This window comes from Capra hircus, chromosome 2 (assembly GCF_001704415.2).
Source record: "Capra hircus breed San Clemente chromosome 2, ASM170441v1, whole genome shotgun sequence".
In the NCBI taxonomy this organism is placed as follows: Eukaryota; Metazoa; Chordata; class Mammalia; order Artiodactyla; family Bovidae; genus Capra; species Capra hircus.
The window spans coordinates 10,167,168-10,306,953 of NC_030809.1; the positions used below are offsets into that span (position 1 = coordinate 10,167,168).

At 55.0% G+C, this 139,786-nt stretch overlaps 3 protein-coding genes across 10 annotated transcripts; all 3 read right to left on the reverse strand.

The window, feature by feature from the left end:
• Positions 20,920-86,022, reverse strand: AHDC1 (AT-hook DNA binding motif containing 1). Of its 4 annotated transcripts, none has more exons than XM_018056775.1 (7): positions 85,621-86,022; positions 85,279-85,376; positions 42,242-42,419; positions 36,819-36,930; positions 36,650-36,687; positions 31,378-36,288; positions 20,920-21,576 (listed from the first exon to the last, which is right to left on the reverse strand). In XM_018056775.1, the coding sequence occupies exon 6, from the start codon at positions 36,212-36,214 to the stop codon at positions 31,421-31,423; it is 4,794 nt and encodes a 1,597-aa protein (XP_017912264.1). In that variant the 5' UTR covers positions 36,215-36,288; positions 36,650-36,687; positions 36,819-36,930; positions 42,242-42,419; positions 85,279-85,376; positions 85,621-86,022; the 3' UTR covers positions 20,920-21,576; positions 31,378-31,420. The 4 variants fall into 4 exon arrangements, with proteins under 4 accessions (XP_017912264.1, XP_017912272.1, XP_017912291.1 ...); XM_018056783.1 differs by having other exon boundaries at positions 36,819-37,035; XM_018056802.1 differs by lacking the exons at positions 85,279-85,376; positions 85,621-86,022 and adding an exon at positions 53,756-53,800.
• On the reverse strand, positions 94,338-113,512 carry FGR (FGR proto-oncogene, Src family tyrosine kinase). Of its 4 annotated transcripts, none has more exons than XM_018056824.1 (13): positions 113,303-113,512; positions 105,568-105,637; positions 104,337-104,566; positions 103,763-103,865; positions 102,895-102,993; positions 99,130-99,233; positions 98,540-98,689; positions 97,702-97,857; positions 97,396-97,575; positions 96,554-96,630; positions 96,166-96,319; positions 95,259-95,390; positions 94,338-95,150 (listed from the first exon to the last, which is right to left on the reverse strand). In XM_018056824.1, exons 3-13 carry the CDS (start codon positions 104,554-104,556, stop codon positions 94,942-94,944), a joined length of 1,584 nt encoding a protein of 527 aa, XP_017912313.1. In that variant the 5' UTR covers positions 104,557-104,566; positions 105,568-105,637; positions 113,303-113,512; the 3' UTR covers positions 94,338-94,941. The 4 variants fall into 4 exon arrangements, with proteins under 4 accessions (XP_017912313.1, XP_017912300.1, XP_017912315.1 ...); XM_018056811.1 differs by having other exon boundaries at positions 104,337-104,569; XM_018056826.1 differs by lacking the exon at positions 113,303-113,512 and adding an exon at positions 106,259-106,480.
• Positions 135,685-139,420, reverse strand: IFI6 (interferon alpha inducible protein 6). Of its 2 annotated transcripts, XM_018056828.1 has the most exons (6): positions 139,306-139,400; positions 138,950-139,037; positions 137,799-137,902; positions 137,342-137,416; positions 137,106-137,255; positions 135,685-135,981 (listed from the first exon to the last, which is right to left on the reverse strand). In XM_018056828.1, exons 3-6 carry the CDS (start codon positions 137,869-137,871, stop codon positions 135,872-135,874), a joined length of 408 nt encoding a protein of 135 aa, XP_017912317.1. In that variant the 5' UTR covers positions 137,872-137,902; positions 138,950-139,037; positions 139,306-139,400; the 3' UTR covers positions 135,685-135,871. The 2 variants fall into 2 exon arrangements, with proteins under 2 accessions (XP_017912317.1, XP_017912316.1); XM_018056827.1 differs by lacking the exon at positions 138,950-139,037 and having other exon boundaries at positions 139,306-139,420.

Genomic DNA, 139,786 nt, shown 5'->3' on the forward strand with positions numbered 1-139,786 from the left:
GAGTGGGTGCTACTCTTCTTTGGGGTACGCAGGGTTCTCCTCGCACCCACTACTCTCTTGTTGCAGAGCACAGGCTCTAGGCACGTGGGGGTTTCAGTAGTTGCACCTCTAGGACCATGGAGCATGTGTTTAGTTGCTCTGCAGCGCATGGAATCTGCCCAGGCCAGGATTCAAACTTGCGTCCCCTGCACTGGCAGGGGGATTCTTACACACTGCACCACCAGGGAAGTCCCTCAGTGCCTTTCTTGAGCGCCTTGCAGGCAGGAGGCCTGAGTGATGCTGGGACCTGGCTGCCCGAGTCCCACTCCAGCTCTGGCACAGGTATGTTGGTATGCGAGTGGGAGTGGAAGTGGGCAGAAGAAACCCCTGACCTCTGCGCTCTTTCCTCCCGCCGGGCCTCTGCAGTCCTCTGAGGGAGGACGAGATGGGAGGAGGCACAGGTGCTGAGCAGGGGTGAGGTGGGGCTATAGCCAGAGCTGGGGCGCGAGTGGGAGCTGGCAGACTCCAGCTGCTCCAAGACCAGGGCTGGGCCCGCAGGACAGAGCCTCACAGCCCAAGTCCCCGCCTGCCATGCCCCGCCTTATCCTGGCACCTGCATGAAGTGACTTTTCAGGTTGTAAAACTACATCTTGATCTGCAAGAAAGCAGAATCCAAGCCTGGCCTTGTCTAGTTGCTGAGCAGGGAAGAAGGGGAGTGTTCCCTTTTATTCTCTTTTTGTGTAGGCAACCCCTTGCAATCCCAGACACATCGAAGGAGGTAGCATTCTTTGCAAACCCAGGTTAAGGTCAATTTATCTCCCAACTGTTGCTTCAGTTGCTTCTCCTGCCACTCCCCCTATTCAGAACCCTCCTCTCAGGGCCTAGCACCCTCAGGATAAAGTCCCAACTCCAAACCCAAGCCATAAAGTCCTGGGTAGTCTGGCTTCCGCCTCCTCTTGCACTTTTGCTCACTGCCTCCATGTCTTCTGGCCTTTCCAGCATACCTTGCCCCTTCCTTCCTCTGGGCCTTCACACATACTGTTTTCTCTGTCTTGAATGCTTTTCCCCATCCCCTGATAATTCTGTTTTATGTTGAGTGCTTTTGATTTCTAAGAAATCTCTGCCTATCCCAAGATCGTGAAGGTACGCCCATTTATTTTCTTCTAGGAGTTTATAGCGGAGAAGGCAATGGCACCGCACTCCAGTACTCTTGCCTGGAAAATCCCATGGACGGAGGAGCCTGGTGGGCTGCAGTCCATGGGGTCGCTAAGAGTCGGACACGACTGAGCCACTTCACTTTCACTTTTCACTTTCATGCATTGGAGAAGGAAATGGCAGCCCACTCCAGTGTTCTTGCCTGGAGAATCCCAGGAACGGCAGAGCCTGGTGGGCTGCCGTCTATGGGGTTGCACAGAGTCGGACATGATTGAAGCAACTTAGCAGCAGCAGCAGCAGCAGGAGTTTATAGTGTTAGCTTTCACATTTAGGTCCCTGATTCTTCGTGGTGTGTTGTCAGGTAGGGGCTGAGACTCATTCCTGCTCTAATTCCTACTCATTTTTTTTTCAGTCTTTTGGCTGCACTGGATCTTTATTGTGGTACGCGGGGTCTTTCGTTGCGGCATGCAGGCTTTCTCTAGCTGTGCTACAGGGCTTCTCCCTGCAACGCCTGGGCTTTTCTTGTTGTGGGGTGTGGGCTTAATTACCCCATGGCATGTGGGATCTTAGTTCCCTGACCAGAGATTGAACCCATGTACCCTGCACTGGAAGGCAAATTCGTAACCGCTGGAACACCAGGGAAGTTTCTCCTGCTCATTTTTGACAGTTCAGCTTATCCCTCACCTCCTCTGAGAAGACTTCTTTGACTGCTCCAAGACTAGATCAGTTCCTCCCATTCCATAACCCAGAGCACCCTCTATTTTATTGTAGCACTTGTCACAATCGTAATTAAACAATTATTTGTGTAATTAGTTGTTTAACATCTCATCTCCTCTTGCATACTGTAGCTCTCTGAACCCAGTGCCTGTGAAGGTCTTCTTTAAAAACTTTGTACTGAAAGAGACATTCCGAAAACCGCTCCTATCGAAATATGCAGCTTGATAAATTTTCACAAATGGAACACACCATGTAACCGGTACCCAGACCACCATGATGCTAAACATTTTCTGTACCCAGGAGTCCCTGCATGTCTCATCCAGCTATGGCTGTCTTTTTTCACCCTTATATTCTTAGTACTCAGCACAGAGCTTGGCATTATTAACCTCTCAAAAATTTTGAATGAATGAATTAGTTGGTGATGGTTAATTCTCCTGCAAAGAATTAGACATGGAACCCGATCTCAGCTCTAGCTCCAGTTCATTGTGACCTTGAGGAGGTCCTTCTGCTTTCTGGGTCTCAGTTTGCTTGTTTATAAAATGGGTGGGTTGAGGGGATGGAAGGAGGTTGGATAATAATCCCTTTGGGACTTTTCCAGATACAGCATTTGAGGCAGAATAAACCCCTCAGGTTCTGACAATACATTGTCAGGGACGATTGATTTTGGTCTCATGCCTGAAAATGAGGGCCTGGAAGGATTAGAAACTTGATCCAGATGGAGCAGCAGGAGCCTGGGCCTAAGATTCAGAAGAGCTAGGTCTGAGTCCCAGCCTGGCCTCTGGGTGACCCAGGGCAATTCCTTCCCGTCCCTGGGTCTCCTTGCTTTCTTCACTTAAAATGAAGAGTCGGTTGGTCTCCAAAGCTTGACAAATGGTGATGCTGGCTCCAGGCCTCTGAGCACCAAGTTTCAGTTCCTGGGGCACAGGAAACTGGCTCCGGCCTCCTCCCTTGCCAGGCACCATGGCGGGAGAGGAAAGCACACAATATGATAACCACCCTAGCGAAGGGAACGCGCAATCCGGCCGGGGGACCCAGTGTTCAGCCAGGAACCAAATGGAAAATGGGCTGATGGTCCAAGTGATTCTCTCTATGTGTGGGGCTGGAGGGGAGGAGTTGGAGTGTTCCCAGTAGGGGTAGGAGACCTGGGAGTGGCGGTACGGGAAGACAGAGATGGCTTCTTTGGGGAGAAGCCTTTGGAAATTGGCAGGGCAGCCCAGGGTGCTTCCCAGAGATGGGAGGAGGCAGGAAGGAGGAAATTGGGTCCAGGTGACCACAGAGCAGCAGCTTGGCCAGGGAGTGGGCGAGGCGGGAGCTTGGGCAGCCGCCCCACAGCTGAGTCCTGAAGGGGAAGGCGGGGGCGGGGCTGGGGGGCTGTTGCCTCTGCCTCAGCCCTGGGAAAGCGCCATCTTCTCAGGCCTCAGGCTGCAAAGGAGGGCATGGCTGTGAGCTCAGGCTAGAGGGGTGTCTTTTGGAGCCGTCCCCCAGAGCCCTGCCCAGCTATCCTGGAGCTGCATAAAAAGCAGAGTCCAACTCCTTCCACAGGGCCCTCCCTTCAGCTTGGATCTCATTTCGGCCTCTTCCTGGCTTTACAACCAGGGGGCACTCAGAGCATCTTCCCCGAAGCCCGTTCCTCAGACAGATGACTGAGGCAGGGGGATCGGGAGCCAAGTTAAGGCACTGAGTTCTACCTCTGCAAATGGTAATAGGCAGCAGAGCCTAGAGTTGAGAGCTTGATTGCCAGGGTTCAGCTCCCAGCTCTGCCGCTTGTGGGCTGTGCGACCTGAGGCAAACCCCTTAACCCTTCCGTGCCTCGGCTTCCTCATCTGTAAAGTGGAATGATCATATTACTTAAAGCATAGGGTTGTTGTGAGGATTAAATGAGGCAGTGGGTATAAAGCATTTAGATATAAATCACTGCCGCCTCCGAGGCAGCAAAACAAGCAGACTTTGAAGTCGTTCCTCTAGTCCAAGCCTCAGTTTTTTTATCTCTAAAATGGTGCTAATAATGCCTGCCTTTCTGGTCATATGTGAATATTAGTCAGGACGAGCTGACCCCTAAGAAGAGAGTACACTGGAAACCTCTGTCTCACATCCCCTCCCTGCCTCACCATCAGCCTGTTCAAGCTCTGTTCATAGGTCCCCAGCAAACAGCTGCTCTGTGGCCAGCTCAAAGGCCTAGGAATCTACCCTTGCAGTGGGGTTTGGTCTAGGCCAGGACCATTCAGGCTCTGGGACCTAGTTCAAAGGCTTCTAGGATCTGGGTACCCAGAGGTAGTCTAGAGGGGGTGGAAGTGGGCTTCAGGTGGGCATGGCCTCTTGACCTCTCTCTCTGACTCCTTACTCGGTGAGGGAAGGAGCCAGTAGAGGAGGCTAAAAGTAGACCCTCTGAAATGTGGGGGTTCCTACTTCCCTGGTTGCCTGGGCCTAAAGATCAAACTAATTAAGAAGAAATGACAAAGCCTGTAGTAGTCCCTTGGGAAATAGTAAGAATCCCTGCTATCCATTATCTTCACAACAGCCCTGAAAAGCAGGCACTATTGAGCCCATTTTGAAGATGAAGAAACTGAGGCTCAGAGAGGTAAAGTCACTTACCTGGGGATCACAGAGCTATATCCAGGGGCACAGCGGAGATTCAAAGCTGGATCTGTCTGATCCCAAAGGGGCTGCCAGCCAAAGGATAGGAATCCCAAGGTCACCAGTACCTTGGTGACCAGCTGGGGCTGGACCAGGGGCCAGATTTAGACTGGGCATGGTGTGGCCCCAGAATGATGACCAGATCCACTCAGGATAAAACAGTTTGATTTACCCTCAGAAACCTGCCTGTGAGCCCCCTCACCGCCCTCTAGTAGCATTCTTTTTTTTTTTTGGCACGTTGGGTCTTAGTTGCAGCGCATGGGATCTTTTGTTGCCGCACGGGGTACCCTTCCGTTGCGCCCAGTCTCTAGCTGAGGCACATCCCGCAACATGTGGTATCTCAGTTTCCCGACTAGGGATCAAACCCAGGTCCACTGCATTGCAAGGTGGTTCTCAACCACTGGACCACCAGGAAAGACCCAGTAGTAGCTTTCTCACTGAAATTATTTATTCTGTCTACAGACATTTGCACACCTCTTCCATACGTAGAGCCATATGCTCGGCCCTGGGGACCCTGGATGAATCAGGGTCTCAAGGTCCCTAGTCTCCAAGGGAAGACAGAGGCATGGCTAGAAACCTACTAGGGCAAGGTGGACTAAGGAGTAAGCACTGAACTGCGGCTCCCAGCTTTCTGGGTTTGAGCCTCAGCTCTCTCTCTTATTACCTTCAGAAATGGGGCAAGTCACCTAACTTTTCCAAGCCTCAGTTTCATGTGTGTAAAATGGAGATGATGATAAGATATTTTTTTTAAGATGTCCATGAGGATGAAATAATATCATGAACATGAAATGCTTACATATATAAAGTCTAGCATTTAGAAGGATTTCCCTGATGGCTCAGCTGGTAAAGAATTTGCCTGCAGTGTGGGAGACCTGGGTTCGATCCCTAAGCTGGGAAGATCCCCTGGAGAAGGGAATGGCTCCCCACTCCAGTATTCTGACCTGGACAATTTCATGGACTGTATAGTCCCTGGGGTCACAAAGAGTCGGACACCACTGAGTAACTTTCACTTTAGCATATAGAAAGAAGCATCCGATGACTATTAGCTGTCTGTAATTAAGTGAAATGGGGGCGGAGAGGAGAAATCTATTTTTGTTGGGCAACAGGAATCAGGAGAGGCTTCTTGGAGGTGGGGACATCTGAGTTGGGCTCTGAAGGATGACTTCACCTGGAGAAGTGGGGGAAGGCATGCCAGGGACAAGGCCCCAGAGACCAGGAGGATATGACCTGTTTGGGTGTGGCTGGGCAGAGTCAGCTGGGAGGAGTGATTGGAAATGAGGCTGGAAAGGCGGTTTCAAGGGCCTCCAGTGCCTTGCTGCCTGAGTTTGGACTTTAAAGGGCTGGGGACAGAGCAGGCCTTTAAGAGCTGGGAAGGGACATGATTGTGCCTATTTTAGGAAGATGATTCTAACTGTAGTGTGGATGGAGCATGAACCGGAAGGGGAGAGACTGGATGTCGGGAGCGGATCTGAGCGTGTGCCCCGGGGGGCTAAAGTCCCCCAGGGGCTTCCCCAGCAGCCTCCAGATCAGGCCCTGACTTCTTCCTTCCTGACTGCCCCCAGGCCCCCTCCTCTGCGTGGAATGTCTTCCCCTCTCCCTTCGTGGGCTAATTCCTTGTCCTCCCTCTGGTCTCTGTCTAGCCACGCTTCCTCCTGGAAGCCCTCCTGGGCACCCCCCGGCCAGGCCTAGATTAGGTCTTCTCTTGGGGACTAAACTCTGGCTGAGCAACCACCTACTCAGGGACCACCAGGCCCGGCACATAGGGGGCGCTCAACCCTGAGCAGAGGAAAGACGGAACCTGTGAGTGAAGGGACAAGCCCGTTAGGGGGCAGGTGTGAGAGTCAAGTGAAAATGATGGGGCCTGCAGTGCAGTGAGGGCCGAGAAGCATTGACAAGACGCACGATTGATGAGAAGTGAGCACAGGGTGAAAAAGAAAGAGTTGGCGATAACTCAGAGGTTTCTCCCTCTGATAGCCTGCTGCCTTTCACCAAAAGAGGAAACATGGGTGGGGTTAGAAGCAGGAGAGGAGGGGCGGGCCAGGGCGGAAGATGGGCCCCCAGGGCTGGCTGCTCCCCAGAATGCCCTCCCCACTGCTGGGTCTCCATCAATGTCTCTGACTTGGTCAAAACGTTGCCTCCTCACAAAGGCCACTGTGAGCCCCCCTAAGCAGGCTGGCCCCCTATAGATTACTGTCTACCAGCATACCCGCTCCATGCCCTTCCAGCCCTCCGCAGAGCTGTCACCAGGTATCTATTGATTTGTCTTTTGTTTGCAGTGCGTTTTTCTCAATAGACGGGAAGTTCCTCTGTCACCTTATTGCGTGGACCACGTCGTACCTGGCAGGCTTCCTGAAACACAGTAGGTGCTCAAAACAAGATGTTTTTTTGGTAGGAATAAGTGAAGGAAAGAAGGAAGGTAGGCCTTGAATGCCATGATAAGGAATTTGACTCTTGGCCTCCAAGAAATGGGGAGCCATAGAAAGTTCTTAAGGGAGGCAGTGTCAGGATTCAGCTTGTTTTAGGAAGCTTGCCCTGGGGGCAGTGTGGAAGAGGGATTGGGGAGGGAAGGGGGAGGAATTGAGACAAAGACAGTACCTAGGGCCAGGCTTGGAAGCCCCCATGCCTGTGGGGGCCCCAGAGCCCCCTCCCCATCCTTCCCCACCCCCGTCCAGGCCTGTTGTCTCTGAGCCCAGCGGCAGGCGGGTGGTGGGAAGAGCAGGGCTGGCAAAGCTGACACTCACTAATCACGGCCCTCACCCCAGAGCCGCACTGACTGTCTGGTCTCCATGGAGACAAGGCAACCTCCGGCCACTTGTTAATGGCAGCTCAACAAGGCTGCAGCAACGGGGACGGGCCTGACCAGCGTGCCCCAGCCCGGCACCACCTGTCCCAGCCTGGTCCGCCGCAGCACACCACAGGGGCACCCGAGTTGGGGGGCAAGACTGGAGGTCTGGTGGCTGGAGGCACCCCCTCCACCCTCCACGGCCCCACCTCCCTTGGCACTGCCAAGCAGGGAGAGGGCAGAGGCAGCCTTCTGCCCTGGCTGCCTCCTCCGCTGAGCTGCTGGGAAGCTGAGCTCATGCAGGTCACCCAGGCAGGGCCAAAGGGCTGCAGGGGGATGGTGAAGGGAGTATGTGGGGGGGACCGGCCTACATCCCACACAGGAGAGGAACGGACAGGGCGCTTCGCCTGCCCTGACAAACCTTTGCTCTGCTAGCCCGAGGCAGGGACCCGATTGGGAACCATCTGTCCAGAACCTCTTCTCTAGTTTGCTGTCACTACATCTGAAATCTGAAATGCCACCATTAGCAATTCACTCCTTTGGGAGGCTGTGTGGCATAGCGCACACACACACACACACACACACACACACAAACAAAAACAACTCTGGCTTTGCAGTCAGGCAGGCCAGGATGTAAGGCCTGGCTCCGTCTTGCCATCTCTGAGCATTGACCTCCCCATCTGTAAAATGGGATAGTAATTGCACCCCACATAGACTCACATTGAAAGGCACACACATCTCTGGGTTTACTCTGATGTGTCCTGGGAGGCTGATCACAGTACCTGTGAATCCTCCAACTCCTAGAGGCCTTTCTTCACTCCCACAGCTGAGCTGGGTGTCTTCTCCCTGGCCCCCAAGACTGATACCACAGCATTCACCCCACGCAGGTAAGCGTGTGTCCAACCTTTGTCTTCCCCACAGATTGCCCTGTTGGGCAGAGTAAGCAGCAGGAGTTTGTCCAGTAAACAAAGGAGGCCAGGAGGGCTGGGGGCGGGGCTCCCTCCACCTTTTGTCCTCCTCCCTCCACAGGGGGTGCTCAGCCCCTGGAGCACTGCTTGAGGGTCTCCTTCCCCCTTCCTCCCCTGCCGCTCTCCTTCATACCTTTGTCCATCTGTCTGTCCACCCAGCCATCCTGCAAAGATGTGGGAGAGGGCCCAGCTGTGACCCCGGCAAGCAGGTGAGGCAGAGGCCAGATTCCTTGGGTCAGATACCTGAGGCCCACCCACAGCTGCCTGGACCTTGCCACAGCTGCCGCCCCCAGTCACTCCCCAGGCAACATTCCAAGCTGAGAGGGCCCTTGGAAATCGTCTAGTCCAATGCACTGCAGCCAGATGAAGAAACCAAGGCCCAGAGAGGACTGGGGCTTGCCCAAGAGCCCAGAGAAGCTCTGTTTCTGAGCTGACAATGTACCAATTATGTGGGCCTGGTTGGGAGGTGACTTTTGGCTCTCTTGGCCCTGCTGACAGCTGTGTTCCCAGTGGCAGCTGGAATGCTGGTGGGAGGCCTGTCTGGCCTTTGCACCCTGACTCCCCAGGGCAGAACCAGGTGGCTCTGGGAGGTTGGGGGGCGGTGCTCAGGGCCCCGTTGGGAGGGTAAGACGATGGGTGGGAGGGCCTCAGAGGGGCAGCCAGGATACCAGGGAGGGTGTGGGATGTCTGGAAGATAAAGGAGGCAACATCGATTTTAGAGACTAAATCAGAAGCCTTGAGCTGCTGTCCCAGTCCTGCCATATTCAGGGTGCATCATTTGACCTCCCTGAACCTTAGTCTTCTTATCTGGAAAATGCTGCTACCTTTGTAGAATGAAAACGTACTGTCAACGGTGTCAGCAGTACAGAGGGGAGGGATTTTTAACTGCTGGACTGAAAAGCTAAGTGTCTGAAAGGGGAAGGGACTAGCCCGAGGCCACAGAGTGAAGCCACCTCTCCCTCCCCTGAGTTCTCGGCCCTGCACTGGATACAAGGTTTGGGAGCTGGAAGAAGCATCCAGAGCAGACTGTTCACTCACTGAAGGAGGAGGAAACAGGATCAGAGAGGGGGAGCAAGTTCTCCAAGGTCACCCAGTGAGTTTGGGGCCAATGCAGGCCCAGAGCCCGGGCTGGGCACGAAGTCCCCCTGCCCAGCTGCCTTGCCTACTCATCCAGCCCCCTTGGCTTTTGTCTCCCCCAGTGAGTGGGCGCAGAATGGGCCCAGCTTCCTTCCTGCCGCCCTGCCCGCCGTCTGCCACGTTGGCAGCCGCCCGCAGCCTTCTCGCCCCTGCTGCTGCTGCTGCTGCTACGGCATCAGCCGAGACCAGCCCGCCGAGAGAGTCTGCCCAGAACAGCCAGGGCTGCTGGAGCTGGGGCTCGGCTGGCTGACTCTGCCAGACAGGAAGGAGCGAGCCAGCCGGCGGAGGGAGGGAACAAGGGCTGAGCCAGCCCCCAACCTTCCCAGTCCTTCCCCACCCTCACCAGCCAAGACAGGGAGGCCAGGCGACTGGGGCTGCGGGCCTGGGGCTGGTGTGTCTGTGTGTGAGCTTCAGATAGCTGGGTCTCTCCGTGGCTGCGTGCATGCTTGTGTGTGCAAGCGTGTCGGGGGGGATGTTGGGGGTGATTGGTGTGAGTCTATGTTTGCCTCAATGTGCACAGGCGATGCTGTGTGTGGTGAGTTTGTGCTGGTTTGTGAGACACGGGGCGGGGGGGTACCACTGCGTTGTTTGTGTAAGCACGAGGGAAGACAACAAGATGACAACTGTTAGTGACAAGGAATTGGTGTGTGGATAAAAGGCTCAGCACGCGTGTCTGAGTCTGTGTACTCACCTCGTGTCTGAGTCTGTGTACTCACCTCATGTCTGGGTGTGTTGGCCCCCTGTGAATTTGTTATCGTGTCCAAGAGGATAACGATGATACCGTGAGTCTGAGCTCCTCTGTGTTTGCCCAGGGGACAGTGATTGTGTGCACACCAGAGGGATGCTTGCAGCTGGGATTTGAGGCAGGTCCCAGGAAGACACTGTGGAACAGAGAAGGCTGGCCCAAATGTCCAGGGCGTGGGCACGGAGTGTCTCTCCGTGCCCGGCAGGCTTTGTAAGCATGGTTATCTCTGGTCACGCAGAGGATGACCGTGTGTGATTGTCGATTGCTGGGCTGTGTGTGCAGAGAACAGGCGGCCTGGGTGTTGTGTTCCTGGGGTTGCATCCACAAGGGCCGCAGCAGCCGTGGTGGTGTGGCGGCTGTGCGGTGCAGGGAGACAATGCACTACGGGTTTGCACTTGTTTCTCTGCTCGGCAAGGCCCTGTGTGTGACTGTGTTTATGCGTGTCTGTGAGCACCGCGTGCTGGAAACGGCGTGCTTTGGGGGTCTGTGGTAAGCTGAGCGTAGGAAGGGGGGAGCACATGGCTGTGTTTGTACTTGTCTGTGAGCCCGGGGTCAGATGCGCTCCATGTGCTACCTCCTGTGTGCACAGGTGGCCGCTGTGTCCAACCATGTCTTTGTGTGTTTCGGGTCGTCTGAATGTGCACAGGAGGAGGACATGGGGGGGATGGTTTGAGTGCGTGCCTGTGCAGGCCCCTTTAACGTGGCAAGTCGAAGAAATGTCGGCCTTCTTGGCAGCAAATCTGGGCTTGGTTCCACTGGGGGTGTCTGCAGAGAGGGGCTCTTAGAAGGGACGTGCTTGAGCGAGAGAGACAGGAAGGGAAGGGGGGGCCAGCCCCAGCTCGGGGTTTCCAGGAGGGAAAGCCAGACATTGGAACTTGTCAACGCTACCTCGCTCCCCGCCCCCACCTCTCCTCCTGGCACCTGAAGGCTGCTGGCAGCTGGACAGACAGACAGACAGTGCACACATAGACTGGCTCACCGGCACAGAGCCCAAATGTGAGCCCCTAAATACACAAGCCTGGAAAGCCTAAGGTCCAGAGAGGGCGAAACACATGGCTCAGGCTTAGAGGAGCACATGTGTTTATAGGCACTAGGGGGCAGGGGGTGCTGTTGGCTTCAGGTGCTTCAACCCAGGGGAGAGCCCAGGCCTAGAAGGGGGAGGAGGCTGCAGGGGTGGGGCAGCCCCTGAGGAGGGGCCTCTTATTACTCTAATCAGACTCCCAAGGCTCCCGGGCCCCCTCCCTGTTATACAACTGCTGCAGAGTCTTTGAGAATTCTGGTTGCCTCAGAAATCACCAACAGCAGCTTTCTCTTTGTTAGAAGCAGAAGAGCGACCCAGAGAGGGGCAGCAATGGATCCAGGGTAACACAGCAGAGTCAGAACTGGAACCCACAGCTGCCCCTCTGCCTAGAGCGTCTGCTGTGCGCGCTGGCCCAGGGGCCAGTCCATCCTATCCTAGCCTTCCCACTGAGCTGTTTCTCCCTCCTAGTTCTTCAGGATACAACAACGACCTCTGGCTTTTGCTTTGGTTTTTTTGTCCCAAGTGATGTGTCTGTCTGCTTGATAGTCCGTCTGTTTATCACAAGGGCGCCAATACCCTCTGGGGCAGCAGAACCTGGAAGAGAAAAGGAGAGTTTGGTTCTGGGCCAAGGGCTACTGGAATGGGGAGATGGAGGAAGAGAAGGAAAGGAACTCAGAAGAGATGGAGGGGACTTCCCTGGTGGTCCACTGGCTAAGGCTCTGTGCTTTCAATGCAGGGGTCCTGGGTTCGATCCTTGGTCAGGGAACTAGATCCCACATGCCCTAAGAGCTGATGCAACCAAATATATATATATATATATATATATATATTTTTTTTTTTTTTTTAAGGAGGAAGTGAGGGAGGTGTGGAGGAGAGCAAAGTGGGGAGGGGCCTGGTGGCAGATCTGAGAAGCTTAAACTTTCCTGGCTCCACCTCCAGCCTGGGCACCAAGGGCAGACTCTGAGCTCTGAGGGAGTCCTGCCCCTTGCTGGGTTTCTCTAAGGCCTGGACTCAACCCTCTAAACCCTGGGGTCAGTAGGGTTGGAATCTTGGGGGCAGAATTCCAGGCGCATGTGTGGTGTGCCGTGACTAGACTCACCTTAAGAGAAAATGGGGTGGGTGTGAACCTGGGTGTGTGGCCTCTTTGGAGCTTGGGCTTTAGGTGTGTATGTTACATTGTGAGTGTGATAAGACACTGTATGTACACCTGTGAACACAGGCACACAGGCTTGGACTTCCCTGGGTAGGGGAAGCATTGTGGGAATGTGTACATGTGTGTGTGTGCTCTAGGCAGGAAGAGGAATTTTACCCTGAGGTTGTGTGCATGTGTGTGTAAGTACATTCGGGTATGTGGAGGAGGCTGTGTGACCTTGTATTTACATGCTGTTGTGGAGGCTGTATTCTGTGTATGCAGGTAAGTAAATTATATGGCTATGCGCTGTGTGTGTGTGGCTGGATTTGTGTGTATCGTGTTTGCGTATTTATATGTGAAGTGTATAACTGCATATGAGTGCAACTGTGTACACATCTGTGATTGTTTTGAGGTACAAGGTGGAGTGGTGTGTGTGAGTCTTGACTAAGGGTGGCGTGTGCAGTTATGTGTATTTGTGGGACAATGAATGTGAGGGAGCTGTTCACATATGTGGTTGTACATTTCGGGGGATTGGGTTCAATGTGTGGTTCTTGAAATGGTACTTTGTCTATTTATGGCCAAACATTCCCCCACCAGAATGTAAACTCTGTGAGGCTGGAATTTTGGTCTGTTTTCTTCATGGTACCTTTTGTGTTTAGAATAGTGCCTAACACACAGTAGGCATTAAATCCTATTTCTCTTCTAAATGATGAGCGAATGGGTGCATGCTCGGCTATGTGTGGGAGGTGTGTTTTATGTCTGAACTGTGTGTGCATGTATCTGGGTGTGTGAACGGGTACATTTTGGTGTCGTCCAAGTGTGTGCAGTTTTAGGCTAAAGTGGCTTGTGAACCGAGTGCGCATGCAGGTGTGCGCGTGTGTGTGTGTGTCTAGATCCACACATAACTTGTGTACCTGAAGCTGTGTCCCTTCAGTGAGTGTTGGGGGATGTGTCTGTGTGCGTGCACAGTTGTGTGTGCATGTGCACGGGGGCGGGAAGGCGCTGGCGGCTTCTCCCAGCCTTCAGCACTCACTCAGCTTCACCCCAGGTCGCCTGCTGCGAAATGTCAGTGGCAGAGAAGCTAAAAATATCCATTCTCCTCCTCCTGCTCACTGCTTGGGCTGATGGGGCTGTGGGGCCCCAGCAGGCCCCTCGGGCCCTGGGGGGAGGAGGAACCGCTGGGCAAGGGGCGGGTGTGGGGTGAGATAAGGAGGCCCTCCTCAGCACACCCCCTCCTTCTTCCCTCCTGGACTCCCAAACCAGGCCCCAGGCTCACCTCTGTCAGGAAGCCCTCCAGAACCTCCTGGGAGCTGCCACATGCTAGGGTGTGTGTGTGTCTGTGTCTGTAGCGTCCAGAGCTGCCTGGGAGGGAGATACAGCCTCCATCAGATCAGGGCTGCTGTGGGCAGGACCATGTCTCCTCTATCAGTCCAGGCGGGGACTTGGGAGGACAGGGCTTCCAACCAGGGGTTCTGGGGATGGGCTATATCTTTCCTCCTCAGCCTGGGTAGGGGGCTGCCAGGGAAGCTGATGCTGTTTCCTCCCTAGTGCTGAGGGTCAAGGGTACAGCCCAGGCAGCGTGGGTTCATCTGGAGCTGGTCCTGGAGCCACTAGGGCCCTCTGACCCCAAGGCACATCTGCTGCTACTCAGAGCTTGTGGGCAGGGAGGAGTCTCAGCTCGGCTCACACCCTAGGCCGGCATGTGTTTGTGTGGGTGCGGGCGGGACATGTCAGGGCCCGTGGTGCTTCAGGGACCTGCGTCCCGTCACATGTCAGGCTCCTGGGTGTGTCTTCACTTATGTCCGTGCTGTCAGCAGCTGCCTTAAACCTTGTGGGCAATCAATGAAAGTTTGGGGAGTTGGGTGTTCCCCTGTGTGAATGTTCCTCTGTATGTGAGGCTGGGTTTCTTTCATAATGCAGACCTGCAAACCCTAGGCTGGAATGGACTGTGGTGGTGTGATAGCTGCCGGTGTTACCACATGGAGAATTCGGTGTGGCAGTGTGCTGAGTGTGTGTCTCGATCAGATGGTCGGTGTCTGTTTGTCCTCTGTACCAAGAGATCCGCGAGTGTGTCTGCATGTTGGGATGTCCGCCATCTGATGACTCTGTTTCCGTGTGTCTGCCTGGACGTTACTTTGTCAACAGGCACCTCTGTGCCGGTGTGTGTGCCTGCTGTCAGCTTGATTTCGTGGGTCTGTGTGTTCATGTGTTCCTGCAAATGATGGAGTTGTCTGTGGGGGTTGAAATCTGTGCACAAACTGAGCACCTCTGTCCCTCAGTCCTTTTTCAGTCTTCCACCGTTTCTGTGTTGAAGGCCTAGGGTTTTGCGCCATGTGTATGTGTGTGTGTGTGTGTCTATCAGTTGTCCCCAGCCCCAGTGCCTCCAGCTCTGAGATCTGCCCTCCCACTCTCTCTCCCGTTGGACTTGAGGTGGGAGCTGAAGTAAGGAGGGCAGGCAGGAACCAGGCACGGAGCCCACCACAGCCGGGAGCCGAGGCCAGGCTGCCACCAGGGCACTGCCTCAGCTTTCCTCCGAGCAAGCGGTAAGCCAGAGCCTCGGTTACATGTAAACACCAGCTGTGTCAAGACAGCGCAGCTTCTTCTAGGTCAACAGACAGCTGTGGGGTTGCTAGGCAACCGCCTGGCTCCCCCCCTCTATTAAGCCCCCACCTCCCACTGCCTCTACCTGCAAACCCTCTGCCGGCTCCCCCCACCCCGGGATACGGCCACGCCCCCTCCATGCCAATTAAAACAGCAGGGTTGAGAGGGTAGGGGGTCAAGGCTGCGTGAAAGGGGGGCTCTGGGACTGGGATTAAGGTGTGGGGAGGTGTAACCCTTCTGGTGCCGCCGTCCTCTGGCCCCCAGTCCTCAGCACACTCCTCCACGCTCCCTCCCTCCTCACCCGTCAGACAGGGGCAGGACTGGAGGGAAGGTAACTGATGCCCCCTGCCAGAACTGGAGAGATGCTGGAAGCAGATGGAAAGTGAGGGGTGCAGACCATATTAGCGATTGGCCAAGTCCCCTCCCCCTCCCCGTCAAGCCTGGGGAAGACTGGCTGGAGGACCCTCCGGCAACGAAAGGGTTAAATTCTCCCTTTATTTCCCCCCTCTCCCAGGATAGCCACCCCCTCCTAGCTACCCCCCCACCCCCGTTTCCAAGACAGCACCTGCGCTCCCAGCTGCCAATGCCCGTTTGGTGCCCGTGCCCAGGCCAGGCAGCCCCCGCAGCGCCCCAGGCCCTCGCCCCGCGCGCCGCCTTTCACCCGGCCGGGGCCTCCTCTGGGGGTCCCGCAGCGCCCCTCTCCCATCCCCGGGCCTCCCGACCGCCCCAGGCCCCAGGCCGGCGGGTGCGTTGGCTCTCGGATTGGGGTGCGCGGGCCTAGCCGCGGGGCAGGGGCGACTCTGGCTGAGCCGGAGGAAGGAGTGGGCGGAGGGAGCGGGCCGCCGGGCAGGGGGCAGCGCCCGTGGCCGCCCCATTAGTATGCGGTCGCGCTCTGTGCGCCATGGCAACCGCTCCCCCCGCGCGGCGCCGGCCAGGCCGCCCCGGGCGCAGCGCGCACCTCTCCTCCCACAGGTGGCCGCGCGCGCGGGCCGGGCACGCTCGCGCGGGCACGCACACTCAGGGCGCCTGGGGGCTCCCGGGGGCGAGCCGTGGGCGCCAGGTGCGCTGGGCCGCCGGGTCCCCGCGCCCGCCGCCTGTGGGCGTGTCCCCAGGTGCTCCAGAGTGAGCCCGGAGTGGGGGGGGGAGTGTACCTGAGGATGATCTGCTTGTGCCTGGGTGTGTCCCTCAGCGCGCCTGTTGTGCCTCTGTGTCTGGTTGTCCTTGAGGGTATCTGCCTGTCTGTGCTCATTTGCCTTCTTACTCCTGATTGTCTGTGGCTCCGAGTGTGACTGCCCCAGCGTAACTGAGTGTGTGCCTGTGCCTTTGTGTATCTGTGTTTCAGCGTGTGGTTGTGTCTGCCCTCTTTGTGCCTGTATGCCTGTATGTTCCTTAAGGGGTGTGTGTGTGTGTGTTTATGTCCATGTGTATGCCCATGGCCCTGGGTTTTCCTCTGGAAGAATGCCATGTGCCTGTGACTGTATATCCAGGTGTGCCTAGATGAGTACGTGTGTACGTGTGATTTCTTTGCACGTGACTCTCGGTGTTTAGCATCCTTGTGTGTGGTGGGGAGCAGCTGCGTGTTGAACTGTGTACCTGTGTGTATGTCCTCCAGAACCTACTTCTCCATGTATGTCATTGTGTGTTCCTGTAAGTGCCCTGAGTTTGTGTCCTGGAGTGTGACTGTGTGTCCAGGAGCTCCTGGCTCTGTGCCCTTCTCAACTTCACTCCCTGCTGCCTGAATGAGCCAACACCTGCTCCCTGAGCACTGGGCCCCCTCCTCCCACCTGGCAAGGACAAGGAAGGACACGGAGACAGAGGCAGACAGAGACAGAGAGACTTGGAAGAGGACACAGAGAGCCAAGCAGGCTGCAGAGGTGGTGACCTACAGTCATGTGATCAGCCTCAGAGCCCAAAACCCAGAAGAGAGAAACAGAGATCCAAGAGAGAGACCCAGAGTCACACAGAGACCCAGAGCACCAAGTCCGGAACTGCTGAAACAGACCAGAGATCAAGGATGTGGCTCCCCAGCCTCCCTCCCTCTCTCCCTCCCTTCCTCCCACTCTAGCGTTTCCAGCCCCAGCTGTGCCTCCTCCACACACCCAAAGCAGAATTCTCTTGGCCCTGGGAGTTTGTGCCCTAGGACTGGAAGCCAGCCTCCTCCTTGCAGCAGCTGGCTGTGTGTGTGTGTGTGTGTGTGCGTGCGTGTGTGCGTGTGCACATGCAAGCGAGTGCTCCAGTGTGCATGTGCTACCATCTGTGTGCTATTCTTGGCCGGTGCCTACAATTGCACTCGGCCCTCCCAGGGCCATGGGCATACACACGGACACAAATACACACACACACACCCTTAGGGAACATACAGGCGCACAGGCACAAAGAGGGCAGACACAGCCACATGCTGAAACAGATACACAAGGGCACAGGCGCACACACACCTCCCCCCTCACACACACACTGCTGTCCACATTTTCACTGGCCCAGATCATGTACACATTTATAGACATGCCACACAGCCAGCCACACTCATTTACACCCGGAAACATGCCCTCAGTCTCCCTCTCTCTACACATCTATACACAGGGCCAGAAGATCCACCATGCATACAGCAAGTGTCACCTTCTTAAGTTCCCCCAGCCTGCCATTCGCCCTTCAGCAACCCCTGAGGGGTTCCCAACCCGTCACCCACAGGGAAAGACCTAAGAACAAATTTGTCAATTCCATTAGACCATACACACAAAGGCAGGAACCCCACCTGTTGTAGCCCCAGGTGCCTGGGACAGTGCCTGGAAACTTATAAATGCGTGAGAAATCTTGGTTGAATCAATGTGTTCACATAGTGTTTCTAACAGTCACTGAGAGAACCCATGGTAATTTACAACCAGTCATTCAGTGAAAAACAGACGGGTATCCTAGTGTACACACAAAGCATTTTATGCACACCTAGGACCACACGTTAAATATAGGTGTGTGCACACAGGTGGCTGCTTGTGTGCAAACATTCAGCACAATAGCGAGATTCAATGTTCTCAACTTTGGCTGCACATTAGAACCACCTGGGGAGCTTTTAAAAATCCCCATGCCCAGGCCCCACCCAGGCCAACAGATAAAATCTCTGTGGGGTGAGAACCACTGATCTAGATGAATGGACTCGAAAATGTTGACGTAAGGATTATTGCCAAGAATGGGGGTAGTGTGGGTTTTCACTTTGAACAGTATAGTGAAGCAGACTCCTGAAGGAGATTGCTTGGGTTTCAACCCTGGTGTCCTCATTGAGATGTCTTTGTAAATGACCTCTCTGCACCTGAGTTTCTTGTCTGTAAAATGGGGCTGATGATCACTACAATAAAGCCTCATGGGATTGTCATAGAGACAAAATGATTTTACAGATCTAGTTTAGAACAGTAACTAGTATATAATGTTATGTAATTATTTCTTGATCTTACTTCTATCATTTAAAATTTTAATCACAGAATGGATGAATTTGGGGATAAATTTTATAAGCAAGACTTTTTCCCCTTTGTTATGAAAAAGTCAGACTCTCGGTCAACCTACTTCTGCCACCTCCTGTGGGATCTTGGGACGGGTTACTGTTTCTCTGAACCTGTCTTCCCATCTGTAAATGAGCTGAGTATTTTTTTCTACCTCAAAGATTGTCCTGAGGAGTAAAAAACCTCAGGGAGGGGCTTAATAAACAGTGGCAAAACCCAAATACCTAGGAGCCAAGTTGCCTTGATGTATTGTGGGATCAGGTGTGGGACGGTGGCTGTGAAGGGCCAAACTTCTGAGCAGGGTCTCTGCTCCCCTTCCTTCAGAAGCCCGAGGGCCCAAGGGCCAAGAGAACCTTCCATCCCAAGGGCTGTGCCCTTGGCCCTGGCAGCTCCCCGAGTCTGCTCTCCAAATACACCTCGGGTCCCGCCCCCCTCAGCCAGGACTAAGCCACAGACCCTAGACTGAGACCCCTCCCCTTCCTGAGCTCCAGGAGCCTCCTTTTCACCTTTCAAGGAGCCCCAGTCCTCCTCACCCAGCCTCCCACCCATCCCGGAAACCACAAGGCCTTCTCTGGGTTCCATCCCTCTCTGGGCGCCCCTCTCTTTTCAGTGAAACCTCACCCCTCCTACAGAGCCCTCTTCGAGTTACAGAGCCCCCTTGCTGGGCTATAATTACCTCCCTCAACTCCCATTTCCTTCCTGGGTCACCCCTCCCCACCCCCACCCCAATTCCTGGGCACACCACCCTTCTGTCCTTCCTCTCTCAGAGCCCCAACAATGCCTTCCATCGAATAATCCTCTGTTACCCCCTTCCCCCAGGGCACCCCCACCCACCCCCCGGCCCTCGGCCCTCCTCACCAGGGCCCCACCCTCTACCCAGCCTGCCCCACCTGGACAGCCTCCCTAGGTCTCCTCTGCTTCCTCAGCAGCGAAGAATGATGAACATACTCATTTTCTCCCTGCAGGCGACTCTTGGGGCTGAAAACAAACATCTCAAGGCTTCCCCCACTGGTCCCTTTGAGGCCACCCACCTCTTCCAGCCAGCCTGCCCCCCCACCGGCCCCCAGCCCTGGGGTGACTTCGTGAAAGCCTTCTTTCCTTCCCAAACAGACAAGTGTCTACTCCACCTGGATCTAGCCACTTGCAGCTTCCATCCCCTGGCTCTTTCCTCCATTGGGAACTCCCTGGGTTCTTCGGCATCACACCCTGGTCTCGGCCTCCACGAAACCCTCGCCAGGTCTTACCACCCCTGCCAGTACCACCCCACTGCAGCCTGATGCCTGGGCCCTCACTGCAGGAGGGGGAGTCTTGGGACTGCAAAGGAGGGAGGCTTGGTGGGAGAATGAACCTTCACATCTACGAGACTGAGGTTTTAGGGGTTGTTACTTCCCCGTCTGAACCCTCCGGTGTCTTCTTTCAGACAGGGATGTCCAGAAGTTGGGGGAGTTTATCTTCTTCTCCCAGATCGAGGGTTCCTCTGACTCTCCCAATGCCTGGGCCATGCTGCTTGGGTGGAGAGGGGGGCAGGTGGTACGGAGCTGTCCCTTGGGGGTCACCTTGAGCCTCAACAGACATAAACTGGGGCTATGGGAAAAGCTGCCTGCTCAGGACCAGGCAGCCCAATGTGGGCATTATTTGGTCAAGGGCAGCCAAGAGCTCGTCAAGGTCAGGGGGTGGGACACAGCTCGCCCTGCCAGGTCCACCAGAAATAGGCTCAGGATTAGTTTTCTTTTTCCAAAGTTTACAGAAGCTGGGAGGAAATTCAGACCTGGCATTTGGGGTTCAGGGTGGAAAGACAGGGGAAGGCAGAAGAATTGAGGTCACTGGCCTAGTCAAATCCTGCAGTTTGCATAGGCAGGTGAAGGTGTGTTGGGGCAAAAAAGTGGGGAAGGCCGGGTGCTGGAGACAAAAAAGACCCAGGCCCTGGGGTAAACAGGAGACACATAAACGGGATACTCCAGTCCTTGTGGGAAAAGGGGGTGAACCACAGGGGTTCTTGCCCTTAGGATGGACTGAGTATCTCAAAGACAAGTATCCTAACTGGAATATAACTGTGGGGCCCAAAGGCTGGCGGGACACAGGACAAATGAAGGGGCTAGAGTCAGAGACCCAGGGCTGAGGATGGAGTGAGGGGGTCGGGAAGCAGGATTTATATCCCCCTGATTTATAATGGGGGATCCTCAGGGAGAGGAAACCTAGGGCTTGGGGGAGAATAGGGGTCTCAGAATCAGGGGAGACCCAGGACCTAAATCAAAATGAAGCTCTAAAAGGCAGACTCCCTGGACCTGGGTCAGAATGCAGCAGGGCCTAGAAAACTTTGGGGCTAAGACCAAGGAGCCCAGAGGCAGGGGAGACCCGAGGCCTGGTGTGCAAAGAGAGGGGCCCAGATGCAAAAGTGACACTGATCTCAGGCAGAAGGAAGAACTCTGAGGGAGGGAACGTGGCGGAGACATTTCAACTTCTCCAGGGACCCGGTGGATGGTGATGACCCCCAGCTGTCACCCCTTCCATTCTGTCCACCCTCATTCATCCCCTTTCACAAGACACGAGGTTGTTTTTTTGTTGTTTTTTTTTTTTTTTTGCTTTTTTTCATTTCTTTTTAATACAAACTTGGATCTTTGGGTGTGTCCTGCCAACAGAAAACAACAACAACAACAGAAGAGAAAACCCAAGAGTGAAAAATAAGAAAGAAAGAAAGAAAAAAAAAAAAGCTCCCGCAAGAGGTTCTTCTCCCTCCCCCCCACCATGCGAATTTGCACACCACGGGACCACAGCAGGTTTACAGAATGCAATATACAATCCACGATTTATAATAAAACAGTATATACAATAAATAGGATATTGTTCATTTTTGTCAAACGACCTGTAGATAAATTTCTCAGTGCATACTTGCAGGGGCTCTGGACACCGTGAGGCCCCGCTCGCAACCTCTTGCACACTCGCGCGCGCTCTCTCTCTCTCTTTTTTTTGTCTTTTTCTAAAACTGTGTTTTGTTTTTTTAAGTTTTGTACATTTTTAAAAAGTATTTACAATTGCTGGTTTTGTGCAGAAAGGGCTCACCTTCGGCTTCTGCGTGGAGGAGATGGGCAGGGAGGGGTGGGAGCAGGGGGCAGGGCTGCAGGGGGTGCGGGGTGGGGGGGGCAGCAGGAGGCAGAGGGGCAGGCAGAGGAGGACGATGTGGACGCTGGGAGGGGTCTTGGCGTTGGTTTTCTGAAAGCTGCAAAGAAACACAAGAGAAGAGGCAAAACTCAGTGGCAGGGTGAGACCCTGAGCTCCAGGAACAGGGAGTCTAAGAGCAGGACCCCCCACCCAATTCACCCAGAAGTGAACTGCCTTGTTCCTCCTCCCAGAAAATCCCAAACGGCCCCGCTCATGAAACTGGCCTGCTTTTGGCCTGCTCTGAGCTCAATTTCCCCACTGGTAAAATAGGTGTGTGCCCAAGGCCCACACCACTGAGGGAAAAAGGATGGGCTGGATGAGAAGGTGGAGTTTCAGGCAGAGCAACCTGCTAAGAACTTGAGCTCCTGAGTCAGACACAGCTGAGCTCAAATGCTAGCACCTCCCTTTCATAGCTCTATGACCTTGGGCAAGTCAGTGGATCTCTGTGGGCCTCAGTTTACTCATCTGTAAAAAGGGGATAACAGAACTATCCTGTGTATTTGCTGGGAAGATTCAGTGGTTCAAGGCAGATTATGGCCGGTCCATAAATGCATCATTAAGTGATACTAATTAGCAGGAGTCATCATCCTCTTGGGGCTTGGGCCAGCTAGGCTCTCCAAGTCTCCATTTCCTAATGTAACAGTAAGTTTAGTAATTCCTCCTACTGATGCTGTTCTGAGGAATGACATAATGGGAAGACAAGGCCCTAGCACAGCACAGGTGTGAACTGCGGCTTTAATTTCTTCTAAATCCAACCTTCTCCCCATTCCCTACCATTGCCATTCTGTTCCTTACAGAGGTGAGGTGATGAGGAAGTCTGTCGGAATAAAGGAAAACAGAAGACAACACAATAGCATCTGTGTTGTCTGCAGCCCCTGCCTTCCGGAAGCTCAGAAACTCCCCCAGTCCCTACAATCATCAGACACTAGAGATATCAAGTCACCCACTTCCCTAGATGGTCCTAATTACGTTTGCAGGGCTCTGGGGACCTGATTTCCTATCCAGACCCTCAGCTTTGCTCGGGTGAGCAGGAAGATGTCCAGTGGAAAAGAGGTGATATTCTCAAGATCTCTAGTTACTATCCTGGCTCTTTTGAGGCTCCGTCTTCTCAGAGCCCTAAAATTCACGTCTCCTATACTTGGTGAGTGGCCACGCCACTGAAATGAATGGGCAGGCATGGGAGGTGCTAGAACCACCTTCTGAGACTCCTCAGGGAGCCATCCACCCTCCTCCCCGCCACCCCCCTCCTGTAGAACCAGCAACCACTGAAAGCCTTTCCTCTCTTGTCCTCTTTCTTGGCTTCCGTTTCCAGTGGGGCCACATTTAAATTCTGCTCAGCCCCGACTGCTGTCTGCTGGGCAGTCAGCCCCGGGGAAGACTTTTGTCCTGAGGCTGGACTTGCCAGGACTCCCCTCAAGGGCCAGGGGAGCCAGGTGGACCCCTGGGAGGTGGAACAGAATCCCATCCTGGTGCATCCGCCCAGGTGGCTTGCAGAGGTGTGAGTGGGAGGGCAGGAGCTGTATCTCTGTTAGGCTGCCAGGTCTCCTGCTGGTGAGAGAAGGATGGAAAATTAGCCATAGGGGTAAGAGGTGTGATTGTCAGGGTGACAGCTGTATCACAACTGGGGAGATGGGGACCTGGGGTGCAGTTGGGGTGGGTGCCAGTTCTCCAGTTAGGGGAGTGATAAACGGGTGGGGGGGCACAGGTTCTGCTGGAGGGCTGGGGGCATCTATCTGTAAGACAGCTTTACTGCAGTTGAAGAACAGCTGCCAAGCTAAGGAATGGCCGTTGGGGTGACAGATATGGTGTACTGGGGTGACAAGTGAGGGGGAGATTCAGGACGAGCAGCTCCAAACCACTTAACAAGCAAACTGTACTGAACCCCAGCCTCCCCTGCTTCCCCTAAGGGCCCCAGGGCAGGCTGGGAGCCTCTGCACAAATCCCTGTCGCCCCCGCCCCCCTCCAGCCCTTAGCCACTGCCAGTGACCCTCTCCAAGCCAGGTCTCCATGGTGATCTCAGCCCAGCAGGCAGCTCCTGCCAGAACCATTCCCGTGGTGCCGGCGGCCAGGCAGCGGGGAGGCTTTCTCACCCTCTGCTAAGCCACCGCTGTCTCACCTTCCTCCTCCCACCACCCTCCCCAGCTTTCATGACTTGGCCAGAATCTGGGGGATGGTGGGGGGTGGGGGATGGGGAGAGAATCAAAACCAGAGGCTCCTGAGCCAGGAAGGCAGAGTGCTATGGCCATGTAGAACCCTGACCTCACTAGGTGTGACGCACCCCAGCCCAGAACCAATGCTGCTGGGCCACGCGGCCCAGTGCTGGGCACTGGGGACAAAGCAGAGAGGAAGACGGATCTGGTTCCTGCTCAGGAGGGGCTCACAGAGCAGAGAAGGAAGCAAAGCAGACCCCCAAACCAGGGGATCACAAGGCATGGAGATGGGGGTACGGCAAGAGAAGCCCTCGGGGGCTCAGGGAACACACTTCACCCAGCTTTGGTGGGAAAGACTGACTCTTCCAACTCACTGCTGAGCAGGGCGCTCAGCACACGCTGGGGTCAATGGTATATAGGGACTGAGTGACATAGCTGTGACTGGTCTACGTCCGATGAGGAAGTCAAGGTCCAGCTCAGGTCTTGCACACCTCCAGACGCCTCCTCAGACCACCCTGTTACCATAGTTACTGGGGCACTTGTCATTCCCTTCCGAGCTCCTCCTGGGCATCCCCGATGCCAGCACGTGGCTAGCGCCCCAGGACATGGGCCATTGTTCACGAGACTTAACCTTTTAGTACCTCCATAATGAAGGGCTGCAGAGCTATATGCCACGCAGCCTAGTGCTCCAGCAGTTTTACCTAATCTGTGGGGCCAAGTCTCTCGGTGGCCTCTGCCTGTCAGTGGAGGCTGGCACTGGGGGCACCAAGAGAGAGCTGAGTTGAGCAGGAATTTAAAATGCTGAAGACCAGGGATAAACCAGGTTGTCCAAAGAGACCTGCTCTCCCCAGCAAAAGGAGCACGTTTGTGCATTCACTCAAGCAAACCAGCGGAGAGGTAGTCTAAAATATAGCCCCAGCTTCAAGTCTCTACCCTCCAGAAAGGGGGGGGGTTTCAACATCTTATATGACAGTGGAACAGAAGGCAAAGAGCGTGTGAGAATTTGAGAGACCGATCTGCTGTGTGACCTAGGTTAAGTCCTTGCCCTCTCTGGGCTTCAGTTTCTATGCAAAATAAGGGGGTTGAACAGGGAATGGGGGAAGATCTTTAGGCAGTGAGATAATGTGCCAAAGACAAGGGGTCAGAGACAAACCACAGCTACCCAAAGGTGATCCATCCCTTGAGGTTTTTCAGGCAAAGTCAGGCCTGCAAGTCCCTTAAATGTGGAGAGGATACTGCTAACCTGAGACCCAGAACACACCTGGCAGATGCGGATACTCTCAGGTAGGCAGGACCCAGACAGACATCTATGAGGGATGAAGCTTCCAACTGGCGGTGGTCAGGCTGTGGCGTGGGTGGGTGTGGCTCTCTCTGCCCCCATTTTTTTCAAAATCCACCCACCAGTGACCAGAGGCATTCCTTAAACTCTAGTTCTGCCTGTCATTCCCTCTTTGGGGACCCTCCCTTGCTTCCCTCCGCTACTGGGCACACGGAGGGATGCTAGTGAGACCAAGTGGGGTTTACACCCATGGCTGCCCACCCAGCTTGTGTGACCTTGTGTGTATCTCTCACCTCTCGGAGCCTCACACTCCTTACCTCCTTACCCCTGAGAGGAGGCTATACGTGTCCCCCTAACACCCCTCTCTCTCTTTCCAAAGGGAGATGCCTGTGCCAGGTCAGGTGTCACCCACAGGTAATGTGTTGGGCATGCAACTGAATGGAAGCTGAGAAGTGGCAAGAACATGGACCTGGGTGACCCCAAGGGTCCTTTCTGGCTCTTTGTTTTGTGATTTCCTGCTTCGGTGGCTGGGCGAGTCCCTCTTCCTCTCTACAAACTTGGAGGGGCTGCACTTGGAGAACTCCAGGAGCCACGAGAGTTGGAACTGGTTCATTTACACACCCCACCCTTGCTTGATCCTTGGGAGCGTTATCTGGTAACAGCGGGGTTGAGAGAAACCAGCTCATGTCCATTCCCCGAGGCCTAACCCGTTCTCTCTCAGTTCTCCCTGGTCTACATGCCCTTCTTTGACTCAAGGTCGGGGTGGGGAGGGGGAACTCTGACCCCTGAAGTGTCCCAGGCACGATGAGACACCGAGGGGACAGTGCACAGAAATGAGTAACCCGCCTAAAGGAGCTGATGGCGCAGTGAGGAAGTCATTCCCAGGAAGAGCTGTCACAGCTGCATAAAGGGCTGCAGATTAACTGTGCCTGGGAAGGATCCTGGAAAGCTTCTTGGAGGAGGTGGTGTCTGAGTGAAAGATAGGACCTGACAGGTGGGAGATGGATGATGGCTAGGAAAGGGCACCCCAGGCCAGGGAACAGCCAACGCAAAGGTGCAGGCATGCTGGGGAGGGGCCTGGAAAGCTCTCCAGACCCCAGTCTAGGGCTGGGAAGGGAGGATGTGAGAGCAGGAAGTCAGGGCTGAAGAAGCAGCCTTGAATGCCTAGAACACCAGGATAGGAGGCTGAAGGGCTGAGGAGGCAATCAGAAGGTGTTACGCAATGAAGCCACAAGAGCAGATATGTCTGAATCAATTCATCCAGTAATATTCGGGAGTGGGGAGCTGTCCAGACACAGCATCCCACAAACCTGAAGGATATTTGGCAGAAACAGCGGGGGTATGGGCTCCGGGGGAGGACAGATATTGGGGCAGAGACCTGCCAGATGCTGGCTGGGCTGACCCAAGGTTATAGCTTCTGAAGCCTCGAGTTTGTTCAAGACTCATTTTGCTGCCCCGCCCCTCACCGGAAGCTCTTCCTGCCAGTCCTGCCCCTGGTTCAAGAGGGTGGTCTCTGGTATGTCTGGTGGGAGCGTCTCAGTCCCTCCCTTGGTGAGTGATGCCCACATGGATGCTTGTAATGAACACCTGCTTAAAGGCTGCAAACTCCATGAGGGCAGGACACCGCTCATCTTGTTCAGTGGCTCCTTTAGTACCACACGCAATGCCTGGCTCAGGCTAGGTGGTTCATTTGTATGGGTTGAACCCAGAATTAACCTACTTTCTCCTGCCCTCCGGCACCAACTGAAGGCACTATGGTAGCCAAAGATAGATGACAAAGTGACAGGAAATCTTTTTCAGATGATCTGGACTGAGACAGAACTGGTGTGGGTAACTATGTGGAGAGTTTCCAGCCGACCTGGATCACGCAGCAGTCTGGGTCCTATTGCCCATCAGGCTTTAGGTCCGCTGGGGTGGGACCTGTGACTCACCTTGACTCTGGACCCCCCCAGGGAGGACTCAGCCCCACTGTTAAGGCATGTAACCAGGTGGAATTTCACAGTTTCCCAAACCCAAAGGCCCCAAACCCACACTAGAATACAAGCTCCTTCCCAGGAGGGATGTGGGGAAAGCAGGTGAAGGAGGGCTGGCTACAAGAGTCCTGAGCTTGGAGAAAAGGGTCAGAGGTGTGTGACTCATGCAGACTGCAAGGAGGTATGTTATTCACTCATCTACCAACCACTGATTACGTGCTTCCTGCGTGCCAGGGACTGGGCTAAGTGCTTCACGGGTAATCTCATTTAATTCTCACAAGAGACACAGTGAGGTGACATGACTCACCAGGTCACATGGCTGGGAAAGGATGGAATCGGGCTCTGCACAGAGGCCTGTCTGCACCCACAGGCCTGTTCCCAGCCACCACCCTGCAGCCTCCCTGGGTTCTTCCGGGTCCGCAGGGATGCGGGGAGATGGGAGAGGAGGGGCCTGAGAGGGCATGCTCACAGAGGTTTCATTTCCAGGAAATAAGGGCTCAGAACAAGAAGGCCTGAAAATGGCTGCAGGAGAAGCGAGAGATAGGCCAGGAGAAAGGACAGCACCAGTGGGGAGAGGAGTCCGGGCAAGCCTGCCTGACCCCTGAGGTGTGGGCCTCTTGCTCAGGGCCAGAGGCAAGATCAGGTGACCTCTTGAGGTTTCAAGACAGGGAGAGACAAAGCCCAGAGCAGCCAGGGCCTGGCCCAGGTCCGGGCATGCCTGCTGACCCTGGCTGACTGGTGGCCTTGGAAGCTGCTTCCTGCCCCAGCTGGTATAACCTTGGAGGACCTGTGACATTTCTCTTGGCCTCAGGTCCAGACCCAAGAGGGAATGGGGAGGAGGGGGGGATTCGAGATCCCTGAACACCTTGGAGGGGCCCTTCCCACCCTCACAGCCTGTCCCCAGGGTCTAGAAGGGGCTGATCTTCAGCTGTGAGGGCCCAAGGCGGAGCCAGTCTGTCTGGCTCTGCGTTCCATCTAAGGGACTAGAGAAGATGTTTGCCGGGCCGGGCGCCCCCCGCCCCCCTCCCCCTCTGTCAGCTCAGCTCCCAGACAGTCAGGGCCCACATTCCCCGCTCGGGTTCCTCCCAGCTTTCTTCTTCTCACTCACACTGGGATGTGACCTGCCCCTGCCCACAGCTCCCTCTGCCTGGAACCGCCCTTCCCCCAGTCTCCTGTGTGTCCACATTTTGCCTATCCTTCAAGGTTGAGCTCAGATGCTGCTCCTTTCACAGAACCTCAAAATCCATTTAAAATGTCAGACCCAGACAGAGCTATGGGGAGCATCCAACCACTCCGTCATCTTGCGGGTGGGGGATCAGGGGTGCAGGGGACCAGCAAGGCAGAGTATCCAGGATCCATGAGGGTGGGGTGCTGGGTTCAAATTCCGACTCTGCTGTTTCCTACCCGTGGATTCCCTGGGCAACCTTTGGAGCTGCACCTGCATTCCGAGAGATTTGAATCGCTGATGGAAGAGGCAAGTACCCCAACCCCTCAGGCTGCTGTGAAGGGCCAGTGAGGCTGTGTTGTACAAACAGCCCAGCACGAATACATGTCCCTTTTCTTACCAAGGGACAGAGAGGTGACTTCGGGGCCATGGCCCACCTTCCTGGTGCATGAGGCTTGCTTTTCCCTACCATCTCATGCCCAGACGCCTAAGGCTCTTTGTGAGCTTGGGTTAGCTTCCATGGGCCCTTGAGGACAGGGGCCGTGCCTGGCATTGGGACAGGCATCGGAGGGTAGGTGGGGGTGATGCTCAAGATGCAAGGTTGAGCTCAGTGACTGCTCCTGCACCCAGCTCTGGGTCAAAAGGGCTCACTGTCCTCCTTGTTTAAGCCCTCTGTTGACAGTGACACTCCCACTGTTAACAAGCACCACTCCCTCTGTTAACTCTTCTTCCTTACCATTCTCCTTCCCTGCATCCCCAACACTTCCTCACTCCCCACAATGCTTTTAATCAGTCCTTGGCACTGGGAGTGGGGGCTGCCCAAGATGGGGGCTGCCCAAGATGAGGGCTTATGTGCCATCCTGGATGAAGGGGGGACAGCCTTCCCGCCATCACGGTCCAAGCCAGCACCATTGCTCGCCTGAGCTACCGCAGCTGGTCTCCCTCCTTCAACACCTGCCTGGTCCACCGCCGCCCGCGGTACCCCAGCTCAGAACCCTTCAATGGTTTCCCATTTGTCTTGGAACAAACTTCAAAATCCTTCCAATGGCTGCATGATCTGGCCCTGCCTCCTCACCCCGTCATTAGTGTTACTGTCTTCCCATCAGGTCATCAAAGCTGAGCTGCTTTTGGCCTCCAGGCTTTACCCACTGCTGTTCCCTCTGCCCCTCTCCCTATCTAGCTGACGCGCCCTCATCTTTCAGACATCAGCCTCAGCACCTGGCCAGCCAGCTGCAGACCTTTGCGGCCTCCGACCTTTTCTTCTCTTGCATGGTCCTTCCTGTGACCGTAATTACCAAATGCTTTGTGTTCTTGTTTCCTGTCTTTCCCTCTAAACTGGAAACCCCCTGAGGACCAGGGGCTCACTGTGGTGTTCACTGCTGTGTCCCCAAGGCCTGGCAGGCAGTGGGTGTTGGATGGATGTCTCTGGAACGACTGAGTGCCTCGGTCTGAGGACTAGTGCTGTCAACTCCCAGCTCTGAGTGGGGAGCCGGCCAGAACGTGGGGCTGGATGGTGTCCCAGTTCCTCCTGCGTTCAGGCCTCGCTGGGTGGTTCCATTATGTATCTCACTGAGCCGTGACCTGCCCAAACACCCAGCCCCCATACCGGTTTATTTTCCCACCCAGAGCCTGTGAGGAAAGGTTTTCAGATTATTTCACATTTTCTGGATTATCCACGAGACATCTTCCCTCCAGTGAGAAGGATCAAGAGTTTGACATTTTAAACCCTAAGCAGCTTCTCCCTGGCCTGCTTCAGATCTGTGGCTCTGCTGCCTGCAATGAGGTGCATGGGGAATGGAAGGCCATTTTAATCTTGGTTTGGCTTCATTACGAGGAAAAATATGCTGCCCCCAAGAAAGTCTGGTCCATTCTCTATGCCATGGAGAATTTCAAGAACCCAAGAGATTACCAAAGTCAATTTCCTTCAACAGATGGGGAAACAGAGGTTGGGGGGATGGGGAGAAAGGAGGGGCAAAAGCTTTGTCAATGGCACATAGCAAGTTGGCCAATTGAGGAATGGTCTTTCCCCAGGCCTCCTGACTCCCATGCGCTGCCCTTTGCCATCTCCATGCACCAAGGGAGCTGAGATCAGGAGGAGAGGGGGTAATAAGTTTCCACTGACATGACTTCAGGACCCTGAGTCACCTTGGCCTCGAATGGCCTTCCGCGAGCAGGGATGGGGCTTTCCAGAAGCCCTGTCATTCCTTCTCCAGGAAAAGACATTCCCAGGAGGCTGCAGCAGTCACAGAGGTGTGGGGCGGGGTGAGAGGCTCAGACAGACCCCCAGCCCGTTCCATCACTATCCACCATGTCCAGGTCAATTCTGCGACAGGTCTGTACCAAGAGGGGGAAATGAAGGGCCACTAATGGCTGCATTTCTGGAGCAGGCTGTTCATCAAGAAAATGATTCCTTCAACTCTGTCCCCTTAGACCATTTTGGGGGCATTTCCCCCTTTTATTTTCCTTTTCTTGAACATAAAATCTTAAAGAATACTGAAGGAAGTGACAGTACCAGATAAAACAATATCGAAATACCTAACAATACTTAACTGAATTCTTAAGGAATGAATTTGGTTTCAGGAAAGGGCCTGGGGTTTTTAGGTAGGCAACATCGTACCTGGGGACAGACCCATTGGCTGGAAGTTCCCAGACAGTGAAATCCCAAATACCCCTGTGGAATAATAGCCTTTGGGGTACCCTGCGAGGCCAGAAAAGGACATCCTAGCCACACCCTCAGCCTGGCCTTTGTCAGACTGCATCTTGAATTAAATGAAGTTCCCAGGGAGACAACGAAGAGGGCAGGATCAGTATCCTGGATGGGCCTTTGTGGGTAATTATCCAACCTGCTTCTTCCTTCATCTGTCTTATGCAGTGATGCAAACACCCTCCCTTACAAGAGTTCAAGCGATAAGTGTGTGCTGAGACTCAGGTGGTCCCTGCTCAGGACCGAGCATGGCTAAGGGGAATGGATACCTGATGAACCAAACCAGACTGCCCTACCCAGTCTACGGTCCTCCAGCCATTTAAAAAATGGGACCCCTGAATGTCTAAGCCCCAGGCTGGGTTCCCAACCCAAGCACTCACCTCCTCCCTAAGACTGTTTCCAACAGCTAACGCCAGACACCCTGAATCCCAACTCCCTGCTCTGTTGTTGGGTCCCCAGTCTTGCCCTCCAGTCCTTCTGGCTCGTGGCCATCCTTCTGCCCCCTGCCCAAGCTCTAATGTCTTCACGCCTCCCCAGCCCCAGCCCCCAGGCTTCTTCTGCCCACTGCACCCACATCCTCAGACTCACCCAGGAACAAAACCTCGAGGTCCAGTCGGCACTTCAGTTGGCACTACAGGGAGGTGACGGTGAATGTGTCCTCAGGGTGAGGCTCCGCCATGGGCCCCAGGAAGCCGCTCTTGGGGCCCCCACCCAGGCCGGGATGCGCCTGCGGCATAAAGCCTGGATACCTGTAGGCGGTATCCTGCAGGGGCAGCAGCGAGTCCCTCGGCACGGGGGACAGGGTCAAGTCACTAAGAAGTGGGCAGCCATAGGCAGCAGCGGCTGCAGCGGGGCCACGGGGTGGGCCGGGCGGCCGGGCCATCTCCAGCGGCTCCTTGTCGGCCTTGGGTGTGGCCGGTGGGCTAGCCAGGTGTGGGGCACTGAGGCACGCAGCCTCCGTCCTGCCCAGGAAGTCAGCCAGCAGCCCCGAACCCACCTTGCCTTCGTAGGGTGGGCTGCGGGCAGCTGACCCTGGCGGGTACCAATACGCCGTACCCTTGCAGCTGGGGGAGTCATAGTGAGGCTGGCCCAGCGGCAGGTCCCGGCAGCTCAGGTGGGCCTGAGCTGCAGCTGCGTGGCCCAGGCTGGCCCCCTGAAGCCCATGCTTGAGGGGCTCACAGGCAGCCAGCTTTGTGGGCGGCGGCCGCAGCTCTTCCTTGAAGCCCAGGGTGGGTGAGCAGGTAGGCGAGTACGCCTTCTGCAGGCCTGCGTCAAACACCGTGGGTGGATGGGCCAGCGGCGGGAAATGCTTGCCATCTAGCTCAGGGGGCCCCAGGCTAGGTGAGTCGCAGTGGAAGCCTTGGCTGAACGTGCCGTCGGACGGCGTGGATGGGTTCATGGAGTAGGGTCCCATGAAGTCACAGGGGTCGCGCTCGCCCACACTGAAGGCCCTCGACTGGGAGGGCAGCGGGGACATGCTGCTGTCCCCACTGTAGTAGTCCAGGCCGAGGTCCGGGCTGTCCTGGAACAGGGGGTTGACGGGCTGCGGCTTGGGGATGAACTTGGCTTTGGCCGCCGCTCCACCCCGCTCCTTCTTGGCCGAGCAGGCGCCACCTCCCCGGCCACCCCGAGGCTGCCGGGGCCCGGTGCTCCGTTTGGACGGGTAGCCTGAGGCAGTGGCCGAGGCTGACGACGGGAAGCCCAGATGCGAGGCCTCGAACAGGTCCACCTTCTTCCGCCGTCCACGGCCCGGCTTGGAGCTGCTCTGGAAGAGGACGCTCTGGTTCCAGTTGTAACCAGGGGCGGACGAGGCCTCATTCCAGTCCATCATCAGTTTCTCCAGGCTGGACAGGCTCGACTGGCCCTCGCTGCTCGAGGCCTCGCTGTTGGCACGCCGGAAACCGCCGCCAACCGGCTGATTGAATTGGGTGCTGTCAGAGGAGGACTCGGAGAAGGTCTCGGACACGGCCGTCTGCTGCTTCACCTTCTGCGGGGTGTAGTTGGAGATGTCCAGGATCACGTTGGGCTCGCTGACGTGGCAGTCGAAGCCAGGATTGTAGAGCTGACTGAAGGCCTCCGAGGCCCAGTCCAGGCCTCCGTAGCCCTGCCGGAAAGGCCACTGAGAAGCCCCCGCAAACTGCCGACAGTTCTCAGGCGAGGGCTGGAAGGACGAGGACGAGGAGGAGGCGGCGGAGGTGGCAGAGGCCGTGGTGCCCTTGGGCACCATGTAGCCACCGGGCGAGACTGTGCTGGCCCGGCTGTCACAGCGCAGAGGTGTGGGGGCTGAACCAGAGAAGGGGGCCCCCTCAGAGCTGTTGAAGAAGGAGGCCTTGCTTGGTGGCAGGCAGGGGCCACCGGTGGGCGGTGGGGCGTAGCCGGCACTGTGGGCGCTGCTGGGTGAGGCAGGTAGGCTGTTGCCGCTGCCGTACGCAAAGCTGCAGTCCTTGCTGTTAGCGCAGTCCTGGCCAGTGAAGGGCTTAGCCGGGGCAAATACGCTTTGTCCGGCCCCATAGCCGCCGTACTGTGGGGGGTAGGTGTTGGTGGGCGGGTGGGTGGTAGGTGAGCGGGCCACAGCGGAAGGTGGGGGTACCAGCTTGGGGAAGGTCTCTGCAGCCCGGCAGTCTGAAGTAGCCGGGGTGAGCCCATAGCTCGCTGCCCGGCCGGGTGGGAAAGTCTGGCGAGCGGGCAACACCGGCTGGAAGGAGGGCTCAGCCCCAGCCCCGCCGCTGCCCACGGCCACTGGGCTGGCCTTGGCTCCCCGGCTGGGGAAGGTGGCCAGGCCCCGCTGGGCAGGCAGGGCACTGGTGGGAGGCCCTGCGTAGGTGCCTGATGCCTTCCGGGACTCGGGCCGAGAGGCCGAGAGGGCAAAGTCCAAGAGGTCGGAGGAGTCGTCGGAATCGAGCAGGGAGCGGAAATAGCCGGTGAAGAGGTTTTGGCGCTCCTGGCTGAGCTCCGCCTGGCCCGTGGGCGCGGCCGCGCTGTAGTAGCTGCCACGGCCTGAAGCCCCGCTCTCTAGCCCAGTGGAGGCAAAGGCCCGGGCCTCGGTCCCCTGGAACCCACAGTTTCGGCCAGCCTGCCCGCCTGGGTGCCCATGGTGAGGGGCCCAGCCGCCACCCTTGTCCCCAGCCCACTCAGTGCCTGCCTCCCCAAAGCCGGGGCCGCTGGGCACCTGCTCTGGGAACAGAGTCCCGTTCTTCCGGGACCGCCTCTTGCGTTTCGGCTTCCCAGTCACAGCATCCACCTCCCCCCGGCCTCGCTTGCGCGGGTGCCCCAGCTCAGTGAGGCCAGGGCCCCCGACCCCCGCGGCTGCCACGGCCACCACCTTCTTCTTCTTGCCAATGCCCTCAAAGAAGTCACTGAAGGAGCACCGGGCGGCCTTGGCTGCATGGCCCCCTCCCCGGCCACCGAAGCCGCCCGCTTTGCCACCTCGCCGGCGAAAGCCCTGCACGCGATGCAGGAAGTGGGAGATGCTCTGGGTGTCGGGCGCCTGGTGCACGGACTCGGGTTCGCTGGGCGTCCAGCAGCGGGGTGGGGAGCACCGCCCGGCGCACTGGCTCTGGCGGTTCAGGAAGGCCAGCTTGGCGAGGACGTCTGAGTACTCGGCCTTGCTGTCGTTGGCGTCCGCCGCGTAGGACGGCTGGGGGGACGCCAGCTTCTGCTTCCGCCGCCGGCGCTTCTTCACCTCTGGCATGGCCATGCTGGCCGCTGCCACGGTGGCCGCCTCGGCTGCCACCACCACCGGCTCCTTGGGCTTGCCGGGGCCCAGCAGCAGGTTCTTGGGAGGGCGGCCGCGCTTCCGCTTGAGAATGATGGGCATCTCGCCGGGCGGGAAGACCACTACCACGTTGCGGCCGTTGTTCTTCATCTTCAGCAGTGGGGTGGGCTCCGCGGACACACGCAGGCCCAGCTCCTTGCCCTCCACGCTCAGGCTGCTGCTCAGAGACGACACCTTGTATGTGGTCTTGTTTCGCCGTCCCAGGGACACGGGGATCTTGGCCATCTTCACCACCATGCGCCGGACACCCCGGCACTTGCTTTTGCGGGGAGGGACCACCGGGGTCTGGGAGGCTTCGGGCTCCAGCTCCGGGATGGGGACTGGCCCGGGCAGGGCAGGAGGCGGAGGCGGAGGCGGCGGGGGCGGCTCCACCAGGGCAGCAGCCAGCCCGGTGGGCATAGGCAGGGGCAGCAGGCGGCCCTCGGGGCCGGCGTCTGCCTTGCGTCCCCGTCCGGCTTTCCGTCGGCGACACAGGATCTTTGGCCTATCAGTGCGCCGCAAGGCGTATTTGGGGTGACCCTCAGGCCCCGGAGGGCCATGGGGTGAGCACAAGTCCAGGCGCAAGGGCTCGGCCAGTGGGCAGGGTCCCAGGGGCTGCTGGGGCTCCAGGCGGCGGCCGGGGACGTCAAGCAACTTGGGCAGGGGGTCAAGTGCCTGCGGGTCAAGCAGCTGCGACTCCAGGGAGTCGGGCAGGGTGTCCAGAGCCTGTAGTGCCAGGCTTGGCAACCCCAGAGGATCAGCCAGGGGCTGCAGGGGCGGCAGCTCCAAAGCTTCCCCGAGCGGCTCTAGAGCCTGCGGGTCCAAGAAGCGGGGTTGGGGGTCCAAGAGCTGAGGCTCAGGCTCAGGCGACGGTGGCTCGAGGGCCTGGGCCTCCAGCAGCTGGGCCTCGGGGCAAGTGAGGGAGGCCAGCTCACTAAGGATGTCGGCATCAGCAAGTTCTGAGTAATCGGGCCCGTCGGGCTCAGGCTCTGGTGGCAGACCCGTGGCCGCGGCCGTGGCTCCGGGACTGTGGCCTTGGCCAGGCTGGGGGCTATCCCGAGGCTCAGGCTCAGGCTCGTACAGGGGGTGGCTGGGCCTCTCGGACTTGGCGTGGGGGGTGGCCCGCTCCTCCGGGCTTCGGATGCTGTTGGCCAGGCTAGGTGAGGAGAAGAAGCTGTACTGCAGGTCCCCGGGGGGCGGGGCGGGGGGGCGGCTGAGACGGAGACCACCACAGTCCAGGTGCACGCCGCTGTGCTGCAGGTCCTGGGAGAGCCGGGTCAGGTCCTTCATGATGTCGATCAGCTGGACCACTGGACGCAGGGTCGCCCGCCCGTTGTCCCAGCGCCTTCGGGAGCTGCTGCTGCTGTCTCCCGCAGGTGTGGGGCAGCGGGCCTGGGAGACAGGACGGGCTGCCCTCGGGGGCAGCGGGTCGTCCCCCTTGGCAAGGACTGGTGGGCGCCGGGTGCTGGGGTCCCGGCGTGGGGGTGGGCGCGGGTTCTCGGAGAAAGTGTGGGCGAAGGCCTTGTCGGGTGGGCTGGCAGGGGGCCGGGCAGGAAGCAAGGGCCGGGGGGTGGGGGGGCCGCCGGGGTAGTACTTGGGCTCCCGGAGGTAGTCAGGAGAGCTGCACACGGCACTGGAAGTCACCACCAGGCCCTGGGGCTTCACACGCATCCTGACCTTGTCCTCCGCGGGCCGCCGGGCGGGGCCGGGACTGACATGAGGGTGCGAGAAGCCGGGACCAGGACCTGCTGGGCGGGACAGGCAGCAGGTCCCTCCTTGAACACCCAAGCCCCCATTAGCTTCCCATATCCCCCGTGGCCCCCTGCACCCCTCTCCTGAGTCCCCTCCCGAAGCCCAATACCTCTGGTGACCTTCAGCATTTCCTAAGTCAGCACATGCACCGTGAACCCCCATGGGCCCCAGTTCCACTTCCTGATAGTGCCTCCACTTTTGTCTAGACCCAGGCTAAGGACTAGGGGAGAATAATTCACCTGCTTTTGAGAGGAACACTCATGAACAGGGTGGAGCAACCACTCCAGATCAAATTTAAGGGCCTGGAGGTCCTTCCTTCTTGCCCCGTCCCCCAGGCGAACCCTGGGCACTCACCCTCGGCTCTGCCGCCTGGGCTGTCACACTGGAGATCTCTGTGGGTAACAAGACAGACAAGGGGCCATCTCAGTGGTCTGGGAGCCACAGCCCAACCACTGCCCACCTGCCCACGGGGCCCCATCTCCACCCCCACCCCAAGCCCAGCTCCCCAGGAACTCTGGCTGACCTGGAAGAGAGAGGGCCCCCGTGCCTGGGGGCTCTGCCAGTCGCTGGCTGTCAGCTGGGGGTGTTGTGAAGCAACTTTGGCCTGAGCCCAGGCCTCGGGGCGTGGACAGCGCCTGGAAAGGACCATCGCAGCTCAGGTTTAGTGAGCACCTACTGGGCGCCAGGCACTGGGCTGGAAGCTGTCCAGGCATCGTTTCATTTAATTCTTCATATCAATCCTGTGAGGTAGGGGCTATTAATAACCCCATTTTGCAGATGAGGAAACGGAGGCTCAGAGATGAAGTAACATTCATTCATTCATTCATATACTCAGTATTTGTGAAGTGTCTACTGTGCACAAACACTGGGTAGACAAACACTGATGAGACAATCATAAGTGACGTGATTACTAGTGGGATATGAGCAGCAGAGAAAAACCGAAGAGCGCCTGAGGTCCGAGGTTCAACAATCACACCAGGAGTCAACAATAAAAGTTCATGTCCTGGGGGCACTTTCTCTGTCGCCGAACCGCCATTATACCGATCATCTTACCTAACCCCCCCTGCAAACCTGAAATCAATACAATTACCACCCTCACTTTTACAGTTGAGGAAATCATCCACTGGAAGGTAGTAAGCACCATGAGGGCAAGGATTTCCGCCCTGCTGTCCAGTGTATCCCCCAACACCACAGCCCAGAAATGTGCTTCAAAAAATATCTACCGAACAAACGGATGAATGAGGCACACAGAACAATCAGCCTTTCTCCATAAGGCTCTCTCTCATTCTTCTCCAGACCCCAAAGTGGGACCCAGGTAGGATGTGGAAGGAGGGAGGGAGATTAAGAATGTGAAAAGGGACATTCTCTGCTCCCCTGCCACCTCCAGCCTTGGCTCGGCCCTGCCACATACTTTCAGAGCCCCCTTTATTTCACTTTCACAGTATTTATCAGGACTGCAGTCAATTACTTGTGTGACTGGCTGTTCCGTGTGTCTTCTCCCAGAGTGTGGGCTCTCAGGGTCAAGGACCAAGTTTGCCTTGTCTACCGTTCTATCCCCTGGCCCCAGGGCCTGGGCTATGGATGCTACGTAAACATTTACTGAGCAACTCCCTGAGCTGGTCGGGCTGAGTTGGGATTTAGATCCAGGCAAGTCTGACTCCCAAAGGAGCCCGGGGACTCAGGGCCCTGGCTGATCCCCAGGAGCTGGTTTGGGGGAGCAGGAAGCTGAATGGGCCCTGATCACTGGGAGGATCACTTTATACTCCACAGGAAAACAGCAGAGCTGATTTGGGGACAGTGGTGTGGGCGGGGCCACTTGTCCACGACCCTCTGGTGGGCAGCAACATGCCATCTACAAAGCACCTCAACATATATGACCCACTGCATCTTCAGTGAACCAGGGAGACGTGGATTATTACCTCCATGTTACAGAGGAAGCAGGTTCAGAGCAGTTGTATAACTTGCCTGAAGTCACATAGCTGCTAAGTGGCAAGATTTCTAATTCTGCCAAGTCCAAAGCCTCCTTCCACTCCCAGCTCTTGCAGTGCTCCTCTGGCCACTCCTGAAAGTGCTTCTTCTAGAGCTGCGGTCTAAATTAAGGCTGGGAGGAACCTTAAAATCACCTAACCCTTGGGCTTCTAAACCCTGGGCCTGGGGACCTGTGTAACCTTTCAGATCTCCAGACCCTAGTCCAGGGAGTCTGATTCACAAATCTGAAGGGACATCTGGGAATTTGGTGGGGTTTTTTTTTTTGGCTGCACTGTGCAGCCTGTGGGATCTTGGCTCCCCAACTAGGGATCGAACTTGTGTCCTCTGTGGTGGAAGCACGGAGTCTTAATCACTGGACCACCCTGGAGAAGGGGAAGGCTACCCACTCCAGTATTCTGGCCTGGAGAATTCCATGGACTACATCCATAGGGCTGCAAAGAGTCAGACACGACTGAGCGACTTTCATTTCACTTCACTTCACCAGGGAAAGCCCTGGGAATCTGCATTTTTAATCAGCTCCTCCCAGTGGGTACACTGTTCCAGTGGGTACACTGTTCCAGTGTCACCTCGTGCCCCTCCCATTTTTCAGACAAGGAAACTAAAACCGGAAGAGGGAAACAGACTTTGCCCAAGACCACAAGATAGCATGGGGAAGGGGAGGCCCCAGTGTGTTGCTCATCCAAGCAGAACACCCCCGTGTCTCTTCAGGTCCCAGGCCACAGCTGCTCCTCACTGTCCCATTTACTAGATCGCTTCGGGTTCTGTTCTCTCTCATGCCCGCCTGCAGACTGTGGTCGGGCCCCTTCTAGGCCAGGCCCTCTCTGCTTCAAGAATCTCACCGCTGCTCTTGCGGGAAGAACTGTTGAGTAAGACACTCACGGAGGGAAGGGGCTCAGACTCTGGAATCTCCAGGTCCTATTTCCAACAGCCCGGTTGACCCGAGGCTCCCACTGCCCTCTTGGAGATGCCTACCACAAGCCACCGCCCCTCTCTTGATGAGGGTGGGGCTCACCAACCCTCCCTACTCTGGAGACCTCCCACTGGGGGCCTGAGGGTGTGACCTTGGCAGAAGAGACAAACCGCCTCTCCAGCGGCTGCTTCTGTTCCACCCACCCGTGAAGACCTCTGGGCGCGCCGTCCTGCCAGACCTCCTGACTGTCCGCGGCCTCCAGGATCTGAGGGAAGCAACTGGCTCCCCTCCCCACCACACCCAGGCAGACGTTTTCTTGGACCCCCTCCCAAGGGTACCACCTATCCCCACGTCTGTGAACAAAGTCGCAAAGGGTCCACTGTCCGTCGTCTGTCTGCTTCTGGGTCAGTGTGTCTTGAGCCTGCCTGTGGGGACACCCGCCGGCTGGGAGGGGGGCTGGGGGCCCCAACCTGCTGCGCACAGTGCCGGGAAGGGCCAGCCCACATCCTTGAGTCCCCAGCCCCACCCTCCCCCGCTGCGGCTCTGACCACCCCACCCCTTCCCCAGCCAGCCTCCCCTCCCCCACCCGCAGCCTCCCCAGGGGAGCCGGGCTGCCAGCCCCAGCTCTCACTTCCGGCCTCATGACCCTCTCTCCAGCCTCCTCCCTGCCCCACCCCCCCCACCCCGCACACACCATTTCCCTCCCAGCCCAGACCGAAGGCCCAGGGATGTCCTCAAATGGAAAACTTGGCCTCAAAGGGGGCTATCACTGCTGCAGTGAAACCTCCCCCCAATCAGCTCCCTTGGGGGGGGACCTTTATTTCCCATGATCTGGCCTCCCCCCCAACTCAGGAACTATGCATCACCCCCTCTTCTCAATTTCCTTCTCTTCAGCCCCCTCCCACCCACCCCTGAAGATCTCCTTCTAACCTGACTCCGAACCAGAATCGTTACCAAAAAAATAACAATGATGAAAATAATAACGGGCAGCTGTCACTTATTTGGCATGTAAATGGAGGCTCAGAGAGGTTAAGCAAAGCCCTTAAGGACAAACAGCCATGACAGGGAAGAGTGTCTGCACTTGGGTTTGCTGAGCTCCTCTGTACCAAACTTCCCCACTGTCCAGAGAGTCAGCCCCCTCCCCCGCAGCTTCCTTGAACTGTCCTGGTCCCAACGACCAGTTCTAATTTTTGACTTCTAAATTCACCCCCTCCTCTCAGTTTCTTCCCCCCTCCCACCTAGGTCATTCAATGCACTACCCTCCCTCGCCACTAGGTGTCCCCTTAGAGCCACTGATGCCCCCAAGGGGAGCAAGCCCCGCCCCACCCCCTGGAATCATCAGGGCCACCCCCCCAATAGCACAGCACACCCCACCCCACCCTACCCCCAGCCACACAGAGCTCCTTTGTGAAGCCCTTGCCCACCCCCTTCCTGCCCGGAGCAGGGCACCTGGCAAGCAGGTCTGCCCTAGACCCGCCCCCTGCCAGCCCCCTGCCCTGGGTGCCAGGTGTGTGGGCACCACTGCCAGCTCTGGCTGAACCCGAGGGTCACCCTGCCGGGTGGCCCTCCCTTCCTCTCTCCGAGGTCACCCAGGGACTGTGCTTCCCGCCTGCTCCGCCCCCATCCCCTCCTGCCCTTGGCCCTTCCAGACTCCTGTCCTTGTCTTTCCTTCTGTCTCCCGGAGGACACCCCTCCTCCAGCCCCACCAGGCCCTCCCCACAGCCTCACCACCGCCCACCTCCTTCCCCTGAGAGCTCCTTGTTCCGCCCCCCACCCCTCCCCGCCCAGGTCTGAAAAACTCCTCCTCCTGGAAAGTTGCTGCTGGAAAGGAAGTGACTTCAGCAGTTTGGCCACAAGGCTGGGCACTGCTGAGCCCAGCTCAGCTGAAGCCTTGCCCAGCCCACCTCCAAAGCACAAATGGAGCCACGTGCACACACATCCCCCAGTGTGTGCAGCCAGAACCCTGAACACACGCTTCCCTGGTGACACGTGGAAGAACCTCTGTGTACATGATCCACCCCACCCAGTGTGTACCCGTGTATCACCCCGGTGTATTCAGAGTCTTGTCTGCACACCTCTCCAGTGTACACTAGCACCCTGCCCAGGACCACCACCCAGCATGGCACACACAACACTCTAGCCTCCCCACACCTGCACAGGACACACCCTGAGTCCTGCGCACTCACTCTCATGTACCATGTATGCAGCCTGTGAATGTCTCCCAGCCCAGTCCACCTAGACTTCTATGTACAGCACCCTGCACACCTCAGGACAGAATCCTACACACGCCTGCTTGCACACAAGCTGGAGTACTTGCACACTAGATGCCCTGTACATTTACAATTGGGTACACCCAGCTCTGACATCCCCACCCTGACAATCCCGGGAGACTCCACCCCCCCAGACCTCAGGCCCTAGGAATGCTCTTTTGGAAGCTGGGTGGGGTCCCCAGGCAGGCTGGGCTCTAGGGAGCTTCCTGGAGCCTGAGGCTTCATGTGTCAGTTCGGGGAGTTGCCTCTGCAGGGCAGGGCCGCTCCACCTGGCCTCTGCAGCTCTCTAGCCTGCTTGGGTGGGCTCATCTGGGCCCAGGCTAGGGAGATGGTTCTTGCCCCCGGCCTTGCCCCATTTCATCCCAGGAGGGCAGCCCAGCATACCTCAACTCCCCAGGTCCTCTCAACTTCCACTGACTCTAGGAGAGAGGGGTCCTGCGGGGTCAGCATCACACAGCAGGCATTCTGGTTTCTACCTCTGCCCTGGGTTCTGGTCACTGGGACAACCCCTTTCGCTGCCCAGTTCTCTCAGGTCATCCAGGTGCAGGTCCTCCAACTAGGAGGCAGGACTTGGGGGAACTTTCTGTATATCCATGGACCTTGCCTTTCTGGATAACGGGGAGTCTGATAAGTGTGGTCACAGTATTTTGATACTAAAGAGCCTCTTTTTGGCCTAAGCTGGGAGGGGAGGGATCCCTGATAGGATTGAGAAGGAAGTATCCCTGATCCCCACTTCCTGGGATGGCCAGCAGACCCAGCTTCTCTGTACACTGTTACCTGAGCAAGCTGTGCAGATAGGCCCAGCTCAGCAGCAAAGGCCTGTCTTCGCCAGTGATTCCAGGGTGGTCTCTTCGGCAGCCTGAGAATCACCCCGAACCCAGGGCCCTCTGCATGCACTTAGCTGGGCAGGCTCTGGGGTCCAGGCCAATCGGTAGACAGGCAGGCAAGCTCCCATCTGTGAAAACAAAAACAGCACCCCAGACATAAGCATGGATACAAGATGAACCAGACAGGGGGACCAGGAGGCCATCCTAGGTGGGTCTAGTCTTACACAGAAATTGGCTCCAACCTCACTTCACTGGGGACTATGAACTATGTCTTGAAACCCCAGGCAGTATCTCTGCATGGGCAGATATGTATGCATGAACAAGAACACATACACTATAGTGAAAAGAACCTGGTCTTGGGAGTCAGAATGGTCCTTGGCTCAACTTTCATCACCTGTGTGATCATAGGCAAGTCAGTTAACCTCTCTGGCTCTCAGTTTCCTAATCTATAAAATAGGGAGAGTTTATGAGCGGGGAGAAGTGCTCTAGGGAAACTATAAACGTTAAGAGCTCACTTACAATGCAGGTGTGAGAGTTACTGTTCAAAGTGATGGTGACTGCAGATTTTCATGAGGGGTGTATACGCAGCTGGCATTTACCCTTCTCCATCCGAGATTGGTTCTCTCTCGTTTTCTTTAATAACTAGGGCTCTCCTCACCCACTCTGCTTCCTGCCCATTTGTCTACCTCCCTGAGGTTTGTATTTGAACCCTGAGGGGTCTGGGAACCAGGCCTCATGGACTGCTTATAGGTTTTGGTTGCCTGGGAATGTGTGTGTACATGTGTGTTAAAGAGATCCTGCATGTCTGTGAGCATTCAGCTGTCTGGGCAAATGCACCTGTGTGTGGCTTCCTGGGTCTACTTAGCCTTCTGTATGTTTCTCTGTGTATTTTTGTATGTCTATGCAAGTATATGTGTGTTTAAGAGTGCCCATGTATAAGACTGTGTGTGTGTGTGTGTGTGTGTGAGCGCAGCTATTTACTAGAGCTGGTGTCTTCACTTATACATGTGGGTGTGTGTATCTGGGTCTGTTCAGTTCTGTGTGTATGTCCAGCTGAGCCTATGTTCGCACACCTATGGGGACACACAGGTATATGTGCCTAATGTGTGACCAGGTGTACCCAGCTGTGATTGGGGCATGTGTGCCCATGTGTACACGCTCTGCATCTGGCCGTGTCAGGAGCTGAACTGACTTCTGCCCATCTCTGGATGTGTGTGCGTTGGGGTGGGGAGGGGAGTGGACCCTCTACTGTCCCCACAGGTTTCCCATCTCAAGGCCAGTGACTGGGGGCACTGGCGTCACTGCATCAGTGGCATCTCCCTCCTTCCCCCTGCCTTTCTCTGGGTTTTCAGGCTCACGGTGCGGTTGGTCACAGTATCCCTGTGGGTCTGTTTCACCGCGGGCCAGTGTGTGCTTGGCTGTGACCCTGCGCGTGCGTGTGTAAGCCCTCATCACTGTGCACCTGTGTACATCACTGGGACCTTGTGCCATGTCACTGTATGTCTGCGTCAGTGTCAACATGTGTGAGTCTGTGTGCCAGGGTGCGCCTGTCAGCACAGTGGTGCTTCAGTGTTCATGTGATACCTTCATGGAGCTTGTCAGTGCGTGTGTGCGCGCGTGCATGTGGGGCTCTGTGATAGTGTGTGTCTGTGTCACCGTTGTTTGTACGCCTGCTTCCCTCCTCCCTCCCTATCTCCTGCTCGTTCTCTCTCCGTAGGAGCCAGACAACTCCCCAAGCCTGGATTAGGGACAATTTATCCACAGGCAGAGAAGGAGAATTTCAACCTGCCAGAGCCTCCCTCCTCTGATCCATCCCCCCTCCCCCCATGGTTGGGTGGGCACAGAAATGCAGCCCGGCAGCTCCCAAGCCCTCGGGGAGCCCCCACCTCTGCAGCTCCCCAGAGGCCCAGGAGGGTGGAAAAGATGGAAATCTGGGTGGCCCCAGAGCCCTCCAGTGGGGGTGGCTTGGCGGCCCCCCCATCCAGACCCCTAGAGTTCAGCTCATCTTGGCCCTGTTCTCCTACATATGGTGCTGGTGGTTGGGGGGGAGTCTGCATGAGGTCTGCCTGGCCCTGGGGGCTGGGGCGACCTGAGGAGTGAAGCTGCTCCCAGCCCCTCCCCAATCTGATATTCCCCAACTGATAAAGGCCAGCTCCCCCGCCCCTTGAGATGGAAATGACTGGGGGAACTTGTGACTGTGCCCACACGGGCTGGAAGGCAGGGGACAGGATGGTGGGGGGAATGCGGCAAGGCGGGGGCGGGGGGGGGGGGTGGGAGCAGGGGCTGAGCTGGGACTAAGGCTCCCTTCACGGTGCTCCAGGCGCAAGGCAGCATCACATGTTTCCCATTAGCTGCTCTGGCCTCCTTGTTCAGGGGGTGTTGGCTGGGGGAGATTTGTTCTGGTTGCAGACACCAGGCGAGACCACACAAGAGAGAGAGAGGAAAAGACAGAGAGAGAGAGAGAGAGGAAAAGACACAGGGAGAAAGAGAAAGACTCAACAGAGATGCACAGGGGGAGAGACAGAGAGACAGGAGAAGCAGAGACAAGGACACACAAACCCCGAAGCAGAGAGACAGGACTGGGCGATGCTGGGCGAGGCTAAAAGTGGGGGACAGGGCCAGCGACTGGTAAGGAGACCAGGGTGGAAAGAGGCTGGTCAGGAGCTGAGGAGCGTGTCAGCGAGGAGGCGCAGGGTGCTAGTCAGGCCTGGAAGGACCCAAGGGGAGAGGGCAGGGTAGGGGGCGCTGGGGCTGCAAGCCTGATGGAGGGGAGACTCAGGGGGAACCTGATGCAGGGTCAGGGAGGGCAGAGGCAATGGGTGGGCAGGGGGAGTGGCCGCCCTGGAGCAGCCGAGCGGGGGCGGCCAGCGAGCCCTGGAGCCTCCCGCCTCCTGACCCTGGAGCCTGGGAGAGATAACAGGCCCGAATAGTGCTGACTTGCGGTTCAGAAATCCAATATCCTCCGCGGCGCACTAATCGACTACCTGAGCTCCCGGCCTGCGCCGAGCTGCCCCGATTAATCCTGCGGCTCCACAGCCTTAATTAGTTTAACAGTTTCAGGGGCAGGAGAGGCGAGGCACAGGGTCCCCCAGACTCCTGGGGACACAAGCCCCTCCATGCCAGCCCTGCCTGGTGCCCTGCCTATCCGGTCGCACCTGCCCCAGCCCAGCGGCCCCGGTTCACATCATCTGAAAAACAGCATATTCCTTCCTCCCAGGGAATGGTCCCAAGGGCTGGCACCTGGGTCACAAGTTGGGTCTTGGGGAGCCCAGACCCTTCTGCCCTGCACCCCTGCCCCGATCCCAGCTTGTTCCTGTGCCCATGGCCTGCGTGCTGGCTCTGGCCTTCTTTTTGAGGACCTGCCAACTGACAGCCCCATGCCACTGGGCAACATGTCATCTCCTTAGGGTCAAGAGACAAGCTCCCAAGTTCCTGACAGCCCCCCACCAGCACGAGATAATCACACGTCACTCCCCACACTGGCATGAGATGGGCATATGGTGACATCACAAACACACACCCAACAGTCAGAGAGACAGGTGGACAAGTGGGTGACTACCCTCCTAACAGGATGGGCTAAGCACAGAACCTGTCACTTCCTCCAAAGCCTGAGATGGGCACACCTGATAACTCCAGACAGTCTGAGACAGAAACACAGTTTTTACCCTCCAGAGGGTGGGACCGACATACAATCAGGACCCCAACAGGGTGTGAAATGCAGAGAACCTCTCTCTCCCCCCGCCCACACACACATGCGCGTGCCTCACTTTCCAGGTGTGACAAAGGTACAGACCCCTCCCCACAACACATCGAGTGTAAGCCGGGGACACAACCTTCCCTGTGAGTCCTCCCCCTCCAGACTGCAGGGTAGGTAAAGGACACGTCACCCCAGGCTGCTCTGGACAGGTGACAGCCCACCGGCCCCTCCCCCATCACTGCCAGCCTGGTGGTGCTGTCCTCTGCCTGCAGAGGCGTCACAGCTCACAGGGCATGAATGTCACCCCAGCACTGCCAGCGCCGGGCACAGCCACACGTTGCCCCAGTGACAAACACCGCTGGCCCCAGGAGGTGGAGGCGCACAGGGCTCTGGGCGTGACCTTGGTCCCTGGACACCAGGAGGGGCGGCGCCGTGGCCTCTCTCCTGGGTAACCCGGGGCCAGGAAGATGAGTGCCGGGAAGAAGGCCGGCCGCCTAGGCGCGGACAACCTGAAAATGCCACCTTCCCAAGCAGCGCCCCCACCCCCATTTCTAATAGAAAGTAGTTGCTTTGGGGGGAACAGAATGCAGAAGGCAATGAGGTTGTCCTGGCCCTAAGGCCTGAGGAGCAAGTCCTAACAGGACTTCTCGGAGGCTGTGGAGTCAGGCGGGATAGGGGTGGCTGTCACCACACCCTCGGGAACCCAGGACAGACAGGGTGGGATGATCGCTTCAGACGCCCGCTGCGGCCAGAGGAGCCCCTCTTTCTTACCAAGGCCCCCTGTCCAATTCAGGCTACAGAGCCTGACAAGGAGGCCAAAGTCCAGGGGCATGACTCACCCAGGGAACAGGCCCAGCCTGCTGGCCAGAAAGTGAGGAGGACAGGAGCCAAGAGGCCTGGGTTCAAGTCTGAGCTCCTCCCAGGGCAAGCGGAGTGACCTTGGAGCAGAGGCTCAGTCTCTTTGGCTCTGGGGAGGGGGAAGAGGCAGCAACCCGGGAGGCGCTGAGGAGGAAGGACATGGCGGCTCACCCCCCTGGCCCACTGCTTGCTTCCTCACCAGGAACCTCTGCTTTCTGGAGCTCAGTTGCCTCAACTGGAGAGCAGAGAGGGTTCCCTGACCAGGGATTGAACGCATGCCCCCTGCGTTAGAAGTGCAGTCTTAGCCACTGGCTCTCCAGGGAAGTCCCGAAATGGGAGCTTCTTATTGAAGAGGGGAAGATAAGACTAGAAAAGGGCAGGAGGCTTGCCCAAGCCACAGGGCAAGTTAGTATCAGCTGAATCCAGCCTCTGCCTCCAGGCTCCCTGCCTGAAGCTGTTTCTGTAGGAGAGAGAGTGAGTGAGTGTGTGTGTGTCAGGGTGCTGTTGCTTGCAGAGCTGCCCTCCTGTCCAGTGAAGATCAAGAAAATGGACAGGAGTTTGTCATATAGCCCAACCTTTACCCTAAGACCCACGTGGTCCACCTTCAGAGTTCAGACCAGAAGGCTAGCTCTAAGGCAGGAAAGCAGCCTGCACCCCAGCCCCCATGAGTGGCGCCAGTACCTGGTGCTTGAAAGGACTGGGGGGGTCTTGGGATGTCAGCGTCTGGGGCCCTGTTATTGTACAGGAGCCCAGAGAGGGACAAGCCTAGACTGAGGTCACACAGCACGACAGCAGCAGTGTCCAGTGTCCTGGCCAGGGACAGCCTCAGAGCAGAGTTCTCTAGCCCCTGGGGTGGCTGGAGCTGGGGGGCCCTGAGGGACTGAGCAAAACGTGGCGACAGATGGCCTGCCGAGGCAGCGGCGATCTGGGCGGCTGGCAGGCATGCTCGCTCCCGCGCAGGGAAGCGGCTAATTTTAGCTGAGGCCTCGATGCCAGCTTTGTTCCCCCCACCCACCCGCCGAGGGGGCCCAGCATGCCTTGCGTGCAACCCGCCTCCCCCAGGCACCCCTACTCCCCCGCCTGGCCCCTTGGTGAGTAGTGCCCAGACCCAGGGGTCCTAGAACTGTCTGCCCGCCCAGGTCTCATCACACCCAGAGGCAAGGGCTAGGCCCTGGAGGCCTGGCACCGCCATCCCAGGGTCTGTTTCCCATGACTCCGAGCTCATTCCAAAGAGGGGGTGTGAGGAGGAGGGCCTGACAGCAAGGGCTGCCAGTCGTGGGTCGGGGGGGAGCGGGGGCGAGCGGGGGCATTGTCCTCCACCAGACACTTAAGGAGACAGGACCCTTATTCCACCCCAGCCCTGAGCCAAACCAATTCTTCTGTGCTGAAGTACCCCTCCAACACAGAAGTATTGGTGAGCAAGGGCAGCGGAAGTCACTCCACCCTTCGCTTGTTCTTTATAACCCTGATTTTGCTCCAAGAACTCATAGCTCTTTAGAGGAGTCAGAGATAGAGCAAGGGGAGTATACCCTCTGCACCAGAGGGGAAACTGAGGCAGTCTGAGGCAGCCATTGTTGTATGAGGGGGAGGAACAAATCCCAGGAATCAGGGAAGGAGGCCTAAACATACCTTTCGTGGAGTTCTTAGAGCCAGGGGGCTTCTTGGGCCAGTTCAGCCCCTACGAACTACCCTCTGCTTTTACTTACCTAGGCTGGGTGAAGGTAAACTAGATGGAGCCTGTCCTCTGAAGGAAGAGAGGCCTGGGAATCTTGGTTCCTTTTGCCCCACCCCCTGCCGACTCTTTGCCCTTAGAACCTCCCCATCTCATCTCAGGTTCAACTACACCTCTTTCAGTCCTCGAGAGAGGACTCCTTTGGGGTGACTCCAGAGGGCCCCCCCCCCGCAACCCAGTTCCATCCCCGGGCCCATGAAGGGAATGACCAACTAGAAAACAGAGAAAGAAGACTGGAAAGAAATCTATGTATTTAGAAGGAGAGAGTCGGAAGAAGAGAGACGAAGGAGAAACCAAGGCAGAGAATCGGATTCAGGAAGAGAGAGGCGGAAAGAGGAAGCATGTAGGGGGTGGGCAAGAGAATGAGGTTAAGAAGACAGAGGTGGGGGAGAAAAAGAGAGAAAAGCTCGAGGAAGGAAAAGAGCCAGAAAGAGACAGGAAGTCTTCCCTTCAGGGAGAGAGGGATAGAGGAGGAAGAAAAAGACAAAGAGACAGAGAGACAAGCAGAACGAGGCAGAGACAAAGACAGAGAGAGCGAGCAAGACACCTGCAGAGGGGAAGGAGATGGAGAAGGCGCTGCCACAGACGGGGCAAGGCACAGGGGACTGAGGACACCACAGGGAGCTGGAGACAGAGGGGCTGACTGACACACCCAAAGACCACCAGAGACAGAGGGAGCGGGGCAGAGGCAGGCAGAGACTGGGAAGGGAGGAAGGGGGAGACACTAAGTGATAAAGTGTGTGTGTGGGGTGGGCTGGGGGCAGCAGGAGTAGAGAGGCAAGGAGGGAGGGGGTGTGAAGAGGAGGAGGGGGGGATGTCGTCGCCAGAGCTGGGGGGGACAGCGGACAGAAATGGAATGTGAGTCTGGGCATGAGGCACACAGATGCGTCGGCTCCGGTTTCAGCTGGGGCAGTTGGTTGCTGGGGTGGGGGGGATGGTGGGGGGGGAGGAGGAGAGCTCACAAGGTGGGGGAGCCTGTTGCCATGGCTGCAGGCACGGCAGGGGCACAGTTTGCTGGCACTTGGAGGTCTGGGCATGGTAGGGGGCTGACTGGGGGGAAAAACAGGGGGGTGGTGATGAAGAAGCCTGGCCCCTGCCCTGGGGGCTCTACCGGAAAGAAAGTTTCCAGAGGATGGGAGATGTTGGGAACGGAGGAAAGCTCTGAGCCCTGCTACACTCCATGGGGGGCACACCATGCTCTGGATTGCCTGTGGGCATCCCTGGTTCCCACCTGCGCCTCGGGCTGGCCCTTGGGGATCCTCTTTCTTGTCCCCTCCAGTCTAGCTGAAGATCCCACATGCTGCCGCTGCTGCTTCTGCTTGCAGGGGAGCAGCAAGATTGTGAATTCAGGATCTGTAATCCTAACGCAGAGCCCAGGCCTACCGGGCTCCAGTTGCCAAGGCGACGGAGGGTCAGAGGGCAGCGCGGGGCGCCCGCTCCTCCAAGTCAGAATCCCAATTGTTAAAGCCCAAGAATAAACAGCTGAAGCGGCCGTGGGGGGGCCGGGAGGGGGGCTGAGGTCTGCATCGGCTCAGTGTGGTGTTGTCAAGCGAGATGTCACTAATTGTCTGAAGGAACGGGCTGAGGCAGCTCTTAACTGCTTCTCTACCACCAGAGACACCTTGGCTGCCTGGCCCCATCCCCCGGGCCTCCCAGCATTCCACCAGGCCAGCCTGGTGGTGGTGGTGGTGGTGGGGTGGGGGGAGTGCTGGCCCAGCACAAACCTTGCCTCCCCTGCACTGAATCCCTACATACCTTGGCTCTCAACCCTCCTTGTGGCTCAACTTGGAACCTCCCACCTGCAAACTAAATGCCTTATGTCCCCAGAACCAGTACCCCCAATTACTGGAACCACTCTACTCCTTACAGCCCAGAGTTAACGCTTTGGCCTACAAAAGCCCTCCCAGCTCCTCCATCACTGCTTTTTCCTCATCCTCTCAAGAGCCAGAGATTCTGGTTCAAGGTGTGTGAATTGCAGAGGAAAACAGATTTTGGGTTCCTCTGATCTTTGGTCGGGGGGAGGGGGGAGAGAGGAGGATTATGCCATCCTTCTTTGCAACTCCCTACTCTTAGTCACACACCAGAACTAAAGGCCTGAATGGAGTCTGGATACCTCATTTCTAGCTTTGATTCTTCTACCTATTTGCTGTGGGAATTCTGCCAGGATATTTTCCCTCCATGAGCCTGTCTCTTCATTTATTATCCATCCTAAACATTCAGTAGTGCTATTCTGAGCCATGCCATGTCTGGGACCACTTCCCAGAGGAACTTCCAATCCAGTGGGTGAGAAAGGCTCATAATACAAGGTGGAAAGCAATCAGAGATCTATCAGGTAAGATATTCCATGAAAGACCTGTAACGGCCTGGTACACAGTAAATGGTTCAGTGGACAGCTGCTGGTGTTAGTAGCAGTCAGTACTGGTATGACTGAGGGTCGCTAAAAGGGTGTAGGTAATAAGAAAAAAGATTGGTGGGGGTGGGGGAGAGGTCGGTTCTAGAAGGCTTCCTGCAGAAACTGGTACCTGGTAGGATTTGGACAGGTGGGCAAGGTGGTTGAGTGCTCCAGGAAGAGAGGAGGTCTTGTTAGGTTCTTCAAAGAGAGCAGCTCGGTTGGCTCTCAGGGTCGTGTGCTCAGCCCAGCCCAAGGCAGGAAGGGCGAGGCCTTTCAACGGTCTCCCCGCCCCGTGGGCCGGCCCTGCCGCCTCCTCCACCCACGGCGCCTCCAGATCTCAGAGCGCTGAGCCTGGAAGGGGCCCGTGGGCACGGCTCCCGGAGATTGGTAGCACCTGGGGTGACGTCACATGGGCGGGCCAGGGCTCTGGGCACGCCCCCTGCCCCAGACCACTCCCCGCCCCCCGCACCCCCAGCTCCAGGCCCAAGCGTGGGTCCCCCGGGAGGGGGCGCTCTAGCAGCCTCGCAGCCCCCTCAGGTGGCGGGCGCGGCTGGGGCGCTGTCCCGTGGGCTGAGAGCCGGGCGCAGAAACAGGGGATCCCCCAGAGAGGGCCCAACCCGCCCCGGGGTTGGGCTTGTACAAAAGGCAACTTGTTCTTTCTTGGGATGCCTGCGCCTTCTCCAACATACCTACAGCCACACTCCGGGGACAGGCTACACCCACACATGGCTGCACAAACCCGCCGGGGTAGGCAGCAGAGGGGCTGTCGCCAGCCTCAGAGGTCGGCTGTTAAAAAGAACCTTGCCCCAACCACCCCTTGCTACAGACTAAACATCATTTACCTCACCCCATCCGACCCCACGTGACCTGGATACTCCCACAGCCTCACGCAGAGCCCTTGGGACACTGACCCCGTCACAGTCTCCTAACTCTCCTCTTCCTCAGACCAGCTGTAGCTCACCAACTCCTCTGGAGCCTTGGGACACAATGAGGCCCATTAAGGGTTACTTTTTACTGAGCACTTGTTCTCTCCCAACCCTCACGATTGCCCTTTATCCTCCATCAGTCCCATTTTGTAGTTGGGGAAACTGAGGCTTCGGTTAAAAAGTCGGAGACAGAGGCAAGGATTTGAACCCAGGTCAGGCTTGACTTCAGAATCCATGTTCTTCCGTCACACCATCCAATACTCTGCCTTCCCATCACACCATCACACCATCTTATACTCTATAACGACCCCATCACACACAGCAAAGCCATCTCAGAGACACCACCCCAAACACATTCCAATGTCACTGTCTAGTAGCAGGAAGCTTCTCTCACTCATCAGTGTGTGTGTTGAGGGCGGGTAGTCTCCTAACTTTAAGCTTCCTCAGTCCTCAGTGTTGGCCATCAGAGTCATAAATGGGACACAGAATGGGAGCAGGGCCACAACACGCTACCTCTAACCTTTCTAGCAAGCTCACCTACACCTCCCCTGACCTTAGGATGACAAAGCCCTGCCAGACTGGCTGGGGCTCTAGGCCTGGAGCTCTCCCTGACCCCTTGGGCCAGGACCCTCCCCTACCCCTCATTGCCTGCTGAGAACAAGTCGAAACAAACTCTTCCTGGGGATGTCAAAGCACCTTTCCTGGGGGAGGCAGCTCTGTGATCCCCTGAGCAGGGCTAGGGAGATGGATCAGGTTACTCCTTCCCCAGCTGTGCCTGGACTCCTTGGGGCTGACCTTTCACCTCATCCAGGCCAGGACCCAAAGGGGGCTGGAGTCCAGCCCTCACCTCCTGTTAACCCCCTGCATTCTTCATCTTAAAATTCCAGAGCCCCCAAGGGGTGGGAATGGGGGGGGTCCTCAGGAAGTCCAGCCGGGCATGCCAACCTTTCTCCACCCTCCCATCCTGGGGTCTGGTTTCCCAGAGAGCTTTACAGAATGCTCTTCCCTGCCCCCTGCCCAAGCTGCCCTGCCCTGGCGGGATCAGATACCTCCGCCCAAGCAGCTGAAAATGACCTGGGCTATTTTCGCTCTGGGATCACATTGCAAACTCCCCCTGGAGCTGGCAGCTTCCCACAGTCCCTCCAGACCACTGCCCCTCACTTCCTCATCCCTCACCCAGAACCACTGACCAACAGGACAGGAGGGTTGTTAGAGACCACTGGCCTAAGCCCCTCAGATGGTGAGACTGAGCCCACGAGGAGTCAGGCACAAGGTTGGGCAGAGAACCAGGCTGCCTGGGTCCCCGCCCAGGTCTCTTTCTACTGTCAAGCACAGCCTGCTCTGTACCCTAGATCTTAGAGCCTCTGACCCAGCCAAAAATCCAGCCGACCTCCTCCAAGCACCAGAAAGTCACAGTGGAGACTACCCATAAATCTCTGCGCCATCCTACATGTGGGAAACTGCTTCCGCAACACACTTTTCTTTGTTTAGAGTTGGGACTGCATCTGTACCTGTGTCACAGTGATGGGGACCACGGGAATGTTCTGGGGGTGCAAACTAGGAGGAAAGACAGGGAGACAATTCCAGAGGGACAGGAGGCTGATTCAGGCTTCCAGAGGTTTACATTGCACAATCCTTCCAAGTTCCCAGCAGCAATGTGCCCCACCTTCTTGGTACCCCAACCCTCCAAATCCTATACACCCAGCCCCCTCCAGGTCCCTACCTCTCCACCTCAAGCCCCATCCTCCTGGGCAGGAATGTGACTGGTCAGGTCTGAGTTGACCACATTGAGTGGCTATAAGGCGAAGGATTCCCCCCCCCTTCCTTCCATCTCCCCAGCCTGGGGGGAGCTTACATACCAAGGTGGGGGGAAGAACTGCTTTAACCCTTTGCAGCCAGGCTTTCAGGGTGAAAAGAAGGGTCCTCCTCTATTTCCAGCGGCCCCTCCGCTACAAGTGCTGCCAGCCTGGGCAGTGCAGGCAGAACCTACTTCACCCAGGAGGTGGAATGGGGGTATTTGCCCTGCGAGTCTCTGTTAAGGAAACTTATCCTTTGCTACCCCAAATGTTTAGTCTCATCTCCCATGACATTTAGAAAAACAGTCACGAACTGGAGCTGAGGGAAGAGAAGGAAAGGAGGTATCATGAACCCCAACCTCAGGAGCTCCTAGTCTGATGGGAGAAATACAACCTCGCCCTGGGGAGTCTGAGGGGGGAGACCAGGCACAGAGGCTGGGACAAAGAGCTGAGAGCAGAGAAGAGCACGGAGCTATGCCTAAGTGGGAGGAAGCCAGGGCAGGAGCAGAACAAGCCAGGTGGGGTCAGATCGGGCAGGCTTCCCGGAGGCCCCTCGGCCCACACCCCTCCCCCTAGGCTCTGGAATCTCGGGGGTCAGGGCTGAGGGACAACCCCGCCCCCTGCTCCCCTCGGGCTCAGGAATTCCACCAGCCAAGGGTTGGGGGGGGGGCGCCTGCTTCGGCCTGAGTCCAAGTTGGCTCTCACTGGACCGGGAACTACAGCTCCTCCTCGGCCCCCCACCCCCACCCAAGCCCCTGGGCTGGCCCCCGGGTCCCTCCCTCCCCTTCCCTGGCTGGCACGGTGTGTGCCAGGCACTGGCAGAAAACAAACCCGCCGGGGTGGGTTTGCAGGGAGCGGGGTAACCTTGACACAGTTGCGGCAGTCGCTAATGGCAGACACACACTCCGCCTGTTCTGGGGGGACTGTTGCCGTTGCTAGGAAACCAGCAGCCGCGTGAATGGAAATGGGTCAGTAAACCTGGGGAGAGATAGTGTGACACTCGAACCACTGCAGCTGCTCCAGCCCACACTGAAATCCCTCCTCTTCAATATTTATCACTCCCGCCTGGGCCCTCAGCTCCTGCCAGGCCCTGCACCAGCCTGGACCTCAGCATCCACCCCGCGCCCCACCCCCAAGGCTCCACAGAGGAGGGGGAGAAAAGAGATGTTGGGGGCTGCCTATCCGCTCCTTGGGGGGGCCCCCCCAGGAGAGATGGAACTGGCTCTGGAGGAGATTGAACAGGAAACAGAGTCTAATCCCCTGGCGGGGAAGGGGTTAAAAGGTCAATTCACGCCTGTTCCTGATTTAGGCACCGTGGTAAAATTACTGCGAGTGTGAGCGGGTTGTGACTGCCTGCTAGCCTACCTGCGGAGGGACTGATGAAGACAGACCTCTCTCCCAGTATGTAAGAGATGGAGGAGGAAGAGGCACCTAAAGCATGGCCAGGATGCTCCCACAGCCTGAGAACACCCTCCCTAACAGCCTGGCAATGTCCCCAAGATGGCTCAAGGCTTCCTAGCAGCCAGACCCGACGCCCCTCATACAATCTGATAGCACACCAAATGGACAAAAGCTGCCTAACTGCCTTATAATGCCATCCTGTACAGATACTCTCTGCAAACAGCCAGACTCTTAATGAATAAACCTTGACAACACCCTTACACAGATACCCCCACATCAGAATGTGACAACAGCAATTGCCAACAGTGCGGTTCAGCAGAGCACCTATAAACAAGCTGACAATCCTAGGCACAGGCAAAACTGTGTCAGACTGTTGAATATGCCAACACTTCCCCGTGAGGCTAGTGCCTCCCCAACAGCCTGCCCTAAACTAAAGCCTGGCTCTGTGGTTCATCTGGGTTTTTTTTTTCCTCCCTCCCATTGTCAGCTTCCTTGTCTTACACACACCAGTAAACTGGCCCTGTGACCACTCTTCTGGACACACCATCCCACAAGCTAGCTGCCTCATGCACCGCACCCCCTATTCCCTGGAGGCTGACTGGTCACTGACACACACATTCCCTTCCCCTAGAAGCAAGGAGTCTCACAGCCCCGCCTGACACCAGCTCTTGTTCTTAGGCACAGGCCTCTCTATTGACAGGGAATCAGTAGCACCACTTGGGTGATATGCCCTCCTCTACCCACCACAATCTCAGCCAGTATCCTTGGAGGGTGTGTCTTGGGAAGGGAGGCACTCCAGCTTTCTTGGGGGGGGGGGCGGGGGGTGGAATATACCTCAACAGGAATCTCCCAGCTGACTCGGTTCTGTGTGCTCCTATCTCCTAGGATACATCAGTCAACACAGGCTCCGAGCCTGTTAGAGCTGGAAGGTGCCTTAGGCAGTCACTAATCCAGCCTCCTCCTCTATGCAGGAGGAAACCGAGGCCCAGAGAGGGGAAGCGGCCTGCCGAAAGCCACACAGCCCTTCTTTTCTAGTCTCTGAGAGTTCTCTGTGATAATGTGGATGGGGTGTAGAGGACACTCAGGCTAGAGTGAGATGGAACTGGATTAGCTGGGAGAGGGAGAGTCTGTAGTCCTGGAGAGTTTATGAGAACTGCCCTGCGGTGTCTTCAGATACACGGGCCCCAGGCAGCCCTGGAATCTGGTGTCCACATAGATTTGCTCGAATTTGTATTTTGCCAAAATGATCTGGTACACATTCACCCCAAACCCACTTTGTATTCCAGGGCTTCAGAGTTCCCTCCCCAAACCAAAGGTGAAAGGAGGCTGCTCTGTTCCCTATACCTAGCCTAGAATGTCTAGGGAATCCCCACCTTTTTATTATTATTACTATTTTTTGGCAGTGGCACATGCGAGCTTAGTTCCCAGACCAGGATCGAACTTGCGCCCCTTCAGTGGAAGGGCACAGTCCAGAGCACTGGACCACCAGGAAGTCCCTGCCTTTTGTTATTCAAATAGATCTCCGCCAGGGAGCCTTTGGGATGCTGCGAAAGAGATTTTCTGCAAGGTAATTTTTATTTCAACTCCACTTTGCAGAAAAGCAAAATGAGGTTCACAAAGGTGGTGTAGTTTGCTCAAGTTCACACAGACAACAAATGGAGCCTTCAGTTCCTTCCAGTACACAGGGAAGGCCCATCCAACAGGAAACAGGGAGAACTGGGGGGAGGAGGGGGAGGAGGAGAGGGAAGGGTGGGAGTTGACACAGGCCCAGGCCCAACATCCTGGGCTGAGGGGGAGCCAACAAGCATTTGAATTTGAATCTGGGTATCTGGGTTCCACCCCCACCCACTCTAGCTGAGGTGGAGTGAAAGGTCAGCAAGAAGATGAGAGGGAGAGAAAAGCAGAATTCCATCGGCTTCCCAGCCAGCCTGGACCATACCCCAGGGAGCTGGGCCAGGGGCTGCCCCAATTTCTCAGGCCCAGAGCTCTCTGCCAGCCCCTGCCCCCGCCCCCATCCCAACAGTAGGAGGAGTGAGGAGACCCCACCCCTTCCCTGGGCCTCAGTTTCTCCATCTGTACTAAGAGCTAGCCTGTGGTGGTTTTGTCGCTAAGCCGTGTCCGACTCTTGCAATACCATGGACTATAGCCTGCCAGACTCCTCTTTCCATGGGATTTTCCAGGCAAGAATCCTGGAGTGGGTTGCCATTTCCTTCTCCAGGGGATCTTCCCCACCCAAGGATTGAACCCGAGTCTCCCGCATTGCAGGCAGATTCTTTACCAACTGAGCTACCAGGGAATTCCCAGGTAAAAAAAAAAGAAAGCCTAGCAGGATTTCTAAGGGCCCTTCCAGCTTTAACAATGTGGTGACCATTCTGATTTCTCAGTCTCCAGAGCAAATGTGTAAGTCTCTCCGCCAGACTGGAGCTGAGAATCACCATAAATGTGTGTTCAGTGAATAAATGAACACTCACTAGAACCAACCTCCTTCCATCTTTCCCAGCCCAACTGAGAGGCACTACTTACCTTGCAAGGCCAAATTTCTCAGGGCTTTTGGAGAAGAGATTCAAACACTTTTGAAGGCTCTGAATGGGGCTGGCTGTCTCATACACAGGTGCCCTTTATTTCCTGTCCTGACTGTATGCAGACACTATGGGAATTGCTTTAAATATTGTGCAACTTTAAGCCCCACCACAAGGCCGCCGACTACCTTCTAATTCGTTTTTGTTTTGTTTATCTTTGTTGAGGCCTACCTTCTACCATCCATTTCAAATGAGCCAAGGGACTAAGGAGTGAGGGGGCTTGCTCAAGGTCACTCAGCCAAGGAGCGGCAGAGAAGATATCAGAACTGTACCTTCGATCCCCTTGGCTTCTTTCACGCGGTGAGGATTTGCTGGGTTGGGGCAGGACATGAAGTTGAACAGGGACCACTGGCAAGGGCGGGGGCGGGGGCGGGGTCCAACCCAGGAGGGGGAGGTGCCTGCTGAGTTGCCAAACGGTTCCTCGGTTTGCAGAGCACCAAATGGTACTAGAACTAGCGAGGTGGTGGGAAAGCATCCCTTCCCCTCCCCCACAAAGGGCAAGGTAGACCTCTTTCCTTCCCGCAAGCCAGCGTGCCAAGAGTGAGCCCTAAGGGGTCACTTACCTATTCCCCTGGATCTCAGGGCTCCTTGTAAAAGGAAGCCCTCCCGGGAGCCCTTTTCTGGACTCCCAGACCTGCAAGGTGCAGAGCCGGCCCCCCAAAGAAAGCTGCCGCCGCCGTGGAAAAAACTATCCAGGATTTTTCTGGCACATCCGACCCCCACCGGGTCCGCAATTGCGAGGAATGGGGGTGGGGGGTGGGGGTTCTTGTGAGCTGGCTGCCTCACCTCCCTCCTAGAAGCCCTTGGGGGTCCATGAGCTTGAGCAGGAGGCTCTGGTCTGCAGCCCCATCGGTTCTCGGGCCGAACGGTCCGCGCCTTTTCCCGCCGCCGCCTCTCCGGCTACCTGGCAGGCCTGCGCGGCCCCCAAGCCTTGCCACCCCCGCCCCCCACCCCTCCCAGATGAGGCCTTAGAGCTACTGACTCCTGGAGGAGATGACGGGCCGAGAGGGAAACCAGGCGGCTGGGGGAGGGGCGCCGCCTGCACCTGGTCCCTCTAGGCCGCCCCGGCCGGGAGGGGGCGGGACTGGACCCCAGCCAGACCCCCCGAAAAAGCGCGGCGGGACTCGGAGGCGGTGTGTGCGGCTCGCCTCAACTAGTGCGCCGTGCGGGGGCGGGGCGGGAGATCTCTTACCCTCCCCACCCCACCCCCTATTACCCTCGCCGCGGGGGCGCCCCCTAGGGTCGGGCTGCAAGGCGCCCCTTCCCGAGCCGCGCGCTCAGCCCGCTCCCCCGGCCGGCCGCGCTCTCCAGCTGCAGGAAATTCCAGAAGCTCTCCATCATCCCGGCGCAGCGCGCAGCCCGGGCTGCCAAGGCTCCCCGAAGGAGAGCCACATGCCGGCCGGCCGCGCGGCCCGCCCTCAGCTCCCCCCCCAACCCCCGCCCCAAGCCGCCTCCAACCCGGCCCGGCAGCCACGTCGGGCCGGGCGGGGGGCCCGGCCAGCCGCCCCTTCCCGCGCCCCGGGCCCAACGGAATGCGTGGCAGCCCCGGCCGGGGGCTATTTTCAGCGGGAAGGGGAGCGGCCCGGCCTCGGTGTTTTTTGGCTTTTTCCTGGCCCCTGGCCCGCCAGCCCGGGCCCTCGGCTGCCCGCGCAGTGGAGAGGGGGGTCACGTGGCGGGGGGAGGTTGGTGGAAAGGGAGGGCCGCCGCGATCCGGCTTGGGGCTCGGGCCCCGGCCCAGGCCCGGGAGGCGCCCGGCGGCGGTGCGGACCTGCGCTTCTCGGCCGAGGCCGAGCGGCGGGATTATTAATAGCGCGCCTGGCTCCGGCTGCGGCTGCGGCTCCACGGCGCCCGCTACCTGCACGCCCCTCCTCCGGTGAACACGGGTGGCCAGGGCACTCCCTCCCCAGCGACGGACTCAGGCCTTACTGGATGGCGCTGCTACGCATCAGTGGCCAATCACTGGCCTCGATTTCCTTACCTGTAAATTGGGGATGAGTCTTACCTGGCTTTACAAGGGGGGTTACGGAAATAAAGGTTTTGCTCGCCGTTTGCCTCTCCTTGGCCAAAACGCCTTCTCTTTTGGGAACCTCAGTTTTCTCGTTCATAAAATGAGGGAGTCCGAAAGGACTCTTAACAGAGGAAGAATCCCTTATATTTGAATAATGCATTTTCACTACAACCCACTTGAGCTCATGGACTACCCAGGGGCAAGAACCAATACTGGGCACATGTCCTGTATAATTTGCATGCAGTAAACTCATTTAATTAAAAAGTTCCCATAAAGAAGGTAATGTTCCTTTTTTGCTGATGAGGAAACTGAGGCTCAGGTAAGTAAAGTGACCCGCCAAAAGTCACACAGTGGCAGGGGCCAGAATCAGATAAGCTCTGGCTCCAGAGTCTGAGTAACCACTGAACTAGAGTGCCCTGAGACAAGCAGGACAAACACTGTCCCCTTTTCATCGAAGGGTAAACTGAGGCTCAAAGCGATCTGCCCCAAGTTGCCTTTGGCCAGTTAGTGGCAGAGCTGAGCATCTAACACAGATTTCCAACTCCTAGTCTAATGCCCTGTGCAGCACTCTGAAGCTGTTCAGCATTCTGAAGCTGTTCAGTTCCTGCCCTGGGGTAGTGAGTGGGGGGCCCTAAGATGGGATCCAGCAATGGGCACAGATCTGTGTCCAGGGCCCTGAGGGATCACGCTCTGCTCCCAAGGGTCAGGCCCAGACTCCCAGGCCCCGAGGATTTACTAATCCACCAAATCCAGACTTAGCCCAGCCTTCCCATGAGGGTGAGGACACGTGGGGGTGAGGAGAGATGACATGCAGGGGTAACAGCCTGGGAGAGGGCCTGGAGTTGCTTCCTGTCCCCCTCCACTACCCCTTAGCAAGGAAGCACAAAGGTTGGCAGGCCCCCTACTCCGCCCCGGAAACCTGGCAGTTTATTTCTGTCTCTGGGCCCCCTGTTTCCACAGAGTCAGTCCAGGAAGGCTGGCAGCAGCTGGCTTGGAGGGGTGGAGCTCCTGCTCCCTCAAGGGTCCAGCTGCTACCCTACCCCACCCCCACCTGCCAGACCAGACCGGACTCCAGAGTCAAAGGTGATGCTGGGAGGAAGGAGGGAGGAGCTGGACCAAGGGAGGGACACCACCACCACCACCAGCACCACCACCTCCTCCTCCCAATCCAGAGCCTAGATGCTCTCCCAGGATAAGCCAGTCTATACCCAGTTCAGGTCTGCTAAGAATATAACCTCCGGTGTGATCAGCTCTATTTACTCCAGGTCATTCCGGCTCATCACTCCTCTGGACCCTGGTCCCAAAGAAAGGCCTGCTTCCAAACTGCCCAACGCTGGAAGAATATGCACCCAATGTGGTAGAAACTAACTACTGGGCACTGGGAATGTGGCTAGTTGGAACTGGGATGTACTGTAAATATAAAATATACACTAGCTTTTGAAATCTAAATATGAAAAAAAGAATATAAAATAGCGCAATGATTTTTACAATGGTTTTATGTTGAATGATTATATTTTTGATATACTGGGTTACATAAGATACATGATTAACATTAATTCACTTTTTTCTTTTTACCTTATTTAATGTGGCTACTAGAAAATTTAGATTCATATGTGTCCCCTATTACATTTCTATTGGACAGTCCTGTCCGAGATCATATGGTGTTCTGGCTTTGGACCAAGACTTTGCTTGCTCTAGATCAATATCTGTGTGGCTTTAGCTCATCCACTTCCCCATGTTCAGACCACAGCCTTATGTGTGGGTCTAAATCTTACCACCCCACACCAGCCCTTCCCAGCTTTCTGTGAATCTGGCTCAGCCAGAGATTATGCCTTCGTCTGCTTGAAAGCATGGTCTAGTACATTTCTTGATCATGAGTTCTCAATATCTAGATCCAGCAAGAGAGTGGCTGTAGATCACCCAGTCTTGTTTGCTTAGATTACTGTCTAGTCATATTTGAGATCTAGCCATCTACAGGAAGAAGGTTCTAGACCAGGGGTTGGCAACTACAGCCCAAGGGCCAAATCTAGCTTGCTGTTTCTTTTTAGGATTCAAATTTGATTGGTTCAGAGCCATGCTCATTCATTTTATGCACTATGAATGCTTTCAAGGTACAGTGGCAGACCTGAGTAGTCATGACAGAGACCCAGTGGTCTATAAAGCCTAAAACTTTTACTATCAAACTATTTACAGAAAGTTTCCAATCCCTATTCTAGATGACCAACAAGTCCCACCCACCATAAATCTAGATTCCAGCCTGAGATGATGGCCTGGTCTAATCCAGAAAACCTCCCCCTAGATGGTACTGCTGATTCGGATCTAAACCAGAACCTAACACGCACCCATGCTGTTTGGGTTCCAGATTCCACTCTGATCTCAGGAGATGGGCCTCAGTACTCTTTTCTGGGCTGGAAACGGTGTTCCCACTTCCGAACTTTCTTAGAGAGATCAAGGCTCATTGGCCCTTGTCAATGGCCTTGGGAAGGGGGAGGGAGGGTAGATTCCAGAGACAGCACTGGAGGCTGAGTCAAAGAGTCAGGGATAAGCTCTTCCTGCCAAGGGGGCAGGACATAATCAAGCCAAGAACACAGAATAGCCCCTCCCCTTCCCAGCAGGCTCCAGAGCAGGTCACTTAGCTGGGGGTCATGTGGGACAGCTACCGACCCCCTGGAAGCTAGACAAGGCACCTCCAAATGGACTCTTCCCCTACAACCACCTGTGCCCACCATCCCAGGACTCCATGGTTTTACTCTTGCACTGCTTCTCCACGGCTTTCTTTGAAAATCCTCCCACATCTGCTCTTCTCTTGCCATTTCTCCTTCCTCCATCCAAAAATCCTAGCCTTTAACCAAAGGAGCTAAGATCTCAAGCTCTAGAGCTGACACAGCCAAGCTTCGATTCCAGCTCTGACTTTGGGCAAGTCACTCCTCCTCTCTAGGCCTCCTCAGCTTCCTCATCTGTTAACAATAAAACAATGGTACCTGCCTCATAGGGTTGTTGAGCAGACTTAACAGGATTATGATGTATATAGCACTGTGCCCAGCACCTGGCCCATAATAAGCATGTGATGCTAGGGACTTCCCTGGCAGTCCAGTGGTTAGGATTTCATGCCTTCATGTGCTCACTGCAGGGAGCACAGGTTCGATTCCTGGTCGGGGAACTAAGATCTCACATGCCGTGGCATGCCCCCACCCCAAAAAAGAGCATGTAATGCTAGCTGCTGTTTTTTCTATTATTGATCTAGTTTGTTTCTATGAATGGTGCTTGACAAGTTTGTGAACCTCAAGCAAATTTTAACCAAAATGTGCTTTAGTATTTTTTCTGAAGAGGTCCATCATCTTCTCAAAATGGATTCTTAGCCCACAGGGTTAAAAAAAAGGGGGGTGGGTGGCTTTAGTTCAATCCAAATAAGGACACAGGTACAGAGGGAAAAGGACTAGCCCTGGGTCCCTCAGAATATGAGAAGCAAGGAGTACCCTGGTGGACTCAGTGTTTTCACTGCTGAGGGTCTGGGTTTGATCCCCGGTAGGGAAACTAAGATCCCTCAAGCAGCACGCGGCAAGTCCAAGGGAAAAAAAAAAAAAAAATGCGAGGCAGACCCAAGGCTAGCACCTAGAAGCAGGGTCTCCCAGGCCCCACTCTGTCCATTAGTCCAAACGGTCTTTCTGGTCTGACTTCCTCATCACTTCTTGCCCAGTCAGCTATGGCAGTCCCCCAGAGGGTTCCTCACTTCCAAATGCCTCCCCTGAATCTGCTCCACCTAAGTGCTAGATTCTTCTTCCTCAAATCTCATTCTCATGACACCCGTGTCCCTGCTCCAAAAACTTTTAAGAGCTCCCCACCGCTGAGGACAACATCAAGGCCGAGGTCTCTATCCTGCTATTCAAGAGCTGGATGGCCAGTACTGGCCCTGCAACCTCCTCACTGTTCTCTCTTGTCTGGTCAGCCCTTCCCCCTCCCCCATATCCTCCATACCACCCCCACACTCACTCAGTTCTGGACAGCTTCTGCCCCTCTGTTCAATCACGCAGTGTCTCAGGGCCAGCCTGCTGCTGCCCCCGCTCTGCCCTCAGGGTTGCCCCTGGGTCCGGCCACTTTGCAGTCACTCTGATCAGGCCACGCCGAGGTATGCTGACCACAGCTCCAGCCCTGGAAGGAGGCCTCTGCCCCCTCTCTCCAGCTCAGCCCCACCCCGAGATGCTGACCCACCTTGGCCCCGTCTATATCCACCCCCCCGGCTTCCCCCCAACCCGCCCTGCCCCACCGCCGCCCTGATTAACCTCTCTCTCCTCTAGACTTTTAGGAACAACACTCTTCTTGTCACAGGGAGTCATTAGGAGTCAGGCGCTGCAGCCTGTCCTCAGAGTCATGATTCCAAGGTCAGATTCTTTTCTCTGAGCCTCAACGTCCTCATCTATAAAATGGGAACTGCAATACCTACACCTCGAGTGATTCTAATGAAGGATGAATACCTCATAAACTGGAAGGCACTCTTTTCTGCTACAACCTGTTCTATTAATAATGTTATAATATAGCCATACAATAATTCTACACAATAGCCTCCATTTGTAAGTTTACTTAAAACTGCAACCACGCCATAACCTGGGCAGTCCCCAAGCCCTTTCCATGTTTTTTCTCCTCGGCACATATCACCATCCAGCAAGCCATGTATTTCACTGGTTTTCGTGTTGTTACCCTCTGAATATAAGCTCTTTGAGGCCAGCGATTTTTATCTACTTTGTTTTCTGCTGTGTGCCTAAGGGTGCACTTGGTAGCTGGGGAATAAATGAATGAATCAAGCGCTTTCTACGTGCCCGGCACTGCACGAAGCTCCCCTCACAGATGGTCTTGTCTTAGGGGAGAGGTACCTTATTTTGAGAAGGAGACATCAAGCAGCTTGCTCTGACTACACGGTAGGAAGTAGCCTGACTAGAATGTCCAGGACCTGCCCTCTTGATCACTGTGCTCTATTTCCTGTCCAGATGGGAGGTTATTTCTATTTCTACATTAGCTAGGCCTCTTGAATCTGTCACCCTCCCTATCTCCCTGGGGCTGTCACTCTTCCTGTGCCCCTGAGGCCTCCAGCCCTCCCAATCTTCTTTCTGACCTCCCTCAGCCATCTCCTGCAGCTTCTCAGCCCTATGCCATGCTGCGTGCTGACCTCAGGGCCTTTGCTGATGTTGTGCGCTCTGCCAGGAAGGCACTGGCTTGCCATCTCTTTCAACTTGGCCTGTTTCTTAAGAACCACCTCTTCTGAGAAGCCTGGCAGCTAATTTCCCCTCACTCTCTTCCCTCAGTCGTTTACTGCTGGGAAAACCCACCAGAGAGGCAGATGCTGACTTGGTCCTTTCCTCACTATCTGCCCAACCTAGAGGCTGTGCCCTCGTCTGTCCCTTTCCTGGCCAGGTCTCTCCCTCCTTCCTCTCCTGGATCACGGCCCCCACCCCATGCCATCTCTCAATCAAGTTTAAACTTTGTAAATCAAGAGCCTGGCCTTTGAGTCTCTCAAATCCCAGCTCCACCTCCACTAGCTGTGTTTCTTTGGGCAGGTCACTGCACCTCTCTGGACCTGTTTGCTACCTGCAAAAGGGGGATGACGTGATCCCCTGTCTCGTGAGCTGACCTGCCCAGCACATAGTAAGTGCTCATCACCTATCAACCTGTGATCAGGATGTCCTGCCTCCCTATTTAGGCAAAGACCCCAGAAACCCTCAGCCTCCTCTTTTTCTCTTCCCTGAACAGTCCCCCACCCTCTGAAAATGACTGATGAAGATAATAAGATCACTAACGTGTATTGACTGTTTATTATTTGCAGTGAATAGAGATATGTCTGGCACCCAGCAGGTGCTCAATATTGCTTATTATTTGTTTATTTGTTTATCTGGCTGCACCGGGTCTTAGCTGCAGCATACCGGATCTTCGATCTTTGTTGCGGCATGCGGGACCTCTAGTTGCCACATGTGCGATCTGGTTCGCCAATCAGGTATCAAACCCAGGGCCCCCGCATTGGGAGTGTGGAGTCTTAGCCACTGGGTCACCAGGGAAGTCCCCTCAATATTGCTTATTGAATAAATGAGTTAACCAGTTTAATCCTCAGAATACCCTTTGGGGAGGGCACTATTATTATACCCATTTTACAGACAAGGAAATCAAGGCCCAGAGAGGGTAAGTGACTCGTCATGGTTGGGATTTACACCTAAGCAGCCTGACTCCAGAGCCGAGACCCTCCCTGGCCTCCTCATCTTCACTATTCCCATCTTGATCTGCTCCAAGGCCAGCCCCAAGGGCAGGTCCCTTTCTTTCTCTAGGTGGTGAGCCTTCACATCTAGATGGGTGCTCACTGGGCTCCAGATGCAGAGCTCAAACCCTCCACATTTCGTCTCATTTGAGCCTCACAAAACGCTATGGAGTCAGTGCCATCATTATTTCCCCATGACAGGTGAGGAGACTGAGAGCGGAGGTCAAATAGCTAAGGCCACACAGGATTCCAAGCCCAAACTGTTTCAGCTGCCTCGGATTTTATGCTGTTTCTCTCCCACTTTCTTACACAACTGTTGCTAACTGGTCACACATGCCTGCCTTGTTTTTCCAGTCAGTCAGACGGCAAGCTCTCTGAGGGCTCAGTTTGAAGCCAACACTTTCTTCAATGTCTCCGTGTCCCCCACCCGCTACCAAGGCCAGCACTGTGGCTGCAGGCCCACGCTCTACAGAGGCTTCCTGACTGCTGACCTGCGCCTCCCAGCCAGGCCCACTTGGACACTCTGCCAGCTTCCCCCACAAAGCAGCTGTTGATTTGTGGGCTCTCTCTGCCCTGTGAGATTTGGGCTTGGTGAGCACAGGGCTGGATCTCCCTTCAACTGAGACTAGAGGCTCCCCGAAGATGCCACATCTCCTGGGAATTCAGGGCTCCCATGTAGAGCATCAAGGGGGTGGGATGGTTAGGGTGGCTCAGAACAAGGACTAATGGATCCCAGTGTTGCAAGTTCCAAGGCTGCGCCACCAGGTACTAGCTGTGTGACCTTGGACAAGTTACTTCACCTTTCTGAGCCTTACTTCTCTGATACGTGAAATAAAGATGATGATGATGCAGCCAGCATGATGACTAAATGAACATCTATTTATAAAGTAAAAGAGTATCTGGGACACAGTTAAGTGCTATGTGTTTGTTAAAGAAATAGTAGACTTCCATCTAGCCACGGAAGGGTCACCCTGGTAAAGTACAGTGCAAGTGACAAAGCAAGCCCCAGCTCCAAACAGATCACCGAAGACACTGGGGGAAATGGAAACAGGTGGCAGAGACCTCACGCTTGGGAAGCCCCTTACGGCAGGGACCCACTCTCCTCCTCTCCCCACATCCGCAAGAGCCAGAGGACCCCACGTCCTGGCCTCTGCAGTCTTCGGGACCTAACCCCCTCTACCCTAAGCCCCAAGCCACTTCCCCTCCCTTCCCTCTACCTATCAACTCTTTCTGTGCAGCCAGATTGATTATAGACAGAGTCCAGGCCCTGCTTTCCCTTTGCTGTGTGACCTTGGACAAGTCACTTAGCCTTGGACAACTCACTTTCTCCTCTCTACAGGGGATAAGAATCCTCCCCTGGAAGTCTGTCCTAGAGATTAACTGATAACTGACATCACACCCGTGGATGTGTTCACAGGTAGCAGAACATGTGAGTGTCTCGCCTGACCACACGGGATGGGCGAGCTGTTTGGCACCAGGGTGGGGAAGGGAGCTGCCATTTAAAACTGACCCACACTATGCAAGCTTCCCCAACGGCCCGTAAGCACCGCTCAGGTCGCAAGCCAAGTGCCCTGTCCTTTGGTCCACGACCTATGACATAAAAATACAGTTTTGGGGGGACAGGCAGGGGCTTCATGTTGGCCTCTCTTCATGAAGTTACGGCATCTGAGGCCCTGAGGCAGGTCTGAGGGGAGAGGAGGAAGAAGTAGGAGGGGCTACCAGTGAGGGGGAAGGTGAGGGCACTCCTTTGGAGAACTGGGGAGAACGGATAAGACCCCTGGAGTGAGGGATAGAAGGGCAGAGGGGCAGGCCCCCAAGGCCGTCCAGCGCCCCCACTGCCAACTTGGCAGTTGCCTGGCCTGGCCTTCCACCCTTCCGAAAAGGAAGAGGAGCCGGCGGCAGGCAGCAAGTTACGATAGACCATTACCCGCCGTTAATTAATTAAAATAAACAGCAAATTAAATACAGCAAAATTAAAATAGCACAGGAAATTAATTCTCTGCCAGCCCCACCTCACAGGTGAGATTCTTAAAGAGCCCCTTGCAGCCAGGATCCGGGCGGCTGGGGGGGTCACCAGGACTTGCCTTAGACCACAACTCCAGGCAACACCAAGTATCCATGAACCCAGCCACCGTGGGCGTTTACTGGCTCCGCCACCCTGAGATTGGCCTCCTGGCTCCTGAATCTCAAGGGACTCTAAGCCCTGGGCCACATTCCTGAACCCAAGCCCTGCTCCTCTGTCAGTGGGCAAGAAGGGTCCTGATGCCCTCTGGGCCAGGGACTGGGCACTGTGCCCTCCTGGGCACATGGCCCACATCTGCCGCCATACGGGTCAGGGCAGGAGGGAAGAGGGACCTTGGCTTTCTCTTCCGGGCTCCCTCTGGGACTGGAGGTGGGTCCTGGTAGAGACTTCTCCCTCCTGTGCGGGGCTCCTGGCCCCTCATTTGGAGTGCCCAGAACCTCCTCTGGGGAACCCCTCATTTTGCTCCTTTCTTTGGCAGAGAATGCTCAGGAAGGAAGCACTGCTGAGGCCCAGAATCCCATGTCCAGCAAAGCCGGCTGGACCAATCCCAGGACATGATACTGGAACTCCCTCCTAAACAAGACTAAACACTTCATCACACAGATGGGGAAACCGAGGTCAGAGAGGGCAAGGCATCTGTTCTCCGTCACCCCATGGCTTCCTGGCAGAGCCTGGAGCTGAGTCTCTAATGGACACATTCCACGTCACCGCCAAAACATGGCATTTCTAGAGTGCAGCTCAATCCTGTGCTGACCTCCCTCTTAGCCTGGCCACCACGGTCTCGCCTCCATAATCCCATCCCACGACCCCCCTTTCCTGTGTCCCACACAACAGCTGGGTTAGACTCCTTGCCCTTGGGCTGTGGTTCACATGGCTCCTCCTCGCTGAAGCTCCTTCTCCCACCTCTGCCTGCCCAAGTTCAACCCAGCCTCTTTAGGGTCCGGCTCAGTGCCAGCTCCTCCGGGAGCCCCCAGAGCCCTCCTTCTCCCTTAACCTTCCAAGGTGCTCCACCCCCACCCCACTCCCCACTCTCTGCTGTCCATGTGAGCTATGGTTGTGGCGTGTGAGCTTCTTGAAGCCGCAGGCCACTTCGCCTCTGGGCCCCAGCACTTGGCACGGTACTCAGCACTCAGTACATGTGCAGTCTCCTCTTCATCTGACGCTCTGCCATGTCCTCCTGCTAACTATCGTTTAGCATCTACTACAAGCCCAGCCCCCGTCCTGTCCCATCCTCCCATGATGGACCCAGGGCACAGAGGCTGGGTGACTTCCCCGAGATGACAGCTCTGAAGCTGGACCCCTACCACGGGGCCTTGCTCCTAGATGAGTCTCCTTTCCTTCCCACTCACCTCCTCTAGGTCAGACCACCGTCATCTCCGCACAGTGTCCTGTCACTGAAGACTTCCCATGACTCCGTGGGGCCACTGGACAAAATCCAAACCCTTGAGCATGGCCTCTGAGCTCTGTGACATCTGGCTCCTGCCCTCTTGGCAGCGGTTCCTCCAGTCTCTGAACATCACCTTGGTTTCCAGCCTACCATACCCTGATTCACTGGTAGGTCTGGCATATGCTGTTCCCTCTGCCTAGAACACCCGCCCTGTTTCTCCTCCTGTGAATCCCTACTCATGTCTCAACATCGAAGATCAAGGGTTACCTTAACAATTGAGTCAGATGAGACAAGCAGCCAACAAATTGGCCACAAAACCGAGAGCTCGATGAGGGAAGGACCTCTGTCCCCACAGTGTGTGCGTGTGTGTGCTCAAGCCACTCAGTCGTGTCCGACTCTTTGCGACCCTGTGGACTGCAGTCCGCTAGGCTCCTCAGTCCATGGGATTCTCCAGGCAAGAATACTGGAGTGGGTTGCCCTGCCTTCCTCCAAGGGGATCTTCCCAACCCAGGGATCAAACCCGCGTCTCCTGCACTGCCAGCAGATTCTTGATTGCTGAGCCACCAGGGAAGCCCATCTCCACAGTAGCCCCAAAGCTGAACCCCCGATCAGTGCTCCATCAATTCATTCATATACTGAATGAATTAAATGGACACTCCGTGTATTACTGTTGACTAAACAGAGAAATGACCCAAGAGCGCAAGGCCCCAGTATGCGGGCCTGGAGGTAGAAGGGAAGAGCCTGAGGCCAGGGAGGATGTGATGGAGAGCAGTGACAAACACTTCAGGGGCTGCTCTGCGGCAGAGCCACCCTCTTGGCAGAGGGAGTGTTTGTGAGAGACAGAGGAAGGAAAGTGATGGTGTGAGGGAGGCTCTGAAAGTATGTGTGTGTGTGCACGCATGCATGTGAGAAAGTGGTGGGGATGTGTGCGGGGGAGTGTGTGTGTGCGCGCGCACTGCATTTGTGAATCAGCCTGTGAGCAGTGGCGAGGAAGGTTGTGCAGGGGCGCACGGACGTGGCTCGTGGGTCTGGGAAGGCGAGCCCGTGCGTTATCCTTGTGATGGGGGTCTGTCTGAGGGGCGAGGGTGTGGGCCATGAAGGCTGTGGTGCTGGGGGCTGTGCGTGCCTGCAGGGGTTAGGGGCAGTGACTGGGGAAGACAACCAGGATGGGGGACACCTGAGGGGGTGTGAGTGAGGAACTGTCAGCGTGTGGGCGTGGAGGGCGTGTGAGCGTGTGCAGAGGAGACGGTGCGCCTGAGAGCGTGCACAATGAGGTAAGGGACGTCAGGCTCTGCTGAGGGTGTGGCTGCCACGGCCTCGGCCACGGGCCTGGCGCCAGAGGTGGGGGCTGGCCCTGGGCCCAGGGTGGGCGGGGGGGGCTCTGACTGAGCAGAAGATTCCTCAGAGTTCTCCCCCGAGCCACAGGCGCCAGCTGACCACGTCCCCAGGCAGGCAGGTCGAGCAGGAGGCCCAGCCATGTGTGTGCGCCTCACATGTGTCCACAGCTAAACCTCTGGGCATGTATTTGTCTTTGTCTGTGTCTGGGTGTGCACGCCTGTGCTTGTGCGCGTGCTGCTGGCTGTGTGTCGCTGTCTGTCTTTGTCTGTATCTGGGCCTTTGTCTCGGTGTGTGTGGCTGTTGGTCTAGGCCTGCCCACAGGACTGTCTCTGGGGTGGTGTGTGCGTCTAGGTGTATCTGTGTCCGTGGAGCGCTGTGTGTCCTTGAGCTGTGCATGTCTCAGGAGGGCTGCCAGCATGCCCTGGACCGCCTGTTTGCGTCTCTGATGGGTGGCCTTGGTGTGAGTGAGAGAACTGTTGTGCTTTTGAGGCTGTGGGTCTAGACCACGGGGTACCGCAGTGTGAGTGTGTGCTTTTGTTTCCGTTCGTGAGACTCTCGCCACGCGTGGTAGTGTGGAAATGCTCCTGTGTGCCTGTGGGATGTGTGTTTGTGAGACCAAGGATCTGTGTGTGTGCCTCTGTGTGTGGATGCGTGTGGTGGATGTGAGGGTGTGAGGGGTTTGTCACAGACTGGTGAGCAAGTTAATCTCAGACTCCGTGACACGTGGAATAAAATCACGCTCCCATAATGGGATCATTCGTCTTCCTGTCCAAGGAGAGAACCAACTCTTCACCCTCCGCCCTGGGGGAACCCGTGGGGCCAGGGCCAGGCTTAGGCCCCCGTCCAGATCCCCTTGTGGCCTCAGAACCCCACCCCCACCTCTCCTCTGCCACGCCAGGCCCATTCTGCCTCCAGAGTGCCCTGGTGCCCACTGCGGGCTGGGCTAGGCTCCAGGGCATGTGATGGAGCCTTAGAGGCCTGTCCTGGGCCCCCCCAGCCCCACCCACTGCTGAGGAGGGCCCTGCCCCAGATGGAAGGGGGGGGGGTGCAGGAAGGAATCTCTGGGCCCCTCCTCCTCCCGGAGGGGAGGGATGAGCTGCAGGCCCGACCGGGATTTTCCATCTCTCAGCAACAAGATTCCTGGTGAGCAGGCTGCGGGGCTTGGCAGGGCGCCTGCTGGAGACCCGCCCTCACCCGCCAGGATGCCTGGGTCCCTAGGGCCAGGCAGCAGCGGGTTCCCTGGGGAGCTAGGAGGGCCCCAGAACTTGAGGCTACAGCTGTCCAGAACTATGGGAAAGCCAGACCCTTCCGGGCTCCAACCCCAACCATCAGCGACGGCTCCCCGGCCCCCCAGGCACAGCGCCACCCTTCTCCTGGCGTCTGCCCAGCTGTAGCCTTTGCTTCAGAGGGCCTTTGCGGACCAGCCACCCAGCACCATCCACTCCCTGCCTGAGCCTCTGCACACGGCCAGCCTGGGTTGAAGACCTCACCTCTGGGATCTGAGGGCTCCCAAGGCCAGCACTATGCTGCTGACCTCATTGGGGCTCCTAAGGACAGGGCTATGTGTCCCGCAGCTGTGACGTCCTGCTTGATCTTAGCATCCCTTCCTCACTGAGCAGTCAAGCACTAGGCGAAGGTTTCAGACCCAAGGCTTGGGAAACTGAGGCAGTGGAGCCTTCTGCCCTGCCTGCCATCATGAAGCAGAGGCCACATCCAGGAGTCTAAGACACACAAGTTCTTAATTCTGCCCAACAATAGTGGTGGCAGCTCATTCTTCCCCATAGGGGATGCATTTGCAGGATGGGGGAAGCATCTGTTGGAGGCAGAAGGAAATGAATGAGCCAGGTGGACTCCCTCAACCCCCAGCCTTGGACGAGCAGCCGGAGAGCAGGTTTGGTAAGAGATTAAGGTCGAGGAGAAGAGAACCGAGACGCTCCAAGATTTATGAGCCTAATTCTTCTCCCTTAAATTCCCCTCCAAGCCCCCCAGCCCTAGCCTGGTCCCTCCAGGGTCATGCTATGGCCCCTGGCCAATGTCAAGGCCCTAAACCATCCATCAGCTGTTGCCAGGGAGTTTCCACCCCAACAGGTCCCAAAAGGAGGGGGCTCAACTGACATGCAGGGCCCAGATTGATGGGGATGGGGCAAGGCCCTAAAGAAGCAGCCAACAGCCCCCTGCACCCTTCTAGGAGGTAAGGGCTCACAACTTCCAGGGAAGAAGTTAGGCTGGAGGGTGGGGCCCAGGAGGAGGTGACCTCCCAGCCCTGGCACCACACCCAGCCCCACCCTTCCAACAGGCCAGGAGACCTGGGATCCAGCGGGGGGCCCTATAGTTCACAGGGTGTGTGGCCTTGGGCAGTTGCTGATCCTCTCCAGACCTCAGCCTCCCCACCACATGACGCAGGAAGTGGTTCAGATCCCAGGTGTCCCCCCTTTAGTTCCGCTCCTCAGTGCTAAGACTTGACCTCTCTCTAGTCCAGGGCTGTCACCGAGAATCTGGGCCAGGTGGGGTGAGGCCTCGTGGTTACCTGGAGGAGTCCCTGAAGGCACCCAACTCAGAGCTGAAGAGCCTGGTGATTCCCCCCACTCAACCATGCGTCTGTTTTCCAGAAGAGTGAAACTGAGGCCCTGAGAGAGGCTTGGGGTCTGCACCAAGACCTGAGCTTTACTGGTGGGATGGTTAAGAGCATGTGCTCCGGGGTCAGAAAGACCTAGATTAAAATGCCAGCTGCAGCAAACACTTGCTGTGTGAAGTCCCTTGCCTTCTCAGCCTCAGATCCCTCATCTGTAAAATGGGCAATAGTGCCTCCCTCCTATGGGCTGTTGAGTTGAAATGAGAAAAGATGCACGTAATGGGCTCAGCCAGTGTAGCAAATGCTTCGACAATGGTAGCTATCCTGACTGTGGGTAGTATTGACGCAAAGCCAAGTGGCCAGTGGGGAAGAGAAGGAGGGGTCCCGACCTGGCTCATCCTCCAGCCCAGGAGGGCCAGCCAAATTCCTCAAAGCCCCCCAGCTGTCTCCCCGATTCGTCAAAGGCCTCTCATTAGTGAGCCTGGGCACCTGCCCCTCCACACGTAATAAGCCTCATTAGTATCTTAGCCCCAAGCTCTGAGCCCAGAGTCTGTGCATGTGCACACGCGTGCGGGTGGGGGGCAGCAACAGGCCACCAGCCAGGAGGCAGCATCCCCGCCAACCACACCCCCTGCCTGTCATCAGCAGGGCCCGTCACCACCCAGCTTGTCACCTGCCTGCCTCGCACCCGCACCACCTGTCACCCACCCAGCTCGTCACCCACCCAGCCCATCACCTGCACCACCTGTCACCCGCCCCGCCTGTCACTGGAGCTGCCTGACAGGCATCTGGGTGGGGGGACAGGAGATGGGGAGGAGAAGACCACAGGGGTGTGGAGCTGGGGGCCCCAGAGACCCTGTAGGACCCCCACTTCAGCTCGGCATCCTGCAGCATCGCCATGGCAACCTCTCAGCCGCAACCACTTTCCCAAACATCCCCCACCCCACACACCACCGCCCCCCCCCCCCCGGCCCTGCTCTTAGCTGAGCTGAGGCTGAGAAGAGTCTTGAGTGACAGCAGAACGGGGCAGGAAGGAGGCGCTCATCAGCTGGCTGGCCTTGGCCATCCTGCCCTCCCTGGACTCGGTTACTCCATCTGCAAAATGGAGGGGCCGGGGATGGGGGAGGTTCCTGTATGGCCAGTCACTCCTTCCCAGCCTGGATGTGCTGAGCCAGTGGCCAGTCAACCTGTGAAGCCTGGGGGAGAGGTGGGCGGGGTACAAGAGGACAGGGGATTCTAGGTTCTTCCACATGCCTTTGCCCCTGGTCCAGTCCAGAGAGGCTAGACCTCTGGCCCAAGCTCACACAGCCAAAGAAGAGGAGCAAGCTGCAAGGGAGAGGACCGCCAGCTGGAGCCGATGCCCCCAGGGGGTGACCCAAGGTGATGGGGTGGGGATGCTGAGTTGGCCCCCACCTCCAAGCTGCTTTATTTATAAAACCCAGCGCTCCAGGCCCAGCAACAGCTGCAGTGCTGCCCCTCCAGGGGGCACAGGCCGCAGCGGAAGGGAAGGGTGGTGCCTCCCCCAGGAGAGGGGCGCCCTGGGATCCCAGGCTCCCTCCACCACTGGCCAGGGCAGGGGCTGAGGTGGGAAGGGGGCATCAGCCCGTTCTTCCCTCCCTGCCCCCCTCCTCTCCTCCAGGCAGGCGGCGATAGGATTACTTCTGCATGACTGCCTGCTCCACAGGGTTCCTGAGACCCTCCTGCCTGCAGCAATCTTTAAAATTCCTCCAGCCCGGCCTTGCTCCCTTTCTCCCCACGGTGAAGGCTCCAGCTCCTACTGCAGTGTGCCCGCGGCCACCACCGCCGAGCCTGCTGGAGGCCCAGGTCCCTGGACCCATCCTTGGAGTGTAGCCCTGTGTCCCCTCGGAGCCTCTGAGACCCAGGCCCTGGCCCATCCCCTCTGGCCCCTGGTGCCCCTCCAGCCCCATAGGGCGCGGCTCAAGCTGGGGTCGGGCCTGCCAGTGGCGCCAGGGCAGGAACATATGCGCAAACACACCTGGTGGGTTTTGACGTGCCTGCTCTCGTCCTCTGCTGCCAAAAACCCCAATGTCCCCACCTCTGTTCTAACCGCCCCCTCCCTACCTCACCAATTCCTTGCTACCCCTGGGGTGGGCAGACAGCTGGGCCAGGCCAGTGCCTGTGTCTCCCCAGGGCTTAAGAGGCAGGCAGGAGATCGATCCACTGAATTTTTTAAGGCTCTAATGGAGCCTGCATCCCAAGACTTGGGGCCTGGGACGCGGGCGATGTCTCAGGGACCCCTCCCTCAGCACTGCAGTTGCTTCCTCTTTTAGGTCTACAGGGTCAGAGCACCTTGCCAGGAGCCTTCCCCCAGCAAGAGAGGAGGCACAAGGGGCCCCTGGGGAAGAGGTGGGGTTGGGGGGCTGTGAGCAATACCCAGAACCCCCCCACCCCAATCTCCTCAGCCCTAATGCAGGCAGAAGCAGCTCAGCCTCTAAATCACTTCCCTCACGCTGCCCTCTGAGGCGGATTCTGTGCATCTGTAATTAGGGGGTGGAACAGATGGTGGAGATTCCGTTTAAAATCATGCATCTAGTAAAGTAACCTTCACTGTCGGAACCGACTCCCAGGGAGACCGAGCCCCAAGCCCGGATCTGGTGGGGGGGGGGCGGTGTTTGGGGAGGGGGTATCAGGTTAAGCCAGCACCTTCCCCATCTTTTTCCCTGAAGTCCCAGGCCTGATGTCCCCCTTCAGGTGAGCCAGGGAGGAGGGGGATTTGGCAAGCACCTGACAAAGTGCAGGCTGGGGGTAAATCCCCCTGCCCAGCCCCGCCCCCCCCCCCCCCCCCGCCACCATACATGCCAGAGTCAGGGCAGGGCTGGGTACTCAGAGTTCTTGGCTGAGAGACCAGGATGACCAGGTGCCAAGAGCCCCCAAAGAGGCCTCAAACCCCCAAAGCCCAGGCCAGGGTGCCCAGAGCACAGGGTCTTGGGTGGGGCAGCTTTGAAGCAGATGTACAGCCTCACTGTCCAGGAATGAAAGGCCTGGGGCAATGAGGCGGGGTGGAGATGCCTCCCCAGGCAGAGGAGGCACTGGGAAGTGGGGGAGGACCGGGCAGCAGAGAAAGAGAGACAGCACAGAAGAGTGGGCCAATGTGTGTGTGGTGTGTGTGTGTGTGTGTGTGTGTGTGTGTGTGCAAGGCTGAGGCTATCCAGATTTGGTGGGCAGGGGGTAGGGGGGGTGGGGGGGAGAGGGGAGTTGGGAAGAACAAGGGAAGCTGTGCTGGAATGTGCGCCAGTGGGAGCAAGGCCTGCAGGCTGAGGTGGGGGTGCAGGCGGTGCAGGGCAGAGCTGCTCTGAGGGGTGAATGGGTGCAGGGCTGTGACGGAGCTGGGGTGTGTGTGTGTGTGTGTGTGTGTGCGTGTGTGTCTGTGTGTGTGTGTGTGTACGAGTGCAGGACTGGTCTTTGGAGAGAGCTGGAGGCTGTCCCTGGACCCTTGGATGGCAGAGCAAGGTGCTGGAGCTGGAGCTTGTTGGGGATTTACAGAGGACCGCTTGTTTGAGATGTTGTGGACCTGGGGTGTGTGTGTTGCACATGCATGCCCAGGAAGGTATGAGAAGCTGGGGGGACACTGCCTGTTTAAAGATACAGTAGAACTGAAGCCATATTTGTGTGTCTGGGGTGAATGGCGTGGCCACAGGAGGCGTTGCCGTTTGAGTGGTTGTTGCGGCAGCCTGCATGAGGCAGTGTGCGTGTCTGTGTCTGTGTCTGTGTGAGGAGTGGGAGCTGTGAGTTCGGAAAGGTGTAGGGAGGCGTACTGGGGTGTCTATGGACATGCTGGGCTCCAGCTGGGGGAAACGTCAGGGCTGTAGGGAGAGTCCGTGGTTATCTTGTTAGGTATTGGGGCTCTGAGAGTCTGGGTGTGTGGGAGGTATTAGGGCTGGAGTAGGGCCCTGGGTTTATCTGGGGAGGTGCTGGGGTTAGAGAGGGGAGTTGATATGTTTCAGGATGTGGTAGAAGCCATGTGTATGTGTGTTGGGGTGTTTGGGGATATGTTGGGGTTCATAAAAATCTGGGTTTTCAGTACTAGAGCTGTGACTATGTGTATGTGGGGGGGGTAGGCGTGTGGTGGTGGTGTGTTGAGGCTGAGAATGCACAGAGCAGCAGATATGAGGAAGGTGTTGGAATGTGGAGGGGTTGTGTGTTTGTGGAGAAGCTGGGGCTGTGTGTTTGGGGGTGTTGCCGCTGTGAGTGGGGAAGTAGCTGTATACTCAGGAGGTGTGAGGGGGCTGCAGTTGGGTCCCATCCGGCTGCTCCGACAGGTGGGGGGGCTGCAGGGTGAAGTGGGATACCCCTCTGAGGAGGTGAAGGGCAGAGTCCTGGCCTTTGCTCAGGGACCCACCTGGGGGCTGCCTGCTGCTGGAACTCCTCTGCTGGGGCAGGGGGGTGCCTGCCCGCCCTCAGACCCCCGTGTGGGGGTGTTGAGACCAGCTGTCCATCTGTCTCAGCCTGTGCCCGGCCAGGCCGGAGGAGCAGAGCCGCCTCCTCGCTCCCCGGGGTGGGGGGCGGGCAGCAGCGGATCCCAGCCCACCCATCTGCCTTCAGATGGTCGAGGCAGGAGCCTCCACAAAGCTGCCTGGAGGGCATCACTGTGTTTGAAGAGACACAGGCTGGGGGCTGGGGTTCTGCAGAGAAAACAGCCTTCACGGAGGCTCCTCTGAAAACCACCGACGCCAGGAGGGAGAGCAGGGGAGGGTCTGTCTGTCCTTGGGCGTCTGTGTGGGTCAGCGCCTGACTGCGCCTTGGAGCCCCTTCTTCGCATGTGTTCATGGCGGCAGCCTTGCCTTGGAAAACAGCCCTCCCTCCAAGCCAGGCTCCATACTCACAGGTTCACACAGGCAGCTACCCCTCACACATGCACCCTGCCTACACTCCCGCACACACGGCCCCCACACCTTCACATCTGCAGAACAGTGCACCCTGGCACACGTGTACCTGCACCCCAGGGTCCCAGTCCTTGCATACGCGTGCCCATCACACCCCACCCCACGCTGCAAAGCCAGGTACGACCACACACACCTGTCACATATACATGCCTACACACATATATACCTGACAAGTAGCGATCACACCCACACCCACACGCCACACACCTCGGATCTCCCTGTCACACCCATAGCCCATCTCACATGCATTCAGTCTCTCATACACACCATAACAGACACTCGCCATCCCTTACACCCGCATGTATGTGCCCAGGTTTACACATGTGCACACACGCATGCACACACATTCTTACCAACTCTCAGCTCTTTCACACCAGCCAGCTGATCAGTGTTCAGGACAGGCCTTGTCACTTCCCAGGAGGGCTCCCACCAGCTCAGAGGGGCTCCACTCCACTCAGCCAAGTCAGAGTAGGGGGTAAACCCCCTCCCCTGCGCCCACAACACCATGGCTCCCTGGGAACCCTGATCTTCCCCTCCAGAAAGTGTCCTCTCTCTGCTGTGGGGTGACTGCTGCTGTTGTGTGAGTGTGACTGTGTATGGGGGTAGGAACAGGTCCTGAGAACCCACGATGAGTCCTGGGTGTCACTGCCCATGTGGGTAAAAAGCCCAGGGACAAGTCCACCGGGTTCTGTCTGTGAGATTCAAGAGGAGTGCGAGAGCCACAAAACGTGTGTTTGTGACTGTGTGTGAGGCCCGGCCTGTGTGGACAGGTATGAGTATGGGGCGGGGGGTGCACTATGTGAAAAGACACACACCCAGTGAGTGGGGAGGATTCTGGAATATTTCCTGAGACAAGAGGTATGTACATCTGTGAATAGGGGTCAGGGCCAGGAGAGGTGCCCTCTGAGACTCCCTGCCCCCACAAGGAGATCAACAGGGAGGGTCTCTGGGATCTGGCGAGTGTGTGTGTGCGTGTGTGTGTGTGTGTGTGTGTGTGTGTGTTTCTCTCTTCCTCTCTCTCCCTTCCTGACCTCTTTAGCAGCTGGAAACTGAGCTGGGGGTGGAAGGAATGGAGACTTGGCTGGCCTGGGGGTTTGGGGAGGGAAGCAGGAGAAAACACCTTCCAGATTCTCATCAAATCCTTGTTTGTGGTTTGCAGCCTCCAGCCTCTTTCTCTCAGTCTGGGTTTCCCCCTCTCTCTTTATCTCTTCCTGCCTCTCACTCTCTCCCCGTATCTCTCCTTCTCCCATCTCAGTCACCTTGTCTCCTTCCTTGGATCTCTGTCTCCAACTCTCTTGTCTGTTTCTCTCTCCCCAGACCCTTCCATGCTTCTGACTCCTCTCTCTGCCAGCACCTCTGTCTGTCCGTCTCCCTGTCCTGGTCCATCTGTCCGTCTCTCTCTGCCTGCCTGTGCGTGGGTGTCTGTGTCCATCTGCTCCGCCACCCATCTGTCTGGTTGTCTGTGCAAGTCCTTCGGAGGGTACCCGCTCGCTCACCAAGGCACCCTCCCCCAAGTCAGCAAAGGCCTCTCCTGGCTCAGAGGGTGACGAGGGGGGTGCAGAGCTGCAGCTTCTGGAAGCTTCAGGAGCAGCTGGGCTGAGCTGGGAGTTCGGGGCCAGCCAGCTGCAGAAGCGGTCCCTCCCCTGGGCTCCCAAGCCAAGGACCCCGGAGCAGAGAGGAGAGAAAGCAGGGCCTCTTGCAGCTGAGAGAGAGAGAGTGTGTGTGTGTGTGTGTGTGTCTGTGTGTGTGTGTGTGTGTACAGGAGGCAGGGGGCCTCACTTTGCCCTCATTTCACCATTTCCTCCCCCAAGCCAGGCCCTGGAGGAGAGGAAGCTTCTATGCCCACCTTCCTCATCCCCTCACCCATGCAAGAGACACTAGGGGATACAGGAGGGAAGGGTTGGGGGATGCCAGGCCTTGGCTAAAGGAGGGGCTGGAGCCGCAGCTTCCTATCAGCTGGGTGGGAGGGGGGCTCCTCCCCGCCTTGCCGCCCTTCCAGGGAGTCCCTGGGGGACCCCTCAAGTCCTGGTCCCAGCTCCAGACACGACACGAGGGGCTGCACATGCAGTTCTCATCAGCTCCACAGGGGCCATTCCCACCTCCCTGCTGCCCTAGAGCCTCTGACCCACAGGGATATGGCAGGCAGAGTTGGGGGTGGGTGGGTGGAAATCACTCGAATGTCTCCCCCCTTCCCCAGATGGAGGTTGGTTCTGGACATGTAGAGATCATTGCCCTGTCGAGGCACTAGCCATCCTGAGAGACCACAGGCAGTCCACCTACCACGGCCAGCCCAGCATCTCACACCCACATATACACACACTGCCCCCCCAGCACTCACAGCCCAATGCCCCCACTCTGTGGCCCTGCGACTCAAGAGGGCTGAATAGGAACCCCACCCCAGAGACTTGCCCCCTACCCTGACTGGCAGCGGCCTCCAACAGGGTCTCCAGGCAGGGAGCCAGTAGCTGCAGGAGGTAGCCCTCAGACCCCTCTCAGGAGGCTCTGTTCCCCCTACTCCCTCTCTGAGAAGAGCTCCCTCCCGATCTCATGCTAGATGGGCAAACTGAGGAAGGGAAGGGGACGACACAGTCAGGAGCTCCTGAGACCCTGGGGTGGGGCCACAGATGCCAAGAGGGACCTGCAGGGGCAGGACCTGGCTCCTTCCTGACCCGCCGTGGGCAGAGTCCATGTTGGCTGCACCCTCCACAGGGCGCACAGCCCTGCGCAGCCCTGCCGCTGGGCCGGGGCCAGGGGCTGGCTCCCTCCCTCCAGAGCTCTCCTTGCCCCTGGCTGGGCCCCCTCCCTCTCCTCGCTTCGGAGCAGCCCTCCCTGCCCTCTCCCTCCCAGCTCTGGCTCTCTCATCCTCAGCTCTTGGAAGCCTGACTCACTGTTTCCCTCCTCTCTCCCCTCCCTCTCTCTCTCCCTCCCGGCAGGCAGCGGCGCCTCCCCCTCCCCTGGGGGGGCTCTGGCCACAAGGGTGCCCGCCTGCTCCTCTCCCCAGGCTCTGGCCCCCACCCCCGCACACCCAGGAGGCCCCCCTGCAGCTGTTCCAACTCTCTAACTACAGAGAGGTGGAGGGAAAGAGCCTAGGTCCCAGACCTGGCTCTGCCGCCTCTGACCCCTGGCAAGCAGGGGCTGGGGGATGCTCTCTAGACTGGGTTTCCTCCGGTCAAACAAGGGGTGGGGGATGCAGCTGCATGGGACCCTGGTGCCTCTAATGTTCCTGATGCTCCCCGCTTTTAAAATACTAATGCCTCCTGGTGCAGAGCGCCCACAATCTGTGGGGCACTGTACCTGCCTCCAGCCCCGCCCCCAGGTCCAAAAAAGAGCCAGGCTCCAGCCGCAGACATCTGGGCAAAGCAGTGGGGGAGACCCTGCCCTGTGGGGCAACAGCCTCAGTCTAGTGACCCTCGGAATCCCCTGGTCTCCCCGTTCTCCCTCCTCCTGTGGGAGTCCTCCCTTCTCCCCCTCCCACCTGTCTGTCCTCCTCCCTCTTCCCTGAGACATTTGCTTGTCTTGCCTCCAAACACAATCCTAGCAGCATTTGATCTTGGGCGAGAGGCTCTCAAGTGCCTGCTCATTTCGGGCTTTGAGGTGGGGAGTGGCACACGCCTAGGCCTTCTAGGTACCCTGGACGCCCCGTCTCCTGGGGTTTGATCCTGGCTCCTCCTGACTGTTTTCTCTGCTCCCCCTTTCCGCACTCCCCCCTATCATCATCTTTCCCTCTCTCCACCTCGCGTGACTGTCTGGGTCTCTTTCCTCCCCACCTCCCCCTACCCCAGCTCTCTCCCTGGGGGGCCCATCTGCTGACATTAGCAACAATGTTGCCCTTGCTTTCCCGCCTCCTTCAGTTCCCAGCTCCACCCCATCCTGGCTTCCCCCTCTCCGGCTCTGTCCCAAGAGACCCAGGGGACCCAGCAACTGAGCTGGGCTCCATCCCATAATACCGAGTCTGCTTGACCTCACGAATCAGACCAGAAGCGCCTGGGCATCTGGTACGAAGAAGGCAGGGCACCCTGTGGTCTTGGGTGGCTGGCATGAGACACAGAGCTCTGTATTCCACAAACCAAAAAAAAAAAAAAGTTGACCTGGGGTGGGGCAGAGTGGAGAAGAGGGGAAGTGGAGGGGATCAGGTTTGCCTGGAGGAAGCCCCTGTCCAATGAGGAACAGAAGCGACAGGAGGCAGTGGCTCCAGCCAATGCTCCAGGCTGACCTGAAAACCAGCAATGTCCCTTGGGGGCTCTGCCAGGGTCCGTAGCAGCAAATCCCTCCCCCCCCCCCGAAAAAGGGTCCTGCCCCTCAAGCCTCCAGCACAGGCCCACCAAGCAGGTCAAGATCCCATCTCTTAATCTCCTTGAGAGTCCAAATCCATCCTCTCTACAACACACCTCCACTTAGCTCAGCAGGGGGTTCCAGAAGCCTCCCAGCCAAAATCTAACCAGGTGGAATGTGGAGGGGGGAACAAATCCCCCAGCTCCCAAGCCCCCTCACCAAAGGCCCCATCGAAGGCTGGAGAGCAAGGCAACAGTCTTGGAAACCACACACCTCCAAACTGAGAAGCACTGCTGTCCATCACGGCAGCTGGGGGTGCTGGGGCTCCGGGCCCCCACGACCCTGTTCCAGACCCCCCAGCCCAGCAAACATAATAAACAGCAAGCTCTTTTTCTTTATGACACCAAATTCCTCCAAGCCCAACAGCTCCTTCCATCACTACCTCAGCCATAGATCACATTAAAAACTCACAGAGGGCAACTTAAACACATCACATTTGTTTCTCTCTATATTATTTCAAAAGTAACGGCATTAAAAATGGATTTTACTACAGAAAATAAATATCAGCACGTGGGCCAGGAGCCCAGGAAGGGGGAGAGAGCCCACCAGGAGAACGTCTCGAGGGCTTGGGCACAGCTTAGGCGCTGACCAAGGAGGTGGCCGAAAGGACAGATTAGGGGGAGTGGGGTGGGGGGGGATGCCTGGGGAGGGGGCAATGCCTGCCCACCTGGGCACCTGCCCCAATCCCAGACAGAGAGGGACAAGAATCACCAATTTGAACTGGTGCCTACTGGCCCCCCAAAACTCATGCCCTCACTGATCTCTGCAACCTCTGGAGGGTAGGAGCTTTGGGGCAAGAAGTTCATTCGTCTCTGCGGGTTATTCCAACTATTGACACAGCAGAAGAGAAAAAAAAAAAGAATTCAACTTACTATCCAGTTTGATTTTCCATTACTATAAAAATAAATATACATCTGTTCAAAGGAGAGAGATGGCAAGCTGCAGGCACATGCCACCTAGGGGGGTCCCCCACAGCTCACCACCACAACCCAGCCTGCCCCCAACAGGCAGGGGGTGGGGTGGGGGTGGGGGTGTGGGTTGGGGGTGTGGACTGACTGGTAATCTTTCACTTACAGCCCCAGCTCACACAGCTACACACACCGGGCCACACGGAACAGGAACAAGCCAACAATAGAAACACCCCAAATGCTCCTGGCAGGACTCTGCCCAGGCCCGGGCACATGCCCCCGCCCCGCCGGCGGCGGCGGCGGCGGCGGCTGCGGCGGCGGCGGCGGAGGCAGCAGCAGCAGCAGCAGCAGCGGACAAAATGTGGCCACCCTGACCCAGAGGCAAAGCTTGTCCTCACACCCTGAGCTCTGCCCAGGGAGCTGGGGCCAAGTCCCGCCTGACACCAACTGGTCCGGCGGGAAACGCCTGCCCAGCCAGACAGGCATAGGCCCCCCAAGGGTCCCTCCTTGTGCTCAGGGACCAGGCTGGTGCAGGCTGGCCCTGCCTCCCAGGGTGACGCCTGGGCCCAAATTCAGCTGGCCCTGCCAGTCAGGCACTTGGTGCAGAACCCAGGGCACTAGGCTCAGCCCCTCCCAGCCCAGCCCCCGGGGCCCCCAAGCTAGCAGGGAGGGGGGACTCCCCACCCCTCCACATCTGGCCCCGGCCCCCAGGGTCTGCGGTAGAGAATTCCCGCCCCCGCTGCTCTCCGTCTCCCTCCTCCCGCTCGGTGCCCGCTGCCCGCCTCGGGGACAGCCCCAGCTCCCGCCTCGGGCCAGCAAGGCCCACATCCTTCCTCCCTCGGCCGGCCCCTGCGCCTGGCAGGAGGCTGGGGGGTCAGGCTGCTGGGGAACCCCTCCGGCTCCCATCAGTCTTCATCCCCAGCCCCCAAACTCTCTGGGTTGCCGTCCCTTTTCCTGTAGAACAGGAAACAAGGTTATTTCCTAGACTCGGAGCCAGCCCCCTGCCCCTCTGGCTCTGCCGGGGGACCAAGACCCAGCAGGGGAATGCGCCCGGAGCCAGAAAGCGGAGGGATTCAGCGATTCACCCCCCAGCGACTGGCCCAGGGGGCTGACAGCTGTCACTCAGCACCCCAAGCCCTGGGGAAGAGGGGGCCCCCGATTCAATCAGAGCCTCAGAGGAAACGCATTGATGGGCGATTATTTATTTATTTATGCAAAAGTGAGCCGACTTTGTTCGCCAGGTAACCGGGCACGCGGCCCAACCCCTCCGGCCCCGGCCGCCCCCAAATCCCTCCTCCGCCCCACACCCCCTCCGGGTCATTAGGTCCCCGCCCCTCAACTCCCAGAGCACAAGCGGAACCTTGGGATTTGGGGGTTGGAGGGGAGGGGCTCCTCCCCTCCGCAGTCTCCCCCTTTCCCAGCGCCGTTCCTAAAATCCAGCCTTGTTCTCCGCTCCCACGGTCCCCCCCTTCACCCACCCCCCCCCACATTCTCAGCAAGCTGGAGAGCAAATTGCAGTTTTAAATCCAAAGACGGAGGGAGGGGGAAGGAGGAGGGGGCGCGCGGCAGCGCTGGGCGCGCACCTCGCCCCCGAGCCGGGGGAGCCGCGGGGCGGCCAGGAAACCCGAGAACCCCCCCTCCCCGCCCCCCCTTCTCGTCCACCTCCCCCTCCCCCTTCCCGGCGCTGCCTGCCAGGCTTCGAGCCGAGCCCAGCCGAGCCGCGGGCCCCGGTGGAAACAAAGACCGATCGCACCGCGGGCACCGCAGCCACGGGGTCCGGCGGACCGGACCGGGGCGCGCGGAGGGGGCGCGGGGCCCCCCCGGTGCGCTGCACAAAAGAGCCCGGCCGGCCGGTCCCCAGCGGGGGTCTAGGGCTGGGGAGGAGGCGCCACTCACCGGAGTGCTGGGCTGCCGGCTCCGTGGGTCCGAGCCAGGCGAGGGGCTTCGGGGGGCGTCTGTTTTCCGGCGGCGGCAGCGACGCGGGCGCCCGGCAGCTGGGGAGAGGAGTCGTGGAGGAGCCCTGAGCCGCCCGCCGTTGCTGACAGCATGGCTCGCGCCTCGGCTCACATTCTCCGCCGCTAACTCCGCTGGACCCGGCCCCCCAGCTCCCGCGGCGCCCCCCACCTCGATCACTCCTTCGTTCTCTCTCTGCGCCCCCTTGCTCCCCCCACCACCACCACCGCGCACACACTCTCACAGCCCTGGACACCCCCGCCCCCACCCCCCCCAATTGCAAACCTGGGAGGGAACGCGCCCCGCGTAGTCCTCCTCCTGCTCCTCCTCCTCCGCCCTCCTCCCTCCCGCTCTCTTCTGGCTGTCTGTCTGTCCCTCTGACTGTCTCAATCTCTCGCTCCCTCTGCCTTTCTCTGCTCTCAGAGCTGGGTGGGAAAAGGAAATGAGGACAGAAAGCAGACGCTGGCTTTGGGTGGTGGTAGCTGGATTCCCTCTCTCCCTCCCTCCCCCTCCTCCCCTCCCTCCTCCTGCCTTCTGCTCTCTCCGCGGCGAGCGGGGCTGAGCGCAGCCTGGCGGGTGGCTCGCGTTGCCCGCCCGCCCGCCTGTCTGTCTGTCTGGTCTGCCTCGCTCGCTCCCTCCCCTCGCCGTCTCTCGCCCTCGCCCTGCCTGCCTGCCTGCCTGCCTCTCTCCGTCTCCGCCGCCGCCGCCGCTGCCTCTGCGAGCTCGCCTTACCTTCGCCGCTCACCATCCGGAACCCCAGGGGGGAGCGCGCGCGCGGCTCGCCGGGACTTGTAGTCCCCGCCTCGGCCGCTCCGCGCGCGGGGCGGGCGGGGCGGCGCCGGCAGCTCCGACGGCGCGGCCGGGAGCCTTCAGGGGGCACCCAGCGCCCGAGCCCTCGCGCGCTTCCTCTTTTACCAAAGGGGGATTGCGTTCTTCCCTAAGGATCACCAACGTTCCCCACGTTCCTCGTCCCGCTGCGGGGGTCTCTGGCCGGAGCGGAGGTTGCGGGTGGGAGTGAAGGGGCGGGGTCTGAGAATGGAAAGAGTAGAATGGGGGAATCGAGGGACTAGCTAAAAGGGCTTGAGACTTTCTGGGGCGTCCCAATTAAATGAGAGAGGAAGAGGTAAGAGGAGACGGCCGGCTCCCTGAATCTGGAGGCGTTCTCCCTTCATGAGAAGGTTACCTATTGAGTAAAGCGCAAGGGTTGATGGAGAGAGGGCTGCTCCAGAAAACTCAAAGCCCGCCCGCACCTCCTCCTCCTCTCAGGGACCCCCAATCTCAAGTTCTGAGCTCTGGGTTTAGCCACCTCCACCAAAGACTAGTTTTTCTAGAAGTCCGAGGAAGACAAGAGCATGAAGTCCTGGATTCTCCACAGATCTCTCTCTCTGTCAGACACACATACACACACAAAACCTTGCCTTCCTGAATTCGACTGAACTTCTTCCTGGTGTCAGGAAGCAGCATTCAGATTCAACAGTTCAGAGCTCCTGCTGGGCCCAGGGGGCTGGACTCAGCACATTCACCTACCTCCTCTGCAGGTCACATCTGTTATCCAGCCCCTAGCTCCGGCCCCCTGCCTGGCCTATCCCCACAGATGGGAATGTGCACTGCCAGGGCCTGGTTACCAAGGAGAGGTCTTTGGACAGTGCAAGAAGGAGAACCGCTGCTGCTGCCACTTTCTGAACACCGCAGGGCTCCTGAGTCCTGCAAAGACCTGGTAGAATGATTTTGTTATCACTTCCATTTTAGAGATGAGGGCACTGAGGCCCATGACCCCGACTGAAGAAGTTGGTAGAGCCCGCCTGGACCAGGGTCTGTTCCGTTCCAAAGCTCACTGCTTAACCTCTGGGTCAAGCAGGGAGCTGTGACTTCCAAGCTCTCCATCTGACCTTCTCTCCCGGCGTCTGTGTGTCCTCCCTTGGCACTTAAATTCGACAAATGTTAACTGAGGTGTGCAGGGCTCACAGGGGACACGGAGATGAATAATGCATGGTGGCTGTCCTGTCCCCGGCGTCTACCAGCACCAGCCCCGACTGGTCCTGTGCTAGTCCCACTTCATCTATGTGTCTGACATTCCTTTGTCCAATGTCTGCTGGCTTTTCCTGTCTTGCCCTGTGTCTGAAGTCCCTTCAGCAGTGCCTTTGTCCTTGGCCCACCCGTTTCGGACTCTTCCTTTGGCCCTGCAGGGTGATACGAGGTGATGGCCAGCGTGTGACAAAAGGCAGGTGGTGTCGTTTTGCCAGCAGCAGCTCCCTGTCACCACCTGCAAGCCCCTCCTCTAAGACAAAAAAGTGGGGGGGATCTGGGGGACACTCTGTTGGCCCTTTGCAGGGAGTGGGGGCACCACAGCCATGGAAGAGGTCTAGGGCTCTAAATAGTTCCATCTATTGATCTGGCATCATCGGGCTGCTGACCAGCTGCAGAGGCACCCATTTGGGAGTAGCTTCTCCTTACAGGCAAGCCCTGGGTTCAAAGATTTATCAATTGAATGGGAACCATTGTAAGATCAGATATTAACGAAAGAAAGCAATGGTTAAAGTTGTTAGGGGCCCTTTGCAGCTCCCCAGCCTGACCTAAAGTTACACAAATAGATGAGGCTTTGGCATCTTGCCCCAGCTGGTCCCCCACGGGTGAGACTTTAGCATTGGGGAGGCTAGGAAAGGCCCAGGTTCCCCTTTCTTTCACACCCTCACAACATCCTTACCTATTAGGCTCTGCCCCACGGCATAAAGACCCCATCTAAGCTGAATCAAGTTTGAGGCAGGAACTGGGGGGCAATTCAGGATGGCTTCTGGGAGATAGGGAGCCCAAGGTGGAGTGGGATGAAGAGGAGTTTGGGAAAGACACGGGAGAGGAGAGATTAGGTGATGAGGTACAGGGGCCAAGATTAGCAGGGCCCATGGCTCTGTAAGTGAGAGGGGAATAGAAGTTAGGTAGGGTTGTCCATGCACATCCCTCCCACCTCAGGCTGCTTGAGCAGCCCCCTTCCCAGGGAGGTTGAGTGCTCTTAGCCCCCAAGGTGTTGGGCATTGCTGGAAAGCAAGCACTACAGGGTTTCCCAGTCATCTGGGGACTGGTCTTTCTCTTGGAGCCTCTTTAAATTGTATTTTGGAGAGGGTTGGGGGGGGAGTCCTCCCCAAACTCAAGCAAAGTCTTCTTGTGGGTGGCTGCTGCCACCTAGTGTCCAACTGCTATATCTGTTTACCGGCATAGTCTGAAGGGGTCTCAGTTCAGTCGCTCAGCGGTGTCCGACTCTATGCAACCCCAAGGACTGCAGCACGCCAGGCTTCCCTGTCCATCACCTACTCCCAGAGTTTACTCAGACTCATGTCTATTAAGTCGGTGATGCCATCCAACCATCTCATCCTCTGTCGTCCCCTTCTCCTGCCTTCAATCTTTCCCAACATCAGGGTCTTTTCAAATGAGTCAGTTCTTTGCATCAGGTGGCCAAAGTATTGGAGTTTCAGCTTCAGCATAAGTCCTTTCAATGAATATCCAGGGCTGATTTCCTTTAGGATGGACTGGGGGCTACCCGGTCTTTAAAAACAGCATCTGAAGTAGCCACAGGCTGGGCAGGGTAGCTGTAAACTCCCAGAGAGAGCAGACTTGAAGGAGAGGAAGAACCTAAATCTTCCGTTTCTAGGTTCAGCTCACTGCAACCACTTTTGTCTCAATGTAAGCAGAAGGTGTTATGTAGCTAGACCTAGGAAATAGAAGTGAGAGTCCAGAGGGGCTAAAAGTTGTGGGGCCTAAGGGTTTGGAGGGCATGTGGAATAGGAAGCAGGCAGACCTGGTTCTTTTTATTTTTCAGCTGTGCTGAGCAGTTTGCAGGATCTTGGTTCCCTTCCCAAAGATTGAACCTGGACCCTCTGCCTTGGAAGCATGGAGTTCTAACCACTGGACAGCCAGGGAATTCTCCAGACCTGGTTCTGATTCTGCTTTTGCTTGCGTGTCCTTAACTCTCCGAGTCTCCATTTCTACATGTGTAAAACTAAGAGTAACCCCTTCTCTGTATTACAGGCAAGGCTGTTGAGAAGATTTACTGAACACATGGATATGAAAGCAGTTTGAAAAACTGGCACAGGCGTGCTGAGGGATTATTGAGCCATATAATAATAATAACAGTAACTGAGAGGTCACCGCAGCCTGGAGCCACGTCCCTGGAGCTCCTGGAAAGGGCAGAGTGAAGTGAGCCTTGGGTAGGAATGGGCACTGCCCTCCCTGATTACAGAAGTTCTGGGGCTGGCCTCATTCTTGGAGCTACCCCAGGAAAGGTCTGGATTGTTTCAGAGGAATTCAGCCTAGTCCCCAGAAGGAGAAACTGAGGCCCAAAGAGGTGGAGGGCCTGTCCTGAACCACTGAGCTACAGATCTGGGAACAAGAGGCCCGTTGGACTGCAGCCATTACAGCCTTGGTTTTCCCCTCCTCTGGATGGGAACAGCTCAGAGCTGGGGCCCCAGAGACCACGGAGGCAGGAAGCTCTCCTTCACTGTGGTACAGTGGGAATCAAGGCCCCCAGGTCCCCATTATCCCTCCTCCTGTGCTGGCCTCCCCGCACTCGCCCCTCCCTGAAAGTCCTCCCACATTCCTCCGGGCAACAGGAAACCCCAGCTGCAGCCCAGACTTCAAACAGCTCCTCCCTCTGGGCAGGGGGTGTGGGAGGAGAGGCCAGAGGCCAGGGGGCAAAGGTCAGCTTTGTTCCTGCCGGAGGTGGTGAGGGACCGGGGGTGGGGGTGGGGTGGGGCAGGGTAGAGCCCTTGACAGCCACACAGTACATGCGGGTAAATTCCTGTGTCCATCAGTGTGCTCGGTTCTCACTGTCAGCCTGTGTCTGGGAGTGAAACTGTATCCTTGGCTTCCTTCTGGTTCGAGGTCCTGAGTTCTGGGTTTGCGTGTATGTCATTATGTGTGTGTTTGTCCGGGTGCTCAGCCTGGGGTCCCACTGACGATTCTGTAGGTGTCGTCATCTGTGCTGATACGTCTGGTTCACAGGCTTGCCCAGAGCTCTGTGTCCTATGAGTGTGACCTGGTGTGATTCTTTGTGTCCAAGAAGGGTGTTTTTCTCCCGCCTCTTCCCGACCTGGCCTTCCTCCGTGTGGGTCACCAGTGGGTTCCCTTCGGAAAGTGAATCTGACTCTTTTACTCCCCTGCTCAGAACTCTTCAGTGACTTCCTGTGACCCAAGGTTTGGAATCCTAGCTTGAGTACACAGCAGACAACCCCTGCTGACCTCACCAACTTCATTTTTAGCCACAGATCCCCCTCAAAATTTTCACTCCAATCACAGCTACTTAATTTTAACTCTTCACAGTCCCATTTCCTGCCTCTGATCTACTTAATTCTATCAAGTCTGGATGGCCCTCTCTTGCTTTTATCAAGCAAACTGATTCCTTTTCCAAGTTTCCGGTAACACCTCCTGTGAGAAGATGTCCCCCTCCCAGTTGCGTTAGTACCCTCTCCTGATCTCCAACATCTGCTTTGCCTGTGCCCTTCACGCTCACCGCCAGTAAATTGTGAGCTTTCTGAGAGCATGAACTGTACTGAATGACTGTCTCTCCCATCCTCAGGATGGTTCTGAAGGTTTCTTCTATCCCAGAAAGTTTCCTGCAGTGTTGGATGTAGTGCCCAGAATGGCCACTAGAGAGAGTACAGACATCACTGCAAGACCATCCAGGGGTGGGTGGGTGGGTGCGGGTGTGTATCTCTGGGAGTGGGAGGGAGACTTTGATATGGTACCTGGGAGAGAACTCCTGGAGTGGATCGTGGGTCCACCCAGCTCAGTACCGGAGCAGTGGGATCCAGAATAGACTCATCCCAATATGTCCTAAGCCACCCAGACTTTTTCTCTCTGACGTTTCTCAACTCAGGGACCATAACCTTTGGTTTCCTGACCCTCCAGTATCTTTTGTCTCCGGCCTTCCAGCCTCCTTCTTCCATGCCTCATCCTTTGCCTCAGCCCTCCCATATATAATTATTTGCACTTGCCTGACTTGACCTTGCTCTACAATACCTCTGGACCTTTGCACAAGCTGTTCCCTCAGTGGGAGATGATCTCACCCTCTGGCTGCTTCACCAGGCAGACTTTTCTGTCACTTCCTCCAAGAAGTCTCCCTTGGCCTCCAGACTGACCTTGCCCCTAAGTGTTGTAATTGTTTACTGTTCTGCCTCCTGGTCAGGACCAGCCTACAGGAGACATCAGTAGATGTGTGTGAAATTAATAAATGAGTCGGCTCTTTTATGAAAACAGTCCAGCACACGTGGGGCTACCCCCACCCCTAACCTGCAGCATGTCTTCCCTGGGCCTGACTCTGGGTTAGTATCACACTTTCTCATGCTGTTCCATCAAATAAGGGAATGAGACACAGAGGGATGCCCGAGACTCTGAAGTCGCAAAAATCTGGCTTCAAATCCTGACTCTATCATCCAGCTGAGTGACCTTGAGCAAGCGTTGTGGCCTTTCAGAGTCTTTGTTTCCACTTTGGTAAAACGAGAATAGTCCTACTTCTACGCTGCCTCATGGTGAGGCTCGAATTAGATGGTGCATGTGAAACACCCAGCATTAGTCAATTAGGTGTCCTCCTCCCCCACCATGAACTTGGAAATAAAATTGCCCTCTGAGTCTTAAGCCAGTAAAATCATGCATCGCAGAGGAGAGGAGCCAGGTGGGGGAGTGAATGAGGCGAGAGATGGTTTTGTAAATGACTGAAGAGTTTTGTGAACGGTGGAAACCGCAATCAAGGTGACCCCCCTGTAATCTCAGGGAGGCAGGGTGAGGATGTGATTGAAATTGAGAAAACAGAGGCCTAATCAATTGCATTGTGCTCTATCTGACGGGAACAGAAGGATGCACAGAAAAGGGGGTGCAAGGGAGAATTCATTCGGCTGCATCAGAGGGAGGGACGGGGAACCAGTAGACAGAGGGATTCCAGGCTCAGGCAGCTCTGGTCTCCGCTGAGGAGTCACAGGGACCTGGGGGACTCCAGATGGCTCACTGCCCTGCTGGGCCATCATCTAAACTAAATGGATATCCAGGTACCAGGCAGAGCCCCTTGGGGGCAGACAGGAATATTCTGGTCCCAAGAAAAGACTCTAGAGACTAAGAGCACTGATTTTGGAGTCAGAGGACTTGGTTCAGACCCCTGCTCTGCCATTTATGTCCTATAGACTACTTCACTCTGCCTCAGTCTTCTTATTGGTAAAATCAAGATATAATAGCTATTTCTTCATAAGACTTTCTGAGGACTAAATGGCAGCATGCGTGTATAGGATGCCTTACACAGAGTGAATGATCTGTAAATGGTAGCGACAAAGACAACTAACATGTATTGTGCGTTTTATTGCCATTTCCCAGAAGAAGAAATTGAGGCTTGGAGCGATTAATAGCTTGCGCAACATGACACAATCAGCAAGTGGTAGAGGCCGGATTCACAACATGACACAACAGTTCCAGAGCTGTCCTCTTATTTGCTTACTCCACGGCAAGTGGAAACACTGGGCCTCTGATTTAAACATCAGGTTCTTGTGAATTTCGTTGGCCAGAGACCATGGCCTTCTGGAAGCCTTGTCCCCTGAGACTTGGAGTATGCAAAGCGAAGGCTCCCAGCGCTGTGACCACTTCTCTAGGCAGTCATTTGGCTTCTCTGCATCTTATTGCTCCGGTTCAGCCATCCCTAGCAGAGGGCTGAGCGCAGGGAAAGCTCCATCTGCACTGGCCACCTCATCCTGTTCCTTTGGGGAGTCACTCAATTTGGGGAGTTTCCAGAGAATCGTTCTACCAATATTTAGAGACAGTAGCATCCCCTAAGCATCCACTGGGGCAGACAGGATCCTTTCCCAAAACCCAGAGGTAGCAAGGGGTCCTTGGTTCAGATTCCAGCTCTGTCTCATATATATATGTGAACTTGGTACATCAGGTAATCCCTGGGCCTTAGTTTCCTCACCTGTAAATGGGGGTGCTAATCATAGAATCAGATTCAGGACTCTATTAAATGAAAAGATGACCGTAAACACATCAGGCATTCAGCTGACATTTAATAAATGAGTTATTATTATTACTACTATTTCTCCCCAGCCTGACTGTGAACTCCTTCAGGACAGGGACAGATCTTGTTCAGGTCTGTGTTCCCAGGCTCCTGCCTAGCAAAGGGCCCTTCACAGAGCCAATACTTAGTCATTATTTGCCAAGCATAGCTGTAATTCCCAGCTCCCAGACTCTTTCCCCTGGCTATTCTTTTAGTAAGTTAAGGGTCAACACTTCTTGATGGGAGAAGGGGGAATCCTTATTCCCGGTTCTTGTTTCCACCCAGAGTCACATCAGCTACAGGAGTTTCTCAAAGGGGGACCCAGGGGGTAGAACAAGTCTTCACTGCACAGGTACATGTCAGAATGTTAAATACCCCACTTCCTGTCCGTTGCATGCCTGCAGGAGCCACCCCGCCCCCTCCACCCCCCCCCACGCCCCCCCCCCCCGGCCCATCACTGTGACTAACAGAACTGCCTCCAAACCTCTCCAAAAGCCCCTTGGAGGCAGAGTTGTCCTAAGTGAAATCCAAGGAGCTAGACTCTCAGGCCTCTGCCCACCCAGCCCTACCCTTGTCCCTTCTGGGGAGCTTCAGAGGATCCACTGTGGTCCTCCCCCCCGCCTCAGTGGAGGAGGCCTGAGGTTCTGCTGAGGTGCCTGTGATGAACAGTAAATCTGCTGAAATGAAGTAAAGACTTAGTGAAACCACTGCATGCAGACTGAAAGCCACATCAGTAATAAAGGGGATATTTTGATCTCCAGTTACTTGATTCTATATCCATCTCTCAGTTCATCCTGAGCTCATATGAGGATGAGATTCAGGACTTTGGGGTGTCCTAGAACACACCTTGGGTACCCTGTGATTAGCAGTCGTTAGGGCTCTCTCTAACCTCCTCCTCCTCCTCCCAGCAGCTAAAATGGGCCCATTCACCTCCCACTGACCACCGTCCCTCCCACAGGAAAAGATTTTCATGGCTCAAGGATTCATATGGTCACTCTTCTTATTTACAAAATCAGTAAACACACACATGATTCAGAGAGGTGATGAGCCCTCAGCAACCCTCTCCTTCGCCCTGGGCTTGGACCCCAGTCGTGTACTACAGCATCCAGCCAGTGGGAAAGGGATCCACCAGAGACTTTCTCTGTGTTTGTAACTTACAGACATGAGAGAATTGAGTAGGTGAATTCTGGGGATCTGGACCAGGGTGGGTTGACAGGTAGGAAAGAAGGGACAGGAGCTAAGTGAGGGAGAGGATATACAATTTTATAAATAACTAGAAAAAAAATCTCAGCATTTCTTTTTTGGGGGGACGGAGCAGAGGCAGGAAAGCTAGAGGCATGTAGGGGCTTAAGTGGGAAGAGGAGAGATAGAGCTTGGGGCCAGAGTGGGTGAGGGATGATCTCTGAGCCTCGATTTGTCCCATCTCTAAAATGAACAGGTTGCCCTAGATGAACCCAAAGCAACTTGCTTGCTCTGACATGCTAGGACTCTATAGGGTTCTAGGCCTGGGGGTTTTGGGACCAGAGCCCTAGAAATAGGAAGGGGTTGGCGGGCACCCCCAGAGAGGTGGTTGATGCCCAATCAGGCTATGTCTCATCCCCAGGCTGGTACTGGGGTTCTGTGGAGGTGAAATAATCCTCAAGGAAGGACTGCAGGTACTCGAAGGTGGGTCTTTCCTCTGGGTCCAGACGCCAGGTTTGTTCCATGACCTCGTACAGGGATGCTGGGCAGCCTGGGGGGCACGGCATGTGGTAGCCATGCTCCACTTGTTCCAACACTTCGCGGTTATTCATGCCTGGAAGGTAGGGCTCCGTCAGTCAGAGGGCCTAGCCCCTCCTGAAGAAGCAACTAGGAAGAAGCTCTTCCCATGACCACCATTCCACCTCCCCATCCCCCAGCAAACCTGGGTAGGGGACTCGGCCCTTGGTGATGAGTTCAGTGAGTAGAATCCCAAAGGACCACACATCTGACTTGATAGTGAATCTGCAAAAGAGGGCAGCCTCAGGGGCTGTCCACTTGATGGGGAACTTGGTCCCTAGAGAGATTGAGGGAGAAGAGAAAGTTAGTGAGGAAATCCCTGGGAATAGCTAGATTAAGAGAATGGCATCTTTGGGAACGGTAACCCTAAGCATAGAGGTCTCTGGGCATAACAGGAAAGACCTGGTATCTAGCCAGAACTTGCTAAGAGTGTACTATACTGCTGGGCACTTTGCAAACATTGTAATAATTCTCATCATAATTATAGCTAACACCTGTATAGCCTCTACCATGTGCCAGGCACTGTTTTAAGCAATTTACATGCAATAACTCATTTTAACCTTCAGGAAAACCCTGTGAGTTTTATTACTATTTTTTTTTTTACTGTTATTATCCTTGTTGTATAGAAGAAGAAAAGGTGGCACTAAGTAGTTAATAACTTGCCCAAATCATAACAACTTCCAAGTGGCTAAGATTCAGACCCAGGCATTCTGGCTACAGCGTTTTTGTTATTACACTCTATGGTCTTTCACTTGAGATTTATAGAGGTGCCTGGCACATAGGAGGTGCTTGATAAATATCTATTGTTTGAGTATTTTCATTGGGATTGTTCACTGAGAATCCCACTGTGAGAAAAGACAGCTCCCAGAGAGGTTAAGTGACTTGCCCAAGGCCACATGACTGGTAAGTGGAGGAGCTGGATTTGAACCCAGAGTTGCCTTTTATATTATATTGGAGTAGGAGTGTCCTGGATGGTCTGGGAGGAGGTGGGGCCCCATGGTAGCCCCTTGGTGCACTGGGGAGCTCTTGGAAGGAGGGGTGAGGCAGGGCACCTTGCTGGGGGTTGTACTCGTCATCCTCGATGAGTCGGGCCAGCCCAAAGTCAGCAATCTTGCACACCAGCCGCTCCCCGACGAGGATGTTGGCTGCCCTGAGGTCACGGTGAATATAGTTCATGCGCTCCATGTAGGCCATGCCCTCAGCAACCTGGGGGCAAAGGTACAGAGATGAGGACACCATATTTGTGTAAGTGATCATTTGAAAAATCCTATTTTTCAGACTGAGGCCCAAAGAGAGGGGCAGGGTCCTGCCTCAGGTCGCACAGATGGTCCAGGTGTTGGGGCTGCACTTCCAGGAGCAGGCTACGTGCTGGAGGACCCAGGAGTTTGTGGAAGACGATAGGAGGGGCTCCGAGAGATAAAGGCGGCTGTCTCAGCTTACCTGTGCTGCCATGTCCACCAAGTGGGGCAGCTTCAAAACATGGCCCTCCCGGTTCTTGAGGAATTCCAGCAGGCTACCTGGGGAGAAGAACTCAGAAAATCAGCAGCAAGAAGCAGAGGGTGGGATGATTTGAGAGAATAGTACCCAAACATATGTATTACCATATGCAAAAGAGATAACCAGTGCGAGTTTGATGCAGGAAGCAGGGCACCCAAAGCTGGTGCTCTGCAATCACCTGAAGGGATACAGGTGGGGAGGGAGGCGGGAGGGACCTTCAGAGTGGAGGGGACACATGTATCCCTATGGTCGATTCATACTGATGCATGGCAAAAACCATCACAGTATTGTAAAGTAATTATCCTCCAAATAAAATAAGTTAATTAAAGAAGAAAAGAAAAGCAGCAGTTAAGACCCTACTCCCAGCCTTGGGCGTGCCTTCTCTCGCTTGGCCCCACCTCCTGCTCCCAGTCCTCTCACCCTAGACCCGCTTCCCCTCAACCCCACACACACACCAACTCGGGATCCCGCCAGGTGCCTCAACCCCTCACGGATTTCGCCCAGACCGTATTCCCACCGACAACCCTATTCTGCCCAGATGTCTTGGACCGCCCCACAAGGCTCCGCCCCCGGGCACAGACCCCGCCCTGTCTAACTTGGCCCCCGCCCAAACTTCCAGTGTTTTTGTTCTCATTCCGGGACCCCTCACTCGGACCCTGCCCAGCGTTCCTCGTCCCTTCACAAATTGCCACCCCGGTTCCTCCCCTAGATGCACCCACCTTAAACTGGGACTCTCCCTGAAAACCCCGCCTTCCCAGACCCCGCCTCCTGACCCCGCCCCTCACCGTGGCACATGAACTCGGTCACGATGTAGATGGGCTCCTCGGACACCACCGCGTACAGCTGCACCAGCTTGTCGTGGCGCAGCAGCTTCATGATCTGCGCCTCTGCCAGGAAGGCCTTCGGGGACATGGTGCCCGGCTTTAGCGTCTTCACCGCCACCTTGGTGCTGCCGTTCCACGTGCCTGTCGCGTGGAAAGGCTTGTCTGGACCAGCTCCCCGCGGCCCCCAGCCCTCGCCCCGGCCTCAGGCCGATCCCCCACACCACCACCCCACCCACAGCCCCTCCCCCGCTCTCGGGACCTCCGTACCCAGCCACACATCCCCAAAGCAGCCGGTGCCCAGTCGGCGCTCCAGTGTGATGGAGCTGCGGCTGATTTCCCAGGCGTCCTTGGCCAGGCCCAGCGTCTGCGGCTTCATGGTGGTGCAGGCCGCCGTGAGCAGATGGCACAGCCCATCGTTCACCTCTGGGCAGTGGGGCATTGGGAAGTTGAAGGTCAAAGGCAGGCCAGGATGCTCCACATATTCCTCATCCCCACCCCAGCCTCCAAGACCAGTTAAAAGGCACTAGGGCACAGCTGAGGGTCACAGGCCAGGGTAGAAGGCAACCCAGCCCACTGAGTAGGTGAAATGTTGGTGCCCAGGGAAGGAGGTGGCACCGGAGGGAGAGATGATTCCTGTAAGGACTGACGGCCTTCCCATAAGAGGTGGCCTCCAGCTGGACCTCCAAGGATAAGATGGGATTCTGACAGGTGGAAATGGACTTGGGAATTCCAGACAAAGGTGTGGACAGGAAGCCTTTGCCCTTCCACACAGCTATGCTCGGCATAACCAACCAAAGCCAAAACCAGGATTGGATGCTAACCTTCTCCTCTACCCTAGAGCCCATCCTCCAAGTCAAGTCAATTCAGTCTCCTACTCAGCTCAGACATTAGGGGGGCGCTCTCCAGCCATGCAGAGCTTCACGCCTCAGTTTCCTCTGGAAACTTACAGAGAAGGATCCTGGGCCAGGCGTCCAGACACTTGGGTTTCTAGTTCCGGTCCAGGCACGATTGCTTTGGGAGCCCTTTCCCTTCCCTGGGCACCTCAAGTCTCAGCCAATTGGTTCAGGAACCTCAAACGCATGCCAGCCTGAAGGGCGGCCCTCACCAAGGTAGTGCTGCACCAGCTCCTGCACGGAGTCAAACTGGGCCCTCGTTGTGATGTAGTAGCCACCGGTGTCCAGTTTGCGGATCTTGTAATGCTTCACATGATCGCCTCTGGTCTGGTCCCAATCCCGGATGGACAGGGAGTAGGCGCCTGTGGGCAAGGGTCACCTTTGGGTCTGCTTTCCTCCTCACCAGCCCCAGTCTGGAAGCCTGGGGAAGCCCAAAAGGCTGGGGACTCTGAAGTTGGATGGCCATACCCTTTGAACCCAGTCCCCATCTTAGCTCAGTCCCTCCAACCCTGTCCCAAGCCCCACCCCACTGCTCCTGAAAGTGAAGGGAAAGTGAAAGTTGCTCAGTCGTGTCCGACTCTTTGCGACCCCATGGACTATACAGGAATTCTCCAGGCTAGAATACAGGTGTGGGTAGCCTTTCCTTTCTCCGGGGGATCTTCCCAACCCAGGGATCGAACCCAGGTCTCCCGAATTGCAGGCAGATTCTTCACGAGTTGAGCCACAAGGGAAGACCACTGCTCCTAGCCCCACCCAAATGGCTAGGATGCCCCCACTGGGTGGACGGTGGCAGAGCCCTCACCTTTGGTGGTCTCGCTCTCTCTAATGAGGAAGGCCCCGCGGGAGTTCCCTGGGGAGAGCAGCTGCCTCTCAGCATCCTTCCTCCCGATCTTTCCGAAGTACCACCTGTTGGGAAAGGCCAGCAAGAATCAGATACACCTGGCTTAACCCCCAACTCAGCCTCCAGGGAAAAGTCACCTCACTAGCCAAGATTCGATTTCCTCACCCAGGAAATGGGGATCACACACCTGCTTTGCAGCCTGACAAGGAGGATCACAGAGCAGGGACACAGAGTATGCCTGGCACACAGGAGGTGCCCAGTGAAGCTTAGCTTTCTCCTCTTCACTCTCCAGGTTTCTCTCTTATTCATTTATTTGGTGGCAAGGGATCTTCCTTTCACTGGGAGGGCTTCTCCCTAGCTGGGGCTCACAGAATCTAGAGGGCAGGCTCAAGAGTTGCGTGCATGGGTTTAGTTGCCCCCGTGGCACGTGGGATCTCAGCTCCAGGACCAGGGGTTGAACCCCAGTCCCCTGCATTGGAAAGTGGATTCTTAATCACTGGGCCACTAGGGAAATCTCCTCTCTGAGTTTCTCTTGAATTAAAATTGCTAGACTTCATCAGGGAGTCACTACAGCTCCTTCCATAGGCTCATTTACAGATGAGGAACTTGAGGTTCAGAGAGGGGAACTGACCTGCCCACAAGGCTAGCTGATGAGCTCTATCTAAAACCTTTGCCTCCCACCCTACTTCTTTACTCACCAACCCACGCAGTCACTCAGATTCCTCTCTCCACATACTCCTCAAACCCTTTCCTCATTTGGCATCCAGAACAACACCCTTTTCTGCTACTCTTCTTTCTTTTTTTTAACCCCTTTGGCCATTGAGCATGACTTGCAGGATCTTAGTTCCCTGCCCCAGGGATTGAACCCAGGCCAAGGCAGTGAAAGCGCTGAGTCCTAAGTACTGGACCACCAGGAAGTCCCCTTTTCCCTCTTTCCTCCACTCTCTAAAGCCTGGATGTTGTTCTAAGTCTCAACTTCAACTCAGACCTCAAGCATTCCTGCTGTCTCTCGGATATACTTCCTGGGACTGAGCTGGAGCCTTGAACCAATGGTGAGATTACAGCGGGAAGAGCCAGAGTGACCAGAGGTGCCACAGAAGACTCAGGTGTCATTCGATCACTAAATTGGCTTGTGATCACCTTGGGCTGAATTAAAAGGAGCACGGTTTTCAAATTAAGGGAGGTGGCAGTCTCAGTGAACTCTGGGACGTCAAGCCACACCTGGTTACCAGGCACAGTCTGGGGAACAAGGAAAGGCATTGGCGAGTAGTGTCCAGGAGGGCAGGCAGGGTGGGGAAAGGAGAAGCTGTGTAGACAGCTCACATCCTCAAGTTTTTTCAATGCTCTGCCCCCTCCTCACACCTTGACATTAGCTACTTCCTTAATCATTGACATAACAATAACAGCACCTATTCTGTGTCAGGCTCTGCTGTCTTACATGTGCGTATTCATTTCATTCTTATAACAATATTGTGAAATAAGTACTGTTATTAACCCCCATTAGACAGATGAGGAAATTGAAATACCTAGTGGTTAAGCAACTTACCCAGCTACACGGCTGTTAAGCTGTGCTGCCAGAATAGGAACCCAAGCTGTCTGCTCTCGGGCCTGCACTCTTAACCACGACAGCGCTCTTAACCACGACGCTGCACGGAGCGCCTCTCAGAGCTTCACAGCACTGCCTCTGAGATGTGGACCCCCAGATCTCTCACCTGCCTCATCACCTCCTCTCCTCCAAGAAGCCTCCTATCACCCTCTCCAGATGAAGGCCTCCTGCCATTTGAGCTCTGGAGCCTGTCCACTGGCCTCTGCTCAGGGACACCTCTCCCCCACCGACCAGCCTGCATCTGCCTCCTCTCCATCCCACCAGCCCCTACATGGGGCCACACTTCTTCTTTCCCCAAAGGAAACCATTCTAAGTTCTATCTCACCACCAACGTTCTGCTGTATCTCTCACCTTCCTTCACTTGAAAAAGCCCTTCACACTTGGGTCTCTGCTTCCTCACCTCCCACTCCCTCCCAGGCTCTGCTGTCTGGCCTCCACCCTCACTTCACGTGGAGGGATGTCTCAGCAAGGTCAACCCTGTTGCCAAATCCAGTGGCGGCTTCTGACATTCCCTCTCTTGTTTCCTGAAACCTCCCTCTGCCTTCTCGGTTGTTCTGACTTGGCCTGGCCTGGTCTGCCAACAGCTCCTGCTCCCTCACGCCCGGCTTTTTCCAGAGTTGGATCCTAGGACCGGTCTCTTTCATTTTCTTCCTTTACACCTCTGTGCAGCTCTGATGATTCTTTCTACTCTGAAGAGTCCTGAATTTCCACCCCAGCCCAGGCGTGACCTCTGCAAGAGCCACAGCCAACAAACTAAGGAATCTCAGTACTAGTTAGAAAAGGATGCCCCTTCATCTGGGCTAATGCAGGCGCAAGGCTTAGCATGGGCTGGGCAGCTCTCATGCAAAGCACACCTAATCTAACTGCTGACTTAATTGTGGGTGTTCCTCTCCATGAATTCAACCTCACAAGCCCCTTCTCATGTATCTGTACCTGTTCCTGGGTTCCCCACTTTAGCAAACAGCACCTACTTGGCTCTACAAGAAGCCTGTGGGTCACTTTGGATCCTTCTCACTTCCCACAGCCCAGCAGCAAATCAGTCACCAAGTCCTGGTGACTCCCATTCTGCAGTCTCTCCAATCTCTACTTTTCCTATATATGGATGTATATGTGAAGCTAGATTAAAAACTATTTGTGAGCCTCAGTTTCCTCATCCTTAAAATGGGATAATAATAGTATCCATAGAGAATTAAATGAATCAAGGTATGTAAAGTACCTGTCACAGTATCTCAATTTCATCAGGGTATTAAAAAATGACATTTCTCTGATTACTTAACAGAATTAATTCTAAGTAATGTCTCCTTCTATGTGTTTAGCACTTCACAGTGTTTTAAAAACTCATACACAGTTGTTATCGCTGAGAGAATATATGTCTATATATGGCTTCCTTAGTGGTTCAGTTGGGAAAGAATCTGCCTGCAATGCAGGAGACCCGAGTTCAGTCCCTGGGTTGAAGGAAATGGCAATCCACTCCAGTACTCTTGCCTGGAGAATTCCATGGACAGAGGAGCTGGGCAGGCTACAGTCCACGGGATTGCCCGAGTTGGACACGACTATGTGACTAACTTTCACTTTCATAAATATATAACACTTAGCAAATGTAGCCAGACTAGCTGGGTTCAAATACCAGCTCCACGTACTTACTAGCCATGTGAACTTGGGCAGGATATTTAATTTCTCTCTGCCTCAGTTTCCTCATTTGTAAACCAGTATAGCATTAGTTGGGCTTCTCTGGTGGCTCAGAGGCTAAAGCGTCTGCCTGCAATGCGGGAGACCTGGGTTCAATCCCTGGGTCAGAAAGATCCTCTGGAGAAGGAAATGGCAACCCACTCCAGTATTCTTGCCTGGAGAATCCCATGGATGGAGAAGCCTGGTGGGCTACAAAGAGTCAACTTTGTTAGTACACAGAAAGCACTCTGAATAGTGCTCAGAATATGGTGCGTGCTGGATAATATTACCTACTATTAGTATCATCTCTCTTATCTTCTCGTATCCTCACGATGACCTTACTGGATTATAGATAAGGAGACCGGCTCAAAGTGTAGCTGCGACTTGCTCAAGAGCGGCTTGAATCTGGACTCCAGAGCCCTGCCCTTAAGGCGTCCCCCTACTTTACTCACTCTTCAGCCTGGATGGAGTCCACAGGGGCCACGTAGTTGCTGGGAATGTAGCCAGTGTGTCCGGAGCTGAGGGACCGAGCCTCCCACCAGTCACCCTCGCTGGAGACACAGAACAGAGGGTTTCGTTGGCAACCTAGCCCCTGGGGCACCATGGGGCCAGGCAGGGTCACATTCAAAGATCAGGCAAACACTGGCCCTGCCAACCCCTCACCCGGCACATACCACCCCCAGGGCTTTTGCCTGTTTTGCCCCCAGCCACTGCAGCTGCCCTGGGAGCTTTTCCCCGCAGAAGGAGTGTGTGTGGGGACATCTGGGCCTCCTGGCGTTCTTTTCTGGCACCTCAGCTGGGCTGGGGTTTGGGCAGGCAGTGAACAGCTAACTAGGTCACTTCCCCATTAAAAACCCCTCCAATGGCTACATTTCCTTCTTGATAAAATCCAGACTCCTCAAGATGGCTTAAAAAGCCCTGCGGACACTGTTCCCACCCAGTCCTCCAGGATCTGTTCCGCACTTCAGACTTTATGACCCTCCTAATCTGAACCACTTGGTGGTTTCCAGAAGTCATCATTTAGTTTCATTCTAACTCTCTTCCTTTTTTGTCACCTCTTCTTTCAATGTCTCTTCGTTTTTCTGGTCTCAGCTTAGACATCATCTCCTCCAGAAAGCCTACCCTGATCACTACTACCCTAGAGGCCGTGATTGGTGTTCTTTCCGTGCGCATAGTTCCTCAGGCTTCCCCTACATAGTAGCAGTTACCCAGAGATTGTTATTGTCCTGTCTCTTTCTCCAGTTAGACTGGCATTTCCCGAGGACAAGGACCAGTAAGATTCTTCTCTGGGTCCTGAGCCGGGGGGGACTGATCACTTACGTGTTGTTCAGGATGTGGAACTTCTCGCCCTTGGTGAAGGTGAGGTCATCCTCCGTTCGGGCCTCATAGTCATAAAGGGCGATGAACATGGTCACCCCAATCCCTGCAGAGTCAGGGTTACTCATCAGAGGGCTCCCGGAGGCTGCACCCCCAGAGTCCTGTTCCTCAGACAGGCTCTCTGCCTTTCCACTGAGGCAGTGCCCTGGAGCTCAAAGGTCTTTGGAATCCAGTGGATTTCTGATTTGGACCCTATGGATTGAGGACAGACACCATCGAGCTCATCCCTCCTCCTCTGGGGGCTCCCTGTGAGTCCCTTCTGCTCTCCCTCACCATGCAGACATCCCACTGGTAACTGTCTTCAGAGTCCTTTTATCAGACGGGGAACAGAGCTCTGTCTGCCCCTTAGATGGGAGTTTCTGAGGGTAGGGCTGGACGGGCTCCCTCAGACTGCGCTAAAAGCAGGGCTGTGTCTCCCAAGTCATCCTGGAGGTTCTGAAGGACAAGGCCAAGTCTCTTCTCCCCTGAGGTCCTGTGAGGGTCCAGTCAGTGCTTGCCTCCAGCCCCCTGGCCTCACCTGAGATGCCCCGGATGGTGCCCGCATCGAGGAAGGCGGGGCTGGCGGGCTGAGGGGAGAAGCTGTTGTAGTTGGGGATGTGGGAAAAGGAAGATGCAGGCCGGCTCTGAGTAGGGTCGGGGCCGTAGCGGTCTGCAGCCCCATAGTTCTTGAAGTCCCCTTCCAGACCATCATCCTCTTTGGCCCCCGGCTCCAACTTCTTGCAGAACACACAGCCCATGCCAGGTGCCCTGCTACAGAACGGGGGCATGGTTCACTCAGGGGTCCAAGTGAGACATGCCACCCTAGGCATACCTGCACGCACACTGACATATAGTGTGCAGAGACGTGCAGCTGCCTCACTCAGGCCTGGCGGGGGGAGGTCTCCCTAAGTGAGGGATAAAGGGGGGCAGGGTCTCCATTCTGTCCTCCCCCACAGCTGCTTTAGTGTTTCTGGAGAGTGTATATCTCCTCCACAGGACTGGTTTTCTGTTTCAAGATGTTTCTGTGTTTATGTACATGTTTTTGCCTCCTATTGCTTCAGTGTGTTGGGTTTCTATGATCCCCCTCAGAGTGCTTGCATGTGTGTATGTGTGTGATGACCCCCCCTCAGAGTGCTTGCGTGTGTGTGTGTGTGTCTTTCATGTGTCTCTTAGTATTTGTGACTTTGCTCGTGGGTGCGTGTCTTTGTGTGTATCTAGGCAGCTCTTTGTGAATGTCTATGTCTGTGTGTATGTGAGTGTGTTCTTGTATGAAACGTCTCTGTGTGCTCATGTCTGTTGGAATGTGTCCATATGCATGCGTTTCTGTGTCAGCATGTATGTGTGTGTCTCTGTGTTTGCAGGTGTGTGTGAGTGAGTGCATCTGTGTGTCATGACCATGCATGTAGCCCTGTGTGGGAGTATTTGTGCCTGCCTGCGTGTGTGTATCTGTGTGTGCAGGTCTGCGTCAGTCCGTGTGGGTATGTGCACGTCTGTGCATGTGCGCATGTCTGTGTGCCGATGCGTGTTTGTGTGTGAGTGTGTGTGAGGCCTGTGTGCCTGCACCTGGAGAGTCCCTGCAGAGGGGGATCAAGGCCATTTCCTGTCGTGGGTCCAGCCTCTGGCCTTTCAAGCTGCCTCACTCTCGCTCCCCCATCTGTTACCTAGCAACAGGGCCCTTGTAAGAGGAAGGGGCTGTGAGGAATTGTGGGGCCCAGAAAGGCCACCGCCACCCCGTTTCCTGACCCGGGGAGCCCTCAGCCCCCACTCACCCCTCAGGCCCCTACTCCTGCGTCAGTAGGGCTGCGGCATGGTCCTCGGGAGGGGCCGGAGACCTGAGGGCTGGACAGAGGACACAGAAGATGAAGTCCCTGCCAGGCTTCTGGCGGCCAGATGCCCACACGCATCCTCTCCAGGGAAGCCAGGGGCCTGGGCTCTGCCCCGACAGGACTCCTCCTTCCTTTTCCTCCTGGCCTCCATGGCTCACTTAATCATCCACCCTCACACAAGACCCACCACCCACACCAGCCCTCTCACACTCATCTCCACCTGACACATCAGCACACGAGCAGCACACAGCGGCACAGTCACCCGCAACACTCACAGCACACCCCTGCCAAGCGGGCTCAGCAGCGCCAGCACACAGCGACACAACCAACTCACACGAGCCCAAGCTCGCGGCACGGCAGCGTGCGCACACGCACGTGCACACAGGTTGCCCACTCAGGCTCACAGACTCATACACTCATGTAAGCACATCTCTGGGTTAGACCCAGGTCTCTAACAGGATTTCTATCAGCCCTGTTCAGTTCCCTCTAGGCCTCTGGTCACTATCTCCTAAAACCAAGCCCTCCCTCTGAGCTCTGCCTTGGCACCCCTCCCTGGTCTGGGTAAACCCCAGCAGTCCCAGGACTACATTGAATAGTCGAGGGAAGATGGACACCTACCTCCAGAGCCACCTACCTCCAGAGCTTGTTCCACACCACGGAAAGGCCCAGGTCAGAAGTCAGGACCTCCCTTGGGAAGCCCCCAAGGGAGCCAAGGCTTTCCCGGTAGCTGCGTCTTCTGAGTGACAAGGCAGGCAGGTCATTGAGCAAGGGCTCTCCACACCCTGCCAGAAACTCTGCCATTGCAACACTCAGAGAGGAACTGCCGGGGAAAGGGCTCGACTTCCTCAGATGTGAGCTCTGCTGCTGCTGCTGCTAAGTCACTTCAGTTGTGTCTGACTCGGCAGCCCACCAGGCTGGGATTCTCCAGGCAAGAACACTGGAGTGGGTTGCCATTTCCTTCTCCAATGCATGAAAGTGAAAAGTGAAAAGTGAAAGTGAAGTCGCTCAGTCGTGTCCGACTCTTAGCAACACCATGGACTGCAGCCTACCAGGCTCCTCCGTCCATGGGATTTTCCAGGCAAGGGTACTGGAGTGGGGTGCCATTGCCTTCTCCGGATGTGAGCTCTAGGGTGGGGCCAACCCGGTGTGCCTTCATTTCTCCCAGAGGACCCTCAGGACAGGTGTCCCGCCTCGCCTTTCTCGACTCCTGAGTCTGGTTCCCTTCTCCTCTCTATGGGTCCTGCCCACCTGTCCAGCCTGCACCACTCACCTCTTCCAGGAAACCTTCCTGGATCACTGGATCTAGCTGCTTGGCTGATGGCTCTGTCACACCAGTGCCTTGTGATCCCCGCTTTAGACCCGCCAGCCTGTCTCATGCTCCGCTGCAACCATTCTCCCGTGTATGTGTAGGGGGTGACACCCATGTGGTGAATTATGAGGCACGCTGTGGTTTGAGCTCCAAAATAGCCCCTGTTCACCAAGCCATTGCCGAGATCTTCACCTCAGGACCTTAGGACCCCTCCCCTGGGGTGAAGCCACTGTCTGAAGGGCTACAAGGGCTACAGGGCTGGTTAGGCTCAGGGAGAGAACAGACGCAGAGGTGGAGGAGGGGCATCTTGAGCCAAGGGAGGGGATTTCAGGCACCCAGGGGACAGATGGGGGTAAGAGGAAAACACAACCTACAGGGTGAGAATGGAGGTCTTCTCACAGGAAGACACACACACATCTCAGATGGCACACAGCCCTCCCAGCACACTGACACCCCGTCCCCTCAGCTACACAACAGTGCCTCACATGGACTCTCTCTGAGCTCCTCTGTACAGATTCACAGACATAGACATCTATGAATAGACACTCACCTTCAGCCCTCACCCATCTACACACACACACACACACACACACACACACACACACACAGCCTCTCCCATTATAGCCTTCCTCTGTGTCAGCCACTGCATTAAACACTTTATACATATTACCTCATTTTATCCTCTCGACAACTGGACAAGGTTAAGGATTATGATTAATGCTAAGGCACCCAAGGCACAGAGTGGTTTAGAAACTTGCCCAAGGCCACACAGATGAGGTATCTTGGCGCTTGGTTCCAGAATCTGAACCACTTCTCTCCATTGCCTGGTCACAGACACAGAGGCTTCCAGCCATTCCTTCAAGCACACACTGGTATACTGAGCCTCCACCAGGAAACCCAGAGATATATGTAGTCCTCCCCTCCCCCAGTCACAGATCCACACAGAGCTCCTCTCGATAAGTTTCAAACTTATACGATCTCTTGAGTTCCCACTTAGACATGATGCTGCCACTTCCAACAATACGCAGGTACCTGTTACCCCCATCTTTAAAAGTCAGCCTAAGGGGATCCCCTAATTCTGCAAGCCTGGAATGGGGAGGGGGTTCAGAGACCCTCCAAGAAGGAGGTAGAGGGAGAGCCCTGGCAAGGTTGATGGTGTGGGCGGTGGGGGGTGGGGGCAGGGGTGAGGGTGTGCTGGTACACTGACTCTTAAAAGAAACGGGGGAATAAAAAGGCCCAGATTTGTAGCATTTGCTGATTTCCATGGTGTAAATATTCCCACCATGGCCAATTTCAAGTTACTGAAGTGACTTGCTGAACGCTGGGCTGGAAAAAGATTTGCAGAATCAGCTCCCCAGGGCCGGCACTAGGTAGCTGGCTCCAGCATACCGCTGCCGGAAAGAAACAGAGACAAACAGAGACTGAAATGAGAGGCAGCGAGACAGAGACAGACAGAGACTGAGAAAGAGGGGGGTCGAGACAGAGAGAACTAAAGAGGCAAAGAGACAAAAGAGAAAGGGAACACGGAGGGGCCTCTCTGCTCAGCATCTGCATGGAAACAGCCCCCAGGAATCTTTGTCTTTGGCTAGCTCTCAACTCGGCTACAAGCCACCAATGCCTAGGAGCATAATTTGACTTCCAGAAGTCTGGGGAAGTGGGTGGGAAGGCAAATAACTATTAGTTTTAAAACGTTAAAGTATTAAACACCTACTCTGTGCCTGGGGCTTCCCTGGTGGCTCAGACAGTAAAGACCTGCAATTCGAGAGACCTGGGTTCCATCCCTGGGTTGGGAAGATTCCCCTGGAGAAGGGAATGGCCACCCACTACAGTATTCTGGCCTGGACAACTCCATGGACAGAGGAGCCTGGCAGGATACAGTCCATGGGACTGTAAAGAGCCGGACACGACTGAGCAACTTTCACTTCTCTTCACTTCACGTCACTCTGTGCCTGGCACAGTGCCAAGCAAGTCCCATGATTGATCTCATTTAGTGACCCTATGAGGTAGGTTTTATTATTACCCCTATTTTACAGATAAGGAAACCAAGTCACAAAAGTGTTAAATAACTTCCCAAAGATTATCTACACAGTGAATAAGGGGAAGCTAAAACACAACCCCAAGCAATTTGGCTCCAAAGTCCATCTTAAGCACTGCTTATTTTGAAGTCCTCGTGAAAGCAATACAGTTATGTACCTTCACGAGCCCCCACAGAGTGCCAAGCCCTGTGCTACACACCCTGAATCCTCCTTACAGCCCAGTGAGGGGGAAGTGACCTGCCCAGGGTCTCTCAGCAACCACCGATTTTCAATAGCCCTTAGAATCTGAATCCAAGTCTCTCTTTTCTCAGGGCTGATATAGGTTGCCTGCTTACAAAGGGAGTGGCTCAGAGACCCGCCACAAGTGTTCTGGTCACTGCAGGGACTTGAGTCTGTTAATAAACAGGCCTCTTGGGCATCTGGTTGACAGGAGTTGGCTTCCAAAGTCTGATCTGGGTCAAGATCAGGTTGTGGATGTCAGAACTGAGGTCCAATCCTGGACCATGGTGTTCCCACCTTCAGCATCTCTCCCTCTGTGTGGCCCTCCCCAGTTTTGGGGCCTTGATTCAATGACATCAGCCTTCTGAGCATCTGTTTTTGCATCTGTATCTTCCGTGCAGTTGTTAGGAAGGCTCTTGGCCACTGTGGTTAAGGAAGGCTGAGAATCACAAGCAGCAAAGCTAGAAGGGCCCCCAGGGATGATTTATCAGTCTACCTCTCTCTTTCGTGGAGAGGGGAAGTGAGTTGCTGGAGGTCAAACAGCCAGACCTGGGATTCAAAGCCAGGACTATTAATTCAAGTACAGAGTTCTGTTCCCAGCTGTGTTCTCCAAAGCCTGAGCAGGGGGGTCATGTTCTCCCTGATTGGTGAATGTCATATTTCCTACCCAGTCCCCGGACAACTGCTCATACCACCCCTGTCATATATATGGCAGCTGGCCATAAAGCGGAGAAACTGCCCGCCTCCCACCCCTCCTCCTGGACACAGGAGCCCCAGATGCACCCACCCTTTCTTCGGTCTATACTTGCCAACACCACATCAGGGCTTTGATGTGGACACAGGATGTCCTGTTCCCCCCTGATTTCTGCCAAGTATCTGTGGGATCTGGAGACTGATTTCGGCTCAAATTCTACCTGACTTGAGACATTGGGCAGGTCGCTTCACTTCTCGCTGAGCTGCTGTTTCTTCTCCTAGAAAATAGGAATCTCAATCCCTGCCTCCTGGGGTTGCTCCTGAGCCTCAGTTGTGGTCAAGCCCCTGAGAGCACCCGGGGCACTGTAGTTGCTATGTGAACTTTCACTTCTGGCCCCTTCCCTTGAGGAAGCCCCCTCCAAGGCCGAGAGAGGAGAAGTGACGAGGCAGAGAAGAAAGAGAAGTGCTCAGGGTGAGGTGGGAGGGCTGAGCCAGCCCAGCCGCCTGGGGGATTTCACCAAAAGGGAACTGGGACTGAACAGGGGCAGGAAACCACCATCCAGCAAGAGTTCCGGCTTCTCCTCAGGGCTTCAGGCTGGCCTGGTGGGCAGGCCCGAGTCTCAGGCTCGCCACACCCCATCCCTCACCAAGGCCTGACCCTCTGATGAAGGCTTCCATTCCTCACTGAGACCTTCCACCCCTCCCTGGCTCCAGTGCCCTTCCTGAGCCTCCATCTCCCTCACTGAGGCCTTCATCTCTCATAGAACCTCCAACCATCTCACATCACTCAGGCCTATCACCCCCACCCCTAACACCCAGGGGCTAAGAAGACATAGCCAGCTCTGATTCTATCACTTTGGTAAAGCCAGTGTGTGGGGGTGAGGGAGGGCCACACTAGCTTTCCCCTCCACAGGGTCCTCACCGTGTCAGCTGAATTTTCTCTACTTCTTGTGGGTATAAGTGTTTTCTCATCAGTTGCTGAAAACCTACCCGCTAGCCTCTAAAACAGAGATCTTGAGAGACTTGAGATTCTTGGGGGATGGAAAGCCATGAGCTGGTCCAGGGGGAACTGAAGGAGTAGGAGTCTGAATTTCACAACACGCCCAGACAGGAAGTCCCCTTCCCCAGGTCCAGTCAGAAGCCAGCCTGGTTGACTCTGTGCAGGAAGGGCTCTGGGTCCTCTTTCCCCAGCCCCGGGGTCCCCCTACCCATCCTCCCAAGGTCTGGCCACTTCCTTTGCCACATCAGCCCCAGGTGGCTGCAGAGAACACCCAAACACCCACACACATGCTCACATGCTCAAGCTCATTCACTCAAAGCCCAAACCATACTCACAAACACTCTCCACCCTCACTTACAGCTTCACACCCACTGGAAAGCAAGAACCAGCCACACAGCCCAGGAAACCCATATGTTCTTTCACCACTGACCGCCCCCCCCCCCACCAACCCAGCTTCCCTCTCCTCTCCAGAGGGCAACGGAATTTGGTAGGGATGAGGAGGGAATGTAGGCTTCAGTTCTGTCTACATCCTTCACCACATCAGGGACAGGATGCCCGGCTTCTGGGTCCCTACTGCTGACCTGTCAGTTATTCACTCCTGAACCTCCATCTTCCCATCTGAGAAGTGGGAACAGAGCCTCGCTCTCCCACCACCACACTCACAGATGGAAGGATATCAAAAGACTCAGGGATCACTGGTTTCAATAAAATGAAGTTTCAGGACTTCCCTGGCAGTCCGGAGGTTAAGGCTCCACGCTTCCAGTGCAGGAGGCATGGGTTCGATCCTTGGTTGGGGAACTAAGATCCCATGTGCCATGCAGCATGACCAAACATTTTTTTTTTTTAATAAAACAATTTTAAAAAAGAAAATAAAGTTTCAATAAAATGCATATTCTTGAACGTTGCATTATCTGGAATTGAGAAGAGCAAAACTTGCTGACAAACCAGTGTTTATATCATAAACACACACACACAAAAATCACCAAAAAAATAAAAATAAATAAGGGGAAGAGTCAAGGACAGTCTCAAACTGGCTGACTTTCCCAGTATGGGGCCTCAACAGACCCACAAATATTTATTTTATAAGAAGTCACCTGTGTTTTGGTCCCTGGAGGCCCTGTCAGGCTTTCTGGTCCAGCTCAATGCTTATGAGAAACTGAAGAGGCTACCCCCAGGACACCGGTTGGGGTGGGGGGTGGGGGTGGGGGAAACAGCTTAGTCTACCCGAATCCCACGACTGGGGATAAGCTGGGGGATGGAAGCTGGGTAGGGGCAGGGATAATTTCCTACACAATGCAAATAAGGAAATTAAGGCCCAGAGAGGCCGCATAATTTGCCTAAAGTCACACAGCAATCCAGCTTCCAGTCTGGCTAAAACCCTGAGACTGCAGATCCCCCACCGCCCCTATCCCTGAACACTTGCACATCCTCGCCTTACTCCTCGGCCCCGCAGCTCGCCCCGAACTAAGGACTCAAAATGGGGGTGGGGGAGGAGACCACAGAGGGCAGCGCAGGCGTTGAGCCCCGAGGCAGCCCAGCGCTGGGCTAGGTCCCTCCGCCCTCTTGTTACCATGGAGACAGCCCCTCCCGGCAATCGCGGTCAAAGGCAGGATTTCCGTCGGGGCGGCCAGCAATTCCCGGATCCCGAGAGGAACGTGGACCGAGACCGCTGCGGGAGGGGAGGGGGCACCCAGAGAGGCCCATCCCTGCCGAGGGCGGGGACTTCCCCAGGAAACCAGGACCCACGCCTCCTGCGCGTTGCAGGAGTCCCCTCGCCAGCCCGGACCCGCCCACCTGTGCGGGGCTGGAGCGTCTAGGGGGGTGCTTGTGACAGCCTCCCCTCCCCTCCCGGCCGCTGGCCTCACCCCACGTCCGACTTCTGCCGATTCCGGATAGAGGGGCTTCCTGGACCCTCGGGATTGCGACCCACATTCCGCGTCCTCCAGAAACGGTTTTCCTTGACTCCTTTTTGGCAGACCCCTCCCCGCCCACCTAAAAGTCTTTCCTCTCTTCCAGATCCCTCAGCTTCTCCCCAGAGTCTCACTTTCAAGGTCTCTTTTAGTTTCTCAACCCAGACCCTTTTGAGGACCCCTCAGTCTTCCTCTTCCGACTCAGCCCCTTCCCAGCTTCGTCTTTGCAGGTTCCCACCAGATCTTTTTGGGGGGTGTCCTTTTAGTCTACTTTCCCGGCCTTCCCTCAGCCCTCTCCCCAGACTGTATCAGTTTTTCACTTTCCAGAGTTCCTCCGTTTTCCTTCTTATGTCCTTTGCGGGGTGAGGACCCTTTGGCCTTCAACGCCCTCAGCCCCCCTCCCCAGGTTTAGGGCTTCCTCTCCGCACCCCACGTCCCCCTTTCTTCCCAGCCACGAAGGGACTGGGGGCGGGGCACCGCCGGCCCTTCCAGCTCCCCCGACGGCTCCTACCTGGTCCCAGGCGAGACCGCTTCTGCCTGACCCCGGGGCTAGCCGGCCGGGGCTCCCAGCAGCCACGAGTGCCGATAGGGGTGGGGGCGAGCAAACGGGGGTGCTGCCCGCCTCTGACCGCGGGCCCCTCTGGTCAGGGAGGAGGAAGCCGCCTCGGACTTCTCTTATTGCAGCCGCGGCGGCGCGCGGTGGCGGTGGCGACGGGGAGAATTTGCAGTCACGCCCCAGCCCCAAGCCAGCTGCCCGGCGGCAGCGGGGAGGGGCCCTCACATCCCAGGCCCTCCCGCCCCCGCTTCCCACCTCCCCCGAGTTACCGCTGCTCGGTTTTCCCAGGCCTCCCCCCGCAACCCCGACCCCACCCCGGCTCCTCTCCCCAGGTCTGAACCCTTAGCACAGACTTCCCCGAGACTCCCTTCAAAGGGGCAGATTCCTCACACCCAGAAGCACCTGCTCATTTAGAATTATTGCGTTTGAGGTTAAGAGGGGGCATTTCTCCACCACTGCTCTGCTCTCTGGCCTTTGCAACTGAGAAAACTCGAGGACCACACCGGGACAGGCCTTAACCCGAGTTCTCGCAGCCAGTGGACCCAAGGCTGCTGTTATCAGAGCCACTTGGTCTCCAGTCACCATGCTCTGCCATCCTTGGAGACTGGGCACTGGAAAGGTTCTGGGACAGCGAGGAGCAGCAGAAGACCCTTCTCTGCTTTTCAGAGGAATCAGTCATTCCGCTACACTGAGCAAGCAGGAAGGTGTCAGCCTCCCCCACCCCACCCCCAACTTTTAGAAAAACTAAGTATAGCAATTTCTATCACAACAGTTCTAGCCTTTCCAACTAGTAGGGTTCGATGCCCCTCCCCTCAACCTGGGGTTCAGTTTCCACCACTGTTACTTCTTCAGCCTACAGCCAGGACCACCAGAATCTCTCTTGTCAGGGGAGGATGAGATGTGTGTGGGAGGGCTGTTTGGTGGAGAAGTATGTGTGTTGGGATATGGTGGGGAGGTCGGGAGGGGGCGTAAGCACAGATGTGTGAGTGTGTGGTTGTAGGCAATGAACACGATGACTGCAATTTTGGAATCAACAACAGGGACGCATTATGTAGGCATACGTGTTTCTGTGTGTGAGCAGGGATGCCTGTGAATTGTCTCAATATGATTGCGGGGCAGCAGAGAACAGTCGGGTACAGGTAAGAATGCCTTTCATATTGGAGGAAGAGTGGGGAGGAAGGCACAGGGGAGGAGCTGGAGGTGCAGGGACTTGGGGAGGGTGGCTTCACCTTGGCTGGACCCTATCACCTCCCACCATCAAGTACTTCCTGCCTGACCATTGTTCCACCTGTTCAATTAACAAACAGATATTTATCATTGCCGGTCAGGTGTCAGGCTTAGGGACCATAGACGTGAAGGACACTGGTCCCTGCCCCTGGGGACCCCCACCCCAATCTATCAGGCTCTGTCATCCTTCAAGGGCTGGCTTCTGATTTCCCACAGAGCACTCGGCATCATTTGCTTGGTGACCACTGGTTCCTGGGGTGTGGGGTGTGGAATATGTTTTCCTCAAGGGCAAGGACTGTGTCTGGCTGTTGGCAAGGCCCCTGGAGTCCGGGCAAGGTTTGGCACAGAGAGGCAGGTTCTCTGAGTACAGGAGTGCATGAATCAATCAAGAAGCAAAGGAACTAGCAGGCAAACAAATGAAAGTCCAGTGAAAAAATAAATGAATGTAAGAATTAAAGAACGAATGGAAAGATCCAAGAATCAATGACTGACTATCCAAATGAATGGAAGAACAGAACTGTTTCTGCTCTTAAAATACAGATCAGACCACATAAGTTCCTTGCTTAAAACGCTAATGACAAAAAAAAAAAAAACCCTAAAAAACCCAACTCTAATGGCTTACTTCCCATTCTGCTTGGAATAACAAAAATACAATTCAATAATAGTGAAAAATAACTAAATCCAAACCCTTTTCGTGGCTTCGGAAGAGTCGTGGCCCCTACCCACCTCTTAAGTTCCTTTTGGGCCATCTTCCTCTTCAGCCACACTGCAATCTTTTTCAGTTCCTAGAATACATTAACTTTTTGCCTCAAGATCTTCTCGTATGCAGTTTTCTCTTCCTAGAACACTCTTTCCCTTGTTTTTCACAGCACTGGCTCCTTTCTGTCCTTTACCTTAAGTGCCGCCTCTTCAGAGAAGCCTTCCCTGACCACGTCAGCTAGGGAGGTCCCTTTATTCTTGCCCTTAGCGCTGAGTTTGTCTCCTTTATGGCAGGTGTCCCAATCTAGAACAGAGTAGTTCTCAGTTCATTGTTGGTTGACTTGGCTCTCTCTTGACCAGATCTGGGCTCTGACCTCAAGAGATACCTGGCTTCACCCAGGACAGAGATAAGCCAATTCTAGGACTCTCATTCATCCATTCAGAATATCCTGGTGATGAGGAATACGGACTCTCTGGGCCCAGACTGCCTGGTCTGTAGATCAGCTCTGCCTCTTTCTAGCTGCATGACTTTGGACAAATTATTTTAGCTTTCTGTGCTTCTGTGTCTTCATCTGTAAAATGGGGGAGTCTACCTTACAGGAGTCTTGGGAGAAATCAGTGTGCTCGTACACAGTAAGTGACTTGTACATATGTGCTAGTGACCTGTACATAGTAAGCGCTGTATCAAGTGTTTGCTATCATTCTTTCATTCAGTCAGTCAAACTCAACTTTCCCTGACACTAGCCTGTGCCAGGCTGGGTGGTGGAAGCTCGAACAGGAGCCAGGTCCAGTCCTTGCCCTCCATGTGGCCCTTGCTCCCCACGATGGGCACAGGACAAGGAGGCCATAGGAGGGGCCTGTTGAACACCCTCTTCCCACTGTCATCAGTGCTTGCAGTTCCCATGCTTGCATGTTCCTTTAAATAAATTCTGAAAACTGAAATCAAAACTAAACATCAAGGGCCAGCAAGCAGCTGAGCACTCCTATCCATTTCCCATCCAGCCATCACTCTTGCTCTCACTTCTGTTTTCAGCCATATTGGATTCCGTGCTCAGTTGTGCTGGTGCCCCTGTGCCACACCCCTCACCCTCCAGGGTGCTTGCCTGGAAAGCCCCAGACCTGCAGCAATCTAACTGTCTACCTTCTCTGGGTGTGGAAGAGAAGAGCACCTGCCAGACAGGGTGACAGCTCCCAGATTCCAAGAACACTGACAAGGCCCAGCGGGCTTCCCGGGTGGTGCTCGTGGTAAAGAACCTGAGGGCCCATGCTGCTGACATAAGAGATGTGGGGTCAGTCCTTGAGTCGGGAAGATCTCCTGGAGGAGGGCATAGCAACCCACCCCAGTATTCTGGCCTGGAGAATTCAGAGGAATTCTGAATTCTGGACAGAGGGGCCTGGCGGGCTACAGTCCACAGGATCGCATAGAGTCAGGCATGACTGAAGCGACTTAGCATGCATGCAACCAAGCCCAGCAATCCTCCGGCACATTTCTTAATAAGCTGGCCCTGTCCGTCCACCCAGAAGGCCAGTTCACATGGTTTCTTCTGCCCTCCCCTTCCTTCCTCCACTTGCACGCCACATCCTCCCACCTTTTTAGGACTTTACACCTTCTGTGACCTCCTCTCTTGCACCATGTCTCTCCCTCTCCAAAGAATTAACCTCTCAGCATACAAACAGGTCCTAGAAGTTCCCACTCCCCCCAAAACCACAAAACCTCCAAACTTTCCCTTAGAAAATGTAGCGTTTATCCTGCCTTTCTTTGGAGAGGCTGCTGTTCATTGCTACTTGAAGAAAAGCTTTCCTTTGTAGAAAAATGTCACCTAATATACTAGAAGGAATGCGAGAACTAGGAAAGCTCCATCTTGTAGCCTCAGCTGATAATCGATTTAGGCAAGAACTCTCAATGATGTTGCATTGTCACCTCGGTCTGCCATACCAAAGCCATAGATTGTGTGGCTCCAACAGCAAGCATTTATTTGTCACGGTTCTGGAAGCTAGCAGTTCCAGATCAAGGTAAGAACTCTCTTCCTGGCTCGCAGATGGCCACCGTCTCTGTGTCCTCACCTGGCAGAGAGAGAAGGCACTCTCCACTGTCTCTTCTTATAAGGATACACACTGGATTACAGCCCCATCCTTACAGCTTTGGGTATATGAATGCATGCTCAGTGTATGACTCTTTGCGACCCCATGGACTGTAGCCCACCAGGCTCCTCTGTCCATGGGATTCTCCAGGCAAGAATACTGGAGTGGGTTGCCATTTCCTCCTCCAGGGGATCTTCCCAACCCAGGGGTCGAACCCATGTCTCCTGTGTCTCTTACACTGGCAAGTGGATTGCCACCTGGGAAGCCCCTTATGGCTTATTTAAGCTTAATTATTTCCATAAGGGCCCTATCTTCAAAGATAGTTACATTGGGGTTCTGGCTTTGACTTATGAATTTAAACGGAGGCGACAGTTCAGTGCATTGAAGGTGCCAAAAACACTAGGTAAAGGGAATTCTTTTGAATTAAAAAAAAATTTTTTTTTTTTTTTTTGGCTGTGCTGGGTCTTCATAGCTGCATGTGGGCTTTCTCCAGTTGGAGAGAGTAAGGTCTGCTCTCTAGCTGGCGGTGTTTGGGCATCTGGTTGTGGTGGCTTCTCTTGTCTCGGAGCACGGGCTCTAAGGTATATGGGCTTTAGTAGTTGTGGTGCACGGGGCTTAGTTGCTCTGCAGCATGCGGGAGCATCCCCAGCCAGGGATTGAACCCGTGTCCCCTGAGTTGCCAGGCAGATTCCTAACCACTTAACCATGGGGAGGTCCCTAGGTGAAAGGTTGTAAGGAATACAGTGTTCACGGTGTGCAGGAGTCCTGCACAGCTGACCGGGCCTTTGCAAAGAGGCTCTCTCTTTTCAACGGAGAGATTTGGTGGACATCCCATAACTCACCCGTAACTGGTGTAAGTCAGCCCTTGTACCTCCTCTTTCAATAACTGTTAGATAATCACCATCACTAGAAGAATTCTTGTTACAGATGCTTAACCTAAATCCAATTAAGGCTTAGCAAACCATGGGTCAAAGATGGTCTCTGCCTGTTTTTGTGCAGCCCATGAACTGTGAATGGTTTTTACATTAAAAAAAAATATTTCTTTGGTTGTGCTGGGTCTTCGTTGCTACATCCAGCTTTTTTCTAGTTGTGGCGAGCGGGTCTCCTCTTTATTGCTGTGCTCTGACTTCTCACGGCAGCGGTGTCCCTTGTTGAGGAGCACAGGCTCTTAGGCGTGGGGGCTTCAGTAGTTGTGGTACGTGGGCTTAGTTGCCCTGTAGCTTGTGGGATCTTCCCGGACCAGGGATCGAACCGGTGTCCCCTGCATTGCAAGCAGATTCTTAACCACTGGACTACCAGGGAAGTCCCAGTTTTTACATTTTTAAATGGTTCCCCCCAAATCAAAAAATAATATTGCGTGACATATGAAAATTACATTAAATCTCAGTTTCAACATCCTTAAATAAAGTTGCACTGGAACGTAGCCATGCTCCATTTGTGTGCTGTGTACATGCTACAATGGCGGTGCTGAATGCTTGCAATAGAGACTGTATGTGCTCCAAAGCCCCAAATATTTACTTTCTGCTCCTTTACAGAAAATGTTTGCCAATCTGTGCTCTCCACCTAACTTCCACTTACAAACAATACCGAATTTAGAGGAAGAAGATAAACAACACTAGAGGGAACCTTCACACTCACCTATAATGTGGAACATTCTAGAAGACCACTGACCTGGTCATTTGAAAAACTTGTTGTCTTTTTTTTTTCAAGGCAAGATGGGGGTCACTGTGCTATATGAAAAGAGACCAAAGAGACAACATCATTGCCAAATGTAACATATAAAAGTTGGCTAGAGAGTTCTTGGGAAAAACACAGCTATCATGGTGTGTATTGGTCAATGTGTTTTCCTCTCTCCCTCTCAGGCTTTCAGCTCCACTAGGGCGGGGGTTTTGTCCCTAGATCTTCCCAGCATATCAATAGTTCCCAGCACATCAGTAGATAGACGTTGGTTGAAAATAAGAATGAAAGGAATGTCCCTGGTGGTGCAATGGATAGGAATCTGCCTGCTAATGCAGGAGACACAGGTTTGATCCCTGGTCTGGGAAGATCCCACATGCCTTGGAGTACTAAGCCCCTGTGCCACAACTGTTGAACTCTCGGTCTAGAGTCCATGGACCATAACTACTGCTGAGCTAGTAGCTGCAACTGTTGAAGCCCACATGCCCTAAAGCCCATACTCTCCAACAGGAGAAGCCACAGCACACTGCAACGAAGAGCAGACCCCACTTACTGCATCTAGGCAAAGCAACAAAGACCCAGCACAGCCAAAAATAAAAATAAGTTGAATAAAGGAAGGAATGAGCCTTGCTTGAGGGAGAAGGATGACTCCCCAGAGGAGGGAGTGTCTGATGGGTTCTCAAGGAGAAGTAGGAGATGGCTCACTGGCGAGAACTTTGATAGAGCCGCTCCCCTACCCCAGTGGCTCTGGGTTGATGCCCCTTCTGGAGACTCGGACAACAGAATTCTGACCAGCGGGCGCAGCCTCGGGCGGCCGAGTTTCAGTTCAGGAACAGGAAGAACCACGTTCTCAGAATAGCTCAGCAGCAGAATGGTTGGTCTCAGGAGGCACCTGGGTGACCACAGAGGGCATCCTGGTGGACTGGCCTTGTGTATGGGCAGGGGATGGACCCCCTGGTGATGCGCATGAGTCCGATTGCCAACCCTTGGCCCAGCGGTCCCCCTGACTGGCAGCCTCTCTCTCCTCTTTTCTTGTCCAGGCTCAGTCTTCTAGGCAGGCAGCATTTTTTTTTCCCCCTTTCTCTGGCTGTTGATCACTTCTGGTCTGTACTGTGCTAAGTCGCTTCAGTCCTATCCAACTCTTTGCAACCCTATGGACTGTAGCCAGGCTCCTCTGTCCATGGGATTTCCCAGGCAAGGATCCTGGAGTGGGTTACCAAGCCTGCCAGGCTCTACTGTTCATGGGATTCTCCAGGCAAGAATACTGGAGTGGGTTGCCATCCCTCCTCCAAGGGATCTTCCCGACCCAGGGATCAAACGCATATCTCTTATGTCTCCTGCATTGGCAGGCAGGTTCTTTACCACAAGCACCACCTGGGAAGGAGGGCTATTGGCATGCTCTGTCTTTTACAGTGGAGAAGGCAATAGCAACCCACTCCAGTACGCAGCAAGTCTTCACTGGGGTAAGAGGCAGGGCCGCTCATGGGCTGTGTGACCTCGAACAAGTGTCTACCCACCTCTGGGCCTCGGTTTCCTGATCTGTACAAGGACAGGGTGGGACAAGATGCCCTATGAGGGCTATTCAACCTCCAGATGTCTGGCTTGGAGTCTAGTCTCCTTGTCTTGTATGGACCAGGGACTCTCGGAGGACAGAAGTGGTCCTGGCTCCAGGAACAGACCTGGTTCATGGAGGGCAGCGGGGTATGGTGCTGCTCTGACCTCTTCTTTGTCAAAGGCAGGATGGCCCAAAGTTTAGGCCCCATAAATTACTATGTTATCATAGACCATGGCTTAACAACTCTAAGCTTTAGTTCTACATCAGTAAAACCAGAACTCCTCATCTCCCAGGATGAGGAGTAAAGGATATGATGCCTTTGAAAGTACCTTGTACATAGCAGGCGTACAGCAGGCTGTTAGGAGCCAGGGAGGGATGTCTGAACTGGAGTTTTGGAATCTCTCCTCTACCACTCTTTACTCTACCTTCTTCATGCTCATAAACTGGTTGGTGCAGGGAGAAATAATAAATATATTATGTCTGTGTCTGATGCAGATCTGGTACATAGTAGGCACTCAATAAATGTTTATTAAATGAAAGATTCATTCTGTACTAGTTCACTTGAGCCTTGAAGCAAACTGGTACAGGGCAAGATAAGGGTTATCATCTGGAGACTCTCCTGGCGGTCCAGTGGTTAAGAATCTGCCTTCCAGGGACTTCTGTGGTGGTCCAGTGGCTAAGACTGTGCTTTCAATGCAGGGGGCCCGAGTTCGATCCCTGGCCATGGGAATAGATCCCACATGCTCTAAGACCCATCACAACCAAATAAATAAATAAATATTAAAAAAATAAAAAAGGATCTACCTTTCAGTGCAGAGGACACGGTTTAATTCCTGGCCAGGGAACTAATATCCCATATGTCGTGGAGCTACTGAGCCCTAGTGCCACAACTAAGACCCAATGCAGCCAAATAACTAAATATTTTTTTAAAAGGGATTATTGCCTGTTCCACTAAGCCACTGAAGCTCAGAGAAGGTAAGTGATTTACCTAAAGTAACACAACAGAGCTGGGCTTGGAACCTAGTTCCTTCCATCTGCTAACCCATAATTAATAACCCCTTCCATGGAGCCACCTTGTGGTCAGGGGCTTGCTAGATTCTCGCTACATTCACATAAGGGTGACCCAGTGGGTGACGCTTAAATAAGCACAGAAAAGGGCCGGTGGCCCCCTAGACCTTCCTCATGGGCCCAGTTCTGCTCCCTGGTGACTCGGGGGCCATAGTGGGTCACTGTGTTCTTTGAACAGAGGCAACTTGGACTGGGCCTAACTGCCTTATTATCTTAGACCTATGGAGCCACAGGACAGGTGTCTCAGAGCGGCACAAGGGGGAAACCGGCCAGGTGCTGGGGCTGAATGAACCTGTAGGATTACCCTGGGTGGCTGACCCAGGCAGGGAGCTCCTGACCAGTCAACCAGGCAGGTCAGCAGGGTACTGTCCCCCAGACCCTGGGTGCCCCTAACCTTTGGGGACTACAATCATGTTTGGTCAGTGGGGATCTTAACTTGGGCAGAGCTGGGGGAAGATTTCTAGAAGGAGAGTCTGTTTGGCTGGAAGACTGTGAGGAAGCTGGTGAGGGCCTCCTCCCAGAAGGGATACTGACACTGTGCGCTATGCTGACGTCCAGCAGCCATATGAGGCCTAGGAGGGCATGGGAACCAGCAGACTGAGTGCCAGGGTAAGAACAACCTTGCAGTGTGTCCTAGGCAGGCCTGGGAGTCTATCTTTGGGGCCAGGCAGAACATTCCAGAGGTTTTGGGCTATAGAGTGGGCTTGGAGTGTTACTGAAGGGGCTGGAAGATCTTCACTGGGGATGGAGATTATAATGAGAGTGAGGACTAGAGTACTCTAGTTGGGTGAGGAGTATTAAGGACGTTGGCATATAGCAGACAGAAAACAAGAGTGCTGAACTTGGAGCACACATTTAAAGTTGAGCTGCAGTTTAAAAGTGGAGTGCAGTATCAAAGCAAGGGCTGGAGTACTCCAGAGATGACTGGAATATTGTCTGATGCAGGGCGGGTGAACTATAGGACTTCACCAAGGGCTGGGTTATTTCAGAAGATGCTAGATCAGGGGTCCAACCTCTAGGATCTAATGCCTGATGATCTGAGGGTTGAGCTAATGTCATAGAAATAATATGAACTAATTATAGAAATAAGCATAGAAATAAAGTGCACAGTAAGTGTAATGTGCTTGAATCACTCTGAAACCATCCTCCCACCCCTGGTCTGGGGAAAAATCGTCTTCCATGAAACCAGTTCCTGGTGCCAAAAAGGTCGGGGACCTCTGTGCTAGAGTATTATGGGGAGTGAGGAGGATCTACAGTATTTCAGAGAGAAGCTGGAATGTTAGAGAGAAGGTTGAAGTCTTCTGGGGGAGGCTGGATTATTTCAGAGGGATCAGGAGTCCTTCAGAGGCAGCTGAAGTCTCTTCATGGGGTGGACTGGGATATTTCAGAGGTGAGTGGGAGTAGTGGTGGAGATGGTGTATGGCCTTGGAGGCTGCCCGAGAACCCCTTCATCTCTGATCTGCAGCCCAGCAATTCTGGAGTCCTTGGAAGTCCAGTCTCACGCTCTCTCCCGCCCCTCATGGCTGGTTATCGAACTCCAGTTCAGCCACACACAGTCACTCAGTATGGCCTCCAAGGTGATGCTGGTGGCCAGGGCCTTGGGGTCCAATATCCAATGTTGCCTCCAAGTCAGTGGCACCAAGAAGAAGCCAGTCCTGATGTGGCATCCCATTGGCGCCCTGGAGCTTCCAGATAAGGGTCAGGTTAACTTGGCCACCCCTCTGCCTCTGGGCAGGACTCCTTACCTTTCCTCAGCAACCCTTTCTCGAGTACGCGACTCCCGGTTGAAGTGGGGAGCGTTGCTGAGTACAGACCCTTGTTTCCAAGGATGTTTCTGCAGTCTACCTGCAGCCCCTCCTGTTTTATGGGGGGCTTGCTTATTTCCTTAGTATAGGAGCCCTGCTGGGGTTGGGGAGGTTACTCTGCCCCAGTGCTCCCTGGTATTTCCTGTAGCCTGTGAGACCCGAGGCCCTTGGGGGCCAGGGTGCTAACTGAGGCGGTGTCAATGGGCGGTGGGCGGAAGAGAGTGGGCCAGTATGGGTGACTCAGGCCCTTGGGGTACAATTCCTGTTTGCTCCACCACGCATAGCTTTAGCGACCTACTGGGCTGTCACTTTGACAAGTACCAGCTGGACCGTGCCAACAGACGTCCACACAACGAGCTCTCCTCCAAACAGGTTGTGGCCCCAGCAGGTCACTCAACATAGAGCAGAGGGTCAGACACTTCCCTGCACCCACCCCCTGCTAGAGTGCCAATGCTTCTATCTCCTGTGTGCACACCACAGCCACACACACACTGTGCAATGAGGTGGCACAGTGCTGTGGTTTCCGTGTCAGGCCTGGAGCTGGGATCGCCCCTTTCCGCTTGGGCTGTGTGTACCTCAGACTGGAGACCATCCCCCAGGTGGCCGCAGGCTGAGGCTCCCTGGGAATGGAGAGACCCTGGGAGTGGGGATGCCCCCAGAAGTCCTCCGATCTTCATCAGTATGGGAGGAGGGAACACCAACAGTGTCTCAGTTCAGCCAGGTTAGCCCACAGGCCTGAAATCCCTACCAGACGAGGGGAAGAGGAAGGGAGAAGGCAAAGAAGGAAGGGGGCAGGGACCCTCTTTTATTGAGCACCTACTGTGTGCCAGGCCCTCTTCTAGACATTCTACCTGCATTATCTCCCTGTAAAGTAGAGTCATTCTTCCAGTTAATAAGGTTGGAGGCCAGAAAACTCCAGAGACTTATCCACGGCCACACAACTAGTGAATGAGTGAACAAGCTGGGGTCTGACCCAGGGTCTGCTTGAACTGATTAACACTGCCTTCTCTCCATAGCCCTGACACTGGCCTCTAGACAAATCCTGACTCCTTGATTTACTGACCATGTGACCTTGAACAAGCTGCTTAAACTCCTTAAACCTCCTCATCTGTAAAATGGGTATATTAATAAAATCTGCTATGTGATGAAGTGAAATGATGCATGTGAGGTGCCTGTTGGGTTACTGTGCACAGTAAATGTACAGAAAGGTCAATCTCATTGTTCCTATTTTACATATGGGGAAACTGAGGCCCAGGTAGGCTGAATTACTTGTCCAAGAATATAGAGACTTGGTGACTGTTGTCCTTCGGTATCTGGGGGGATTGGTTCCAGAACCAGTGAGAAAACTGGAGCACAGAGAGGCTGGCTAAATAAACTGCCCAAGTTGACACATCTTCTAAGTAGCTGTATTACCACTACAGCTTCAAGGGTTGCTAGAAGAAATTATCAAAAACGGGGTAGCTTAAAACAATAGAAATCTATTCTCTCACAATTCTGGAGGCTAAAAGTCCAAAACTGAGGGGTCAGCAAGGTTCAGTCCTTCTTGGAGCCTCTGGGGAGAATCTGTCCCAAGCCTCTCATCTCCTTGTTTCAGGTGGCTGCCAGCAATTCTCGGAATTCTGTGGCTTGCAGAGGCACCACTCCAGTCTCTGCCTCCGTCTTCATATGTGTGTGCCTGTCTCCGTGTCCAAATTTTCTTCTTCTTATAAGAATACCAGTCATACTGAATGTAGGGATGACCTTGTCTTACCTTGATGACATCTGCAAACGAGACCTTATTTCCAAATAAGGTCACATTCATTCCCAGGTTCCAGATGGACATCAATTTTGGTGGGACACTATTGAACCCAGCCTGGCACCCAAAAGTACATTTTCACTCAGGCAGTCTGGCTTCTGAGCCTATGCTGTTAATCACTGGTTATACTGCCTTTCAGTAAGATTATTAATATACAGTCGGTATTTGAATAGCATGGGTTTGAGATGTGTGGGTCCACTTATACATGGATTTTTTCCCAATAAATATGGTACCTGGACAAACCCCAGCTGTAAAATGGGTATATTAAGATCTGTAGGAGATTTCAAGGGATTTCATTTTACAGATCTTTAAATTAATTGTGTGGGGGAAAGTTTGTGTTTGATTAGAGATCCCAGTACCTGGAATCAAAAGAACTGAAGTTTGAATCCTGATTCTATTTGAACTGTTCCCACTTCCTGCTTTTTTTTTTTTTCTTTCAAATATTTATTTTTTATTTATTTGGCGGTATAGATTCTTAGTTGTGGCACATGGGATCTAGTTCCCTGACCAGGGATCGAACCCAGCACCCCTGTATTGTGAACACAGAGTCTTAGCCACTGGACCACTAGCCTGAATTCCCCACTTTCTGCTTTTGTGTGAGTCATTTATCAATTCCTTCTTTTTTGAGGCGGGCATAGCAGTACACAGATCTTAGACTGTGCAGGGATTCAGAGCTCGTAACCCTGAATTGTTAGAGGGTCAGCTGTATATATAATTCTTCCCCTTTTTCCTACAAAAGGTGGAATATCATATATGCTGCTCTGCACCTTGCTTTTTAAAATTAAACATATATTTTTTAAAATTTTATTTATTTGTTTATTTTAAAAATTTATTTGTTATTTGACTGTGTTGGGTCTTAGTTGTGACATGTGGGATCTAGTTCCCTGACCAGCCTTGGGAGCATGGAGTCTTAGCCATTGACCACCAGGCAAGTACCTGTACCTTGCTTTTAAAACTTACTATCCCTTACAGATATCCTTTCCCTGTCAGGATGCATGGATCTCCCTTATTCTCTTTCATAGTTAAATAGTATCTCATTTTATGGATGGATTGTACTCTGCCTAACTCAGCACTTGCTAACAGACAGTTGAGTTGTTTTCAGTCTATTGCTATTGCAAACAGCGCTGCCGAGAATAATCATGTCCATACATCATTTCTCACTTCTGCAAGTATATCCGAAGGATAAATTCCCAGAAGTAGAATATCTGGATGCATTTGTAATTTTGATAGATTTTGCCAAAATGCCCTTTTGGGGACTTGTACCAATTTATATTTGCAGGTGTGAGAGTATGGTTTCCTTACAGAAAGGCCCACAGAGTATATTATTAAACTTTTGGATTTTTCACCAGACAGATAAGACATGGTATCCCGCCATGTTTTTCCTGATTTTCGTTTTTTTCAATTGTGTTTGATCTTCTTTCCATATGTTTAAAAGTCATTTGTATTTACTTTTCTGCAAACTGTCAATTCATATCTTTGCCTATTTCTACTAGATTGTTGATCCTTTTAGTGGCCTTCCAGGAATTCTTTATAAATTAGAGAGATGACCCTTTGTCTGTGATCTGAGATGTGAATCTTTTCCTCTATTTTGTCATTCATCTTATGACTTGATTTATGTGATTTTTTTATTTATATGATTTTTTTCCATGCAAAAGTTTTTTATTTTTATATAATTGACTTTATCAATCTTTTCTAATGACATTTTGGTTTTTGAGTCGTCAATTAGACTTTTCCCACTTTGAGATTACAGATTCTCTCGTTTTCCTTTAGTGCTTTTATTTTAAATTTTTAACATTTAAAACTTTGACCCCTTTGGAGCTTATCCTAGTGCTCTTATGTGAGGTAGAGATCTCATTTTCCCTCCCAACTGGCTACCTAGCTGTCCCAACACTATTTATTAGAGAGTTCAGTCCTCACTTTGAGATGTCACTTTCATCAAGTACTAAATTCTTCTGTACAGTTGGGTCTATTTCTGGACATTCTAGTCCAGCCCATTCCTTTGTCTCTTCCTGCACCAAAAGCAAGTTGTTTTAATTACTGAGGATTTAAACATTATTATCTATAGTAGTATGGTGAATGTTGCCTTTCTTTTTTTATAGTTTCCTGATACTCTTTCGTCACCCTCCCCCCCCTTTTTTTTCCTGAGGGGTAAGGAACCGTAGGAGACTTCATGGGACTTACACTCTTGTAAGTAGGGGAACATACAATAACCAAATAATTATCTGTCACTTGATAATGCCAAGAAAACATCAATAAAGCAGATAAAAGGACAGAAGGCAAGTAGGACGTAGTATGCAGTATTTCAAGGAAGCCCTTAAATGAGTTGGTGACACCTGAGTGAAGGGAGGAGGTCACCTGAATATCTGGGGAAGACATTCCAGCAGCACCAAGGGCAAATGCAAAGGCTTGAGGCGGGAGCATGCCTGGCATGTTGAAAAACAGCAAGGCAGCCCGTGCAGCTGCAATGGAGCTCTCAGAGGGGAGAGTGGGAGGCGATGAGGTAGCTCAGGCAGGCCATCCAGGTCACAGCAAGGACGCTGGCTTTTCCTCTGGGCTGGGGAGCCGTGGGAGGGAGTTGAGCGGAAGAGTGACATGTTCTGACCTCCCTTTTATCAGGGTGGCTCAAGCTGCCGAGGAGAGAGCAGACTGTACTGCTGAGGGCAGAACTGGAGAGGGCAATAACATTGGGGATGGGTGAATGAATTATAACTCGGTTTCCCTGTCAGTCTCCTCCTTTGCAAGGACTGGCACTGAGCTTATTAAGTGACGGATGCACAGAGTAGGCATGGATAAACAATTGGCGGGGGGAAGGGAGAGAGGATAACAGGAGCAGGCAGGAGAGGCAGGGTTCCCCTGGGGAACAGCTCTGCAAAGGCTACAGAACGGAGAGGGAGCCGAAGTGATGAAAGAGCCAGTTCCTCAGCAGAGATGGAGGCCAAGAGGGGCTGAAGCTGGGGAAGCTATGCCTCCTCCCCTCACCTGCTGCCTGCCCCACCCAGGATCTGTGACTTCCATCAAGGACCAGGTTATATGCAGTTTATACTGGCGTTTTGCCATCACAGGGACCCTGAAGAGGAGGCCATGCTCTTTGAGAGGGTTCAAGGGTGTTTTAATTATTGAGGATTTAAACATTATTATCTATAGTAGTATGGAGAGCTGGGAGAGAGAAGAGCAGTTTTCCTGAAGACCAGCACACAGAGACCCCGGGGAGGGATAATATTCCCCCTTTACAAATGATAAACAGAGGCTCCAACAAAGGAAACCACTGGAGGTCATGCAGGAAATAACTGGCCCAGTCTAGTTTCAGAGACTTGATGGTTACCAGAATGCTGCTTGGCCACTGCCTAATTTTAGTCTAGATCCCTCCGTGGTTTGGGGGAGTGGTGATCAAGTACAGAAGGAAGGGGCGACTCCTGGCATACAGTCAGCTCTTAGCTGGCTCCCGAGGCCCCAGTGCGGATAGGATCCAGCTGGATCCAGGAGCCGTGGACCCTCAGGACCTCATGATGCTCTGGTAGCAGGGTCAGTAGATAAGAGGCAACAAGCTGAGAGGTAGAAGAAAGAAGCTGGGCTTTCAAGTCTATCCTGGCTTGGCCACAATCTCATTTGTGCGACCTTAGATAAACAGCATCCAACCAGAAACCCCAGCTCATGCGTCTGTAAAATGGGGACAGCATCTCCCGCCTTACAGGGCGGGCATGGAGTCTTGCGGAGGCAAAAGGAATCCAGTGCTACTCCTCGGCCAGCTCTTTGGGGTCTGAGTTTGTGGTGGGGGTTTGGGGAAGAGATGAAGCGTGTCCAGAAGAGTTGGGGTGGTGGTGGTGGTGGTGTGTGGGGCTGTGTTTCTGGGACTTTCCTGGCTGAGGTCAGAGGCCCGAAATAGTGGCGCTCTGGCGGGCGCGTAGAGGTCTGGTCGCCAGTTCTCTGCCCCGCCCTCTGCGGGGAGCAGTTCAGCCGCAACGCGGGCCCCCTGCGCTGTCCCATCTCCCGGCAGAAGAGCGAGAGCCTGGTCAAAGGCTCAGCGCTACGTGAACGTGCCCCAGGGGACCCCAATGAGCCGAGGCCGGCGCAGCTGCAGACGGCGTCACCGAGGTCCACGGGGACACCTTGCCGAGGTCCCTCGGTTCAGCTCCCACGGCTTCCACGCCGACGGCAGTGGCGGTAAGAGCCGCGGCCCGGGGAGCCCGCCAATCAGGAGGCAGAGGCCGACTCCGGGCACGCCCCATGACGTCACTCATCCGGCCCTGGAAGTCCCGCCCAGTGGCCGGGCCTGGGAAAGGCCTCGAAGGACCAGTGGGTGGGGCTTGTCGAAGGGTGAAAATAACTCCCTTGTAAGTCGCGCACGTAGCTATAGCTACCCTGAGAAATATATAGGCAGGTGAATCGTTTTCTAAGTTTTAAAATGTAGTTATTCACTCGTCACTCATCCACCCATTCATCAGTCTGTGCATCCAGCTGTCCATCTTAACTGTCCGCTCAGCCAAAGCCTCGGCGCGTCTCTTGTGTGCGGGGCGCTGAGTTGGGTGCTGGTGATAAACGCCGATGAGCCCTGTGCTTATGTCTCAGAACGCTCAAGTCTAGTGAGCAAGTCTGACAGTAACAAATGTTTACACCCATCATGCTTTTATTACAACCGTGATCAATTCTAGCAACTTACGGAACCGGCTGCCGGAATAAAGGAGTGTTGAATTTAGATTGGGGGCTCGGGTCTCTGGAGAAGTTACCTTCCAGCTGACTCCTGAAGCGACGAAAGTGTTCCAAGCAGAGGAAAGAACCTGTGGAAAGACACTGAGCTTGGCAGGCTCTTGCAGGTTTCTGGGAAGGGGAAACAGGCCAGTATGGCTGGAAAAGAGTTGGGGGAGGGGAAGCACAGTGAGATAAGACTCTGGAGATTTGGGGGAGCCGATTATTAAAGACCTCAAGGGCCAAATTGAAGAAGTAGAACTTTATTCTAAGTGTGATGAGCAGCTACTGGTTGGGTTTTTGGGGGAAGTGTCACTTGATCTCCTTTGTTTTCAGATCTTGGCCCTGTGTGGAGAATTAATAAGAGTGAACACAAGGATCAAGAGTGGACACAGGGTAACCTCTTAGAAGGACTTTGTGGGTGCCCTCTAGGCCTGAGGGTAGTGACCTGGATGCTGAGAGGAGGGCCATGTGGGTGGAGACTGGTGAACAGACTCAAGAAATAATTAGAAAACAGATCTACAGGTTGCCTGGTTGCTCAGTTGAATGGGGTTGGATGGGGGAGACAGGAGGAGATTAAAATTAAATTCCCTGGTTGGGCAGTTATAGAGTCCCCTCTGGAGGCCAGGCACTGTCCTAGTGAGGCTGACTGGGTTCAAGTCCTGGCCTGTCACTTGCCAGCTGTTTACCTTGGGGAAGTGACTTGACATCTCTCTACCTTCATTTCTTTTCTGTGAAATGAGGATCCTAATAACCCCTAAGGAGATTGTGGTAAGGATTAAATGAGGTGATATAAGTAAAACCTTGGATCTGGGTGTTTGGGACTAGGTTCTGAGGTTCCTTAGACTTGAATTTGGGGCTGTTTGGGTCTGTTTCTTGAAGCAACCAAGGCTCCATTCTTTAATTTCTTAAAAGAAGATGTTCTCTTTTTAAAACTTTATTTAAAAAACATTTATTTATTTTTTGGCAGTGTGGAGTCTTTGTTGCTGCATGCAGGCTTTCTCTAATTGCAGTGAGCTGAGGCTACTCTCTAGCTGCGATGTGTAGGTTTCTCATTGCGGTGGCTTCTTTTGTTGCAGAGCACGGGCTGTAAAATGCAGGCTCAGTAGTTGTGGCACAGTTGCCCTGAGGGATGTGCAATCTTCCCAGACCAGGAATCAAACCAGTGTTCCCTGCATTAGCAGATAGATTCTAACCACTGAACCACCAAGGACGTCCAAGTCTCCATTTCTTTACTGGCCTTATACAGAAAATTAAAACAGGATGACATGCTAGCCTAGTGGTTCCCACACATGTCTGTCTGCACATAAAAATCACCCAGAGAATTTTTTTTTAACTTCCAAAGCCCAGGCTACACCCCAAACTAGTTAAATAACAATTTTTGTGAGTAAGACACATATCAGTATGTTTTGATCCCTCCAGGTAATTCCAGCTGTAGATAAGTTTGGAAACTGCTGTGGTAGTGAGAAAAAAGGAGGCTTCTTTAAAGTGTGGTCAAGGAGGGCTTCTCAGAGTAGGTGATATTTGAGTGGAGACCCCAGAGTAAAGAAGGCTATCATTGGAAGGTCGGTGGAGGTAGGGGGCCCCTTTGGTCAAATGTCTAGCCTAGGTTCCTACATACCTGGAGGTACCTTTGGGCCTGTTTCTTTGAGCCATCAAGACCCCATTCCTTTATTGATCTGGTACAAATGAGCCTCCCCTAATCTGACCTCCCTGTGGCTTCACAGAACCTGGAAAAGGTGTGACCTTGCCTGTCAGTCCTGTCTGTTTCATGGAAACCACAAAGGGAGAGGAAATAGAAGGCTGCTCTGGGCCTCTTCATAGGGTCTTCCTAGGGCCTTCTTCTCCCCCTGAGCCAGGAAGTCCATGCTCCCTAACCTTCTGCCCCTCCCCCACAACTGGCTAGCTTAAAGGAAGTGGCTCTTCAGTTCTTCACAGGAAGCCACAGGCCTCCTCTGCCTCTACTCCCTCCAGCTACTGCTGACCCAAGCTGTCTCCTGGCCCAGGCCCCCTTCAAGGCTGGGTCCAGAGATGCCCTGTTCCGGGCATCACCATCTCCTGCCCAGACAAAAAGGGTCTGTGTGGAGTGCTCCTCTCATTGTCTTTAAATCCCCCATGACTCAAGTCTGGGAGCACAGGCTGTGAGCCTGGAAGTGAAACCTGGTCGCAGGGTGTCCTGATTGCTGTGGTCAGGAGTTTGGAAATCCCAGCATTGCAGGACCGAGGGCCTGGAAGGAGAGGAGAGGGCAGCCCTGCAGGCATCCTCAGAGTTGACCACTCCTGTGAGCTTCAGCTCTTGCCGCAGAGCCGGCGCAGAGCCTGAATCATTTTAGTCTCTAGCATCCTTGGTGGGGCTGGCCCCAGGGAGAGCTGTTGATCACAGTGGAGCTGCGGGAGGATGAGTCAGGCTGAGGCGGCTTTCAGGCTGAGACGGCACTGACACCTGGTGGTCATACTCGTGCATAGCACAATGGGACTGTGGGAAGCCTGACCGGAGAGGGAGTGAGTGGACTTTCAAGGGTCTTGGGGGCCAGGGGGCTCCTTAAAGAATAAAATAAATCTCTAGATAAAGGGATTTTTATCAAAGAGCAAGACACCTCTAACTTGAGCTCTTTGGAAAGACATTCTAGGTCTAAATGAGAGTCCAGCTCTCCCCTTCCTCTGTTTTATAGCCTAGGATCTTGAGGTCCAGAGAGAAATGATGATGTCAGGGGACCTCAACGTTGTTTTCCATCAAGTCAGCCACGCAGATGGGATCTATTTTTGGATTTGTCTTAGGGTGCGGTCCCAGAGTGAGGAACGGCCCTGCTAGTTTCTAGCCACCCTTCTTTGTGACCAAATAGGCATCTCTCAGCACCATCACCCACCTTAGTCACCGAAGTTGGCACCACAAGGTGGCTTTTGGCCACTTCCAAAAATAAAATCTCAGAGGGCTGGGACCTGACAGACATAGGGGATTCAGAAGGCTGTGCTTCAGGCTCGGCAGTTTTAGAGCAGGAAGTGCCCAGAGACTCTGATGTCCAACCTCCCCTTGTTTTAAAAATGAGGAAGCTGGGACTCAAGGAAGGCAAGTAACCTGCCTAAGTGCCCCACTCTGGAGCTGGACCAGGATTTGGTGTTGTGTCTTTCTGAAGACCATTGCCAAGGAGGAGTCCAAAGGTGATTAGTGACTCCTGACTTGGTGCACTAGCGAATTCTGGGTTTACGCTCATCATTCTGTCTCATACTTTATAGACAAGATGATTGTGGTCCATGAAAGTTGACAAGGATGGGTGAAAGGAGATGGGGGCAAGGAGGTGGTGACAGGGAAGGAGAAAGGGGGGAGGTCATGAATATTCTGAGGGGCTTCTAATTTGTATGCAGGGGGCTCCAAGTAGGTAGGAACTGGGTCTCTTCCACTGCGGTGTCCTTAATATTTGGCACAGTGCCAGACACAGAGTCAGTGCCCAGTAAATGCTGTGGAATGAAAGTCAAGAGTTATCCTGTACCGGCCCAAAGGGATCCTGTGATAGGCACAGGATAACCTTAAAGACGGGTCATGGCCAGTGTCACTCAGCTTGAGAACTGCTGAGGCCTCAGGTCTAAAATCTGGGGCGAGAGTGGTCCACCTCTCTCTGGCCTTAAATGCTGTTCAGGACAATATGATATCTAAGGACGGTGTATGCCCCTGGGGGCAGGATGCCCACCCTTAGGAAGAAAGACGATCCAGGGCTGTGAGCACTAGAAAGTAAACCTAGGCTCCAAAGTTAGATTATCTAATTCTTGGTTTTATTTGGCTATTTCCTCTTTGCTTTATGCAGGTCCCTAGTCATAATAATGGACATTTACTGAGTGTTTAGCATTTGTCAGGCATCGTGCTAAACTCTGTTCATGATTTCATCTAATCTCATAAGAAATGGCAATCCACTCCAGTATTCTTGCCTGGAGAATCCTGTGGACAGAGGAGCCTGGTGGGCTACTGTCCGTGGGTCACAAAGAGTCAGACACGACTGAGCAACTAACACACAGAGGCTCTTATTGTTCTCGGTTTACAGGGAAGGGAAGTGCCGCGCAGGGCAGTGAGGGAACTTGTGCAGGGCACAAAGCATGGTAGGAGAGGGCAGGGCAGTTTTGAACCCAGGTCTGTGGGACTCCAGAGGGACACCCCTAACCGTTCTGCTCCACTGCTTCATGGAAAACTCAGCCTCATCTGTGCTAGAGAATATTGAGCAAAAGTTAGGGGCCTGTGTTTACCTGACCACAGCATTAAAGGGGGTTGAGGCCTGCATGGCAGTGACAGCGGGTATTATCAAGAGCTCCCCAGGAAAAGAACAAGCGGTCCAGCCCCTGCCTCCCATGAAGGTTGAGGGAGGTGAAGGGACAGGTGAATGGAAGGAGACTGGCCTCAAGTTCAATTCTACGCACATATATTGAGCACCTGCTGTATGCCAGGCACTGGGGAGGCTATATGAGTGAGATGCAGTGCCCTCTGTGAAGGGGCTTAGGGAACACACTTCCATCTCTGGGATATCGACTCTGTGGACAAACTGGGGTGCAATTAGCACACCTGGGGGAGTGTGACGCCTGAGACATGGGCAGAAGTCCACCAAGGCGGGGCTCAGCTGATGCCCTGTGCTGACTCTCAGGGCAGGGCACTCAGCTCAGCTTCCGCTCCTGGAACAAACTGTGGAGACGGTGTTTGAGGTGCCAGTGGGGCCTCCAGCACCTGTGCCCCCTCTTTCACAAACCTGGCTTCTCTGGTGCCCTGGGGCGAGCCAGCTGGGGCCAACCGTTTGCCACCCGCAGGGTGGCGTTGGACCTGGAGACAGGAACGAGCATGATGTAGCCTCTTAGCCGCCTCTGCATGTTGGCAATCGAAGGGGAAGTTCTGGGTTAGAAGTGGGGCAGGGTGGGGGAGGCCTGAGGACAGCTGGCTGGGCCCTTTAGTGACCGGCGTTTGTGGTTCACACACGGCCACTTCCCTGGGGATGCGGATCTCTCTAGAAGGCTGGTCTGGAATCGAGGCTGGCACACCCACTCAGGCCGGAACCAGAGTCTGTCTCTGCATTAGTGCCAGAACCAGCTGGAGCTTTACTGAAGAGTGGTTTCTGGGGCCTCTTTGCCCTTCTCCCCGCTGCCGAGTTCCTGGCACTCTGGTTCCCTGGACAGGCCTCCCGAACCTCAGATCCTCCCAAGGGCTGGGCCTCCCCTTCCCCCTCAGAAGGCGTGTGGGCTACAGCTGCAAAGTCCCCACCCTGTCCCCAGAGCTCTCTAAAGGAAGGGAGGCCTCGCTGACCACCCCTACCCCCCAAAAGCTGCTCTTAAACCATTTCCCCATGACAAAGGTCTGGCCTTATCTGAGGGAGACCCCTCTAGCGCTTCTTTGGGGACTAGAGATCTGGCTTCTCCATCTCTGCCTGATCAGGGACGTAGCTGGAAGCTTCGCTCACTGAGAACAGAATCTGCCTCCCCAGGCACCCTGTGAAATGCAGCCTGGGCGCCCAGGCTGTGACAGGGGTAGCAGGAAGGCTCTGCCAGGAAGGAGTCCCAGAGGACGAGGTATGTCTGAGGTGGGTTGTAAGCTTCAGAAGGACGTCCTAGGCCGAGAGACCAGAACACACCAAGGCTCAGAGGCAGAACCAGCTGGTTGTGCTCCAGGAGCTGTGATGGGCTCTAGGGAGGGAAATGGGGGTGGGGTGTGTGGATGAGGCAGACCAGAGCCAGATCTTGTTGGGCTTCTCATAGCAACCACGACTCACAGCAGGACTGAGTGTTTTCTGAGAGACGTTTATTCTGTGTGTATGTGTTTTGTTTTTTTTTTTTTTTTTTTTTTTTTTTTACCTCAGTCATTGCCAAGTGTGACAGAGGAAGCTCTGGACTGCAGCTGGAAGAGGAAGACAAGGAGGAAGGCGGGGCTTCCAGGGAGCTGCTGGCTACTTCTCCTTTCTCTCTGCTTACTCTTTTTCTTTCTCTTCTCTTCTCTGTCTGCTTTCGACTTGCTTGTGGACAGTATAGCCCAGAAAGGCCCCGATCTTGGCCATGAGGGCACTGCCACCGCTGGCGCCTGTAAAGCAAACGACAGCCGAGTCCCTTGGAGCCCAGGCACCAGGCCCGGGAATCCAAATGTCGGGAAACAACGGGTCAAGTGTACCCTTTTTATTTCCAGCTAGAGGAACAGAGGCCCAGAGGGGACAGGACTCCTGCGAAGGGACTCCCGTCGCCACCCTCCCAACTTGCCATCTCAAATCCGAGATGAGAATGACAAAAATAAGAGCGCATTCTCTTCACGTCTGCGGTGGACACGCTGTGCTATTAGTAATGCTGACCGCCTCCTTGGTGGAAGCCTCAGTGGGAGCTGGTGGTTTGCAAGTGAGACATGTCAACCTTGCCAGTGCCATGTGTGACAGGACAACCTGTCACAACCCTGTGACGCGTGAGAGGACAGCCATCTCACAGCACAGGACTGTTGCTGGGCTTGCCCACACCCTTCCTCTCCCACCGTTGGGGGTGTGGCTCGGGCTGTCTTCCCGCTGCCCGCTCCCAGAAGGGCCGTCTTCTTGGGCCGCTTCTTTGGGCTTTTGTCATCCAGAACTTAGGGGAAGATGGAGGGGAAAGCAGAGGGGCAGTCTGTCAGGGGTGGTTTTTCTGAAGGATGTGGGAGGCCTCAGAGAGAGGGAGAGAGGGAAAAAGAAAAGACAGAGCTGGATTGGGAGACAGAGAGAGAAGTGAAAGCATGTTTTCCAGAAGCACCACCCTGTGCTCTGTGTCTGTCCCCGTCACGATGCTCAAGAATGCAAGACCAGGCTGAGCATGAGATTGAATTGGGTCACCTCTCCCCGGTTCGTTGCCACTCTGATTTTCTGGGATGGATGGATGAGATTCATAAAGTGACAAACTGAGGATGCCTATCCTGGTTAACGGGGAAACTGAGACTTGTGACTTGGCCAGAGCATCAGTGAGGCCTCTGGCGTTACAGGCTGAAATCAAGAAGGCCTATTCACTGGGCTTGAATACTGGCGGTGGTACTAACTATATGGGAGAATTTGAGTCAGTTCCTTAATCCCCAGGACCGTGCCTCAGTTTCCCCATGGTGTGTAGAGCCGAGTTAGGCTGTGGAAAGGTCTCAGGGCAGTAAAGGAGGCCCCTGGCCTGGGTGTTCCCGCCTCCAGGAACCCAGCCCGGACTCACCCAGGCTCTGCAGCGTGGCCACCAGCCCCCCGGCCGGCACTCCGCCTCCGTTCGCCACGGCCGACCAGCTCATCAATGAGGAGGCCACCGAGTTGGCGGCGATGCCGGTGCTCGCGAAGCCCAGCACGGGCAGTGCCGCGGCCATGAGTCCTGGAGGAAGAGGAGGGCGGTGGGTGAGGGACGCCGGCTGCAGGGCCCGCCCGCATCTTCCCACGCTCCCCTCGCTGCAGACCTACCGCCTCCGATGGCCATGTAGGTCACCATGCCCCAGAAGCTCGAGTCGCTGTTTTCCTCTGAGCGTCTTTTTCCGTCTGGAAGGAGAATGGACAAAGTCCAGTGGGGAGCAAGGTCCCCTATTCGGTGCCCGCAGCTCCAGACCACCCGGACAGGTAGGACCACCATCCTCCCATTTTGGAGCTCCTCAATGAAGGATAGCGGCTTTTCCCAGGTCGCCGGGCCTGGCACAGAACTGGCTTGAATACATTTCGAGAGAATGGACCAACGGACAGAGAAGAGATTCGAACCTGGGACTTTGGCTACAGGGAGCCCCGCCCCCCCAGGGAGCCCCGCCCCCCCGCCGCCCCGCGCTGTCCATTGGAATAGCTCCTCTCATTCAGAGGCATGCCTGGGTCTCTAAACGAGGGATCCTGAAACTCTCCGCTTTTTTATCCTTGGGTGCCCCAAGATCCTTACCTTCCTCCCCGCAGCAGCCGCAGGTGTAGAGTAGCAGGTAGCACAGGAACAGCGATACCGCCTTCTGCCGCATGGTGGCGCAGCTCAAGGCTTTGTCACCGTATCTGGGTTAGGGGCAGAGGAAAGACACGGTCCCCTTATTGGAACCACGCCCGTTCGGTGGTAATTCCCTTTCAATTGGAGGATGAGTCCACAAAAAGCAGCAGGATCCTCTGAACTGAGCCCAGGACCCCCTCTAAAGAGCCACAGGCTTTTCGTTTCCTCGCTGCACCAGCGGCGCGGATGTTTCTGCCACTCTATTAGTCGTGAGAATTACAGGAGAGAATCCTCTTCTGGTACTATGCCTGGCATGTACTTCACCAGAAGTCAGCTAGTATCCTTACTGTGGTTTTTGTAATTGGCTTTTTTTCTGGCTGTGTGACCTTAAGCAGGATACCTGGGACTTCTTTGAGCCTCAGTTTCCTTAACCCTAAAGTGGGGGTGTTAATAGAGCCTATTTTAGGGGGTGGCTGTGGGTTTTTGCAGCTGTGCACCGCTGTATCCCTAGCGTTTAGAACAGTACCTGTCACATAGGATTTTCTAAACAATGGTTGTTGATAGATTTATTCTTCCAATGCATTGAATATTTATAGGCACCACATACTACCTCAGATTAACTTTATTTTTCAGAAAGCAGAAAGGGGTAAAGGAACTTGCCCAAGGTCACACCCAAATCCTGCAGCCTAGACACACACTCAAGACCGTCAGAATCCAAAACCTATGCTCTTTCCATTATACCACAAAATAGAAACACAGTTCCCTGCCCCCACCACAGTTTACCTTTAATGTGATCTTTGTTCATTCAATGTGTTTTCCTTGAAATAAAAACAAACAAGCAGAAATTCCCCCAAAACTTCCCCTGGACTGAACACTTACTCAGCACTTTATGGCGCAAGGTTAATTATACCTATAACAACCTCATGAAGTAGGTACCATTGTACTTAACCACATGTTATAAATAAGGACACTGACGCTCAGAAAGGGGATACTTCTGAACCAACCCAGCTAGGAAGAAGCAGAGTCAAGATTTAAAGCCACAGTTAACTGATGCCACACCCACACTTTGAACATCTGCTTCCGATCACTTCATCTATCCTTCAAGATAAACTCACCATCACATTAGATCCTATAATAAAGGGGTTTCAGAAATCATCCAGTCCTTTGGGCAGGTGAAGTAGCTTGATCCTCATTTTAACAGAACTGAAGCCCAGAGAAATGAAGTGACAGGGTTAAGGCCACAGACCGCTGACACAGCACCTATAGCTAAGTCTCATGACTCTTTAGGGGCTTGCAACCCCCCTAAAAGCCCACCAACCCATCCCTTCAGACCAGTCTTGGTCCAAGGCACTCAGGAGTATAGCCTCCTTGAGGAATGGGCATTCTAGCTCTTATGGAATGAGGCTCCCAGGCAGGCAGCCTGGCAGAGGTTGGCAGCTTGACACCCACACCTTAGAGCTTCTGGGTTTACCTTGGAGGAGAGCAGAGAAGGAATCTTCCTGCCTGGATGGAGCCTGCTGCTAGAAGGGAACAGCAGTGAAGTAACAGTCCTCAGGCTGGTTTTTTTTTATAGCCCTTTCAGATTGCCTCTAAGTGGCCAATCAGCATCAGAGTTTCCAGTTTCGTTTTCCTGTTTCAGTTTCTCGCGCCCTGCAGCATCTTTTCTCCTCCCTTCCAGTTCTGCTCACGGACAGCATCTCTGCTGAGCTGCCTAGTGGCTAAAAGATGTAATTCAAGCTGGAGACTTTCTGAACAGCTCAAAGTATTCAAAGCAGGTCAAACTAGACTGGGATCCACAGTCCTACTGGGCTTAGCCACTTAGACCACCAGTTCCTCCTAAGGCAGAAAGTCTCTCACAATTCAACTGAATTAATAATAATGCCTACCATTTATTGAAGAGCTTCCCTGGTGGCTCAGAGGTAAAGAATCCACCTGCAACGCAAGAGACTTGG

Bases quoted from the DNA above. Each gene is read 5' to 3' on its own strand.
- AHDC1 (XM_018056775.1), bottom strand. From the start codon at position 36,214: ATGCGTGTGAAGCCCCAGGGCCTGGTGGTGACTTCCAGTGCCGTGTGC.
- FGR (XM_018056824.1), bottom strand. From the start codon at position 104,556: ATGGGCTGTGTGTTCTGCAAGAAGTTGGAGCCGGGGGCCAAAGAGGAT. The intron at 97,576-97,701 runs GTACGGAGGTCC...TCCACGCGACAG, and splicing joins CTTTGGGGATGTGTGGCTGG to GCACGTGGAACGGCAGCACC. The intron at 96,631-97,395 runs GTGAGGGGCGGG...TCTTCTCCCCAG, and splicing joins GACCGAGTTCATGTGCCACG to GTAGCCTGCTGGAATTCCTC.
- IFI6 (XM_018056827.1), bottom strand. From the start codon at position 137,871: ATGCGGCAGAAGGCGGTATCGCTGTTCCTGTGCTACCTGCTACTCTAC. The intron at 137,417-137,798 runs GTAAGGATCTTG...TTCTCCTTCCAG, and splicing joins CGGCTGCTGCGGGGAGGAAG to ACGGAAAAAGACGCTCAGAG. The intron at 135,982-137,105 runs GTGAGTCCGGGC...TTTGCTTTACAG, and splicing joins GGCCACGCTGCAGAGCCTGG to GCGCCAGCGGTGGCAGTGCC.